The sequence below is a fragment of the Bufo bufo genome, chromosome 3 (genome assembly GCF_905171765.1).
Source record: "Bufo bufo chromosome 3, aBufBuf1.1, whole genome shotgun sequence".
Taxonomy (NCBI): Eukaryota; Metazoa; Chordata; class Amphibia; order Anura; family Bufonidae; genus Bufo; species Bufo bufo.
In genome coordinates, this window is record NC_053391.1 from 267,983,133 (window position 1) to 268,127,311 (window position 144,179).

At 44.3% G+C, this 144,179-nt stretch overlaps 1 protein-coding gene and 1 long non-coding RNA gene across 2 annotated transcripts; both read left to right on the forward strand.

Annotated features, from left to right (window-relative positions):
* The first annotated feature begins 8,126 nt into the window (after positions 1 to 8,126).
* On the forward strand, positions 8,127 to 120,054 carry PARL (presenilin associated rhomboid like). The gene is made up of 10 exons (XM_040422209.1): positions 8,127 to 8,200; positions 8,365 to 8,536; positions 15,660 to 15,800; positions 17,811 to 17,859; positions 29,386 to 29,481; positions 32,419 to 32,568; positions 34,869 to 34,939; positions 41,197 to 41,298; positions 59,288 to 59,385; positions 119,846 to 120,054. The coding sequence occupies exons 1-10, from the start codon at positions 8,127 to 8,129 to the stop codon at positions 119,949 to 119,951; spliced, it is 1,059 nt and encodes a 352-aa protein (XP_040278143.1). The 3' UTR covers positions 119,952 to 120,054.
* On the forward strand, positions 100,292 to 117,846 carry LOC120995123. The gene is made up of 3 exons (XR_005777532.1): positions 100,292 to 100,303; positions 108,107 to 108,113; positions 117,629 to 117,846. It is a non-coding gene; the product is annotated as an uncharacterized LOC120995123 (long non-coding RNA).
* Positions 120,055 to 144,179: the final 24,125 nt, after the last annotated feature.

A 144,179-nucleotide genomic window follows, 5' to 3' on the forward strand; every position in this document is an offset into this window, starting at 1 on the left:
CGCACCTGAAGGGGTTAATTGTGCGTATCATAGCCCCCTGTAAGAGATCAGGGGCAGACCCCCCCTCCCTCCCCAGTTTGAATATCATTGGTGGCCAATATCATTGGTGGCCAGTGTGCCCCCCCCCCCCCCGGCCCCCCCTCTATTGTAATATCATTGGTGGCCAGTGTGCGGCCTCCGTCGGCCCCCCTCCCCCCCTATATTGTAATTTCATTGGTGGCCAGTGTGCGGCCTCCCCTCTCCCCCCCCCCCCCCCGCCCGATCATTGGTGGCAGCGGAGATTCCGATCGGAGTCCCAGTTTAATCGCTCTGGGGCTCCGATCGGTAACCATGGCAACCAGGACGCTACTGCAGGCCTGGTTGCCATGGTTACTTAGCAATATTACAATATTAGAAGCATCATACTTACCTGCTGGCTGCTGCGATGTCTGTGTCCGGCCGGGAGCTCCTCCTACTGGTAAGTGACAGATCATTAAGCAATGCGCCGCACAGACCTGTCACTTACCAGTAGGAGGAGCTCCCGGCCGGACACAGACATCGCAGCAGCCAGCAGGTAAGTATGATGCTTCTAATATTGTAATATTGCTAAGTAACCATGGCAACCAGGCCTGCAGTAGCGTCCTGGTTGCCATGGTTACCGATCGGAGCCCCAGAGCGATTAAACTGGGACTCCGATCGGAATCTCCGCTGCCACCAATGATCGGGGGAGGGGGGGAGGGGAGGCCGCACACTGGCCACCAATGATATTAATACAATAGAGGGGGGGCGCACACTGGCCACCAATGATTTTACAATAGGGGGAGAGGGGAGGCCGCACACTGGCCACCAATGATATTACAATAGAGGGGGGGGGCGGGGGAGGCCGCACACTGGCCACCAATGAAATTACAATAGGGGGGTGCGGGGGGTGCCGCACACTGGCCACCAATGATATTTAAACTGGGGAGGGAGGGGGACGCTTCTAGTTAGAATATACTACGAACTGTGTACATGACTGCCCCCTGCTGCCTGGCAGCACCCTATCTCTTATAGGGGGCTATGATATGCACAATTAACAAGGGGTTAATTGTGCGGATCACAGCCCCCTGTAAGAGATCGGGTGCTGCCAGGCAGCAGGGGGCAGTCATGTACACAGTTCGTAGTATATTCTAACTAGAAGCGTCCCCATCACTATGGGAACGCCTCTGTGTTAGAATATACTGTCGGATTTGAGTTTTCACGAAGTGAAAACTCATCTCTGAAAAAGCTTTTATGCAGACGGATCTTCGAATCCGTCTGTATGAAAGTAACCTACGGCCACGGATCACGGACGCGGATGCCAATCTTGTGTGCATCCGTGTTCTTTCACGGACCCATTGACTTGAATGGGCCCGTGAACCGTTGTCCGTAGGACAGGAATGACAGGTCATATTTTTTTGACGGACAGGAAACACGGATCACGGATGCGGCTGCAAAACGGTGCATTTTCCGATTTTTCCACGGACCCATTGAAAGTCAATGGGTCTGCGCAAAAAAACAGAAAACGGCACAACGGCCACGGATGCACACAACGGTCGTGTGCATGAGGCCTTACAGGTATATTAGACGCTGTTTTGATAACAGCGTCTAATATACCTGCTACCTGGTCCTCTGGTGGTCCCTTTTGCTTGGATCGACCACCAGAGGACACAGGCAGCTCTGTAATAAGTAGCACCAAGCACCACACCACACTACACTACACCCCCCCCTGTCACTTATTAACCCCTGATCACCCCATATAGACTCCCTTATCACCCCCCTGTCATTGATCACTCCCTGTCATTGATCACCCCCCCTGTCATTGATCACCCCCCTGTAAGGCTCCATTCAGACGTCCGTATGTGTTTTACGGATCCATGGATCGGATCCGCAAAACACATACGGACGTCTGAATGGAGCCTTACAGGGGGTTGGTCACCCCATATAGACTCCCTGATCACCCCCCTGTCATTGATCACCCCCTGTCATTGATCACCCCCCTGTAAGGCTCCATTCAGACGTCCGTATGTGTTTTACGGATCCACGGATCCATGGATAGGATCCGCAAAACACATACGGACGTCTGAATGGAGCCTTACAGGGGTGTCATCAATGACAGGGGGATGATCACCCCATATAGACTCCCTGATCACCCCCCTGTCATTGATCGCCACCCTGTCATTGATCACCCCCCTGTAAGGCTCCATTCAGACATTTTTTTTGCACAAGTTAGTGGAAATTGATTTTTTTTTTTTTCTTACAAAGTCTCATATTCCACTAACTTGTGACAAAAAATAAAATCTCACATGAACTCACCATACCCCTCACAGAATCCAAATGCGTAACATTTTTTAGACATTTATATTCCAGACTTCTTCTCACGCTTTAGGGCCCCTAAAATGCCAGGGCAGTATAAATACCCAACATGTGACCCCATTTCGGAAAGTATACACCCCAAAGTATTCGCTGAGGGGCATATTGAGTCCATGAAAGATTGAAATTTTTGTCCCAAGTTAGCGGAAAGGGAGACTTTGAGAAATAAAATAAAAAAAATCAATTTCCACTAACTTGTGCAAAAAAAAAAAAAATTTCTATGAACTCGCCATGCCCCTCATTGAATACCTTGGGGTGTCTTCTTTCCAAAATGGGGTCACATGTGGGGTATTTATACTGCCGTGGCATTTTAGGGGCCCTAAAGCTTGAGAAGAAGTCTGGGATCAAAATGTCTAAAAATGCCCTCCTAAAAGGAATTTGGGCCCCTTTGCGCATCTATGCTGCAAAAAAGTTTCACACATGTGGTATTGCCGTACTCAGGAGAAGTTGGGGAATGTGTTTTGGGGTGTCATTTTACATATACCCATGCTGGGTGATATAAATATCTTGGTCAAATGCCAACTTTGTATAAAAAAATGGGAAAAGTTGTCTTTTGCCGAGATATTTCTCTCACCCAGCATGGGTATATGTAAAATGACACCCGAAAACACATTGCCCAACTTCTCCTGAGTACGGCGATACCAGATGTGTGACACTTTTTTGCAGCCTAGGTGGGCAAAGGGGCCCACATTCCAAAGAGCACCTTTAGGATTTCACAGGGCATTTTTACACATTTTGATTTCAAACTACTTCCCACACATTAGGGCCCCTAAAATGCCAGGGCAGTATAACTACCCCACAGGTGACCCCATTTTGGAAAGAAGACACCCCAAGGTATTTCGTGATTGGCATAGTGAGTTCATGGAAGTTTTTATTTTTTGTCACAAGTTAGTGGAATATGAGACTTTGTAAGAAATAAATAAAGAAATCATCATTTTCCACTAACTTGTGACAAAAAATAAAAAGTTCTATGAACTCACTATTCCCATCAGCGAATACCTTAGGGTGTCTACTTTCTGAAATGGGGTTATTTGTGGGGTTTTTCTACTGTCTGGGCATTGTAGAACCTCAGGAAACATGACAGGTGCTCAGAAAGTCAGAGCTGCTTCAAAAAGCGGAAATTCACATTTTTGTACCATAGTTTGTAAACGCTATAACTTTTACCCAAACCATTTTTTTTTTACCCAAACATTTTTTTTTTATCAAAGACATGTAGAACAATACATTTTGAGAAAAATGTATATATAGATGTCGTTTTTTTAAAAAAAATTTACAACTGAAAGTGAAATTTCGATTAATAACAAAAAAAGTAAAAATGTCAGCAGCAATGAAATACCACCAAATGAAAGCTCTATTAGTGAGAAGAAAAGGAGGTAAAATTCATTTGGGTGGTAAGTTGCATGACCGAGCAATAAACAGTGAAAGTAGTGTAGTGCAGAATTGTAAAAAGTGGTCTGGTCATTAAGGGTGTTTAAGCTAGGGGGGCTGAGGTGGTTAAAGAGCAATGAGGGGGGAGTCGCAGAAAGCGACGAGGAGAAAGCAAAGCTGTTAAATATTTTTTTCTCCTATGTATTCAATGAGGAAAATTAACTGTCAGATGAAATGCTGAATGTAAAAATAAATTCCCCATTAACCACTTCACATCTGGGCCATTTGCCCCCTTCCTGACCAGGCCTAATTTTGCAAATCTGACATATCTCACTTTATGTGGTAATAACTAGATTGTTTTCTCGTGACACATTGTACTTCATGCTAGTCATAAATTTGAGTCAATATATTTCACCTTTTATTTATGAAAAAAATCCCAAATTTACCCAAAATTTAGAAAAATTCGCAATTTTCTAAATTTCAATTTCTCTGCTTTTAAAACAGAAAGTGATACCTCATAAAATATTTACTACTTAACAATACCCATATGTCTACTTTATGTTGGCATCATTTTGGAAATGTCATTTTATTTTTTGGGGACGTTAGAAGGCTTAGAAGTTTAGAAGCAATTCTTAAAATTTTAAAGAAAATTGCCAAAACCCACTTTTTAAGGACCAGTTCAGGTCTGAAGTCACTTTGTGGGGCTTACATAGTTCAGGTCTAAAGTCACTTTGTGGGGCTTACATAGTGGATACCCCCATAAATGACCCCATTATAGAAACTACACCCCTTAAGTTACTTAAAACCGATTTTATAAATATTATTAACCCTTTAGGCGTTCCACAAGAATTAAAGGAAAATGAAGATCAAATTTTAAAATTTCACATTTTTGGCAGATTTTCCATTTTAATCCAATTTTTTTCTTTAACACATCGATGGTTAACAGCCAAACAAAACTCAATATTTATTACCCAGATTCTGCGGTTTACAGAAACTCCCCACATGTGGTCATAAACTGCTGTATGGGCACACGGCAGGGCGCAGAAGAAAAGGAGCGCCACATGATTTTTAGATGCCATGTCCCATTTGAAGCCCCCCTGATGCACCCTTACAGTAGAAACTCCCAAGAAGTGACCCCATTTTGGAAACTAGGGGATAAGGTGCCAGTTTTATTGGTACTATTTTTGGGTACGTATGATTTTTTGATCATTCATTATAACACTTTATGGGGCAAGGTGACCCAAAAGTTGGTTATTTTAGCACAGTTTTTATTTATTTATTTTTACAGCGTTCACCTGAGGGGTTCAGTGAAGTGACATTTTTATAGAGCAGATCGTTACGGATGTGGCGATATCTAATATGTATAATTTTTCTTATTTATTTAAGTTTTACACAATAATAGCATTTTTGAAACAGAAAAATTATGTTTTAATGTGTCCATGAGAGCTATAGTTTTTTTTTTTTTTTTTTAGCGATTTTCTTTTGTAGGGGCTCATTTTTTGCGGGATGAGGTGACGTGTTTTATTGGTACCATTTTGTGGGACATACGCCTTTTTGATCACTTGGTGTTGCACTTTTTGTGATGTAAGGTGACAAAAATGGCTTTTTTTGACACAGTTTTTTTTTTTATGGTGTTTATCGGACTGGGTCGATCATGTGATATATTTATAGAGCCGACCGCCACGGACGCGGCAATACCAAATATGTCTATTTAATTTTTTCTATTTTGAATTTTTTTTTTTTTTATTCCTTACATGGGGAATTTTTTTTTTACATGTGAAACCGTGGGTAACTGGCTGAGTGATAGAAAACAGAGGGTGGTTATTAACGGTACACACTCAGATTGGGTCACTGTCACTAGTGGGGTACCTCAGGGGTCAGTATTGGGCCCTATTCTCTACAATATATTTATTAATGATCTTGTAGAAGGCTTGCATAGTAAAATATAAATTTTCGCAGATGACACTAAACTGTGTAAAGTAATTAACACTGATAAGGACATAATTTTTGGGGCCTGTAGTCCACTGGCCTGCAGTAAAATTGATATCCGTTGACCATCTAATATACCTCCAGCCACATAATCACTTGATCTTTTCTGTACGGTGAGTGTCTAATTGTTGGGGCCTCGGAGAAATTCAACACCTCTGACGACCACGTGTTATCCAATTTCACCTATTATCATTTGGGGTTTATTCAAGAGGGGGGATTTTGTTAGTCATGTTTTTAATCCAATTTTATATTTTTAGTTCTTTTAAACATATGTATTTGTACTGGCCTGCAATGTAATGACCGTCTAATATACCTCCAGCCACATAATCACTTGATGTTTTCTGTCCGGTGAATGCCTAATGTTTGGTACCTGTACTCCCGTGGCCTAAAATAAAATCTTTCTAGGCTCCAGCAGGGCACATTTTTGAGAGTTTCCCTTTAAGACTCCTGATTAAAATACATATTTTTTGGGGAATTTTTGCCATTGATCCCCCTCTGGTATCTCACGATTTGTGCACTTCTAGTAAGTATTTGGTGGCTGCAAATATGACCTGAAGGTTTTTCAGGTTCGCCTGCAATTAAAGTGAATGGGGTCCGCCGCGAACTTGTGGTTCGCGAACATTTGAACTTGTGGTTCTCGAATCGTCCCGGCTGATGTTCGTCCATCACTAGTTATCAGTTAAAAAAAATCTCGAAAAAAACTTTTAATTCCTTCATAACACCTAAAGAGTTAACAAAGTTTGTAAAATCATTTTTGAATAAATTGAGGGGTGTAGTTTCTATAATCGGGTAATTAATGGGTGTTTTTTTATTTTATTATTTAAGCCCCCTCAAAGTCACTTCAGAACTGAATTGGTCCTTAAAAGAGTTGGTTTTGCATATCTTTTAGAATTTTCTAAAATTAGCAGCACTATCTGAATCCAATTACAAACCCTGGGCAACAGAAGCTAATAAATGGATAGTATCATGGCACTGAACTCAAAGCATACAATATCAATATACATCCAAAGAGGAAAAAAGTTGTGCCACTCCCCTATCCTTAAAGTTTAACCTTTTAAAAAGGCTCTTTCAGCATGATCAACCCTATTAAACCATACTTCCTGGTAGGGCTTATCATGCTGATTAAAACTATAACTTTCATTTGTCTGTATGCTTAATAGCTGCAGAGATACACTAATCACAAAAAGTTAGGGATATTTGGCATTCGGGTGCAATTTATGGAAAACATAAAAAGTTCATGCTACAGTGATATTATTTCATGAAAGTAGGGCATTTAAGTAGAAGCAGCAATGGTGATTTCCTCAGCTCATCAATTTGTTGAAACAAAAGGCAACGACAGTGGTGGGTATCCCCAACAAAAATGTCAATGTCTCAATAACCTGTCATGTGCCTTGAGCATAAATTGCAGCTTGGCAATTATGTCTCAAGCTGTTCACAAGTCAATTTATTGTCTGCTGAGGCATGGCATCCCACTCTTTTTTAAGTGCAGTCCTTAGGTTGTTAAGGTTCTGCGGTACAGAGGTACGAGCCTTTACACGGAGACTCAGCTAATCCCATAGGTTTTCAATGGTATTCAGGTCTGGAGAAAGTGCACTCCACTCCAGCCATTTTCCAATGATGCGACCTTGATGAACTGGCGCATTGTCGTCCATGAAGATGAAATTAGGCATGTGTTGTTCATGCAGATGCACAATGACTGGATTAATGATGTTATTAAAGTTATGGGCTTGTCACTGTAGTGTCGGGCACTTTTGTATTGACTAGACGCACTTGCCCACGCTGTAACACCACCACCACCAAAAGCCCATCTGGTGACAACAGTGGCTGATGCATAGCGCTGTCCTTGACATCGCCAACATTGTTGATGGCTATAATTTCTGCTCAGCGTGAATAGACTTTCATTAGTGAACAGTATTGAGGCCCACTCTTCCCTCGTCCAGCGTAGATGCTCCCTGGCCCATGTAAGACAATGACGTCTGTGCCTGGTGGCAGCCGTGAGCTCATTATTTCATTTCTCTGTCACAGTACAGGATCAGACTGTTAGTGTAGGTCAAAAGGAGAATGGTGTGCCATCGAATGCAGTATATAAATTAACAAGCTTTTGGCATGGGAACCGTTCCATTAGTCCATTACTATATGTAGCATTGTCAGGAAAGGTTTAAAGGGGTTTTCCAAGATATTTTAACTAATTACCTATCCTCTGGATGGGTCATCAGTATCTGATCCGCGACCCTACCGATCAGCTGTTTGAGAAGGCATTGGCACTCGTATTAGTGTCGCAGACTTCTTGCAACTTTCACTAGGCTATGTGACGTCACGTTCATTAGTCGTATGACCTAGGCGCTGCTCAGCCTCAGTCAATGGGGCTGAGCTGCAATACCAAGCATAGATGCTGTACAATGTACGGCGCTGTGCTTGGTGACCTGAGAGAAGGCCTTGGCGCTAGTGCGAGTGCCGATGCCTTCTCAAACAGGTGATTGGCGGTGGTCCCAGGTGTTGGACCATTCTGATCAGATACTGATGACTTATACAGAGGATAGGTCATTTAGTTAAAATATCTCAGAAAGCCCCTTTAATGAATACTATCAGTAATCGTACAGCTATTTTAATCTTCCTTGCCAATTTTTGCTTTGATAGGGTTTTTATTGAACAAAGGCGTTGGTTTAGAAAAGTTTCAAGAAAGACTGAAAGAGCCGAAGCGGAGGCCTGGAGGCACAATGGGTCAAGAAATCCCATTGCAGAATCTGCTCCCTTTTCTCGTATCCGCATACTGAAAAAGCTGTACAAACCTTTTCTATTCACTGTTGGGGTATGTATATTACATTACCATTTGATTAGTTGATTAGCGTGCAATGCTGAATGTTTTCATGACATTAGACTGCATGACAAGTTAATTCCATCTACGATTTGCTGATGAGCGTTGGTTTATTTATAAGTCCTAAATAAAAGAGGCATAAAAAAGCAAAAATGTAGGTTCTTTTACATTTTTTTGTGGTGAAATATACAATCCTAATTCCAAAAAGTTGGAACATTGTGTAAAATGTAAATATAAACAGGATGCAGTGATTTGCAAATCGCATAGACCCGTACTGTAGTTTATTCACAGTAAATCATAACGTATATTTGCTCAAAGTGAGATATTTTAACATTTCATGAAAGACGCATCCCAGGTTTAGACAACAGAAAATTAGAAAAAATATTTTCTAGGTCCTCTTTGAAGGGAATGTGTTTTACGGAAGTAGAGGGGTCAAGGTCAATAACTTTAGGGTGTAGCATAGGGTGGAATAGATTAGTCAGCTCCTGTTACCTTTAGTGTGTCATCTGCTGACTATTGTAACAACCAGCAACAACAACTCCTCTGCTCCACACATACAGCCCTGCTACACCCATGCAGCCCTGCTACACAACACTCTCACACTTATCTGCAATAAAAACACATTTCCCTGCACTAGTGCCAGCTGTATAGTTCTTCTGTTCTGGCTCCTCCCATTGCTGACATTATTAAAGGTCCTTAACCACCTCCGGACCGCCTAACGCAGGATCGCGTTCCGGAGGTGGCAGCCCTGCGCAGAGTCACGCATATATGCGTCATCTCGCGATGGCCGAGATTTCCTGTGAACGCGCGCACACAGGCGCGCGCGCTCACAGGAACGGAAGGTAAGAGAGTTGATCTCCAGCCTGCCAGCGGCGATCGTTCGCTGGCAGGCTGGAGATGTGTTTTTTTTAACCCCTAACAGGTATATTAGACGCTGTTTTGATAACAGCGTCTAATATACCTGCTACCTGGTCCTCTGGTGGTCCCCTTTGTTTGGATCGACCACCAGAGGACACAGGTAGCTCAGTAAAGTCCCACCAAGCACCACTACACTACACTACACCCCCCCCCCCCGTCACTTATTAACCCCTTATTAGCCCCTGATCACCCCTGATCACCCCATATAGACTCCCTGATCACCCCCCTGTCATTGATCACCCCCCTGTCATTGATTACCCCCCTGTAAAGCTCCATTCAGATGTCCGCATGATTTTTACGGATCCACTGATAGATGGATCGGATCCGCAAAACGCATCCGGACGTCTGAATGAAGCCTTACAGGGGCGTGATCAATGACTGTGGTTATCACTCCATATAGACTCCCTGATCACCCCCCCTGTCATTGATTACCCCCCTGTCATTGATCAACCCCCTGTAAAGCTCCATTCAGACGTCCGCATGATTTTTTACGGATCCACTGATAGATGGATCGGATCCGCAAAACGCATCCGGACGTCTGAATGAAGCCTTACAGGGGCGTGATCAATGACTGTGGTGATCACCCCATATAGACTCCCTGATCACCCCCCTGTAAAGCTCCATTCAGATGTCCGCATGATTTTTACGGATGCACTGATAGATGGATCCGATCCGCAAAACGCATCCGGACGTCTGAATGAAGCCTTACAGGGGCATGATCAATGACTGTGGTGATCACCCATATAGACTCCCTGATCACCCCCCTGTAAAGCTCCATTCAGATGTCCGCATGATTTTTACGGATGCACTGATAGATGGATCCGATCCGCAAAACGCATCCGGACGTCTGAATGAAGCCTTACAGGGGCATGATCAATGACTGTGGTGATCACCCCATATAGACTCCCTGATCACCCCCCTGTCATTGATTACCCCCCTGTAAAGCTCCATTCAGATGTCCGCATGATTTTTACGGATGCACTGATAGATGGATCGGATCCGCAAAACGCATCCGGACGTCTGAATGAAGCCTTACAGGGGCGTGATCAATGACTGTGGTGATCACCCCATATAGACTCCCTGATCACCCCCCTGTCATTGATCACCCCCCTGTCATTGATCACCCCCTGTAAGGCTCCATTCAGATATTTTTTTGGCCCAAGTTAGCGGAATTTTTATTTTTTTTTCTTACAAAGTCTCATATTCCACTAACTTGTGTCAAAAAATAAAATCTCACATGAACTCACCATACCCCTCACGGAATCCAAATGCGTAAAATTTTTTAGACATTTATATTCCAGACTTCTTCTCACGCTTTAGGGCCCCTAGAATGCCAGGGCAGTATAAATACCCCACATGTGACCCCATTTCGGAAAGAAGACACCCCCAGGTATTCCGTGAGGGGCATATTGAGTCCATGAAAGATTGAAATTTTTGTCCCAAGTTAGCGGAACGGGAGACTTTGTGAGAAAAAAATTAAAAATATCAATTTCCGCTAACTTGTGCCAAAAAAAAAAAATTTCTATGAACTCGCCATGCCCCTCATTGAATACCTTGGGGTGTCTTCTTTCCAAAATGGGGTCACATGTGGGGTATTTATACTGCCCTGGCATTCTAGGGGCCCCAAAGCGTGAGAAGAAGTCTGGTATCCAAATGTCTAAAAATGCCCTCCTAAAAGGAATTTGGGCACCTTTGCGCATCTAGGCTGCAAAAAAGTGTCACACATCTGGTATCGCCGTACTCAGGAGAAGGTGGGGAATGTGTTTTGGGGTGTCATTTTACATATACCCATGCTGGGTGAGAGAAATATCTTGGTCAAATGCCAACTTTGTATAAAAAAATGGGAAAAGTTGTCTTTTGCCAAGATATTTCTCTCACCCAGCATGGGTATATGTAAAATGACACCCCAAAACACATTCCCCAACTTCTCCTGAATACGGCGATACCACATGTGTGACACTTTTTTGCAGCCTAGGTGGGCAAAGGGGCCCATATTCCAAAGAGCACCTTTAGGATTTCACAGGTCATTTACCTACTTACCACACATTAGGGCCCCTGGAAAATGCCAGGGCAGTATAACTACCCCACAAGTGACCCCATTTTGGAAAGAAGACACCCCAAGGTATTCCGTGAGGGGCATGGCGAGTTCCTAGAATTTTTTATTTTTTGTCACAAGTAGTGGAAAATGCTTATTTTTTTTTTTATTTTTTTTTTCATACAAAGTCTCATATTCCACTAACTTGTGACAAAAAATAAAAAGTTCCATGAACTCACTATGCCCATCAGCGAATACCTTGGGGTCTCTTCTTTCCAAAATGGGGTCACTTGTGGGGTAGTTATACTGCCCTGGCATTCTAGGGGCCCAAATGTGTGGTAAGGAGTTTGAAATCAAATTCTGTAAAAAATGACCTGTGAAATCCGAAAGGTGCTCTTTTGAATATGGGCCCCTTTGCCCACCTAGGCTGCAAAAAAGTGTCACACATCTGGTATCTCCGTAATCGGGAGAAGTTGGGGAATGTGTTTTGGGGTGTCATTTTACATATACCCATGCTGGGTGAGAGAAATATCTTGGCAAAAGACAACTTTTCCCATTTTTTTATACAAAGTTGGCATTTGACCAAGATATTTATCTCACCCAGCATGGGTATATGTAAAAAGACACCCCAAAACACATTCCTCAACTTCTCCTGAATACAGAGATACCAGATGTGTGACACTTTTTTGCAGCCTAGGTGGGCAAAGGGGCCCACATTCCAAAGAGCACCTTTCGGATTTCACAGGTCATTTACCTACTTACCACACATTTGGGCCCCTAGAATGCCAGGGCAGTATAACTACCCCACAAGTGACCCATTTTGGAAAGAAGAGACCCCAAGGTATTCGCTGATGGGCATAGTGAGTTCATGGAAGTTTTTATTTTTTGTCACAAGTTTGTGGAATATGAGACTTTGTATGAAAAAAAAAAAAAAAAAAAAAATCATCATTTTCCACTAACTTGTGACAAAAAATAAAAAATTCTAGGAACTCGCCATGCCCCTCACGGAATACCTTGGGGTGTCTTCTTTCCAAAATGGGGTCACTTGTGGGGTAGTTATACTGCCCTGGTATTCTAGGGGCCCAAATGTGTGGTAAGGAGTTTGAAATCAAATTCAGGAAAAAATGAGGAGTGAAATCCGAAAGGTGCTCTTTGGAATATGGGCCCCTTTGCCCACCTAGGCTGCAAAAAAGTGTCACACATCTGGTATCCCCGTACTCAGGAGAAGTTGAGGAATGTGTTTTGGGGTGTCTTTTTACATATACCCATGCTGGGTGAGATAAATATCTTGGTCAAATGACAACTTTGTATAAAAAAATGGGAAAAGTTGTCTTTTGCCAAGATATTTCTCTCACCCAGCATGGGTATATATAAAATGACACCCCAAAACACATTCCCCACCTTCTCCTGAGTACGGAGATACCAGATGTGTGACACTTTTTTGCAGCCTAGGTGGGCAAAGGGGCCCATATTCCAAAGAGCACCTTTCGGATTTCACAGGTAATTTTTTACAGAATTTGATTTCAAACTCCTTACCACACATTTGGGCCCCTAGAATGCCAGGGCAGTATAACTACCCCACAAGTGACCCCATTTTGGAAAGAAGAGACCCCAAGGTATTCGCTGATGGGCATAGTGAGTTCATAGAACTTTTTATTTTTTGTCACAAGTTAGTGGAATATGAGACTTTGTAAGAAAAAAAAAAAAAAATAAAAAAATCATAATTTTCCGCTAACTTGTGACAAAAAATAAAAAGTTCTATGAACTCACTATGCCCATCAGCGAATACCTTAGGGTGTGTACTTTCAGAAATGGGGTCATTTGTGGGGTGTTTGTACTGTCTGGCCATTGTAGAACCTCAGGAAACATGACAGGTGCTCAGAAAGTCAGAGCTGCTTCAAAAAGCGGAAATTCACATTTTTGTACCATAGGTTGTAAACGCTATAACTTTTACCCAAACCATTTTTTTTTTACCCAAACATTTTTTTTTTATCAAAGACATGTAGAACTATAAATTTAGAGCAAAATTTCTATATGGATGTCGTTTTTTTTGCAAAATTTTACAACTGAAAGTGAAAAATGTCATTTTTTTGCAAAAAAATCGTTAAATTTCGATTAATAACAAAAAAAGTAAAAATGTCAGCAGCAATGAAATACCACCAAATGAAAGCTCTATTAGTGAGAAGAAAAGGAGGTAAAATTCATTTGGGTGGTAAGTTGCATGACCGAGCAATAAACGGTGAAAGTAGTGTAGGTCAGAAGTGTAAAAAGTGGCCTGGTCTTTCAGGGTGTTTAAGCACTGGGGGCTGAAGTGGTTAAGCTGTACTTGGAGTTGTCATTTCCTTTCAGTACAGCGTAGGACTCTCCTGCTGCCGCTGATTACACAGATCGGTGTCGACAAGGAATAGTGTGTGCAGATGTATATCTATCTCACTGATCGGGTAAAGTGCTGTGGGATCATTAAGGAAGCAGTCAGGGGGCCTGGCCATGCTGGATCTCCCTGACTGCCATTTATAAGATACAGGCACTTTTTTGTAAAAGTGTTTTCTTGCTAAAAATTGCATCTTGTAAAGCGAAAAATACGGTAACTCCTTTAGTACTTGATGGCATCAACATATCTCAAAAAAGTTGGGACAGGGACGACAAAAGAATGGAAAAGGAAGTGGTCCTAATAAAAACCAGATGGAGGAGCAATTTACGAAAAACTGACTCTAAAAATTGTGGTACAGTTTCAGAATAATGTTACTCAATTTTACATTGAGAAACATTTTATTGTGACTAAAATATGGCTGTCTGAGATTTCCAAATCACTGCATTCTGTTTTTATTCACATTTATTTCTTCAGTGTCCTGACTTTTTTGGAATTGGGGTTTTAGTTCTAATTTAGATGACTGCAACTGTCCTACAAAGGTTTCTATTCTTTTTAAATCATTAAAATATTCCTAATGCATCCTGTTAAATGTGTATATTTAAAGCCACATCTCATCAGATGTCCTGTATCAAGTGAATTGGAAGGAGTCGTCACATTGAAGTGAATGGGACGTCTTAGGTGTAATTACACCTGCTCACCACTGCAGTTGTGACGGTGCGCAGTTAAAGGGATTCTGTCACCAGGTTTGACCCCTGTCAGCTAAACATATGCTGATGTTCAGGGCGTCTTCACGATTCCTAATGTGGGTTTATAAATGTCATCTGTGGGCTTATTTAGCTAAAAAACAGCTATTACTAACCTGTCAGTCAAACAACTAAGGTGCCCAAGGGGATGTTAATGAGTGCAAGATGCCCGCCGCACCCACCGCCGTTCGTGCCCAGCGCCGCCTTTCCGGACTTCTGCGCAGCCTCCTAATCCTCTGTGCCGCCTCTCGCTCTCCCTCCCTCCCCCCTCCTCCTGCTGTAAGATCTCGCGCATACAGGGGTTGAGTGAATTGCCGGCGCATGCGCACTTCGCTGTAAGAAGCCAAATGGAGAAGTCCGCACGGGCGCATCAGGCAGAGCCCTGTGCGCAAGCGCGAGATCTTACAGCAGAAGGAGTGGGGAAGGAGGGAGAGCTAGAGGCGGCACAGAGGATTAGGAGGCGGCACTGGGCACGAACGGCAGTGGGTGCGGCGGGCATCTTGCACCCATTAACATCTCCTTGGGCACCTTATTTGTTTGACTGACAGGTTAGTAATAGAAGTTTTTTAGCTAAATAAGCCCACAGATGACATTAATAAGCCCACTTTAGGAATCGTGAAGACGCCCTGAACATCAGCATATGTTTAGCTGACAGGGGTCAAACCTGGTGACTGAATCCCTTTAAGCAATGAAGAGAAGGCTGTGCTGGTAGTAGTGCTGTGCTAATCGGAGGGGGTGCAGGGTGTTGGCCTTGGCCCCCCCCCCGATAGTAGTGCTGTGCTAATCGGAAGGGGTGCAGGGTGTTTGCCTCCCCCGATCTGATATTGATGACCTATCCTGAGGATAGGTCATCAGTGTAGAAAATGCAATAAAGTGAAATGGTCATCTCAATGCAGAATAACTCCTTCATCACTTCCTTGAATGGGGTTACAGGGATAGCTCTTTTATCACCCCTCAGGGTTTACAGGGGTAGGGATGACATTTAATAGGCTGTGATCTTTTTTCCTGGTTTCACTTACAGCTTCCCCTCTTTAATGGTCCTGTGGCCAGTTTTCAGGTTGTTCTTTTGGAGCTGCTGCAATCTGGCAATATGAGTCCTTAAAAAATCGAATGAAGAATTATCTAGATGACGTTCGAGCAGACTGGCTGGAAAAGCTACGTCCAGCCAAACATGGGGACTTCAGGAAGCAGGTACAGTTCTAGTTTTATTGACTTGAAAAAAAGTATTTAGGCCAGAGCTGAACCCGGACATATCCCTTTTTTCACCCAGGCAGCCCCTCTGAGATGAGCTTCGGAGCATTTTATGGCGCAGGGCAAGGGAGAATGTATCTGAGCATGAAATGCTCCGATGCTCATCTCAGAGGGACTGCCTAGGTGAAGAAGGGGATATATCCGGGTTCAACTCTGAACATGGACAACTCCTTTAAAGGGTCAGGGCTCCAAATCCTGTTTGCTTTCATCCGGCTAGCAATTAAATGATCAAATTATGGCTGTCCACAGCCCCCCTGCACTGCCGATCTGTAAGGAGGGGGAAGCTCACTGTATGAAACAGAAGTATTCAGCTCCAATTCAAGTTAATAGCAGCAGTACAAATACATAAGTAGTAAGTTTCCACTAGTGGAGGCTGCACATGGAGTGAGGATTAGTGTTAAATGACTGTGCCACCAACTGTTAAATGCTAGTTGCAGTGTTGATTGGGACTTTCCAGCGTATGGATAATAATTTGGGTTTGACATATTTGTAACAGGTCTTTGTTTAGTAGATTTCATTTAAAGGTCCATGTTGCTAAGTAATTCTAGTATGAATCTAATAGAAGTAATGTTCTCCATCTCTAAAGTAGTTACACAAATGTCCAGCATTGTATTGCAGAAGTCCACGAAAAACATGCCCACAAAATTTTAAGGAATCGCATTACTCAAATGGTTCTCCAATTACGCAAACTAAATGTGTGAAATTTAGATGGCAACCTATGAGCTCCAGAACTGTAGCTTGCAAAATGAGTGACTTTGAGGCCTTAGTGCTTGAGGAACACATTGATATATTTTGTGTTGCTGAAATATGACATCTCTCTTTGGCTATCAGTTAAAGCGGTTCTTTGCTTTTTCAATTCCTACATGTTAAAGGATCACATTTTCTGTGATGCAGGACAATTCCTCAGGGGTAACCACTCTCCACGGTGGTCAAAAGGTGAGGATCCTGAAGGGGATGCCTTCTATTATGTCTACTTTCATACTCGCGTTTTGGTTTCCGTTTGTGAGATTCGCTCAGGGCTCTCACAAGTGGTCCAAAACGGATCAGTTTGCATTCTGAATGGAAAAGAATTCGCTCAGAATGCATCAGTTCAGTCTCCATTCCCCTTTGGAGACGGACACCAAAACACTGCTTGCAGCGTTTTGGTGTCCGTCTGATGAAACTGAGCCAAATGGATCCATCCTGGCACACAATGTAAATAAATGGGGACGGATGCATTTTCTCTGACACAATCTGGTACAATAGAAAACGGATCCGTCCTCCATTGACTTTCAATAGTGTTCTAGACGGATCCGTCTTGGCTTTGTTAAAAATAATACAAACGGATCCGTTCTGAACGGATGCAGACGGTTGTATTATCTAAACAGATCCGTCCATGACTGATCCGCACAAAACGCGAGTGTGAAAGTAGCCTAACTTCTAATAGAGAATATAAAAATGGGTTTTAGAATTTGAACGTCCCCTTAAATGGATTTAAACTCTACACAAAACACCCGAAAAAGAACGCCATTGTCTCAACATTCTGCATTTTGAAATAAAGACCAGAGGCAAAAAAAAGTCCAGTTGAAAATATAATACCACTAGGGATTTTTTTTTTGCCTTGAACACGTTTTGCTAGTCATCTTACTGGCCATCTCAAATACAGAAAGCCAGTCGGATGACTATCGAATTGTCATCAGGAGAAAATACAAGTCCGTTTGCTCTGACGTATTAATACTTATATACCATGACCTGGATGAATGAGAGCCTTTACAGACAGACAGCTGATTTCCTCTTGCCTTATGATTCTTGCTGTCCTTAATAGGGGGAGACAAAGTTTTAAGATTTAACCCCTCCCTCCATCCACATCTCCTCTTTTTTTCAACATGATGGATATATCTTTTCTTTTTATTTTTTGCAACCGTAATAATTATGTAACTAAAACTTTTTTTTTTGCATTTTTCTTTGTAGGTGAATGAGTGGTACAACAGTCTGAGTGATGGACAGAAGACTGTGTCAGGTAATCGCCTGCAAACATCATTATATTAAAAATATTTGTCCGAATCAATTTTTCGCAAATCGGATATGGTCCAATTGGCCTGAAAATATATATGACACTTAGAAGTCTCCTTATTTTTATTTATTTTTTACTAATTTTTGTCTCTTTCCCCTTTAAAGCACTTGAATGCAATGACAGCAATAGCAAATAATTTCAGCGACACTGACCTATATAGATAGCTATTAGTAAACACATGTTGACTGTGTTAACAAACAGCATGTTTAACCCCTTCAGAACCTCAGCCAACATGTTAGGAGGAAGTCAGGTCTTTAAACATGGCGCCCGCTCGCACGTGCAGCGGGCACCATACCTGCCGGGTTTTTGCTATTTTAAGTAGCAGAGACCTGTGGCACATGTGTGCGATCAGCCATAAGCCACTACTACATTCGAAAAATTCTGTCGCAGTGTAGTTTCCAAAATGCAGTCACTTTTTGGGGGTTTCAACAGCAGAATCAGGGTAAGGCCTCATGGACACGAACGTATTTTGTTTCCGAGTCCGTTCCATTATTTTTGCGGATAGGATGCAGACCCATTCATTTCAATGGGTCCGCAAAAAATGAGGACAGCACACAGTATGCTATCCGCATCCGTATGTCCATTCCGTAGCCCCGCAAAAAAAATATAACCTGTCCTATTCTTAGTTTTAGGCATTGCTACAATGGATCCGTAAAAAAAAATGGATGACAAACGGATGTCTAACTTTTTTTTTTTTTTTGCGTATCCGCAAAACACATATGGTCGTGTGCATGTAGCCTAATAAATATTGAGGTTTGTTTTTCTGTTAATCCTATGCTATTGTTCCAAAAAAAAAATGTATTGGAATATCTGGAAACAGAAAGATTCTTTTAAAATTACACCGTCATTCTGCACCTAAAGCATTGAGGTTTAAGTTTGTAAAATCAGTTTTAACTGATTTCAGAGGTGTTTTTTATTTATTTATTATGTGGTGGTTTCTATTATTAAGCCCTTTAAAGTCACTGAATTGGTCTTTAAAATTCGATATTGGAATTTTTAGAATTTTCTGTAAATTGAATTATTTTTATGAAGGTAAAACATATCGACTCAAATTTAACCACTGACATGGAGTACAATGTGTCATGAGAAAACATTCTCAGAGTTGGTTGTATAAGTAAAGCATTCCAAAGTTACTACCACATAAAATGGTTCCAAATGGGGTTAAATACACACGATGTTATCGGGGGAAAAAAACTGACTCGTTGAGACTAAGCATCCAAAAATTATGCATTAATGGGGGGGGGGGGGATCACTACCCCTGTTTATATACACACATGTTAATGTCATAAGAAAGAGTGGCTTGTTCTGTGCAAGCATTCAAAATGATGCGTTAAGGGGACCGTATTTATACAAACAGAAGACACAGTGCCTTGTTCTAAAGTTGAAGAAGCCTGGAAAAATTCTCCTTTTTATTTGGGAACTTCAGCAGTACAGTGTGAATGTGGGAAGGGTAATAGTGGTACCAATAGTAGTGCCTGCAGTAGCAGCTCAGCTTGGAACAGACAAAGCAGTAAGTAGATGTGTATGCGGGTGTGTTGGGGTAGTAGTAGTAGCGGCTTCTGGGTAGGGAAGTAGCAGCTGTGGCAGTATCAATACTGTACAAAACATGATGGTAGGCTGGCAGACAGCAGCATTGTCGTGATGGGGCACCATCAGCAATGGCAGATCTATTCGTCAGCCTTGGCTGGAGGTGTGGGAAAGTCTTCACAGATTTGTGCCTGATTCATTTTGACAAAAGTGACGCTTTGTACACTAGCAGAGGACAACTTTGTCTGTGTTTGAAGATGCCACCTGCCATGCTGAAAACCATCTGAGATGACACTTGAGGCTGGAGAAGACAGTACAGTGAGAGAAAACTGGGTCAATTCCAGCTTCTGTTCAATTCTGCCTGCCCAGAAGTCCATGGTATGTGCTGGAGAAAAGCCACAGTCCTGGTAGAACTGAATCTGGTTGTTCAGGTGGTACATCTTAGTTTGCTGAATTGTGTTAACCTGGCATGGCACAGAAGAAAACTGCTTGAGACTGAACTGACTTCTGCGGCCTTAGCTGCTTGGGGTAGTGGAGACAGTGTTGGGCTTTATTCACAAAGTCAGTATTCGGTCAGAGATTTTCATCACTGATTGTGAGCCAAAACCAGGTGCGGGTCAGGTGCAGATCTTTCTCTTAAAACCTTATTTCTCTGTAGCCTTCACTCCTGATGTGTTAATAAAGCCTTAGGTAGTTGACTCGGCAAAGGGGCGGAGAGGGGCCCCCTGGTCAGATACGCAGGAGCCAGGTGTCTTCTTGCCGCAAATTGCATACACAGTGTGCCCTAGTGATTTGGCCTCTCTTTCTGCAACAGAAAAACATTCCCCCAGTCTGCTTTGATAGCAAGGGTCTAAAAGCATCATTAGCATCCTGTAATCATTAGATTGCTTGATGGTAAGGATATACCTCTCATTACTTAAGCAATCAAGCATACAGCTTTCCTGCTCCACACCTCACTAAGATGATTGGGCATAATGGCCACTGTCGTGATCATCAGCAGCTTTGACCACCTGCACAAACTCTTCCTCTGGTGGTAGCTCCTCATCCTCCACTTCCCCCTTCATAGGAATTTCTCCATGTGTGTCCTCAACCGCTGCTCTAAGATAAATATCAGGGGGATGACCCCACAATTGCCCCTACTGACAATTCTTTCGGCCTTGGGGTCTGAGTACGCGACACGTGTCATTCATCACTTTATGCTACTCATACAGATGCATATGCAAGGTGGAAATCCAGTGAGTTGGAACATCATGGATTAGTCGGTGCAGTGGCAGACCGTTCATGACACAGCATGGCAACGCTTCACTTTACACTTATGATAGAAAGGAGCGGGAGCAACAGTCTGCAGTGCTTTTGTTGGGCACGGGAGGATGTCCATGGAGGAGGACTTGGAGGATTCGGATACGTGCCTGATGTGGGAGCCAGATTGACAAACTTGGAGGTATCAATAGGACCTGGCATTGTTGCTGCGTTGCCACTGCCACGAGAAACATTGACCTAGTTGGCTGTGAAAGACATGTACTGTCTCTGCCCGTAACAGCTGTTCCAGGTGTCGTTGGTGGCGTGCATCTTGCAACACAGTGAGAATTGCAAGGAGCAGCCCGCATTCTTTACCTGTCACGGACCAGGTGTTGCTAATGTGGTCATTTAACCTTGCTTATTTATAGTTGCTTCTCCCACAGTGCTGTGTGGTTTATAGCTTCTGTACCTGGACCTGTGGATAGTTTGTGGTTGGATCTTAGCTGAGTTCCTTGTGCTTCTATAGCTCCTTTGAAGTTAAGTCTTTCCTTTCCCTTTTGTATTTTGTTTGGGTTCTGTGTGTTGCATTTCCCTATTGTTTGTATTAGGCCTGAAGGAGGGGTCTGTTCATACTAGGGCTGCAACGATTAATCGACTTTATCGATAATATTTGATAACGGGATTCGTTGTCGACGAATCCAGTTATCGAATAATCGCCGATTCGTTGCTATGCGGGCGGTTTACTTTAAATCAGCGCATCTTTATTTTACCTTACAATGAAGCTCCAGTAACAGGCAGAGCGGGCGGCGGCGTAACGTCACTTACTCACGTGACGCGCCTGCTCCGCCTCCTTCATTCATAAAGTGGGCGGAGCAGGTGTGTCACGTGAGTGAGTGACGTTACGCCGCCGCCCGCTCTGCCTGTTACCTGAGCTTCATTGTAAGGTAATAAAGATGCGCTGAGTAAACGTTACTGCCAGAATAGTCTGCTGTGAGCAGCGGGGGCCGGGGCTGTTATGCGGAGGGGGATCTGTGTATGGCACTGCTATGGGGAGGGGGATCTGTGTATGTCACTGTTATGGGGAAGGGGATCTGTGCACTGTTATGGGGAGGGGGATCTGTGCACGGTTATGGGAGGGGGATCTGTGCACGGTTATGGGGAGGGGGATCTGTGCACGGTTATGGGGAGGGGGATCTGTGCACAGTTATGGGAGGGGGATCTGTGCACAGTTATGGGAGGGGGATCTGTGCACGGTTATGGGGAGGGGGATCTGTGCACGGTTATGGGGAGGGGGATCTGTGCACGGTTATGGGGAGGGGGATCTGTGCACGGTTATGGGGAGGGGGATCTGTGCACGGTTATGGGGAGGGGGATCTGTGCACGGTTATGGGAGGGGGATCTGTGCACGGTTATGGGGAGGGGGATCTGTACAACTATATTGTTCGAAACGCATCAACGAGGGGGAGAGGGAAGGTGGTGTTCACTGAATGTATTTTAACGGCTGAAAATAAAGACCAAAGCGACTTGAATGAATTGTTACGTGCTGGATTTGTTCCTGCTTATGTCCAAAAATGAGGTTGACCTGCACCTGTCCGCGCACCAAGGGGTAGCAACGAAAGGCGAGCTACTTTTCTGCCCCCTAATCACTTCCCTAAAAGCATGAGAACTGCTGATGATGGAGCGGAGGAGGAGTAGTCAGAGCAGGAGAAGCAGTAATTGATGACGACAATTAGTGTTGAGTGAATCGAGCTTCGGGTCATAGATCCAAAGTCGATTCATTCTAACATTTGTTTTAATTCTGTATAGACACCTGTCTCGTACAGCATTAAAATGTATTGCCTCCATGGAGGCAAAATTCGTTTTACCCAAAGTTGCACGAGACTTCGGTGAATGAATTCGGTATTCAGTGCTATTTCTTTAAAATCGTTACAATTTCGGAATCCGAAGTCTGGTTTGGTACTGGCTGGTACCTCGGTAAAACGAAGCGTTAGATCAAATAGACTTCGGCTCTATGATCTGAATTTCAATTCGCTGAACACTAATGACAATCACAAGGACACTGTACTGAATATGGATGCTGCCTGGCTGCTGCACAGGAGACTATGAGAAGACTCTCGTTCCACGAGCTGGCAGACAGAGTGATGTTGCTTCATGTGCTGCCTTGGAGCCATTGTGCCCACGGCTTATTTTATGACTGCAGATCTTGCACACGGTCATGCTTTTGTCTTCCAGCACTGTGCCAGAAGGGAAATACTTGAAAAGAGCTTGGCATAGGTGTAGCGTGTTTTGAGCCTGTATCCACAGTATCAGCAGCTTCACCAATTCCTCAGCGGACCATAATAAAAGCAGATCTGGCCCTGGCAGTTTTTTGTGAGGTTCTGACCTACGTTGACTATGTTGTTTTATTGCTGCTGCTGCATCCATCACCCTCCTCCTTTGATGTTGCCTCCTTCTCCTCAGCACCTGATCTGGCTTCTAAGTCCTGTCCAACACACAATCATCATCCTCATAGTCCTCACCCTCCCCGCCACTTTTATCAAACTGTGATATGTCATTGTGGACTATTTAGCCCCCTCCTGATTCCCTGCTTTGCATTTGTCACAGCTATGCATCTCCCTAGCTCCCCCTGAACCACCATCAACAGGGAGACTATACAAATAAAAAGTCACGTTTTTGGTGCATAGATTATTAAAGGGTACAAGCAAAATTGCAAGTGTTTTTATGTAATTTAAAGGGGTTGTCTAGTTTCCAAAATTTTTTACCTATCCTCAGGATATTTCATTAATATCACATCGGCAAGGGGTCCAACCAGTGGCACCTCCACCGATCAGCTGTTTAACCTGTTACGCCCGTTACTTAAGGACACAGGGCGTACCTGTACGTCCTATGTATTTCCGATCACCGCCACGCAGCGGGCGGGGATCGGAACTGGGTGCCTGGTCAATGCACCCCCCCCCCCCTGTGTTGGCGATCGCCGCAAACCGCAGGTCAATTCAGACCTGCGGTTTGCGGCTTTTACATGTTGCGGCGGGCAGCGCGGCCATTGGGTCCCCGTGGGGCTGTAGGGGGGACCCGAAGGCATGGAAGGCAGCGCGATGTCTGGATCTCACAGGCCAGATCTCACAGGCCAGAAGCTGTATGAGTAATACACACTGTATTACTCATACAGCTAATGCATTCCAATACAGAAGTATTGGAATGCATTTTAAAGGGGATTAGACCCCTGGATCTCACAGGCCAGAAGCTGTATGAGTAATACACACTGTATTACTCATACAGCTAATGCATTCCAATACAGAAGTATTGGAATGCATTTTAAAGGGGATTAGACCCCCAAAAGTTGAATAAAGTGAAAAAAAAGTTTAAAAATAAAGTTTTCCCCCAAAAAATTATAAGTTAAGTAAAAAACAAAACAAAAACGTAATTTCCCCCCAAATAAAGTAAAAAAAATAGGGAAAAAATAAAAAGTATACATATTAGGTATCGCCGCGTCCGTATCGACCGGCTCTATAAAAATATCACATGACCTAACCCCTCAGATCAACACCATAAAAAATAAAAACTGTGCTAAATAAACAATTTTTTTGTCACCTTACATCACAAAAAGTACAACAGTAAGCTATCAAAAAGGCGTATGCCCACCAAAATAGTACCAATCTAACAGTCACCTCATCCCGCAAAAAATGAGCCCCTACCTAAGACAATCGCCTAAAAAATAAAAAAAACTATGGCTCAGAATATGGAGACACTAAAACATCATATTTAAAAAAAAGAAAAACTGTTATTGTGTAAAACTTAAGTAAATTAGAAAAAGTATATATATTGGGTATCGCCGCATCTGTAATAACCTGCTCTATAAAAATGTCACATGACCTAACCGCTCAGGTAATTACCGTAAAAAAATAAATAAAAAAAAACGGTGTTAAAAAAGCCATTTTTTGTCACCTTACATCACAAAAAGTGTAATAGCAAGTGAATAAAAAAGTCATACGCACCCCAAAATAGTGCCAATCAAACCATCATCTCATCCCGCAAAAATCATATCCTAGCCAAGATAATCGCCCAAAAACTGAAAAAACTATGGCTCTCAGACTATGGAAACACTAAAACATGATATATTTCTTTTTTGTTTCAAAAATGAAATCATTGTGTAAAACTTGCATAAATAAAAAAAATAGTATACATATTAGGTAGCGCCGCGTCCGTGACAACCTGCTATATAAAAATACCACATGATCTAACCTGTCAGATGAATGTTGTAAATAACAAAAAATAAAAACTGTGCCAAAACAGCTATTTCTTGTTACCTTGCCTCACAAAAAGTGTAATATAGAGCAACCAAAAATCATATGTACCATAAACTAGTACCAACAAAACTGCCACCCTATCCCGTAGTTTCTAAAATGGGGTCACTTTTTTGGAGTTTCTACTCCAGGGGTGCATCAGGGGGGTTTCAAATGGGACATGGTATTAAAAATCCAGTCCAGCAAAATCTGCCTTCCAAAAACCATATGGCATGCCTTTTCTTTCTGCGCCCTGCCGTGTGCCCGTAAAGGAGTTTATGTTTATGACCACATATGGGGTGTTTCTGTAAACTACAAAATCAGGGCAATAAATATTGCGTTTTGTTTGGTTGTTAACCCTTCCTTTTGTAACTAGAAAAAAATTATAAAAATGGAAAATCTGCCAAAAAAGTGAAATTTTGAAATTTTATCTCTATTTTCCATTAATTCTTGTGGAATACCTAAAGGGTTAACAAAGTTTGTAAAATCAGTTTTTAATACCTTGAGGGGTGTAGTTTCTAGAATGGGGTCATTTTTGGGTGGTTTCTATTATGTAAGCCTCACAAAGTGACTTCAGACCTGAAATGGTCCTTAAAAAGTGGGTTTTTGAAAATTTCAGAAAAATTTCAAGATTTGCTTCTAAACTTCCAAGCCTTGTAACATCCTCCAAAAATAAAATATCATTCCCAAAATGATCCAAACATGAAGTAGACATATGAGGAATGTAAAGTAATAACTCTTTTTGGAGGTATTACTATGTATTATAGAAGTAGAGAAATTGAAACTTAAAAATTTGCTAATTTTTCCCAATTTTTGGTAAATTTGGTATTTTTTTATAAATACATTTTTTATTTTTTTTACTCCATTTTACCAGTGTCATGAAGTACAATATGTGACGAAAAAACAATCTCAGAATGGCCTGGATAAGTCAAATCGTTTTAAAGTTATCACCACATAAAGCGATATTGGTCAGATTTGCAAAAAATGGCCTAGTCCTTAAAGGGAACCTGTCATGTGGATATCTGATTATAATCTAACTAATTATATACAATCATTACCGTATTTTTCACCCTATAAGACGCACGGCCCATAAGACGCACCTAGGTTTTTGAGGAGGAAAATAAGAAAAATAATATTTTTAACCAAAAGGTGTGCTTTTGGTGGGTTTTGAACTAATTGTGGTCTGTAGATGGCGCACGGTTATGGGGGATCTGTGGGTGACGCACGGTTATGGGGGATCTGTGGGTGACGCACTGTTATGGGGGATCTATGGGTGACGCACTGTTATGGGGGATCTGTGGGTGAAGCACTATTATGGGGGATCTGTGGGTGAAGCACTGTTATGGGGGATCTGTGGGCGACGCACTGTTATGGGGGATCTGTGGGTGACGCACTGTTATGGGGGGTCTGTGGGTGACACTTATGGGGGATCTGTGGGTGACACTTATGGGGGATCTGTGGGTGACACTTATGGGGAATCTGTGGGTGGCTCTTATTGGGGTCTCAGGATGGCACTATTATGGGGATCTGTTTATGACAGTTATGGTGGGGATCTGTGGATGACACATATATAGCATCTTATGCTATGTGTCATCCACAGATCCCCTCCATAACAGTGTCCCTGTAGTGAATGACCCTCAATACAGGGGGTGGGGGTCGCATCTGCTTTTATAATGACAGCGGGGCCCGTGCAGTGACTTACAACTACAAGCGCTCTTTAGCAGAGAGGAGGGAGGAGGCAGGCCGGGAGGATGGGCGCTGACAGCGTGAGTCACTACGTCACGCGCCTGCGCCGCACACTTTATGAATGAAGCAGGCGATGTGGGCGCATGACGTAGTGACTCACGCTGCCAGTGCCCATCCTCCCGGCCTGCCTCCTCCCTCCTCTCTGCTACCGAGCGCTTGTAGTTGTAAGTGTACAGGCGCTGATTACCCGATTATATACATAACAATTAACTATTACAGATACGATAATATACAGTGAGCGGGGCCAGTGTAGTAAAATACAGTCACTGCACGGGCCCCGCTGTCATTATAAAAGCAGATGCCGGCCCCCAGCCCCTCCTCCCTCACAGCTGATACACCCGCCGCGCGGCATCGAGGCGGGTATATCATAGAAAATTCTGCAAAATCGCAGCATTCGCCCCATAAGACGCACTGCCATTTCCCCCCCCACTTTTGGGGGAAAAAGTGCGTCTTATAGGGCGAAAAATACGGTAACTACTAAAAAGTACCTTAGATGTATTCACTTACTGGCGTGACAGATGGTTACCTCATAATATACACACAAAGATGCCGCATGCTAATGAGCTGATTTGAGTCCAGCGTGATGTCATTGAGTCCAGCGTATATTTAATTCAGAGCTATAGCCACTCCCCTGCCCCCCTGCTGCTGATTCATATGGAAAAAAACTGTCAAAATCAGCAGCAGGTGGGCGGGGAGAGTCAGGAGCTCATGAATATTCAGGACTCATCATTATCAGCTGGAGCTTTTCAATACAAGATGTTGGCAGATTGACTGGGTCAATTAAAGAAAGTTAGGACACCATAAAACTGGTGACAGGTTCCCTTTAAGGTGAAAATGAGCCCGGTCCCTAAGGGGTCAAAGAGAACACAGCGCTCCCAGCGCTCCTGTGATTGCTGCAGTCTCTACACTGTTTATCTATCTGTTTGCCGTCGACATCACAGTGGCGAGATGCCAGCTGCTCTCAAACAAGTCATCAACAGGGAGACTAAGGGCTCTTTCACACTTGCGTTGTTGGGATCCGGCGTGCATTTCCGTTGCCGGAGGTGCCTGCCGGATCCGTAACACCGCAAGTGAACTGAAAGCATTTGAAGACTGATCAGTCTTCAAAATGCGTTCAGTGTTACTATGGCAGCCAGGACGCTATTAAAGTCCTGGTTGCCATGGTAGTGGTGGGGAGCGGGGGAGCAGTGTGCTTGCCGCCCGTGCGGCTCCCGGGGTGCTCAAGGGTGACGTTGGGGCGCCCCATGCGCATGGATCGCGTGGTCCATGCGCGTGGGGCGCCCTGGCGTCGCTCTGGGACGCCCCGGGGGCCGCGTGGACGGTGGGTGTGCTGCTCCCCCGCTCCCCACTACACTTTAACATGCCAGACTGGACTTTAGCGTCCTGGCAGCCATGGTAACCATTCAGAAAAAGTTGAACGTCGGATCCGGTAATGCGCCGAAACAACGTTTAGCTTAAGGCCGGATCCGGATTAATGCCTTTCAATGGGCATTAATTCCGGATCCGGCCTTGCGGCAAGTGTTCAGTGCTGGCCGGAGCAAAAAGCGCAGCATGCTGCGGTATTTTCTCCGGCCAAAAAACGTTCCGGTCCTGAACTGAAGACATCCTGATGCATCCTGAACGGATTTCTCTCCATTCAGAATGCATTGGGATAATCCTGATCAGGATTTTTCCGGCATAGAGCCCCGACGACGGAACTCTATGCCGGAAAAGAACAACGCAAGTGTGAAAGAGCCCTAACTTGAGTATCTTCCTTAGCACATGGGATTTATTTACGGAGTGTAAATACAACTGCTGTTTGCCATACTGTTTAAAGACAGACTTAATTAAATGTCCCTCCCCAAACACACTGCACACCGGTATTGATAATTTACAACGGTAATAATGCAGTTAAATCACGTTTGCTGTAACACTAAACAGTATCTTGCAATAATATACAAGTTCAATAACGCGGGTATTATAAATGCGTTATTGCAGTAAAATATGTTTCTTATAACACTGAATGGTATCCTTTATACAACACATTCAAAAACACTGGTATAATTGCGTTATTGCAGTAAAATGCACTTGCTTTAACATCGAAAGGTATCTTGCATTAATATATAATGCACTCAATAACACAAGTATAATGGCGTTATTGTAGTAAATAGTGTTTGCTGTAACACTGATCATTATCTTGCAATAATATACAACACGTTCAATAACATGGGTATAATTCACTAAAATGCTGAAATAACAATGGGTAAATAGAAACAGTTCTTCACTCTCTGTGCTAAGCTTTCCCTGATAAAACTCCAAAATCTACCCAAGTATATCTCTATATTTTCTTCCTGTAGTGCCCCTATAGTGTCCCTAGTAACTGGCTTGTGTCTGCCATTGTTTTTTGGCAGACACTGCCAGAACATCCTTTCACAAGCTTTGCTAGGAACAGAATAGTTTCTTCCTTCTGAGCAGAAGGACCTGCCTGCATACAGCCCCCTGATTGGCTTGATCAGACTTTAGTTTACATCAACAAAATGTGCCCACATTTTTGCAGCATTTTCTGGTCGGACATCACATTTAATCTACACCCCCTTTCTCATAACCCATGCCCCAGTGTTCGGCAAGGTGTAAAATGCTTCTTAAAGTGTCTAAACCTTATCTTTTAAATTGCTTCCCCTGATCAATCTTTCCACAGGAATAATTGCAGCTAACCTTCTTGTATTCTGCCTTTGGAGAGTACCCAACATCCAGCGAACAATGTTTCGATACTTTACTTCCAACCCTGCATCTCGTAAGTGATCGTTTTCCCCACCTTATAAATTTGCACATCTTTTTATTCATTGTTTACTTAGAAGGGATCACAAGATGAGATGTTTGGGTATCTTAGTTTTTGAGTGAAGAGAGTTAGGCTACTTTCACACTGGCGTTTTGGTTTCCGTTTGTGAAATCCGTTTCAGAGCTCTCACAAGTGGTCCAAAACGGATCAGTTTTGCCCTAATGCATTCTGAATAGAAAAGGATCCGCTCAGAATGCATCAGTTTGCCTCCGTTCCGTCTCCATTCTGCTCTGGAGTGGACACCAAAACGCTTCTTGCAGCGTTTTGGTGTCCGCCTGATGATGCAGAGGCAAACGGATCCATCCTGACACACAATGTAAGTCAATGGGAACGGATCCGTTTTCACTGACCCAATATGGCACAATAGAAAACGGATCCGTCCCCCATTGACTTTCAATGGTGTTCAAGACGGATCCGTTTTGGCTATGTTACAGATAACACAAACGGATCCGTTCTGAACGGATGCATGCGGTTGTATTATCTGAACGGAAGCGTTTGTGCAGATCCATGACAGATCCGCACCAAACGCAGGTGTGAAAGTAGCCTTAGTATTTTTCTTTCCACCAATAGGAAATAATAGGATATTGTGTTTGCAATGATTGGACATCAGTGTATTTGAGTTGGCTGAATGGGGGCTTTCTCAACCATCTCACCTCTGCAATGATTTCAGAATATTTAGATGAATTGTAAGGGGATTTGGGGGTCACTCAATATATGGCAAATGATGGACAGGTGTATAAAAATGTATCAAAGGATACTTTATCAAATATACTCACTAAACATGATTAAAAATGATTAAAAACATAGTTGATAGTAAAACCATGATCAATGGTAAAAAACATAGTCATAATAGACGTCTAATAACATATGGTAAGAAAACTTGCAAATTAGCAAGATAGCAGCAAATTCGATTGATTGGTGAATTGGATAGTTGTTCACCACAGTCTCAGTAGGCTCCTATCTGAGGAGACAAGTCAATTGGATGCATATGTTATTAGACATCTATTATGTTTTTTACCATTGATCATGGTTTTACTATCAACTAGGGGTGGGCGATATAGGCGATATGCGATATAAATTTGTGCCACGATATGGATTTTGTGCATATCGCCTATATTGCCGGACCGCGATATGATCGCGCTCTCGGCGCGCACCATGTTCTCCTGAGCCGGCACAGTGGAGAAGGAGGGAGTCCCTCCCCCCCCCACTATGCGCGGCTGCCGCTGACCACCATTGAGAACAGAGTAGGAGGAGGAGGGGAGGGACTGTGGCCACTGCAGCCACCAATGAATGTGCCGGCCATATCCCAGCCCCTATGACTGCACGCTGCGATCAGCCGCAATTAACCCCTCAGTTGAGGGGTTAATTGCGCGGATCTCAGCGTCCTGTCAGAGGTCATTTGCCATATATTGAGTGACCCCCAAATCCCCTTACAATTCACCTAATCATTCTTACCAGCATTTGGAACAGTGAGTGAGCCACCATTTTTCTCTGGATTTCAGAATATTGTTGCAGTCAACTACTTATAGACAGTTGGCTTGGATATCTTGGTTTTCATTGTTGCAGGTACAGAGCATGCCACAATTTGTTAGGTTTTATTATCCTGGTGGGAGACTAGGTAATCCTGTACTTTATTGGTCACTAACTTTTCACATAACAGCATGAGTCAACAGTGCAGGTAAATATAAGAAGCTTTGTAATATATCCGATAAGAGAAAAATTCCCTTATCTGCACTTATTGGTTTCCCTCCCCCATCAAAGTAACATTCACAGTCTTCAGAGAATGAAGACCCTAATAGACCAAGATTTTTCCAGGCCAGTTATCGGAAACAAGTGTTCATCTGAATGCTCCTTCCTGATAACTGACTTGTATAATCATGCCACCGATCAGCTGATAAGTGAGCAAACACTTGTATGTAGGTTGTTCAGCATATTTCATCAGGATGAAAGATTCATGATTATAGGCAGCACAGGCATAATCACACAGGCATACTCATGCATTTTTCATCCTGAATAAAGATGCTGAACAACTTAAATACAAGTGTTTGCTCACTTATCAGCTGATCGGTGGCATGATTATACAAGTCAGTTATCAGGAAGGAGCATTCCGATGAACACTTGTTTCCGATAACTGGCCTGGAAATAGCTTGGTCTACATGTACAATAAACATATACTGTATATATTTTCTGTTGTTCTGCTACATTGCCTGTTCCATCAGATAACTGACAGCAAGATGATGGACAGACTCAGTTGACTATAATGAGGTTTGTCAGCGTTTCTGTAATTTTATCGGACATTACAGTGCAGCATGCTGTGCTATTTTGTCCTCCTTTTTAGTGGAATCTGCAACAAAGCCTCCTATACAGATATGAACAACCCCTAAGGGCCAGTTCACACTGAGGTCAGCTAAAATAAACGCCTCAAAACTGCCTCCCAGCACTTCCTTTTTTCTTTTTACACGTGGAAAAAAAGAAGTGTGGGGAAAAACAAGCAGCATGCCCTATCTTGAGGCACAATCGGCGTTGAATCTCCCATTGAAACAGAAAAAAACAGCTCAATGTAAGTCCAGGTGTTTTTTGTGTTTTCTGCACTTTTTTTGGCACAGATCTGCTTCCAAAACCTCAAGCTGAAAATTCAACCCATTGGTTAAAAAAAAATTTGGAAGAATTTTTCAAAATCAGTAATGTAAACTGGCCCTAATACATACAAGTCTGCCAGAATGGGGCATCCACCTCTATAACCATATTAGGCCTGTTAAGCGATAGATCGTTTAACCATGTATGCAGCTTACCAGCAGAAAACTTTCAGGAACACAGACCAAAACAGAATTGTCACATTTATGATGCTTATATTACTTTGCTATTTAAATGTGCTGTTTTTTTTCTCTACAGAGAATCTCTGCTTTCCCATGATTCTTTCCACGTTTAGCCATTTCTCTCTGTTCCATATGGCTGCAAATATGTATGTATTATGGACATTTTCATCCAGTATTGTTTCTATTCTGGGCCAGGAGCAATTTTTGGCACTGTACATGTCAGCAGGTAAGAATGTAGGGCTTCATACTACATATAAATACAGAAAAAAACTGGATATGTTGAAACCAAAATCATTTTCAGACCTGCTTTGAAAAATGATAGCCAAAGAAAAACTTCCAGTTTTTAAACATGGGTTCATTCCAATGAATAATTAAACGTTATCCGTTAATATCTTTTGTATATTGTTAGTGTTATCATCATAAGGAGGGAGTTTCCCCTTACTACCTGCTGAGCCCTGTGCAAATGGTGTATCCACTGTTGCCTGTAATTTTTTGTTTAGAAGTCTAATTTTAATCTTAAAGGTGTATATTCTAGCCAATCAGTCTGTTTTGCTCACTTGGGTAAAAGAATTGGATTTTAAAATAAAAAATATAAAATATTTCATATAAAAAAAATTAAACAAAAATCAAGGGGAATCCGAACAACATAAATTCCAGTTTAAGGGTCCATTCACATGTCCACAAAATGGATCCGCATCCGTTCCGCAATTTTGCGGAACGGGTGCAGACGCATTTATTTTCAATGGGGCCGGAATGTGCTGTCCGCATCCGCACTTCCGCATCCGTGCTTTCGTTTCCGCAAAAAATCAGAACATGTCCTATTCTTGTCCGCAATTGCAGACAAGATTAGACATTTTCTATTGTAGTGCCAGCGATGTGAATGGACCCTAAATACAAGACCAATATTACCACCAAATTAAGGGGTGGAGGTCGTCTGGCTTAAAAAGCCATATTTTGCTTGTTTTTACTTTTTATCTACTTGTCCATTATTTAGGTTTCTAGTCATCTGTGACACCACATGTGGCATTTTTCCAGTTACTTCTGTATAAAAACAGAAAAAATTGAGGAAAAAGTGTTATGTACCCAAATTTTTAGGGCTGCAGCCATCAACTATTTTTGTAATCGAGTAATCTATAAAAAAGTCCCCATTGCCATCAGGATGCCCCCCCCCCCTCGTGTTATCAGGCTCTCCCCTAGTGCCATCAGTTGCCCCCCCAGTACTATTAGCTTCCACCCAGTGCCATTAGGCTGCCTCCCCCAGTGCCATTAGGCTGCCTCCCCCAGTGCCATTAGGCTGCCTCCCCCAGTGCCATCGGGCTGCCTCCCCCCCCCAGTGCCATCGGGCTGCCTCCCCCCCAGTGCCATCGGGCTGCCTCCCCCCCCTAGTGTCATCGGGCTGCCTCCCCCCCCAGTGCCATCGGGCTGCCTCCCCCCCCAGTGCCATCGGGCTGCCTCCCCCCCCCCAGTGCCATCGGGCTGCCTCCCCCCCCCCCCCCAGTGCCATCGGGCTGCCTCCCCCCCCCCCAGTGCCATCGGGCTGCCTCCCCCCCCAGTGCCATCGGGCTGCCTCCCCCCCCCCAGTGCCATCGGGCTGCCTCCCCCCCCCAGTGCCATCGGGCTGCCTCCCCCCCCAGTGCCATCGGGCTGCCTCCCCCCCCAGTGCCATCAGGCTGCCTCCCCCCCCCCCCCCCAGTGCCATCGGGCTGCCTCCCCCCCCAGTGCCACCATCTCCCCTTTATAACCATGTTGCCAGCGCCAGTGAAATAAAATACTTACCTTTCCTGTAGGGGCGACGCTTCACAGCTTGTCCATCTTCTTCTCCAAGTGCTGCCCTATGACCTGATGTCGGACAGTGTCGGGTCATAGTGCGTGCTTACATGCACTATGTCCTGATGATGTGTCGGGAGGACAGTGCAGCGCGGTGCGGGCTGGCGGGTGACCATGGAGCGGTGAGTAATAGCACATGACACAAGCGAATCCTCTATGCAAAAAATTTGCATTGAGGATTTTTTTTGTGTCAAGTTACTCGATTCAATCGAGTAACAGTTTCAGCATTATTACAAGTCGTCCTGCAAATTTAAAGCCCCACATAGGTCACTACAAGAAAAAATTAAAAACGTATGCGTCTTGGGATACAGCGATTCATAAAAATGTATTATTATTTTTATGTGTGCAAAGTGTTAAAATAAAAAAAATAAAAAAACACAAAAAACTATGTATTTGTTATTGCTAGTACAAAAATAAATTAGCAGGTACAACAATGTGTTATCAGGACTAACTTGAATAGGGACATGTATAATAATATTTGATTATTCTGGTTTGGATGCGCCGGACAGCAGTCTGAAGGGGACATGTCAATGGACTTATTTGCTACAGAGAAGGCCCTAATGAATACACAATTGAAAATCCACATCATACTCTATAATTTGCAGTAGATAATGGTTTTCACAGTATTGTTAAACTAAATGTCAGTACGATTATTTAACTGTAGAAGTGCATTTAAAAAAATATATTTTTTTTTTGTAGGAGTTGTGTCTACATTTGCAAGCTATGTGTGCAAAGCAGCCACTGGACGCTTTGGCCCATCCCTTGGTGCTGTAGGTATTTTTGCATTTTACTACACAATTTAAGTTACATTTTTTGTTTTGTTTAGAACTTATTCACATTTTTCCTGTATGATGCTACTCTTAAACAGCTGATCGGGGCGAGGAGAGGGGTTCAGGGTGTTGAACCACTGCCGATCAAAAATTTATAGCCTGTTCTGAGGAAAGGGCATCAATAACGGTGTCTTGTAATATCCCAATCCTCAGAATAGGTCATCAATATGAGATTGGTTAGGGTCCTACTCCCGACACCCCTGCTGTACGAAAAGGCAGTAGCAGTGAGCACTTATACCTCTACCTAGGCCATGTGACATCATGGTCATTGGTCACATGGCTTAGGCCCAGCTCAGTCCCATTCAGTTAAATGGGGCTGAGCTGCAATACCAAGGCCAGCCATTACCCAGTGGATGTTGCTTTGTTTGGTAAGCTGTGAGGAGGATACGGTGCTCACCAGAGCTCCGTAAAGAGCCGCGGCTTCCTTAAACAGCTGATCGACGGTCTCCCGGAAGTCTGGCCCCCGCCAATCTTATATTGATGACCTATCCTGAAGATAGGCCCTCAATATGAATATACCCCAAATTTTTTTTTAAAAACCCACCTGTTTTAGGCCTTAAAGAGGACCTGTCACAACAGAATGCAAATCTGCAGGCAACGTGTTATAGAGTAGTAGAAGCTGAGCAGATTGATGTATAGTTTTGCGGGGAAAGATTCAGCAAAACGTAAAACCTAATTTATACATTTAAAGGGGTTCTCCAAGCAACAAATATTGATGAGCTTGTCTCTGGATAGGTTATCAATATCAGATCGGTGGGGGTATGACACCTGGCACTCCCACCAATCACCTGGTACCGCAAGCTAACAGTATGTAGCGCTCCATTGTTCACTGTGGAGTTACCGGCACCAGCGTTTTCAAGCTATGCAACCATTCACTTGAATGGGAGCTGAGTTCCATTACTCCGGCACAGGCACTGCACAGTGTACGGAGCTGTCTGCTTTTCCGGAGGATAGGTCATCAATATCTGTATAGATAAATAGAATGTGTCTGCAAATAAGAACCATTTGGCCCATCTAGTCTGCCCAATATACTGAATACTATGAATAGCCCCTGGCCCTATCTTATATGAAGGATGGCCTTATGCCTTTCTCATGCATGCTTTCAATGTATTTGCAGCTACCACTTCTGCAGGAAGGCTATTCCATGCATCCACTACTCTCTCAGTAAAGTAATAATTCCTGATAATACTTTTAAACCTTTGCCCCTCTAATTTAAAACTATGTCCTCTTGTAGCAGTTTTGCTTCTTTTAAATATTCTCTCCTCTTTTACCTTGTTGATTCCCTTTATGTATTTAAAAGTTTCTATCATATCCCCTCTGTCTCGTCTTTCTTCCAAGCTAGACATGTTAAGGTCCTTTAATCTTTCCTGGTAAGTTTTATCCTGCAATCCATGTACTAGTTTAGTAGCTCTTCTCTGAACTCTCTCCAAAGTATCAATATCCTTCTGGAGATATGGTCTCCAGTACTGCCCACAATACTCCAAATGAGGTCTCACTAGTGCTCTGTAGAGCGGCATGAGCACCTCCCTCTTTCTACTGGTAATGCCTCTATACACCCAAGCATTCTGCTAGCATTTCCTGCTGCTCTATGACATTGTCTGCCTACCTTTAAGTCTTCTGAAATAATGACCCCTAAATCCCTTTCCTCAGATACTGAGGTTAGGACTGTATCACTGATTTTATTTTCTGCTCTTGGGTTTTTACACCCCAGGTGCATTATCTTGCACTTATCAACATAAAATTTTAGTTGCCAGATTTTTGACCATTCCTCTAGTTTTCCTAAATCCTTTTCCATTTGGTGTATCCCTCCAGGAACATCAACCCTGTTACAAATCTTTGTGTCATCAGCAAAAAGACACCCTACCATTGAGGCCTTCTGCAATTTCGCTGATAAAGATATTAAACAATATGGGTCCCAGAACAGATCCCTGAGGTACCCCACTGGTAACAAGACCATGGTCTGAATATACTCCATTGACTACAACCCTCTGTTGTCTGTCCCTCAGCCACTGACTAATCCATTCAACAATATGGGAGTCCAAGCCCGAAGACTGCAATTTATTGATAAGCCTTCTATGTGGGACAGTATCAAAAGCCTTACTAAAGTCTAGATAAGCAATGTCTACTGCACCTCCGCCATCTATTATTTTAGTCACCCAATCAAAAAAATCAATAAGATTAGTTTGACATGATCTCCCTGAAGTAAACCCATGCTGTTTTTCATCTTTCAATCCATGGGCTTTTAGATGTACCACAATCCTCTCCTTGAGTATGGTTTCCATTAATTTCCCCACTATTGATGTCAGGTTTACTGGACTATAGTTGCCTGATTCCTCCCTACTACCTTTCTTGTGAATGGGCACAACATTTGCTAATTTCCAATCTTCTGGGACGACTGCTGTTAACATTGGTTAAATAAATCTGTTAATGGTTTTGCTAGTTCACCGCTGAGCTCTTTTAATAGCTTTGGGTGTATCCCATCAGGCCCCTTTGACTTATTTGTATTAATTTTAGACAGCTGACTTAGAACCTATGCATCAAAAGATTAATTAGTCTTCGTTCCTAACTGAGGTCCTTTTCCTTCATTTTCCTTTGTAAAAACTGAACAGAAGTATTCATTGAGGCAGTCAGCTAGTTCTTTATCTTCTTCCATATACCTTCCTTCTTTTGTTTTTAATTTGGTAATTCCTTGTTTTAGTTTCCTTTTTTCATTTATGTATCTGAAGAATGTCTTATCGCCTTTTTTCACTGATTGAGCTAATTTCTCTTCTGCCTGCGCTATAGAAGCTCTTATAACTTGTTTTGCCTCTCTCTGCCTAATCTTATAAATTTGCCTGTCATCCTCGTTTTTTTAGTTTTTTTTAAATTACTAAATACTAGTAATTTAAAAAGTTTTAAATGATTTTGGCCACTTCTGCTGAGTACCACAGTGGTCTCTTCTTTTTTTTCTTTTACTGACAAGCCTAATGCAATTTTCTGTTGCCTTCAATAGTGCCACTTTTAAGTAGTCCCATTTCTCCTGGACTCCATTGAAACTGTTCCAATCTGATAGGGACTCGTATACCACTAATCTAATTTTATAAAAATCTGTTTTTCTAAAATCTAAAACTTTTTTGTTTTTGTGTGGTGTGAATCAGTCACTGTACTTATAGTAAATCACACTGACTGGTGATCACTAGATCCCAAGCTTTACACTACAGTAATATCAGATACCAAATTCCCATTTGTGAATACTAAATCTAAATAGGCCTCCTTCCGGGTTGGCTCCTCAACTACTTGCTGTAGAGATAACCCCAGTAGGGAATTTAGAATATCTGTACTCCTGGCAGAACTAGCTATTTTGGTTTTCCAGTTTACATCAGGAAGATTAAAGTCTCCCATAATGATAACTTCCCCCTTCAATGTCATTTTAGCTATTTCCTCAACTAGTAGATCATCTAATTCTTTGACTTGGCTAGGTGGTCTATATATCACACCTACACAAGTTACCTCATTATTATCAAGCTGCAAGGTAACCCAAACTGATTCTAAATTGGTCTCGCTAACTTGTATTAAATTAGATTTTATGATATCTTTCACATACAGGGCCACCCCTCCCCCCTTCTTGCCTTCTCTGTCTTTCCTATATAGAGAGAACCCTGGTATTGTTATATCCCACTCATTACTTCCATTGAACCACGTCTCAGTAACAGCCACTAAATCTATATTCTCAGATGCCATTATAGCCTCAAGTTCATTGATCCTATTCCCTAAACTGCGAGCATATGTAGACAAGACTCTGAGCTTGTCATTTCTTAACCTATGTGCTACTAATTTTTCTAGCTATTATTCTACCATTGCACCCTGTGACAAATTTATTTTGATATTCAGTCGCTGTTGGTTACATCCCATATAGGACCCTTGTAACATAGGATGTAGGAAGTGCCATTGGTAAGAACAAGGGGCATGGTAACATAACATATGTCTTTACAAATCCAGCAGGCTGTTCCGGCAGAGGACCTACATGCTGTAGTCCACCGGATCTGAATAATGCAATGCACCGCCAAACCCCATTGACTACAATGGGATCCAGACGCTTTTTGGCATAAATGTCGGGTTTTGGCCGGGCAAAAAGTAATGCATGCATGACTTTTTTTTTTTGTTCGTCTGAAAGCTGACATTTTTTGAGAAAGTGGCCAGATCCCATTATAGTCAATGAGGATCCTGCCATGCATGGCATTATCCGGCTAGGCCGGATCCGGTCAGTTTGTAAATACAATTTATAAACGCGTGTATGAACGTACCTCCTTTAATGTTGCATGTCCTGCTGATGTCAGGATGTATCTCACTGACCTAAGGCGCGATCTGACAGCAGGCACAGACAAACCCAGAAGTAGGATTCAAGTATGAGGGGATAAGAGAAAACTGCCAAAGGAGGTACATTTAAAGAGGATCTTTAACCGTTTTTTTTTTTTGTTAAACTAAGTACCTTTACAAGTGGGGTACGCTCTGCTGATGCTGCTATAAGTTTTATTTTTTTCCAAACTCCCCTCGACTACCCTGCCGAGGGTTAATGGTTGAATAAGAACATACACACTTACACAGAGAATGCTATAAATGACTTATAGTAGTCAAATGGGCCGTCTTAAGCTCAGAATAATCAGGGATTTAAACTTAGTTGTTGTAATCCCTGGAAACAAACAGTGCATAATAAAAGGAAAAATTAATCCAGCCAGAAAAGCAGGCAATATGGACAATAACAATACATTAGTAAGTGTCTTGTATTAACTTTGTCTTCATGATTAATTCCATTTGCTGAAGTGAAACAACCTCTTTAAGGCAGCCTGCTGGTGCTGGTCAGATATATGAGGATAACAAGTTTGTCTAAAACTCAGGTCTGCCCATAATCTTACCTCTTGACTAGAAAAATCAAAATGAGTGTATACAGCACACAATGGTTTTGTCTCGAATGGTTATTGCTGTGCATTTTCGGAAAAATGTGCTGCTTTTCACCAGATGTGCCGAAAATGGTGCATTGGCTGTTGATGTATGTGGGGCTTTGAGTTTGCAGTAAACTTCTAAGCTCCACCTAGTGCTGCCAGAATTGTGTTATTTAAAGGGGTTCTCCGGGCTCTTCTGTATTGATGACCTGTTTTGGGATAGGTCATCAATATCAGATCGATGGGGTCCGGCACAAGCACCTATCAGCTGTATGAGGAGACAGTTCGTGCAGTGTACACATGCCGTCTGCCTTCTCTGTTCTGTCTATGGTAAAGCAGCGGTGAACAGGAAGAGAGACGGGAGACGGCACGTGCGCACTGCGTGCACAGTCTCCTCATGCAGCTGAATAAGTAAAAAGACTCCTGTATTCCAATGGATTGCTTTAACATGCTCTAATTAATTTATTATGTAATACAGAACGTTAAAGCCATCCATTGGAATACAGGAGTCTTTTTACTCATTACGTTTAGCCTGGGAACCATCTCCTGTGATTTGTGATGTGTAAATTGGTGTGCCATCTAACCTCTATAGAATCCTCATACAGCTGATTGACAGGGGTGCTGGGTGTCGAGACCCTAGCCGATCTGATATTGATGATCTAGTCATCAATATAGGAGAGCCCAGAGAACCCCTTTAAGATTTGTGGACATTCACTTTAAGCATAAAATAAGCTGTGTGCTAAAGAGGTTAATGTGCACTCAAAACACCCTAGTTACCTATCAACTATAATTACATGAAATATACATTCAAGATCTATAATTAAAAACAAGGATGTTTTTGATAAGTAGTACCCTACATTTTGAAGGGTCACTGAGTTTTCAAAATTTTTTTGATGTCATAGAGACTTATCAAAAATTTTCATTGGTGGGGGTGTGACTGCTGAGACCCCCATCAATTGCTAGAACAAGAAATGCGCTCTCAGTATGATGCTGTCTGTCCTCACTGCAGACAGGTCCATAGAAAAGGTGTACTATGCGTGCACTTCTCTCTCCTCGTTCGAGCCATTGGTGGGTGTCACAGCACTCCAGATTCCCACCGCTCAAAACTTTTAATATATTTTTTCCGACATATAAAACTCAGTGACCCTTTAACGGCTTAACTTTTAAAATTTAGTGTTATTGAAGGCAGCTCTTTTGATTGGTGTATCAATGAGATTCACAAGGACAATTATAGTTTGTTCACTAAATATCCATGTACTTTTTTCATTCCTTTCTCAGTCTGGAGCAATCATGACAATCCTTGCCATGGTGTGTACCAAGATGCCGGAAGCCAAACTTGCCCTCATTTTCCTACCTATGTTTACATTTACAGCAGGAAATGTATGTATTAAAAAAAATTGGTTTAATTTGTTTTAAATCACATGTACATACACATACAGTTTCCCCAGGGGGCCCAACACTATTGACATGCAGCTGACTGACTGTTCCATATATCTGAATGGAAGTGTTTCTGCAGTATGTGTATGTATGTCTGTAAACCCTATTAAGGTGGATAAGACAGTCATAGAAATTTTGGCAATAAGTCGGCCAAATGGAACCATACCACAGAGTTGCACTTATAAACTAGATCCAGAGAATGCAGATTTTTCAGTGGAAGATAAACCTTTCTAGTTATATAGAGTTTTAACCTTTTTCCATATAAGGGATCTGTCTTGGAATGTTGGTGGCACTTTTCCTTGAAAACCAGAGGGGAGGATGGGAGTGGTAGTGGCTCTGACAGTGACAGTTACTTGCACAAATCAGAGTGGCAGTCCTCACACAGGTGCTCCCTAGGGACGGCAGTAACAAGAGGCTGCGCCTTCACTTTCTCCAGGGCACGTCCTGATGTGGGGTTAATCAGTGTAATTCTTCCCCAATAGCAATATATAGATGCAGCAATACTGGGGGTATTATACTCCTTCCCTCTATCTTTCCAAAATCTCTCTCTTGGCAGAATCTAAGGCTATTGCAAACTTGACTATATTTCCCAGGCTGAGGGGTAAAGGATTAAGATGTGGCTGGCCAAAACGTGGAATGGTGTATTGGCAATATTCCCAAAGTCTCTATCAACCTTAAATGAGCACAATACCTTGCTGACTGACTCCAGTGCATGGCCTACTTTAATGTAGCAATAGCTTCTTTGCTGTGAATGTCTCTGAGTTGATGTCGGGCCTAGTTTTCTGAGGAGTAGCTTCTCTCTCTCCCTCAGCTAGCGCGCAATAACTCACACATTGAACTATGGGTGGACCTAAGCATCCAAAAAGGGTCTGAGTCAAGATAGTTACCCCAACCTAGTTAACCCTGGTCTATTGAGTGTACAATACAGTAAATCAGAAAATTACAATAAACCAATTAATATGACAAGAAACTCTTTTGTATTTACCCTGTTCTGGGGTACTGCAACCACTTTCCACCAACTTGAAACAGACAAATATCCCACTGGTATTATATATGTTTATCACTTTCAGTCTATTTAATTTTGATTTTGCTTCCCTACAAAACCAGCTTTGCGATCACTGTAAAAAAAAAAAAAACATTATTACAATAAAGTGTCCTATCTACAGTGTAATACTGTAAGAAATTGCTTCACATCCTATTTATTGCCCGTGGATTAGCTGTATAATGAAATGTAGGGTGAGTGCAGATGTGGTAGAAATGTTGCAGAATGTAAAGCACATTACGTGTGGATGGGGATTTTAAACCCTTACTCCCAAGTAGTGGAAAAGCTCTGCACAGAATTTAGCAAAAATATTGTGGATTTTTAATGTGGATTTTGTCCTTTGCAATGCAGATTTGCTGTATTTCACAGCACAATCTCTCTTGTAAAACCTCAACCATGTCTCACCAGCTATTGAATTGGACGGGGGAATTTATCAAAACAATACTCCCATTTTATGGCGTGAAAGAATCAGAAATTTTTGTGTAAACTGCATTCTGCATGAAAATTTTGTGACACATTTATCATAATTTATGCCAGAAAACTAGAATACATTATAGCTGAAAGCCCAAGCCTGACCAATTTATTAAGAGGTGGGCAGCTCCTCCATCTTAGAAAGACAAAAAAAAAATGTATACTACCCACCATTGATAATAGGTGATTGTCTTATCTCCCCCACCCTCTACCTGCACATTGATATCTGCACAGCTCCCCCGAGCATGCCCATAAAGGTCAATGAACGTCTATGAACGACCAGGTTTCAATGGTCATGTATTTGCTTTAAAGCAGATCTCTGAATTTATCAATAGCTCAGGCAAGATGGACACCCCCATAATCATGTACAAAAGAAAAAGAATAATAAAAAAATCTACAATGAGAAAATATGCACACATTAGAAAAATGTGTATCAGTATGTGTTTTAACCATTTCAAGACCAGGCCATAAACCCCCAACCCCCTTCCCCCACCTTGCTGCTGATTTCTCCTCTAACCGTTACAGAGGGACTATCCAAAGGTTCTAAAATGCAAAAATTGTTAATTTTTTTTTTTTTTTGCAAGGATGTTCAAAAATGTCTGCCAACGAGCGGTATGAAAGTGATTAATAAGTAAATATAAATGTTGGTGTATAAAAATAATAATCTTAATAGTGCCAACATATTCCACAGCGCTTTTCAATCAGGGGGTTCATGTACAATCACAGTCATAAATAATATAGCAACAGACAAGTCAACAACTCAGACAAGAGAAATCAGGGCCCTGCTCGCAAGAGCTTGCAATCTATGAGGAGATAGGGATGATACAAAAGGTAACAATTGCTTGATTTGTACAATGGTCTGGCCATCTTAACACAATAGGGTAGATATAAGGCTGCATAACCTGTCACCAGCCTAAATCTGTAGTTCTTCTGAGTCCGTGAGGTGTGGATATTTGACAATGGATTGTGTTCAGAAGAATGATGCTGGTGGTGTCGGGAGATGGTGAATGGAGAAGAGCTAGATCAGGGGGTGTGATAGACTAACCTTAAAAGATGTGTTTTCAGGGAGTGGCTAAAACTGTGGTTGCTTGAGGTAGGGCATTCCATAAAACTGGTGCAGCTCGGGAGAAGTCTTCGAGACTGGAGTTTTTGGATTATGGTGGATGTTAGTCGTAAGTCATTGGCTGGACGGAGAGCACAGGTAGGATGGTAGACAGAAATGAGGAAAGAGATGTAGGGGTGTGCAGCACTGTGGGGAGCTTTGTGGGTGAGAATGAGCAATTTAAATTGAATCCTGTACTAAATGGCTAATCAGGTCAATGACTGGCACAGGGTGGAGTTATTAGCAGTTAGACAGATGAGCCTGGCTGTTTCATTAAGGATAGATTGGAGAGGGGAGAATCTGCTAAGGAGGAGACCTATTAACAATGAGTCACAGTAATCGAGACGGAAATGGATCAGTGCAACAATAAGAGTTTTCATTGTTTCCACATTAAGAAAGGGGAGGATTCTACAGATGTATTTAAGGTGCAGTTGACATGAAGCGATTGAATATAGGGGGTAAAGGAAAGATCACTGTGAAACATAGAGACAGTGGGTGTGCTGCCTAGGCATATCAGGCTTAGGTAGGTTAGTAGATGGAGAAAACATCAGTTGTTCAGTGTTTCGGATATAGAGAGGAAATGATATTAGAGACGGTGGACAGACAGTCACTGGTGTTCTGTAGTACAGTAGTAGAGGTGATGTCATGGCAGGAAGTATATAGTTGGGTGTCATCGACATAGAGATGGTGTTGAAGTCCAAATAAAGTAGAGAAGAGAGTTAGCGGAGAGATAGCAGATAAGGTGAGAGTAGATCAGACACTCCAGGAGTTTAGAGATGAAGGGGAGATTAGAGACAGGTCTGTAGTAAGTTAGGTAGGACGGGTCAATATAGTAGGCAAAATTGGAACACAAAGGGGTTAAATCTAGCAGATTAGTTGGAAACGAATTATGTGACTATTCCATACATCGGAATGGGGTTTATTTTCCTATCGCCCATGACAGCACCACCGGAGAGAGGAGGATCCGCCCTCCAGAGACAGTAAACCTGCAGAATAAAATGGGCGGACACTCTCCTCCCCTTCAGTGTGGTTTCCTGTCTGATGGGAAGCCTGCAGCGTGTGTGCATGGATCCTTCCCTCTGGTGGCTCTCCCCAACTAACCTGCGAGTCCCTGGTAAGTTTGGCGGCATCAGGTGGTGCGCTAAGGGCAGGCAGAGGCACAGCTGAGCTCCGGAGGGGGCGGTCAGTGTGCGGGAGCTCTGGAGACGTGGGCAGCATCGTTGTATGTGCCGGAAAGACAAAACGCCGGCCACCAGGGGGAAGAAGAGGAGTGGCTCCGGCTGTGAGCAGGCCGTGAAGCGCTCCTGAAGTCACGTGACCGGCTTCAGTGCGTCGGCGGTGACGTCATCTCCAGGCGCCCTATGAATTAGAGCGCGAGTTTCATCGGCCGGCGTCTCTCTTGTGACCTGGGCTGAACTTCACTTCTGCAGGTATTGAAGAAGACAAGCTTTCTGAGGAGCCTACTGGCCCTCCTGCTCCGGTTAGGCCCAAAAAAGTAGTTTAAAAAAAGAAGAATAAGGAGTGCGCCTTATGCAGAGTGGGGTTATCTTCTGACTGGGATAAGAAAATGTGCCAGCCCTGTATAGATAAGACAGTGGCTGAGGAATCCTCTTAATTTTACAAGTGCCTACAAGCATTAGTCCGCTCGGAAGTTAACGCGTCCCAGGCTGCCAAAAGACAGCAAGTGCAGTGCAAGTTGAGGGTGCACTGGGAAACCCCTTTCTTCGGACGAGGGGGGGGCCCTTCCTCGGTATTTGGGCCCTCTGATGTCTCATCTCAGACCTCTTCTGGGGAGGAAGAAATGGACACTGAAGACACTGAAAAACTTCTTAAAAGCCATTCGCTCGACCATGGGCATAGGAGAAACTCGGGAAGCCCACTCATTTCAAGATATTATGTTTGGGGGGTTGGAATCCAGACAACATGGTACCTTTCCAGTACATAAAAATGTGTCGGCTCTAATAAAAGGAGAGTGGAGAAAACCCAATAAGAGGGTATTTATATCAAAGAATCTTAAACGTAAATATCCCTTTAACCTCTTAAGGACACATGACGTACCGGTACGTCATGATGTCCTGGTACTTAAGGACACATGACGTACCGGTACGTCATGTGTTGTTCCGATCACTGCCGCCCGGCCGGCAGTGATCGGAACCCGGTGCCTGCTCAAATCATCGAGCAGGCACCTAGGCTAAATGCGCGGGGGGGTCCCGTGACCCCCCCATGTCGGCGATCGCGGCAAACCGCAGGTCAATTTAGACCTGCGGTTTGCTGCGATTTCTGCAGTTTCTGATCCCTGCGGTCCCTGACCGCGGGGATCAGAAACTTTAGTATTCCTAAAATAGATCTGTATCCCTCCCCCTGCACCCCCCGAGTGATTTTAGCCCGGTGGGAGGGTTGCGGGCAGTGCGGGCGGTGCGGGAGGCGGGCGGTGCGGCAGGCGGGATCGCGATCCCCCGCCCGCCTCCCCTTGTATAATCGTTGGTTTCTAGTGGGTATACCAGGGTGCCAGCACATTGCTGGCACCCTGGTATAAACGGCTGACATCTGCGATGCGATGTCAGCCGTTAACCCTTTCCATACAGCGGTCCGTACGGACCGCTGTATGGAAAAGGTTAACAGCGCAGGGAGCTCCCTCCCTCTCCCATCTCTCCCTGCTGTGCCTTTGCAGCCCCCCGATGGGAGAGGGAGAGAGCCCCCAGAGAGCCCCCCTCAGCCCTGTGCTTACCCTTCCCCGTCTGCGCAGTTCTGAGCAGACGGGGAAGGTTCCCATGGCAACAGGACGCCTCTCAGGCGTCCTGCTGTCCATGGTGCTGAACAGATCTGTGCTAAAAGCATAGATCTGTTCAGTGTAAGTAAAATACAGTACAGAACAATATATATTGTACTGTACTGTATTATACAGACATCAGACCCACTGGATCTTCAAGAACCAAGTGGGTCTGGGTCAAAAAAAAAGTTAAAAAAAGTGAAAAAAAAGTAAAAATCAAAAAACACATTTATCACTGATTAAAAATGAAAAAAATAAAATTCCCTACACATGTTTGGTATCGCCGCGTCCGTAACGACCTGATCTATAAAACGGTTATGTTACTTTACCCGAACGGTGAACGCCATAAAAAAAAAAAATAAAAAACTATGATGAAATTGAAATTTTGCCCACCTTACTTCCCAAAAAAGGTAATAAAAGTGATCAAAAAAGTCGCATGTACGCCAAAATAGTACCAATCAAACCGTCATCTCATCCCGCAAAAATCATACCCTACCCAAGATAATCGCCCAAAAACTGAAAAAACTATGGCTCTTAGACTATGGAAACACTAAAACATGATTTTTTTTGTTTCAAAAATGAAATCATTGTGTAAAACTTACATAAATAAAAAAAAAGTATACATATTAGGTATCGCCGCGTCCGTATCGACCGGCTCTATAAAAATATCACATGATCTAACCCCTCAGATGACCACCGTAAAAAAATTAAAATAAAAACGGTGTAAAAAAAGCCATTTTTTGTCATCTTACGTCACAAAAAGTGTAATAGCAAGCAATCAAAAAGTCATATGCACCCCAAAATAGATGCCAATCAAACCGTCATTTCATCCCGCAAAAAATGAGACCCTACTTAAGATAATCGCCCAAAAACTGAAAAAACTATGGCTCTTAGACTATGGAGACACTAAAACATTTTTTTTGTCTTAAAAATGAAATCATTGTGTAAAACTTACATAAATAAAAAAAATAGTATACATATTAGGTATTGCCACGTCCGTGACAACCTGCTCTATAAAATTACCACATGATCTAACCTGTCAGATGAATGTTGTCAATAACAAAAAATAAAAACGTGCCAAAAAATCTATTTCTTGTTACCTTGCCGCACAAAAAGTGTAATATAGAGCAACCAAAAATCATATGTACCCTAAACTAGTACCAACAAAACTGCCACCCTATCCCGTAGTTTCTAAAATGGGGTCACTTTTTTGGAGTTTCTACTCTAGGGGTGCATCAGGGGGGCTTCAAATGGGACATGGTGTAAAAAAAAACTGTCCAGCAAAATCTGCCTTCCAAAAACCGTATGGCGTTCCTTTCCTTCTGCGCCCTGCCGTGTGCCCGTACAGCAGTTTACGACCACATATCAGGGCCATAAATAATGAGTTTTGTTTGGCTGTTAACCCTTGCTTTGTAACTGGAAAAAAAATATTAAAATGGAAAATCTGCCAAAAAAGTGAAATTTTGAAATTGTATCTCTATTTTCCATTAAATCTTGTGCAACACCTAAAGGGTTAACAAAGTTTGTAAAATCAGTTTTGAATACCTTGAGGGGTGTAGTTTCTTAGATGGGGTCACTTTTATGGAGTTTCTACTCCAGGGGTGCATCAGGGGGGCTTCAAATGGGACATGGTGCCAAAAAAACAGTCCAGCAAAATCAGCCCTCCAAAAACCAAACGGCGCACCTTTCACTCTACGCCCCGCTGTGTGCCCGTACAGTAGTTTACGGCCACATATGGGGTGTTTCTGTAAACAGCAGAGTCAGGGCAATAAAGATACAGTCTTGTTTGGCTGTTAACCCTTGCTTTGTTAGTGGAAAAAATGGGTTAAAATAGAAAATTAGGCAAAAAAATGAAATTCTCAAATTTCATCGCCATTTGCCAATAACTCCTGTGCAACACCTAAAGGGTTAACGATGTATGTAAAATCAGTTTTGAATAGCTTGAGGGGTGTAGTTTCTTAGATGGGGTCACTTTTAGGGAGTTTCTCCTCTAGGGGTGCATCAGGGGGGCTTCAAATGGGACATGGTGTAAATAAACCAGTCCATAAAAATCAGCCCTCCAAAAACCATACGGCGCACCTTTCACTCTACGCCCCGCTGTGTGGCCGTACAGTAGTTTACGGCCACATATTGGGTGTTTCTGTAAACGGCAGAGTCAGGGCAATAAAGATACAGTCTTGTTTGGCTGTTAACCCTTGATTTGTTAGTGGAAAAAATGGGTTAAAATGAAAAATTAGACAAAAAAAATGAAATTCTCAAATTTCCTCCCCATTTGCCAATAACTCTTGTGCAACACCTAAAGGGTTAACAACGTATGCAAAATCAGTTTTGAATACCTTGAGGGGTGTAGTTTCTTAGATGGGGTCATTTTTGGGTGGTTTCTATTATGTAAGCCTCGCAAAGTGACTTGAGACCTGAACTGGTCCCTAAAAATTTAGTTTTTGTAAATTTCTGAAAAATTTCAAGATTTGCTTCTAAACTTCTAAGCCTTGTAACATCCCCAAAAAATAAAATATCATTCCCAAAACAATTCAAACATGAAGTAGACATATGGGGAATGTAAAGTCATCACAATTTTTGGGGGTATTACTATGTATTACAGAAGTAGAGAAACTGAAACTTTGAAATTTGCAAATTTTTCCAAATTTTTGTTAAAATAGGTATTTTTTGGTGCAAAAAAAATAATTTTTTTGACTTCATTTTACCAGTGTCATGAAGTACAATATGTGATGAAAAAACAATCTCAGAACGGCCTGGATAAGTCAAAGCGTTTTAAAGTTATCAGCACTTAAAGGGACTCTGGTCAGATTTTCAAAAAATGGCCTGGTCCTAAGGTGTAAAAAGGCTGTGTCCTTAAGGGGTTAAAGATGAAGATTCTGCCTCTTGGGATAAGGCACCTAGAATTGATGTGGCTATATCAAAAGTCTCCAGGAAGACGGCCCTACTATTTGAGGATACAGGAATATTAAAGGACCCTCTGGATAAAAAGGCGGATGCCTTTCTTAAAGGAGCTTGGGAGGCATTGACCTCCCTTTTTTAGGCCCAGCATAGCCTCCACTTGTACGGCCTGGTCTCTTATTGTCTGGTTAGCCAAGCTAGAGTCTCAGTTAAAAAATAGGTGCCCCCGGGAAGATATCTTGACCTCCCTCCCTACGATTAGGAAGGCAGCTGACTTTCTGGCGGATGCCTCAACTGACTCAGTTAGGTTGGCAGCCAGATCGGAGTGGGGATATTGCTTCCAAATCAAAACTCTGTGGAGTCCCATGTGAGGGGGAATACCTTTTTGGTCCAAGCTTAGACGATCTTCTGGACAAGGCGGCAGACAGGAAGAAGAAGTTTCCTGGTTTCCACGGATCTTTTTCTTATAAAAATAGATTGTCGGCCTTTTCGTCCCTTTAGGGGTAACCAGGAACAGGATAGAAAGGCCAGGGAAGACCGTTTCAGAGGTCAGAGGAAAAGCAGGAACTTTTTCTTTAACCAGTTCTCCTCGGATAAGAGAAAGTCAGACCAGCAATGACGCCAGAACTCAGGTAGGGGGCAGACTGAAGGACTTCTTAGCAGAATGGAGGAAAAAAATTTAAGCCCTTGGATTCTACAGTCGTGGCCAAAAGTTTTGAGAATGACCCAAATATTAGTTTTCACAAAGTTTTCTGCTAAACTGCTTTTAGATCTTTGTTTCAGTTGTTTCTGTGATGTAGTGAAATATAATTACACGCACTTCATACGTTTCAAAGGCTTTTATCAACAATTACATGACATTTATGCAAAGAGTCAGTATTTGCAGTGTTGGCCCTTCTTTTTTAGGACCTCTGCAATTCGACTGGGCATGCTCTCAATCAACTTCTGGGCCAATTCCTGTCCTTTGCCAAGATATTTCTCTCACACAGCATGGGTATATGTAAAATGACACCCAAAACACATTGCCCAACTTCTCCTGAGTACGGAGATACCACATGTGTGACACTTTTTTGCAGCCTAGGTGGGAAAAGGGGCCCACATTCCAAAGAGCACCTTTCGGATTTCACCGGCCATTTTTTACAGATTTTGATTTCAAACTACTTACCACACATTAGGGCCCCTAGAATGCCAGGGCAGTGTAACTACCCCACAAGTGACCCCATTTTGGAAAGAAGACACCCCAAGGTATTCGCTGATGGGCATAGTGAGTTCATGGAAGTTTTTATTTTTTGTCACAAGTTAGTGGAATATGAGACTTTGTAAGAAAAAAAAATCAAAAAAAAAAATCATCATTTTCCGCTAACTTGTGACAAAAAATAAAAAATTCTAGGAACTCGCCATGCCCCTCACGGAATACCTTGGGGTGTCTTCTTTCCAAAATAGGGTCATTTGTGGGGTGTTTGTACTGCCCTGGCATTTGATGGTCTCCGCAATCATTACATGTATGGCCAGCATTAGGAGTTTCTGCTATTCTCCTTATATTGAGCATACGGGTAATGAGATTTTTTTTTTTCGTTCAGCCTCTGGGCTGAAAGAAAAAATGAACGGCACAGATTTCTTAATTCGCATCGATCAATTTGGATGGAAAAATCTCTGCCAAAAAAAAAAAAGGAGGGGAAAGGCGTCTGCCAGGACATAGGAGCTCCACCCAACATCCATACCCACTTAGCTCGTATGCCCTGGCAAACCAGATTTCTCCATTCACATCAATCGATGTGGATGAATAAATCATTGGCGGGATTTTTTTTTTTTTTATATACAAAGTGTTTGCCAAAGCATATGAACACCGCCGCCTCCTCAGCTCATATGCCTCGGCAAACGTATCTTTTACTGCAGAGGAGAAATCTCGTCTTGCAGCGCCGCATACACTGACTTTTGTGTAATCTGACAGCAGCGCAATGCTTCTGTCAGAATGCACATCAGTGCTGCAGCTAGTCGATCGGTTGGTCCACCTGGAAGGTAAAAAAAACAAAACAAAAAAGAAAAAACCAGACCGCAACGCAATAAATTTATTAACTTTATAATAACTTTTGAACATAATGTTGTGGAAATTTTATTAGGATGTGTTTTTAATATATTGTGTATTGTCATCATGTCTCTCAGTGTCAGGGTAAACCATTGGAGTGGATATCTTCCCGTGTATGTCCTGTTACAGCTGCTGGGCGCAGAGGTCTCCGTCGGCGAATGGTCCATGTGCTAAGCACTGGGCTGTGGGCCGGGGGAGACTGATGTGTTCAGCAGAGCAGGGTTTTGTTGGCTGATGTATCGACGCCAGCTAGGGCCCCTGCGCAAGACGCGGATTTATTGGCTTGGCGTGGATGCATTTGTTAAGAGAACAATATAACGAAAGGAACGTGCGTTTGTTGTCTCTAGTGCGCCTGATCAGCCGCTGGAGATAATGATGTTGTCCTGTAAATAAACATGCATGAGGATCATAGTAATTTTATCTGGCATTGATCACTGAGCAAGGCTGGATAAAATTAGCTCCAGTGGTAATGGTAGATTATAGTTTGTTTGTTAGCTAGCTAGGTTATTCTAAATGATGGTATCTTATCTTCCTATCTCATCACTTCCTGTATCCTTGTCTTGGGCCAGCCCCTTTTTACACCTTTTGTTAGTAAATAAAGGTGAGCAGACTCAGGGGGGCGGGAGGAGTCTCTCAGGATTTTCTAAGAAGATGGTAACACGTGTGTTTGTCTCTGACTGGGGCTGAGGGAAGAGGGACACCTTTTTCCTTACACAAACTTTGATGCGAGCTGATTACAACTATTAATATTTACCACAACAATAACATATGAACTTTAACTTTTTGAACTGAACGTTAACTTTTTTACTTACCGGTGATTTTTGTTTTGTTTTTTGTTTTTTACCTTTATAGGACAAACCTCTCCTTCCCCATGGGACAATGTGCAAAGCGCAAATCGCCCAAAGATGTGGCGAAGTACATTATGCACTTTATCCCAGGTGAAAGGAGAGGTTTGCAGCAGCTGTGAGAGAAAGGGCCCTAATAGCCCTGTGTGCCTGTCCTGTGAGATGCAATCTCTATGCTAAGTCTACCTGTGTGTGGTACTTCCGGAAACACTCTCCAAAGCATAGGGCAGGGTGGTCAGGACAGTCAGGACAGAAATAGCGGGTGTCACGCCTTATTCCACTCCTGCTACAGACACAACATCTTTTTCGGGGTGACAGTTGGGTTAAGGTACCAGGAACGACACTGGGGAAATGTCGCTCGTGTAGACGGCTAACTACACTGGTGGATGGGGCCACGGAACCTCCTGGATACAGGAGATTCGCGATGATCTCTTCCTGAAATTTGAGGAAGGATCCCGTTCTCCCAGCCTTACTGTAGAGAACAAAACTATTGTACATCGCCAATTGAATCAAATATACAGACACCTTCTTATACCAGCATCTGGTGCGTCGGGAAACTAAATAGGGAGCCAACATCTGGTCATTGAAGTCCACCCCTCCCATGAGCGCATTATAGTCGTGGACTGAGAGGGGCTTTTCAATGACACTGGTTGCCCTTTCAATTTGTATGGTCGTGTCTGCGTGAATGGAGGAGAGCATGTAAACGTCACGCTTGTCTCTCCATTTCACCGCGAGCAGTTCTTTGTTACACAAGGCAGCCCTCTCCCCCCTTGCAAGACGGGTGGTAACGAGCCGTTGGGGGAAGCCCACGCGACTAGGTCGCACGGTGCCACAGCAGCCAATCTGTTCTAGGAACAAATGCCTGAAGAGGGGCACACTTGTGTAAAAATTGTCCACATAAAGATGGTACCCCTTGCCAAATAAGGGTGACACCAAGTCCCAGACTGTCTTCCCACTGCTCCCCAGGTAGTCAGGGCAACCGACCGGCTCCAGGGTCTGATCTTTTCCCTCATAGATACGAAATTTGTCGGTATAGCCTGTGGCCCTTTCACAGAGCTTATACAATTTGACCCCATACCGGGCGCGCTTGCTTGGGATGTATTGTTTGAAGCCAAGGCGCCCGGTAAAATGTATTAGGGACTCGTCTACGCAGATGTTTTGCTCGGGGGTATACAAATCTGCAAATTTCTGGTTGAAGTGGTCTATGAGGGGCCGAATTTTGTGGAGCCGGTCAAAAGCTGGGTGGCATCTGGGACGGGAGGTGCTGTTGTCGCTAAAGTGCAGGAAACGCAGGATGGTCTCAAAACGTGCCCTGGACATAGCAGCAGAGAACATGGGCATGTGATGAATCGGGTTCGTGGACCAATATGACCTCAATTCATGCTTTTTGTTAAGACCCATGTTCAGGAGAAAGCCCAGAAATTTTTATATTTCGGAAACTTGGACTGGTTTCCACCGGAAAGGCTGGGCATAATAGCTTCCCGAGTTGGCGGATATAAATTGTGTGGCATACCGATTTGTTTCTGCCACGACTAAGTCCAAGAGCTCCGCAGTCAAGAACAGCTCAAAAAATCCCAGGGCCGAACCGATCTGAGCTGTCTCAACCCGAACTCCAGACTGGGCGGTGAAAGGGGGAACTACAGGTGTGGCTGAAGTTGGTGACTGCCAATCGGGGTTTGCCAGCACCTCAGGGACTCTAGGGGCTCTATGGGCCTGTCTTTGCGGTGGCTGCGACGGGGTAACTACTGCACGTGCCACCGTACCAGCTTCAACTGCCCTTCTGGTGCTCGCCACTTCACCATGTTGTACGGCAGTGCTGGTACTAGGTCCAGGGAGGGCTGCGCTGCTGGTGTATGCCTCACCACGTGATCCGACAGCGCCAGCCCCACTCTGCTGCCCTTGAAACGGATCCTGCACAACCTGTGGTCTAGCGACATGGGGCCGGGTACGCCTGGTGCTATCAGGGACCTCAACCTCCTCGTCTGAACTTTGGGTCAGACTGCCACTGCTCTCTACAGGTTCATATTCTGACCCGCTAGATTTGTCAGATGAGGGTTCCCATTCCTCATCCGACTGGGTCAGAATCCTGTAGGCCTCTTCAGAAGAATACCCCCTGTTTGACATTTGGACTACTAAATTTAGGGGTATTCCCTGAGACTACCCAAGAAAAAAAGCAAGCCTGTCTTACAAAAGGGAGGCTAGCGAAGTACCGGAGGCCGCTGCGGTTGATAAAAAATAACAAAACTGATTTTTTTTCTTATCGCAGCAGCGCTTGGAAAGGTATTGTGCAGTGATCAAAAAATATAATATTTTTTGTCACTGCGGCGGGGCGGGCGTGGGTGAACGCCCGTGTGGGCGACCGGTCAGGCCTGATCGGGCAAACACGGCGTTTTGGGTGGAGGGCGAGCTAAGGTGACACTAATACAATTATAGATCTGACTGTGATCAGTTTTGATCACTTACAGATACTATAAAAGTACAAATGCTGATTAGCGATACGCTAATCAGCGAATCAGTGACTGCGGTGCAGTGGGCTGGGCGCTAAACGATCGCTAACTACCTAACCAAGGGGCCTAAACTATCCTAAAACCTATCAGTCAATACCAGTGAAAAGAAAAAGTGACAGTTTACACTGATCACTTTTTTCCTTTCACTAGGTGATTGACAGGGGCGATCAAGGGGTTAATTCGGGTGATGGGGGTGATCTGGGGCTAAGGTGTAGTGTTGGTGGGTACTCACAGTGATGTCTGCTGCTCTGCTGGAACCAACCGACGAAAAGGACCAGCAGAGGAGCAGACAAGCCATTTAACACATCATATTTACTAATATAATGTGTTATCTGGCTTTTCATTAGTTTTTTTTTAAATCATCAGCTTGCCAGCGACGATCATTGGCTGGCAAGCTGATGACCCGACCCCCCTCTAACTATTGCCGGCCCGCGATGCGCATGCGCATGCCGGCTTTGAGCGAAATCTCGCGTCTCGCGAGATGACGTGTATATGCGTGACTCTGCGCAGGGCTGCCGCCTCCGGAACGCGATCCTGCGTTAGGCGGTCCGGAGGCGGTTAATGACAGCAATGAAATGCAGTGGAAAGGTTTTTTGGGATTAAGTTAATTTTCATGGCAAAGAAGGACTATGCAATTCATCTGATCGCTCTTCATAACATTCTGGGGTATATGCAAATTGCTATTATAAAAACTTAAGCAGCAACTTTTCCAATTTCCAATATTTATGTAATTCTCAAAACTTTTGGCCACGACTGTAGATACCATCGGCAGGGGCTTAAAATCTGAATTCCTTCAGTCTCCTCCTGCCGGATTCTTACCAATTGTCGATCTGTCTTGGGCTCTAGGAAATCAGTCATAGAGGAAGAGGTATTAAAATTAATAGAAAAATTGGTTTTAACCCCGGTAACGGAAGAAGAAAAGGGCAAGGGGTTTTACTCGCCACTTTTTCTGGTCAGAAAACCAGGCGGTTCTTTCAGAACCATTATAAATTTAAAAAAATTAAACCTCTTTCTTCAACCCAAAAGATTAAAAATGGAGACTCTACGATCAGCTATCAACCTCCTATATCCTCAGTGCTTCATGGCCGTTCTCGACTTAAAAGACACGTACTACCACATCCCCATTGCGATAAAACATCAAAGGTTCCTAAGGGTGGCAATCTACCTGAAAGGTCAACTGGAACATTGTCAATTTTAGGCTCTCCCTTTCGGTCTTTCCATGGCCCCGATATTGTTCACAAAGCTGGTGGCGGAAATGGCGGCCCACATAAAGGAAAGGGATATTCTCTTTATCCCTTACCTAGACGACTTCTTAATTGTGGGTCAGACAGAAGAAGCCTGTAATTCAGCAGTATCAGAAGTCTGGTCCATTTTAAACAAATTGGGTTGGATAATAATTGAAGAGAAGTCAAGACCCCATCCAGCAAGAAGGCAGACCTTCCTGGGCTTAATCCTGGACTCATCTCTCCAGAAATGTTTTTTACCTACAGAAAAGGTGGATATTGTTCAAAACAAGATCAGAAACCAGGAGACCAGTTACCTCAATAAGAACAGCGATGTCAGTCCTGGGCTCCCTCACGTCTTGCATTCCGGCAGTAAGGTGGGCACAGCTACACTCCAGAGCCTTACAGTGGGAAATCCTGTCCAATTGGAAGGGAAGCAGGTCCTTAGACTCAAAGCTGAAGATCTCAGTCCAGTCCCTCCAGAAGCTATCCTGGTGGTTAGATACGGAGAATCTTATCCGGGGTGCCCCGTGGAAGACGGACAGGTTAGTTTGCCTGACCACGTACGCAAGTCCTTGGGGGTGGGGAGCCCACATTCAGGGAACTTTCTTCCAGGTTCGTTGGGACCCCTAACAGAGAGTAAAATCCTCCAATCTAAAAGAGTTGATGGCGGTCGGCCTTGCAATGAGGGCGTCCCTCCCAAAAATAAAGGGAAGAGACCTAAGGATTCTTTCGGACAACAGAACTGTAGTCTCCTATTTGAACAAACAGGAAGGGACAAAATGCAGAGCCCTCATGGAAGAAGCTTATGTCATTTTGGGTCTGGCAGAGAGAGTGTGCACCTCGATCTCAGCAGTTCACATCAGGGGTGTGGAAAACAAATAGGTGGATTTTCTGAGCCGGCATACCCTGTCTCAGGGGGAATGGTCTGTAGACCCTTTCATTTTCCAGAAAATAGTGGATCTTTGGGGCATCCCAGACATCGACTTATTTGCTACCCATTTAAACAAGAAGGTGGCAAGATTCTATTCCCTGAACCAAGCGGGATCCCCTTGTGGAATATATGCCCTGGCGCAGGAGTGGAAATTCTGCCTGGCTTATGCCTTTCCCCCTCTTCCCTTGATTCCCCAGGTTTTACAGAAAATCAGGGAAGAGCGGGCCACAGTAATTCTAATCGCCCCCTTCTGGCCCAGGAGGTCCTGGTTCACGAGGCTCCGGACCATGTCTGTCTCCGATCCCTGGGTTCTTCCGGCGGTCCAGGGCCTTCTGAGCCAGGGACCAGTAATGCATCCAGCCGTGGACAATTTACACTTAACGGCCTGGATTTTGAGAGGTGGCTATTAAAAAAGGAAGGGTTCTCAGATGCTCTAATCTCTACCCTGCTAAAGAGCAAAAAAGAAATTACAGTTGGGATTTATAGCAGAATTTGGCACAAATTTCTAGATTTCGCCCAGATCCAGTTGAGGGACATTCCTTCAGTTGCTCCTCTGCATACTATCCTTGAGTTCCTTCAGAATGGTCTAGAAATAGGTCTAGCAATCAGTACCCTGAAAGTTCAGGTCTCTGCCCTGTCTGCTCTGTTTAACCAGAACATAGCCGGAAGCCCTTGGGTTTCCAGATTTTTCAGGGCCATTGAGAGATCTTCCCTAGTTTCGGCTCCGAGGGCCCCCCCCTGGAGTCTAGAAGTGGTGTTGAAGGCATTATCTGGGCCCCCCTTTGAACCCATTGATCCCATCTCAATCAGGCATCTAACTTTGAAGCTGGCCATTTTGATAGCTTTAACCTCCGCCCGCAGGATTGGTGAGATCCAAGCCATTTCCATCAACCCTCCGTACACTTTAATCTTAGAGGACAAAGTTATTATTCGTCCTGACCTGGCTTTTCTTCCAAAAGTCGCCACCAAATTTCACCGTTCTCAGGAGATTGTTCATCCTACCCTTTTCCAAAATCCTTCCTCGGAGGAAGAAAAATCTCTTCATTGTCTAGATGTCAAGAGAGCCCTTTTGGCCTATTTGTCCTCTACTTCTTCTTGGCGGAAGTCTTCTTCACTCTTCCTGCAGTTTCAGTGGAGGAACAAGGGTTCAGCTGCCTCAAAAAGTTCTATCTCGCGGTGGGTCGTTTCTGCCATTTCCTTATCCTACCTATCCTCGGGGTTGTCTGCTCCTGTTGGTCTGAAGGCTCACTCGACCAGGGCGGTAGCTGCTTCCTGGGCAGAGAGGTCCTCTGCCCCAATCGAGAGAATTTGCAGGGCAGCCACCTGGTCTTCACCTTTTCACCTTTTTTAGGCACTACAGGCTGGACTTGAGCTTTTCTGGAGATTCTTCCTTTGGTAAAGGGTTTCTGCTCTCTCCTTCCCACCCTTAGGGATTACTCTAGTAAGTCTCCGGTGGTGCTGTCAGGGGCGATAGGAAAAATTGTATTACTTACCGGTAATTTGATTTTACAGAGCCCATGACAGCACCCTGGTTTTCCCTCCCTGGTGGTCCTTCTATACTGCACGGGTGTTGCAAAAAAAAAAAAGTTTAATTACATGTCTAGCATGTGTTGGCGGCCTTCCTCCGATACTTGGAAAACTCACTGAAGGGGAGGAGAGTGTCCGCCCATTTTATTCTGCAGGTTTCCTGTCTCTGGAGGGCGGATCCTCCTCTCTCTGGTGTTGCTGTCATGGGCTCTGTAAAATCAAATTACCGGTAAGTAATACAATTTTTCAGAAACTTCCTAATTTTTCATGTATTACAGAACAGATTTTCAGGGAGCGGGAGCGATCTGTATTTGATGAAATTCACCACTGAGAAAGGTGATTTGAGTGATACTTAAGAGATCCCCACTGTGGTGTCCCTAGTTTTAACTACACTGCCTCAAATTAATGACTGTTGTGATCATGTTATTTAGACATTTGCATCTGAATTAGTTTTCGCTATTCACACAATAAAGTGCATCTTATTTGAGTTTTTGTTCCTTAATCTATTTGATGGTTATCTTACACAGGCTCTCAAGGTTATCCTTGCTTTGGATTCTATGGGTTTGGTACTGGGCTGGAAGTTTTTTGATCATGCAGCTCATCTTGGAGGAGCACTTTTTGGAATGTAAGTTTTCCATGCTTTTTATTTATTTATTTATTTGTTTTGTATTTTGTAACCTTTTAAAATGTTTCTGTAAAATCATTAATTCTCTAAAATCCATCTGGTCTTACTGGACTAAAAAGTATTATAACAGATTGTTGGAGAAATCAATCTAAATTACTGTTGTCATTAATGAATGAATTCTAGTGTTTCTTGTAATATTTTACTGACCTATGAAGGGGAATGGCATAACTGTTGCCAAGCTGCTTCTTTCCTTTGCTGCCAACACATTGGCATTTCATCTGAGATGTGAACAGCCTAGTCTTGTATGACAGACCTTGCTAGGGATACACTACCTAGCAACCCTAGTCATTTATTTTGGGTTGTGTGACACAGTGAGAGGTTTGGTCTGGGAAAACAGGTATTTTCCTCCCAGCATGTGCTGATGGGCTGATTTACAGCCAGGTGAGGTCAAATACCGGTCCGGGTTTTGGCAGCACCTGGCTGTCCTTAAATAGGCAGCTGGGCTCAGAAGCCATGTCTCTGTGTTGGGATCTGGGAGCCTTGTGTCTGGATGAAGGCTTGCTACCTGTTTGGCGTGAAAGCAGGTTGGTGCTGCTATGAGCAAGGACTCTTTGAGGCAGAATTGCCGCATGGTGTGAATTACCACCAACACCGCAAGGTGACTTTATGCTTGATTTTGACTGCTTGTTTTGTCACTTGCCTAAAGTGTGAATAAAACGCTGAACTGTTTGATCTAAAGAACTTGTTGTTGCCTCTGTACTGAGTCTGCTTATCCTGTCTACCAGAGCGAAACGCCACAATTGGTGGAGGATGCGGGCAAGAGCAGTGAGGCTGGCGTGAACGACGATATTTTTGGGTTTCTGTATTTTTCAGGCACGGTTGTATGTCGTACATTAAACCAGCTGTATTACAACCAGTGCCCCACGACAAAATGGAGGCGGTTGTGAAGTCCCTCATGAAGGCTAATCTGCAGCAGCGAGAGACAAACCTGCAGCAACATGAGGCTAATAAGCAGCAGCAGCAGGAGACCAACCAGTTGCTGCTACAACATGTGATGGCTTTGCAGACAGCAGGAGCAACGCTGAGCGTCCACGATGCCCGGAAAGCATTCCGTGCCGTGTTTCCTAAGATGACCCCCCGCAGACGACATCGAAACCTACCTGACTATATACGTGAAAGTGGCCATCAGGGAAAGCTACCCCGTGACCAGTGGGCTAAGGTCGTCGCTCTGTTCCTGGCATCCGATTGCCAGTGGGTGTATTTCGACCTGCCGGACGATCAAGCGGCTGACTACCAGAAAGTAAAGGGTGAAATTCTGGCAAGACTGGGGTGAATGTGTTGGTCCCGGCCCAGCGGGTGCATCGGTGGGGGTTCAACCTGGCTGAGCCTGCAAGACCCCAGTATTATAACTTACTTCACCTCTTGCAAAAATGGCTACAGCCTGATAGGGTTGTTTCGATACCAAAATTTTGATTTGGTTTTGATACCATAAAAAAGTATTGCGATACTAGATACCATTCGAAAAAAATAAAACACCAAAAAAAGCCGCGTGCATTCTTACGGAATGTCTGACCCATAATAGAACAGTCAGATCCTATTTTTTGGGGGGACAAGGTGACAAAAAAAATGGCGAATCGCGCAGTTTTTATGAATTTTATTTTCTGTTACGGCGCTCACCGCATAAGACATTTTTAAAAATATTTTCATAGTTTGGACTTTTCAGACGTGGCGATATGTAATATGTTTATTTATTGTTTATATATTTTATATGTAAAATTGGGAAAGGGGGTGATTTATACTTTTTTTTTTACTTTTCATTTAATAACTATTTTCCCCCTTAGGGGCCAGTACCTGGGATCTTTTAATACCTTGTCCTATTCATCCTGATAGAGCTCTATCAGGGTGAATAGAATCTCACACTTTCCCTGCTACCCTCTGCATAGTACACACAGCAACAGGGAGCTGACTATGGCAGCCAGGGCTTCAGTAGCGTCCTGGCTGCCATGGTAAACCGATCGGAGCCCCAGGATTACACTGCTGGGGCTACGATCGGAACTGCCACCGGCACCAATGAGGAGGAGGGGACCCTGTGGCCACTGCCATCAATGATTTTAATACTGGGGGGAGAGGCACACTGCGTCACCAATGATTTTAATACTGGGGAGGAGGGGGGAAGGACGCACTGCGCCACCAATGATAATATAATTAACATTTAATACAGGAGGCAGGTGCGGCACCTGAGGGGTTAACTGCCTTTAATCGCAGCTCCCCGCCAGCACCCGCCTCCGGGATTTATATTAAACATTTACTTTTATTGGTGGCAGCCCCTGTTCTGCTGAGAGCAGCGCACTCCTTGTTCTCTGATAGTAGACTGCGCAATAGCGAAGCCTAGTATTGAAAAAAGGCAAATCCTGGTATCGAGGTCGATACCAGCCAAAAGTATTGATTCGGTATCGAAAATTCAATACCCGAAACAACCCTACAGCCTGACGTGCTGAGTCCCACTGCTATGCTGGATCGTCTGTTAGCTGACATGTTCTGGAGGGCTTTGCCATACCCTCTCAAGCACTGGATCGGTCAGGTGTCTCCTGGCAATGCCCTTGAGATGGTGGACCTGGTGGAACGCTATAAAGTTACCAGGAATCTAAAGGAGGGTTCTGTCGGGAGGGGGGTCATCAAACCCCGGAAATCTCCACCTCAGGCCCGGAGATTTGAGCCGATAAAACCCGCCCGGGATGTACCCACGGTGGACTTTGCTCCGATACTCTGCTGGCGGTGTCAGGAGCCTGGCCATGTAAGGGCTGACTGTCCTCATCAGGTTGAGCCCATGGACACTAACTATGGCTACCGTCAGTGGCTATATGCCAGGAAGCTGTGTGCAACAGGTACCCCAGAGTCTCTAGATCACTTGTGCCAGGTGGAAGTGGGAGACACTCCAGCGGAGGCTCTGCTGGGCTCAGGGAATCTGGTGACCCTAGTAAGGGCTACCCTGGTGCGGTCCACTGAGTATACTAGCCGGAAAGTCAGGGTGATGTGCATCCACAGAGACTTAAAAGACTACCACACCGCACTGGTGTCTCTAACCATGGTGGCTCGTGGATGGACCCATGAGGTGGCTGTCGCCACAAATCTACATTATAAACTTATAATAGGGAGAGACTTCCCGGCACTGTGGCCTGCTATGAGAACGACTGATACCTAATGAGACACGGGTAACCCCAGGAGAGTGGCCCAGCTCAGGGGGAGACCAGAACCCTGGGAACCTGAGACCGAAGGGCCAGCGGTAGGGGTGGCCGCTACTTTGGTGGAAGAGAGGGAGACAACCCCGCTAAGTGTGATGGTGGGAGACGTGGAGGATGTAACGGATCACCTTCCGTTAATGGACGCTTCCTAGCTTGCGCCGAGGACCACAAGCACCGCACTGGACACCACAACCACCGCAGACTCCACAACCGCCGTAGCTTAACTGGAGCCGCGCCGTCTTCCTTCCACCCTGAATGAACCTCCAGCATTCAGGACCGTGTGGGAAAGATCTCTCCTCCAGGAGAGGGTATCAGGGACAAGAAGAAAGAGATTAAAGCTCCAGGGAATATGCAGAGCATAGCAATCCCCAGCGTGATATAGCAATTTCCTCCAATAACGAGACGAGGCTCCGTTTTGAAGGGTTAGAAAAACATGAAACACTTTATTGAGGGCTACCCGCCCGTATTTATGCAGGTCCCCATCTGGTGTACACGCCCCTAGGGGACCAGAAGGAAGACTGTGACACAGGACAGATACGTAGCACTCGGGATACACAGACACAACACATCCCCACAATGCATCATGGTTTCCTCCTCTCTGCCCTGGAGACACCCGAAGAGCAATTCAATAATCTCTCAGGACAAAGGGAAATCACCAATACACATGTGGGAACAACAGGACAGGAATCGCCACCCAAACACACAATGTCACACCCTCACAGCAAACACAGACACCCAACATATTCCCAGATAGCTCAAGTCTGAGGGTATATCATTAGGGGAATGCCGCTCAGAGTACACAAATACAATAAAATTAGCTATCTGGGTGCCATTTTTTAATCCATACGGATGGGTCTGTCACAAATTCCAACCGCGTTCGGTCCTATTAACAGTCCAGACATGCGGCATAGTTCTGTTGCACTGTTCTTGAAGGGTAATATGTCCCGGGGCCATAGTCGTAGGGCAGGAGGCTAGCCATAAGTTTTCTACAATGCCCAGTGGCAAATGGCAGTTTGTCACACATCTCCCCTTTGGGGGGAAGACTAACCAGGCACGTGACCTTCTGTCGGTCAGTGCCTCCGTTAGTCGATCCACCAACCCACAGTAACCAAATGCCCGAGTAGCCCACCCACAACAAACAGGTACAAGGGTGACCCACCCACAAGAAACAGTTACTGCACCTGGGTATTTTGCTGTGGGGACTTGAGGGAGGGCCGAGGCCGTCTGCACTCTGCCCAGCTGCCAGCTCTTCTGCTGGGGTGCTGAGACCATAGTCCGGCTCAGTAGCCAGAGGAACATGGGAGTCAGTAGGGGTTAACATCGCCTCTGTTAACCCGGAGGCCACGTTAGGAGTTAACTGGGGAGGGGAATTTGTACTTACCCCTCCTCCTGTTGTCCTGGTGAGGGTAGTGGGGGATCTGGACAGGCTGTTCAGCAATCCGGTAGGTCAGGCGCAGAGACCACGGTCCCATCTGCGCCGTCTGGGCGATTGGTGTCTCCCCTTGTTATGGTAAGCTGCTGCTGGGGAGAGAGGGTGCTGCGCTCCTCTCCCTGAAACACAGGCTGCCGCAGGGGAGGAAGGACGACACCTTCAGCTCCCTGTAACACACACTGCTGCTGGGGAGGAAGGACAACACCTTCAACTCCCTGGGGTTCACACTGCCGCTGGGGGGGAAGGACGACACCTTCGGCCCCCTGGGGTACACACTGCCGCTGGGGAGGAAGGAGGGCACCTTCAGCTCCCTGTAACACACACTGCCGCTGGGGAGGAAGGACGACCCCTTCAGCTCCCTGGGGTTCACACTGCCGCTGGGGGGGAAGGACGACACCTTCGGCCCCCTGTAACACACACTGCCGCTGGGGAGGAAGGACGACACCTTCAGCTCCCTGGGGTTCACACTGCTGCTGGGGGGGAAGGACGACACCTTCGCCCCCCTGGGGTACACACTGCCGCTGGGGAGGAAGGAGGGCACCTTCAGCTCCCTGTAACACACACTGCCGCTGGGGAGGAAGGACAACACCTTCAGCTCCCTGGGGTTCACACTGCCGCTGGGGGGGAAGGACGACACCTTCGGCCCCCTGGGGTACACACTGCCGCTGGGGGGGAAGGACGACACCTTCGGCCCCCTGTAACTCACGCTTTTGCTGGGGCGCAGGGACGGAATACTTCGCTATCTCTGCCCGATATTCTGCTTCCTTCTGCAGACAGTCCGCCAGTTCTCTCCTCACTTCCGGTACAAGTTCCTCTGTTAGGTGGGGCCCGTAGATAGCCAACCGCCTCTTCAGTATAGTGTCAAACCGTATGTGTCTATACCAATATTCCAGTTTTGCTTGGTGTTCCCAGGATGCTGCTCCTCGCACTAGGGAAGCCATCCCACCGCTTGCCACCAATGTAACGGATCACCTTCCGTTAATGGACGCTTCCTAGCTTGCGCCGAGGACCACAAGCACCGCACTGGACACCACAACCCCCGCAGACTCCACAACCGCCGTAGCTTAACTGGAGCCGCGCGGTCTTCCTTCCACCCTGAATGAACCTCCAGCATTCAGGACCGTGTGGGAAAGATCTCTCCTCCAGGAGAGGGTATCAGGGACAAGAAGAAAGAGATTAAAGCTCCAGGGAATATGCAGAGCATAGCAATCCCCAGCGTGATACAGCAATTCCCTCCAATAACGAGACGAGGCTCCGTTTTGAAGGGTTAGAAAAACATGAACACTTTATTGAGGGCTACCCGCCCGTATTTATGCAGGTCCCCATCTGGTGTACACGCCCCTAGGGGACCAGAAGGAAGGCTGTGACACAGGACAGATACGTAGCACTCAGGACACACAGACACAACACATCCCCACAATGCATCATGGTTTCCTCCTCTCTGCCCTGGAGACACCCGAAGAGCAATTCAATTATCTCTCAGGACAAAGGGAAATCACCAATATACATGTGGGAACAACAGGACAGGAATCACCACCCAAACACACAATGTCACACCCTCACAGCAAACACAGACACCCAACATATTCCCAGATAGCTCAAGTCTGAGGGTATATCATTAGGGGAATGCCGCTCAGAGTACACAAATACAATAAAATTAGCTATCTGGGTGCCATTTTTTAATCCATACGGATGGGTCTGTCACAAATTCCAACCGCGTTCGGTCCTATTAACAGTCCAGACATGCGGCATAGTTCTGTTACACTGTTCTTGAAGGGTAATATGTCCCGAGGCCGTAGTCGTAGGGCAGGAGGCTAGCCATAAGTTTTCTACAATGCCCAGTGGCAAATGGCAGTTTGTCACAGAGGACTTGCCGCTGGGTTCTGAATTGGCAGACCTCAATGTCTCCGGGGATAATTTTGGTACTGCCCAACATCTGGACCCAACCCTATCCGAGCGTCTTGGAAAATGTGTTAATAGTAGATGGTGAATCACAACAACCTGGGGCAGAGTCAGTGTTTCCCCATTTTGTGGTTCATCAAGATATGTTGTATCGGGTAAACCAACTACGGGATGAGCCTATTGAACAATTGGTGGTCCCCAAGGCTTATCGCAAGCTTGTGTTAGATCTAGCCCACCAACATGTTCTCGGGGGTCACCTGGGGCTGCAGAAAACTCAGGATCGTATTCTACAGCAGTTTTACTGGCCCAGCATATTCAAAGTAGAAGAGTTTTGTAAGTCTTGCCCAACCTGCCAGATAACTAGCCCCCAGCCACATTTCCGTAGTCCCCTAGTACCTCTCCCGATTATCGAAGTATCGTTTGACTGAATAGCTATGGACCTCATAGGCCCAGTACCGAAGTTCGCCAGAGGGCATCAACACATCTTAGTCATTCTAGACTACGCCACTCGGTACCCAGAGGCAGTGCCACTGCAACATACCTCACCAAACTCATAGCTAAGGAGTTAATGGAGAGGTTTTCCCGAGTAGGACTACCTAAAGAGGTACTGACCGACCAAGGGACCCCTTTTATGTCCAAAGTGATGAGGGAACTCTGTAAGTTGCTACACATAAAACAGCTACGGACGTCTGTTTACCATACCCAAACGGACAGTCTAGTAGAACGGTTTAACTAAACATTAAAAAATAAGTTGAAAAGGGTGGTGGCTAAAGATGGGAAGGACTGGGACCTCCTTCTGCCCTATCTCATGTTCGCAGTGCGAGAGGTACCCCAGGCCTCTACTGGGTTCTCGCCTTTCGAACTGCTATATAGCAGACACCCTCGTGGTCTCTTGAACGAGGCCAAAGAGGCGTGGGAGCAACAACGCACTCCACATAAGTGTCATTGAGTACGTTAGCCAGATGCAAGATCGGATAGAGACAGTGTTGCCTCTTGTTAGGGAGCATATGGAGGCAGCTTAGCGAGCCCAGAGTCGGCTCTATAATTGGCAGGCTCGGGTCCGGATTTTTAAACCGGGTGATTGGGTTTTGGTTCTGTGCCGGCTGTGGACAGTAAGTTCCTGGCTAGGTGGCAGGGGCCCTACGAGGTACTTGAGAAAATTGGAGATGTAAACTACAAATTACACCAGCCAGAGCGGCGAAAGCTGGAGCAGGTTTACCATGTGAATTTACTCAAACCGTGGAAAGATAGGGAAACCTGTACAGAAGACAGCCTCTCCTCTAAACAGACTCAGGAGGCCAGGGAATTCGTTAGTCGGAACACTGATGTGTTCTCGGACCTCTCTGGACGCACTTCCATAATCCAGCATGACATTGTCACTGAGTCTCAGGCAAAAGTCTGATTAAAACCATACCGGGTACCCGAGGCTCTGTGACAAGCCATATCGGAGGAGGTGCATCTAATGTTGCAGCTAGACGTCATTGAGGAGTCAAAAATTGAGTGGGCCAGTCCTATAGTATTGATACCCAAGCCGGATGGGACGTTGCGGTTTTGTAACGACTTTCGAAAACTTAACAAGGTTTCCAAACTTGATGCGTATCCCATGCCCTGTGGCTGAGCTCATCGAGAGGTTAGGACAAGCCCGGTAGTTTCTGTTTTGGCAATAGGTTTAGAAGAGACTAAGTACCTGGGGTATGTCATCAAACCCCAAGTGAACAAAATAGAGGCTATACGGAATTGGCCCCGACCTGTCATCACTAGGCAAATAAAGTAATTCCTGGGAATGGTGGGCTATTACATGAGGTTTGTTTCCCACTTTGCTACTTTAGCCGCGCCCTTGACAGGACTCTTGAAGGGACACAAGTCAACGATGGTTCGCTGGGATGATCTGGCGGAAGAGGTTTTCTCCGCTTTGAAGTCGGCCCTGTGCAGGTCCTCGGTTTTGGTGACGCCCAACTTCAAAAGGGAGTTTATAGTACAGACTGATGCCTCCGAAGTAGGCCTCGGTGCTGTACTGTCCCAGGAAGTCAACGGGGAGGAGCATCCCGTTGTCTTCCTCAGCTGTAAGCTCACCCCAGCTTAGACTCTGTATAGTATAGTGGAGAGAGTGCCTGGCTATCAAGTGGGCACTAGAATCTCTTCGCTATTATTTATTGGGGAGAAAATACTCCTCTCTCAAGTGGATGAGCCAGGCCAAGGACAGAAATGCCCGGGGCACCTGATGGTTTCTCTCCCTACATAACTTTACGTTTTTGGTGGAACACAGGGCAGGCGAGTTACAAGGAAATGCGGATGCTCTGTCCCGGGTACACTGTCTGGCGTGTGTTCACCCCCTCAGGATTGAACAAAGGGGGAGGGGGGGGGGGGATGTGACACAGTGAGAGGTTTGGTCTGGGAAAACAGGTATTTTCCTCCCAGTGCTGTTGGGCTCATTTACAGCCAGGTGAGGTCAAATACCAGACCGGATTTTAAGTGCCGGTCCGGGTTTTGGCAGCACCTTGCTGTCCTTAAATAGCCATGTCTCTGTGTTGGGATCTTGGAGCCTTGTGTCTGATGAAGGCTTGCTACCTGTTTGGCGTGAAAGCAGGTTGGTGCTGCTATGAGCAAGGACTCTTTGAGGCAGAATTGCTGCATACTGTGAATTACCACCAACACCGCAAGGTGACTCTTTGCTTGATTATGACTGCTTGCTTTGTCACTTGCCTAAAGTGTGAATAAAACGCTCAACTGTTTGATCCAAAGAACTTGTTGTTGCCTCTATACTGCGTCCGCTAATCCTGTCTACCAGAGCGAAATCCCATAGTTGTCAGGAAGTGCATCCCTAAGGGTAAATGCACATGTTCAAGATTTATGTGCAAACAATCTGTACTTAAATCCACAGGTGTTTGCAGGGAAATCTGTGCGGTCAATACACATTAATTGGTGCGGATTTTCCTCTCCCCATTGGACTGAATAAAGAAAACCCATTCAGGAAAAATAAAATTAATTGACATGCTGCAGATTTTAAAATCTGCATCGTAAGTCAAAATCCGCACAGAAAAAATCTGCATTGTGTGCATGAGAATTTCAAATTCTCATAGAATACAATATACAGTGGATATAAAAAGTCTACACACCCCTGTTAAAATGTCAGGTTTCTGTGATGTAAAAAAATTAGACAAAGATAAATCATTTCAGATCTTTTTCCACCTTTAATGTGACCTATAAACTGTACAACTCAATTGAAAAACAAACTGAAATCTTTTATGTAGAGGGAAGAAAAAATATAAAAATAAAATAATATGGTTACGTAAGTGTGCACACCCTTAAACTAATACTTTGTTGAAGCACCTTTTCATTTTATTACAGCACTCAGTCTTTTTGGGTATGGCACATTTTGACTTGGCAAGATTTGCCCACTCTTCTCTGCAAAAACACCCCAAATCTGTCAGATTGCGAGGGCATCTCCTGTGCACAGCCCTCTTCAGATCACCCCACAGATTTTCAATCGGATTCAGGTCTGGGCTATGGTTGGGCCATTCCAAAACTTTAATCTTCTTCTGGTGAAGCCATTCCTTTGTTGATTTGGATGTATGCTTTGGGTTGTTGTCATGCTGAAAGATGAAGTTCCTCTTCATGTTCAGCTTTCTAGCAGAAGCCTGAAGGTTTTGTGCCAATATTCACTGGTATTTGGAACTGTTCAAAATTCCCTCTAGCTTAACTAAGGCCCTATTTCCAGCTGAAGAAAAATAGCCCCAAAGCATGATGCTGCCACCACCATGCTTCACTGTGGGTATGGTGTTCTTTTGGTGATGTGCAATGTTGTTTTTGCGCCAAACATATCTTTTGGAATTATGGCCAAAAAGGTCAACCTTGGTTTCATCAGACCATAACACCTTTTCCCACATGCTTTTGGGAGACTTCAGATGTGTTTTTGCAAAATGTAGCCTGGCTTGGATGTTTTTCTTCGTGAGAAAAGGCTTTCGTCTTGCCACTCTACCCCATAGCCCAGACATATGAAGAATACGGGAGATTGTTGTCACATGTACCACACAGCCAGTATTTGCCAGATATTCCTGCAGCTCCTTTAATGTTGCTGTAGGCCTCTTGGTAGCCTCCCAGACCAGTTTTCTTCTCGTCTTTTCATCAATTTTGGAGGGACGTCCAGTTCTTGGTAATGTCACTGTTGTGCGATATTTTCTCCACTTGATGATGTCTTCACTGTGTTCCATGGTATATCTAATGCCTTGGAAATTCTTTTGTACCCTTCTCCTGACTGATACCTTTTAACAATGAGATCCCTCTGATGCTTTGGAAGCTCTCTGTGGACAATGGCTTTTGCTGTGGGATGTGACTAAGAAAATTTCAGGAAAGACCAACTAGAGCAGCTGAACTTTATTTGGGGTTAATCAGAGGTACTTTAAATGATGGCAGGTGTATGCTGACTCCTATTTAACATGATTTTGAATGTGATTGCTTAATTCTGAACACAGCTACAAACCCCAGTTATAAGAGGGTGTGTTTTGTTTTCTTCCTTCCACCTAAAAGATTTCAGTTTGTTTTTCAATTGAGTGGTACAGTTTATAGGTCACATTAAAGGTGGAAAAAGTTCTGAAATTATTTCTTTGTCTAATTTTTTTTACATCACAGAAACCTGACATTTTAACAGGGGTGTGTAGACTTTTTATATCCACTGTACATGACCTACGGTGCAGATTTTCCGCATGCAAATTCGCGTGTAAAATCCAGAAGCAATCCTGATCGTGGGCATTTACCCTAGCAACTAGTCCGTCTTCAGTTACACAATATTTGTGGAGAAAGTTTTCAACTTCAGTCTTTTGGTCATAATATCTGTATCTGTCATTCAAAATCCCTTGATTAGGTTGCTTTTCATAATAGGCTATAAAATTGATGTGACCTGAACATTTTAATGTATTAAAATATCTCCATTCCTTCTCTTCACCTACCCACTGTCATTAATCATGCTGTAAAATTTTTGTCAACTGAAAAGTACAGTTTCAGCATTAACTGAACAGTGAGGTGAATAGGGCCCTATTGAAGGATGCTGCTTTTATCTTTAAAGAGAATCTGTTGTCTCTTTCCCCGCTGGATTTTACTGTTTTTTTTCTATTATGCTATCTAATCAGTGCTCTGGTTCAATCCCGGTTGGTAACTCAGCACAGGTGACTTGTCAGTACATGGCCGTAGCAACGTATGAAGTGCTGAAACTAACAACACCAATTGCTCTGGACTGTGGGGTGAGGGTGGGCTAGGAAGAAAAAAAAAAAACGCACCTACCACTAAATTTGTGCAGCTACAGTTGGAAGAGATAACTGTTCTTCTTTAAAGGAGTTTTGTGACTAAAGACATAGCATATCCACACATATGTTCAGCTCTCCTTTTTTCCTCCTGATTGTGGCTGCCTTGGACTGCTAAATCGTTGTCACAGGACCACAGTTCTCCCAGTAGGCAACTTGTAAAAAAAATTTGCTCTGTATTGTAAACTGGAATGCAGATGGTGCATAGTGGCTAATATAGGTTACAAAAAGAGCAAGCCTATACAAGTTATATGTGAGTGCTTAACCATGAGATGCTCCCATGATCTTTCTCTTATGTCTCCATCCTTTCTTACTTTGGCAGAAACCAGCTAGGCGAGCTGTGATTGCCCTGAACTGTCCATCTGAGGTCAGATTAGTTGGGAAGTATGGTACACATTTAAATAGCATTGGAGTAAAGATTGATGACTTCTAGTAACATTTGGTAAAAAAATATAGAAACTGTATAATAGATGGGAACAGAGCACTTGTGGGGGAAATTTAGTTACTGGCCTCTCCATCTCCACATACAATAGTTTTTGTTTACAACAGTCATAGAAAATGACAGTGGGAATAAGATTTGGGAAACTTGGCATACAACTTTATTGTTCTAAGGTGTGAGATCCCCTGCATGTTTTGACACATTCTAAAAATTTTAATATTAATAAAATATAACCTGAGTGCAATAGATTCTTTTAACTATCCGATTTTAAAATTAGAACAAAATGCCACATTTTTGCATCTTAGTATAAACAAATGTGACATTAACATAGCAGTATAATTTCTAAGGCTGAAAAAAGACATACGTCCATCCAGTTTAGCCTGTTCCCTGCAAAGTTCATGCAAAGTTGCAGAACTGCGGTCCTAGGTTCGAATCCGACCAAGGACAACATCTGCATGAAGTTTATATGTTCTCCCTGTGTTTGTGTGAGTTTCCTCCGGGTACTCTGGTTTCCTCCCTCACTCCAAAGACATACTGATAGGGAACCTAATTGGGGACAGCTTAATGCTAATGTCTGTAAAGCGCTGTGGAATATAGTAGCGCTATATAAGTACATAGAAAAATATCAAAAAATCCACAGGAAGGAGAAAAATCCCATCATTTAGAAGCCAATTTTCCTCAAGAAAAATCTAGACTCCAGTCAGGCAATCAAAATAACTTCCTGGATCAAAATCCCTTCTCAAGAATTCTAGTAACTATAACCTTTAATAATAATAATAATATACTCAAGAAATGCATCCAGGCCTCTTTTTAGCTGTTTTAGTAAGTTTTTAGCATCACAGCCTTTTCTGGACGAGAGTTTTTTTTTGCACTTACAGTAAAGAATCCACTTCTATGCTGAAGGAGGAACGTTCTTTCCTCTAGATCTAAAGGATGTGCCTGTTATGTCAGCGGCTTAGGCCTGTTGCTGCCTCTCTGTTTTTATTAGGAACTTTACTTATTTAACTACTACTACTCCTATTTTTGCCTTTAATACCACACCCCTCCTCTCCTTGCTGTGTGTGGAGCTGCACAGCTGCTTCTATTTGTTATTTATCTTCTTCTATAACACTGTGCTGCTGACCTCATTCCCTTGCCTGAGCAATTAGGTTCTTACAGTACTAGTTCCATGATAAGGTGTTTGTTCTTAGTTGTCTGCCCATGTACTGATCTGTTAAAGCAGTTACTGCAGCCTTAACCTTGGACCTGTTTCTTGTGTTTCTGCCTGCGCCTACCTGGGGCTGTTACTGAGTATGAGTTTTGACAACACAATAGAGGAATGGGGAACCCGCGCTGACTATATAAGATTCCACTAGACATATAATAACTCAGTAATTGCGCTGTAGCGGTGTCTTCAGCTCCGTCCTTCTCCTGCGCGCGGCTCCGGCTGGTAGCGCGCACACGAAGGGAAAGTTGTGCTGTGGATAACCAAAGAGAGCGGACCTTCAGTGTGACGCTGTTGTCTACGGGTGCCTCCTTGGTACACACTTCCTCCTTGGAGGAAGTGTGTGTACCAAAGAATTTCATGATTTTCCTATTCTATGACGTAAAGTCATGATTTTATGAAGGACACGGAGGCGAGTATTGCTTATCTCTCTCTTTACTGAATTTACCATAGCAGCAAAGAAAAACATTGAGGACACAGAAACCATGGCAACAGCCCCTCCCCTCAGTCCCAGTGTATATATGGAGTCTTCCCACTGGGATCCTCCTCTTTCTTTGTGTACTGCCAGCATCCGAAACTGAGTCCAACTTGGTGAATGAACATCTTCTTGGCGAAAAACAACCGGTACGACTGGAAAACTTTAGTCGGTGACTCTCCTAACTGTAACAACAACATTGTGTACGAGGAAGAACGGACCTCGGAATCAAAGAAACGCTGGAGCATGCTCTCCAAGGCATGACATCTTCAACTTATGGAAAAATGTTCAATAAAGAAACATTGAGAAGCCAACAGGGATCATCATCACACATAAACATCGTTTATGTGGAGGGGGGGCAAGTAAGAGGGGTGGGGCAATACTCGCCTCTGTGTCCTTCATAAAATCATGACTTTACGTCATGGAATAGGAAAATCATGAAATTTCATATCAGGACACGGAGGCTCCTATTGCAAGTTTAAAGTTGAGCCACCACAGAAGAGAAAGCATGAGACGGTGGTCGAAAATAGAATTCTTGGAAGGTGGAGACCCTAGACCAATCTGCCAATTTCAAGACGTCCTCCAAATGAGCTCCAGAAACTGTCATGGAAGTGGCTGCCGTGCTCCGAACTGAGTGCACGGTGAAAATAAAAGTATCAATCCCAGAGAGGGACAAGATCCACTTAACCCACCGTGAGACCCTTGAGGAGGCCGGACTGCGCCGGCGATATGTGTTGGGCGTTACTCATCTACTCAGGTCCACTGCACCAGCTGCTTATACAGGTATTGGCTCTTGTTACTTGACCTCATTGTGGTCTGCTTTTATTCATTAGTGGCCTTACCTTATCGGACATTATCTCTATGTTGTTTATAGGTGCATATTTTGTATAGCTGGGTTATATTGCATGTCCCTATTCAGTGGACGTTCAGTGGACTCTGTATGTGTCGGTGATACCCATTTTTACACCGACACGCTGTTCATATTGTATACAATTTTTAAAATGTGTGTTTGTTGGTGTGTTTAATAAACTTTATATATATTTTATTACTTGGCTATTGTCGGATGTGCATGTATAGGGTGGTTCTTGTGACTCTCTCTTGGGTCAGGCGTATTTTGTACAATTTTTCACCACCCTTTTGCACTCTCAGGATTATTTATATATATATATATATTTATTGGTGTGCCCCCTATTTTCAGATTTACCACCGTGAGAGCGTAACGCTGGCAACAGGGGTGAAGGGCCTGCGGAAAGAAATAAACTGGTGAGGGAAAACTGAAGAACGCAAGTTGAACGTGCACAATTCGTATTCCTGCAGGCAAGCCACTGGACACAACTGTGGTGAAGAGGGGAAAACAGGATAAGACACCGAACGGATGTTGGTTTTTGTACAACGGGAGATGTTAAACGTAACCCCCTCCGGAGTAAACGAACGGGCGTCATGGTCTAAGGCCCGTACATCCGACACTCTTTTGCAAGAAATCAGACAAAACAAGGTGACCAGCTTCGCTGATAACTGTCGCAACGACAATTGTCCGTTAGACGGCCAGTTAACGAAAAGATTTAGGACAGTTGACACATCCCAATCGCGGAGAAACGAGGTCTCGGTGGATGGGAGAGACGAGAGCTTCGGAGCAGTCTACAGACCAGAGGGTGCTGCCCCGCTGGACACCCATCAAAACTACAATGTATAGAAGAGATTGCGGATCTGTAAAGATTAATAGTGCGGTACGCTTTACCATCTTCGAACAAGGACGACAGAAAAAGCAATACTGCAGTTACAGGTGCCTCAACGGGATACAGATCCCGAGCGAAGCACCAACGAGTCCAAGTGTCCCAGGCTGCTCGATAGGCTCGTCTAGTTCTGGGAGCCCATGCACTCTCCAGTAAGAATCTAGTCGTCTCCGAAACGCCCGAGACGTCCCAGGGACCCCCGACACCCTGCAGGCAAGGAGTTGCAAGACTCCTTCCTGAAGTAGAAAAAGTAGTATAGACAAACCGCTCACTCCCCTTACAATTCTGGATTGGGTGCTCTAGTCTCAAATTGATTCACTCAAATCAACAAAAGCGTAATGGAAAATATATATATTATGAGACTGGCACTCCCTCGCATGGAAATAGAGCAATAATAGTGGTGTTGATACACAATATTTAATTGGCACAATATATTAAAATACAATGTTACAATACAATGTTAAAATACTTAACAGTCGCTGCAGCGGACATACAATGACAATATCAATCCCTAAAAATACCTAAAATCTAAAACTTCAAAAAAAAATCAAAAATAGTCCAAAAAGAAGGGGACCATACGTCCTGGATGTGCAAAATATCGCAAGCCAAAAGTGTCAGTCTATTCCTTATAATAGTATTGGCATTTCTTTCTTATGTGCAATATAACATGAAAATCCATGCAAGGCGCTATAAATATTCGATAAAGTATCCAATCGGACACAAAGTTTTTACTCACAGGTGAATGTCGATTATACTGCAGTCACAATATTCGATCCTTTTGATTTTTACTCACGGTATTTGTTCATATTCCCGTGGTTCTCAGTGTTTAGCGTCCCACCTGGTTCGTTCGTCACTGGTCTCTCTCGATCGTTATCCACAAATCTCGTATCTGGTCATACGATCAGGGTGTAATATCGCGAGAGGCACATTATACTTGTACTGACCAGTTTGAATAGCTGAAATTTCGGATCTTTGTCTTTGGAGCGCTCCGATTCTTTTATATGTATCCGGATATTAATAAACGAACTTCCAGTGGGGGTCTCTTGTCGGGGATGTCTTTTGAAAAGCACCAAACGCGTTTCGGGGATCTCCTTTCCCCTTCCTCAGTCGCTGCAGTGTGTATCAACACCACTATTATTGCTCTATTTCCACGCGAGGGAGTGCCAGTCTCATAATATATATCCTTCCTGAAGTAACTGGTGAAGCTGACCCGCTGGCCCTCTGAGAAAGTAAGGGTGAGTGGGCAGGAGGGCCGGCTCGTCGATGAGCAGCTCTAACAGGTGGGGGAACCAGGACTAGGACCTCCAAAAGGGTAGAATCAAAACCAGTTCGGCTGATTGCCCGGGAATCTGGAGTAGAACCCTCGGAATCAGCGCGAACGGCGGGAACGCATACATAAGGGACCCTGACCACTGCTGGAGGAAAGCGTCCACCGCTTCCGCTTCTGGGTCCGGTCGCCAGCTGAAAAATCTGGGTAGTTGTGCGTTCAATCGTGATTCGAAGAGGTCGATAGAGAAGGGGCCCCATCGGGATGAAACAGCAGAGAAAATTGTCACATCTAATTTCCAATCGCTGGAGTCGGACATGAAACGCGAGCTCCAGTCTGCCCGAATATTGTGGAGGCCCGGGAGGTATTCCGCGACAAGAAATCTTTCGCTGAGTGTGTCAGTATGGAGGAACGCGTGCCGCCCATGCAATTGACGTATCGGACCGCCGACACATTGTCCATACGGAGCCTGATACAGGCCCTGACTGTGCCGTTGACAAAGCTCTGTATCGCCAAAGATCCCGCCAGGAGCTCCAAGGCGTTGATGTGGAGTCGTGATTCGTCCAAAGACCAAGGGCTTCCGGTGGAGACGCCGTTGCAATGAGCCCCCCGAAGATCGCCCTGCCATTCCACACCGAGAGATTGTGGATCCACCACATCAACTCGTATCTGGTCTCTACGTCCAAAACGAGAGTGTCGGCATAAGGCGCTCCCGCCCGTAGATGCGCAATTTTGAGGCGTTGCAGCGCTCGATAGGGTAGAGGTGCCAGAAAAATTGCCTGAATGGATGATGCCAAGAGACCGATTATCCCCGCCAGATGTCTCAGGGACACCTGAGGCAACATAAAGGAATGTTTTAACTCCTTGCGAATAGCTCGGACTTTCGATTGCGGAAGACTGAGAATCTGAGCGACAGAGTCTATGGTGAAACACAAAAACTCCATGGACGTGGAGGGGATTAGGCAAGATTTGTCCTGGTTGATGATGAACCCCAGGCTGGAGATGAGCGTCATGGACATTTCCAAGTGTTCCTGGAGGACTGAGGGACTGTGGGCCATGAACAGGATATCGTCCAGGTAAATAATTAATCGCACTCCCCGGCTGCGAAGCCACGCCACTACAGGGCGCATCAGCTTGGTGAAACACCACAGGGCGGAAGAGAGGCCGAAAGGGAGGCACGTGAACTGGCACATTTGATCGTTCCATCGAAAACGTAGTAAATATCTGGAACTGGGTGCCACAGGGACCGTCAGGTAGGCATCCTTGAGGTCTAGTTTGGCCATCCAATCTTCCAGGAGAAGCATGTCCCTCAGGAGATGGATGCCCTCCATTTTGAAGTGGCGATACTGGACAAACGTGTTCAAAGTCTTGAGATTGATAACAGGGCGCATTAGGCCCCCTTTCTTTTGAACTAAGAAGATGTTGCAGACAACTCCCGCGTGGCCCCTGGGGGCTAGTTCTATCACCCCTTTCTGGTATAGTTCTGTCAGTTCCATGTGGACGAGTGACCGTGCTGGGCCGGACAACACCATGGGGTGCGGAGGAGGCAGACCTATCTCGAATCCTCTGACTGTAGACAAGACCCATGGGTCGGAGGTGACCCTTGTCCACGCATGTTAAAAAAGACGGAGTCTGCCCCCAATGCAAACAACAGAAGAAAGTAGAGGAAAACTGGGACTCACCATATGGACGTCTGGCACCTGGATGTCCTCGGAACCCTCTGGATCATCGACCTGGTCCGCCCCGGGACGGGAAGAATGTGGGTTGGTGACGTGGGTCTTGCAGAGATGCCCGGTACGCAAAGGAGCCTCTACTCGAACCTCGGGTATGGACGGAGGACTGGCCGGACAGACTGCCCAGGGAACTGCCAGCCCTGGCGGAGAAACGGTTCGGAAAAACCTTGCGCATAGACGTCTGCGCCTTGTCGAGGGCCGTAAAGGCACCTACATACTTGTCTAGCTCCTTAATAAAGAAGTCTCCAAATAGGAATCTTTGCCCGCCTCAGATAAAGCCAAGTTGGCCAGCTTGGGCTCTATCTTCATTAAGATCGCTTTCCGCCTTTCTATGGCGAGAGACGTGTTGACATTTCCCGCTATACAGATGGCCCTCTGAATCCACCCCCTGAGCTCCTCAGGGTCCACCTGCTTACCCACCGCTTTAGCGGGTTCGGCCATGTCAAAGATTTTCGCCAGAGGGCCTGTTATATCTAGCAGCTTCTCTTGGCATGCCCTCAGGACGGAGTCTAAACCCTTGCGAGGGTTGAAACCCGTCTTTGCCAAGAACAGCACCATTTTTGGGTCCACCACTGGTGTTTCGCAAATTTTGTGCGGGATTAGTGGCCGTGGGCATTCAGCCCGTAGCTTGCTGCGGGCCTCCTTATTGAGAGGCTTGCGAATCATGGCCTCCATATATTGTGCCACATGTGTGGCCGGGAGCCATTCTGAGGACCGGGGGTGGTGTAACGAGTCAGGATCAAACAGCGGCTCTCCTGCCGGATCCGTAAGGGAAACGGCAGACCCTGAAGCTACATCTGGGTAAGCGCCAGAAGGCGGCAGGCTCAGAGAGGGATCACCCTGTGAAGTCGGATCCACCACAATATCTGCCAAATCCTCCTCTGAACCATGCAGAGATTGCAACTGTGCCTCCTCCTCAGACTCCCTATCGGAGTCTGACTCGGCTCGGGCTGTGATCGCGCCAACTTCCATAACCGCGCACGTTCTGCCTGGCGCGGACACTCTCTCTTACGCGATCCAAGTGCGTTCTCAAGTGATGGAGCAAAACCATCAGTCATGTGAGTTCTGGAGGCAGAAGGAGGTGGTAACAGCGGTAAATTTAAACCCTGGTGTGCTGAATGAGGCTGGGCTACCAGAACCTGGGAGATGGAGTGTGTAAGGACGGAGGACATAAAGCCCATAGCCGTCATTATGGCATTTGAAATTTATTGCTGCAGAGCTAGGGCTTGAGCCTCTGAAGCAGAGGGCTCCATAACTCTCCTGGGGAATGGGGGCACCTGGCCCCTGGAAAAAGGGTCCTGTGGGGGCAATGCAGGGGGTGGTGTAAAACTTGAGGGCTGATGCGACATGTTAATAATGATGCTGGGGGTAAGTCACCCCGCAGAAAAACCAAACCGGTGGTAAAGAGGGGTACAATACAGAAAAAACCTGGGAGCAGGCGTGGGCGCAAACCGTAGATCTGCAGGGCCGGAGGAGACTGCGGTCAAACGCGGGAAGACAGGGACGCAGGAAGACAGGGGGCGTGGTCGCCAGAAAACGCTGAGGAAACAACTCCCCCGTCCCCGAGATCCCGCGATATCTCGGGTCCGAAGGACAGGCAAGAAGACTAGCACTGGCCGGCAGAGAAAATGGCGCCCGCGACCAGAAGAACTGCAAGAGCAAGGAGAAGGTGCACGCTCCGGCAGGTAAAAACAGAGAACCAAGGTGCAACACTAACCCCCCCCCCCCCCCCCCCCGGCGCCCGGAGGCCTCACTCGGGGCAGGAGGGAAAGACCGAGCCTTAGGGGAAGCGGAGCTGAGGGAAGAACTCTCTATATGCCGGAACGCCCTCACAGCAATAGATAAGGAAATTACAAATACACAGATATAAATCTGAATACAATACAGAATATAGAATACAGAATATAAAAACGTGAGCCCCCCCAGACGGCGTCTCCAGGGTCAAGGGACGGCTGAGGACTCTGACGGGGCGAGCTGCAAAATGGGTCTGCGATGATAGAGAACAAACCAAACACAAAAGTTCTTATCTGGTAGCAGCAAAGAAAGAGGAGGATCCCAGTGGGAAGACGCCATATATACACTGGGACTGAGGGGAGGGGCTGTTGCCACGGTTTCTGTGTCCTCAATGTTTTTCTTTGCTGCTATGGTAAAATCATTACATAGAGAGATAAGCAATAGGAGCCTCCGTGTCCTGATATAAAATCACTCGTAGACCCATAGACAACTCCTTGGAGGAAGTGTGTACCAAGGAGGCACCCGTAGACAACAGCGTGTGACGTGACACTGAAGGTCCGCACTCTTGGTTATACACAGCACGGCTTTCTCTTCGTGCGCGCGCTACTGTCTGGAGCCGCACACAGGAGAAGGAGGGAGCTGAAGACACCGCTACAGCGAGAAAGAAAGTGAAAGCAACTTGGATAAACTCTATCCCACAGCACCAACGGCAAGTACTGTTATTATGTCTATTGGATTCTTATATAGTCAGGGCGGGTTCCCCATTGCTCTATTGTGTTGTCAATTTTCGTATCATTAAGGGTACTGGCAATTAAACCCTCAAGAACCCAGCAGCAGCGCAAACACACCTAGGACCATCTGGTGTAGCACTTATTGGCGGCAGCGCTGGTATCACCAGATATTGTTTTGAGTATGAGTTTTGCTTCATACACAGTGGTTCCACATCCATTGCCATAACAGTTCCCTTGTCACGGTCAGTCTTTTTTTTCTAAACATAATAACCAGACTAACCATGGTCCAGTGTACAACTTACCTCCTCATAGAAACCAGTTATATTAGTTTGACAGGACCAATCCATCATACATCTGTGCTGATATGACGTTCTACACTAATTTTCATTAAGGTACTCCAGGATGGCACTGCTTAGAAAACCTTCTGTTTAGCAAATCCAATCAATTTTAGGACAGGACCAGAGGCCATGAAAGAGATCTGTGGCTTTCTGAGCAAAGCATGGGCATTCAGTTATCCAGTCCTATTTGACTAGTGTTACGTTCAAGATTAAATGTAAAAATAGCCTGAATATTTTTCTGATGCATTTCCCTCCACGTTTAATTCACTATAGCTCTCTGACGTGCTAATAATCCCTGCTTGGCCAGGTCTTTAACATCAGCAATATTCAAAATGGACTCCCATTTCTTCAACACAGCATCTGAGTTTTGAGTGAGAAACCTGTCTCTCAATTCTTGGTACAATAAACACACACTCGGTCGTTGGAATCTCAATATAAAGATGTCAAAAGCATTAGGAGCCCACTTATTAGACATGACACAGTAAATCCTTGCAGTATGATTTAATCTGCACCATTAGTAGTAAATTAGTCCTTGCCAGTTTGAATGTAGAGGACAGCTCCGAAGGAGTAGCCCAACCCGGTTCCTTGGGATGAAATAGGTCCCCCAATGTTCCGACAACTTTTTTTAGACCACTTCCTGAACAACTTATTAATGTGCCCTGGCAAAAAACTCTGGTTGCCTTCAAAGGCAGATGTTTGGAGATTTGATATGAGAGGCCAAATTGTTTGCAGAGAATCTTCCATGTTGAAATTGTGTTATCTTTTAATGAAAGTTGGTAGAAGTTGGTAGTAGGGAAAGTTTGTGTACTGTGACGAATACCGTACCCCGACTGACGTCAGACGTCAACTACATCGAGCTCACGAGATACAGTATGGTCACTGGTTACCAATCCGTGACGTTACACCCTCCTGGAGGAGTGAGTAAGGTCAGTTTTTACAGATTCCTCCTGTCCACACGGGCACAGAGAGGCAACAAGCTGAGAGAGCCTTTTCACTGCCCCAGTGAAACCGCACGTTCTCAGCCCGGGAAGACTGACACCAGTTTCTTGTTTGATATAAGCCCTGTCTGCTAACGGGATTATATAGGGTAAGAAACCAACCCGCGGTAGCGTATATCTAGGCCGAAACACGGACGTGGGGATTCGTGATCGAGATACAAGACAGCACAAGATTAAATTATATATTTAATCGCCTTAAGGGCTCACTAGAAATAACACTATACACACAAAGAATATATATATAGTGGTCTGAGGTTACAAATACAGGTGGTATGGTACACACGGGATTAAACAGAGCAAAAGTCAGTTTACCAGATATAGGAGTCCTTTGGGTTGTGATGAATGGAAACAGCTGATTAACCACTCTGGACACCTCCGATAGTAACACTATCCCTGAGTGCAGCCCTCACTACCCCTGCTCTACGCGTTTCTGTGCGGTGGTATGCCCACACTTCATCAGGAGCAGGTACAGGAGGTAATTTGGTATTGTGTAATTGAATCCCTGCACAGAGTGGAGTGCAGGATTTCAGTGTATCGGCGATGTGACGGCTGTATCGGCCGCCCGAACGCCAGCTCTAAATGGCTCTAACTCCTTCCCCAGCAAGGGCAGTTACAGAGGGTAGCCAGTCACAGCGGAGGTGTGTCACACCGCTCCTCCCGCTGTGCTGCACCCACTACAGGTTTACAGTGGTGATCATTGTTGGACTGGGGTACCTAGGGCCCACCAGTAACACTTATGTGGGCCGACAGTACCGATACATTCAAATATAATAAATAATAGAACAAGTTTTTTATATTAACATAGGCTGGTTGAGGTGCTGTACATTAAATATATGTATGTAGTGCAGTAAATGTAATGTGTTATGTGCCACTTGTGCAGGGGGTGGGAGACAAGGGGCCCACCTTGCTCAGGGGCCCACCGGGGGATTGCCCTGTACCCCTGTGGGCCAGTCCGAGCCTGGTGGTGATGCTGGGGAGTGTTGCTGCTAATAGCAACCACATGAGTGGGGGAACCTATTGGCGTTCAAAAATAGCGATCATAGATTTCACTGCAGACATATTTATTAGTGTGATCCATCTAAGGGATTAGATGTCACTTACAGCATCTTCGATATATATCATCATGAGGTTAGGGATCGTGCATATTATTTCAGGGAAAATAACCTGCGAGGCTATAGGGGTGATGGTTGCATCTATGTACTGTTGGATTATGTGCAGAGACATAGTGTACGAGGTCGTGGACACACATGGTATATGCCCATTTGTGACTTATGACCATTACACGGATCATCCGTGGATTAAAGCAGAGCTATGTATGGTCAAGTTGTTCCTCACCACACTTTGACATAGTATATCATATGCCATATAGCTTTATATCCTTACCGGAGTGAGAAATCACCTCAGATAAAGGATGCATATGAAATTGCATCATTTAGACCCTGCAGTTTCATAGTTTGCATCCTGAAGATCCACTCAGCTTCTCTATGTAATAATAAAGTGTCCACATCACCCCCTCATATAGGTCGTGTAATATGTTCAATACCCTGAAATTGAACCCATGCCCCTTCCTCAGCATGGCACTCATTCATATGACATGCGACTGGTGTTTCTGCCTCATTCCTGATATCAGAAAGATGTTCACCGATCCTCTTTCTGAATTCACGTTTCGTTTTGCCGATATATTGTATCCTGCATGTACAAGTGAGGAGATAAATCACTCCTATCGTTTTGCAATTTATGAATGATCTTAGTTCATACGTTGCCCCTGTACCGGTGCTACTGAAATATTTGCCATTCTTTATGTACTTACTGAAGGAGCTTGTTCCACATTGGAACGTGCTTTTGGCATCATTGTTCAGCCACAACTTAGAAAACTTAGTTGGTTTTTGGGCCACATACAAACTGTGGACCAACCGGTCTCTTAAATTGCAATTCCGACGATAGGTGATAAGAGGATTTTGTGTTAGCAAATGCCCAATGTCGGGGTCTGATTTCAGAATCCCCCAGTAGGTTGACATGATCTCCTTAATCTCTCGATGGGATCTATCATATGTGCCAACAATCCTGCACGTATTATCTTCCTCACTCCTAGCCTTTGGGCACAAAAGTTGTTTGCGATTGCAACTAAGTGCATGTTGGTATGCCCTTTTTAAAGGTTGTTGATGGTACCCACAGTTGTTAAACCGAGCCTGCAGGTCCCTCGCTGCCACCCTAAAAATCTGCTAGCTCTGAGCAGTTTCGCCGGGCTCTCAGATACTGCCCTTTAGGGATCCCCATTGTCAGGGCTAGTGGGTGGCCGCTCTCCCATTATCGATGACGTGAATTGTTCCATCTCCTCAGAGAACACAACCTCACTCTCCCACCAGCCCAGGAAGAGGTTAGCATATGTCGGGGCACATGGACTCCCCATCGCCACCCCCCTCAGCTGGTGGAAGATCTGGCTAGAAAATAAAAACAAATTGTGTCAAGATGAATGTGATTAATTTCATAAGAAATGTATTATACCGTTGGCAATAATCACCCCTTTGCTGGAGAAAAAATTGTATAGCCTGGCACCCTTTGTCATGGGGGATGAAGCTATATAGGGCTTTGACATCCAGGCTTGCTAGCCAAGTATCCTCTTCACATTGGATCCTATCCAATCTCTTCAGGACATCCATTGTATCCCTTACATAGGACGGGAGTCCCTCCACTAATGGTCTTAGAATTGCATCCACATAGGTACTAATGTTTGATGTGAGACTCCCTATCCCAGACACGATCGGTCGCCCTTAAGTGTTGTCAACCCTTTATGCAATTTCGGCAAGCTGTAAAATGTAGTCAATATTGGATAGTCAGTGCTTAGGAATATGAATTCATTTTTGCTTATGAGATTGTCTCCTTGGGCCTGACGTAAATTCTTATTTAAGTTCCTCCTTGAACACAGATGTAGGGTCAGAGGGTAGCTTCTTATATGTCTGGGGGTCATTTAGGATGTTCATACACATTTTTTCTTATTGTTTGTGATCCAGAATAACAATATTACCCCCCTTTATCTGATGGCTTGATTATTATTTCTGTATCAAGCTCCAATTGTTTAAGGGTCCGCCGTCATGTTAACATCCCCTCTGTCCCCCACCCCTGTGTGTCATCTCCAGGCAACGCAATTGCTCGGTGACAACCGTTACAAACGTGTCAATTGACGTGTTATCGTTTACAGGGGGATGCTTTTTGGAAGGCTTCTTTAATTTTGTGAATGGCCCATCACCCATATTTTGCTGACCCTCGTCATATAGATCCGCTAGGAGTTGTACATCTGGGAGATCTTGTTCGTCTATACCCAACTTCTGGCAGGTCTGCTTATCTTTTTCCATTTTAATTTGCCTGCGAAAAGTTGTAAATCTTTATTTAACCCACGCAAATAAATCAAAATCACGTAAAGGAACAAAAGACAGCCCCTTTTTAAGTAATCGTGCTTCAGATTCAAGTAGTGAACGTGTACTTAAATTCACCACTTGCAGTTCATCCCTAAGTCATTTTTGGGGTAGATATTATTTCTTGTTCCGCAGAAAATAATCTGACACTACTCTCTAAAAAATCCCCTCTATCATTTCTGTCCTTCCTCCCTCGATTTCCACGATTTCTACCACTAAAGGGTCTTCTCTGGCTTTACGTAGCTCCTCTACCTCTCCCTGTATTATGTTCACTATCTGTGTCGCATTCAGATGATGAAAGTTCCGTATCGATCTCAAGTGGTGATTTTTGCTTGGAGGTTATAATCAAAAATTCTTCCCTCCTTGAAATCTTTGATATCCCTATTGAACAATGAATGTTTCTTTTCTTTCAATTGGGCAGTGAACTTTTCAATGGTCTGTTGTACATTAATTTCATTTCTATTATACTCAGGGTTGTCACAGAATTTTCTGATTTTGTTCTAGTTCGTTTTTCAGATCCGACTCACTTTTACTCAGCCATTTTTGTTCTTCCTCCAAGAGGTGTCTCATAAGCCTAAGAGAGGACTCTACTGAATTCCTGAGCAAATCGGCTCGTAGGTAGGATTGGGTTTCTCAACCCCCTTGTAACAATATTATTTTTCAGATATGTTTCAAGGGCTTGTATCTCCCACCACGACCGTATATAGTTTTTATATGCCTTAGTGAGATTCTTGAAGTAAGAGGAGATGCTCAAATTCTGTACTTGTCATTCATGCTTTTTCCGGAAAAAATAAACTCTGATAGATCACCCATTCCATCTGTAAGCAGTGATATCGCCAGATAGGAAACCTGCCATTACTCTTACAAAAATTGCAAATAAATACTGAATGATAAATAATTGATGCTATGTATACGTCCCTAATTTGTCGATACTAAAAAATTATTACTGCCTGATAGGAACGCTAAGACAAAATAATAAACTGTATTACTTTATTAATTAAAACTGGAGTCAAAGACTCGTAACTGAAAAGTATCAGGCTAGGGTATATCCCCAATGCGGAACATGCTCCTTATGTAAGTACATAAAAAAGGGCAAATATTTCAGTAGCACCAGTACAGGGGCGACGTATGGACTAAGATCATTCATAAATTGCAAAATGATAGGAGTGATTTATCTCCTCACTTGTACATGCGGGATACAATATATCGGCAAAACGAAACGTGAACATCTTTCTGATATCAGGAATGAGGCGGAAACACCAGTCGCATGTCATATGAATGAGTGCCATGCTGAGGAAGGGGCACGGGTTCAATTTCAGGGTATTGAACATATTACACGACCTATATGAGGGGGTGATGTGGACACTTTATTAATACGTAGAGAAGCTGAGTGGATCTTCAGGATGCAAACTCTGAAACTGCAGGGTCTAAATGATGCAATTTTGTATGCATGCTTTATCTGAGGTGATTTATCACTCCGGCAAGGATATAATGTAATGGTCATAAGCCACAAATGGGCACCTACAGTCAGGTCCATAAATTTTGGGACATCGACACAATTCTAAAATTTTTGGCTCTATACACCACCACAATGGATTTGAAATAAAACGAACAAGATGTACTTTAACTGCAGACTGTCAGCTTTAATTTGAGGGTATTTACATCCAAATCAGGTGAACGGTGTAGGAATTACAACAGTTTGCATATGTGCCTCCCACTTGTTAAGGAACCAAAAGTAATGGGACATAATAATAATCATAAATCAAACTTTCACTTTTTAATACTTGGTTGCAATTCCTTTGCAGTCAATTACAGCCTGAAGTCTGGAACGCATAGACATCACCAGACGCTGGGTTTCATCCCTGATGATGCTCTGCCAGGCCTCTACTGCAACTGTCTTCAGTTCCTGCATGTTCTTGGGGCATTTTCCCTTCAGTTTGGTCTTCAGCAAGTGAAATGCATGCTCAGTCGGATTCAGGTCAGGTGATTGACTTGGCCATTGCATAACATTCCACTTCTTTCCCTTAAAAAACTCTTTGCTTGCTTTTGCAGTATGCTTTGGGTCATTGTCCATCTGCACTGTGAAGCGCCGTCCAATGAGTTCTGAAGCATTTGGCTGAATATGAGCAGATAATATTGCCTGAAACACTTCAGAATTCATCCTGCTGCTTTTGTCAGCAGTCACATCATCAATAAATACAAGAGAACCAGTTCCATTGGCAGCCATACATGCCCACGCCATGACACTACTACCACCATGCTTCACTGATGAGGTGGTATGCTTAGGATCATGAGCAGTTCCTTTCCTTCTCCATACTCTTCTCTTCCCATCACTCTGGTACAAGTTGATCTTGGTCTCATCTGTCCATAGGATGTTCCAGAATTGTGAAGGCTTTTTTAGATGTCGTTTGGCAAACACTAATACGGCCTTCCTGTTTTTGAGGCTCACCAATGGTTTACATCTTGTGGTGAACCCTCTGTATTCACTCTGGTAAAGTCTTCTCTTGATTGTTTACTTTGACACGCATACACCTACCTCCTGGAGAGTGTTCTTGATCTGACAAACTGTTGTGAAGGGTGTTTTCTTCACTAGGGAGAGAATTCTTCAGTCATCCACCACAGTTGTTTTCCGTGGTCTTCCGGGTCTTTTGGTGTTGCTGAGCTCACCGGTGCATTCCTTCTTTTTAAGAATGTTCCAAACAGTTGTTTTGGCCACGCCTAATGTTTTTACTATCTCTCTGATGGGTTTGTTTTTATTTTTTCAGCCTAATGATGGCTTGCTTCACTGATAGTGACAGCTCTTTGGATCTCATCTTGAGAGTTGACAGCAACAGATTCCAAATGCAAATAGCACACCTGTCCAAATGCAAATAGCACACCTGGCCATTGAACAGCTGAGAAGCCAATTGTCCCATTACTTTTGGTACCTTAACAAGTTTGAGGCACATATGCAAACTTTTGTAATTCCTACACCAATCACCTGATTTGGATGTAAATACCCTCAAATTAAAGCTGACAGTCTGCAGTTAAAGCACATCTTGTTAGTTTTATTTCAAATCCATTGTTGTGGTGTATCGAGCCAAAAATGTTAGAATTGTGTTGATGTCCCAATATTTATGGACCTGACTGTATGTGTGTCCACGACCTCGTACACTATGTCTCTGCACATAATCCAACAGTATATAGATGCAACCATCACCCCTATAGCCTCGCAGGTCATTTTCCCTGAAATAATATGCACGATCCCTAACCTCATGATGATATATATCAAAGATGCTGTAAGTGACATCTAATCCCTTAGATGGATCACACTAATAAATATGTCTGCAGGGAAATCTATGATCGCTATTTTTGACCGCCAATAGGTTCCCCCACTCATGTGGTTGCTATTAGCAGCAACACTCCCCAGCATCACCACTGTAAACCTGTAGTGGGTGCCACACAGCGGGAGGAGCAGTGTGACACACCTCCGCTGTGATTGGCTACCCTCTGTGACTGCGCTTGCTGGGGGAGGAGTTAGAGCTATTTAGAGCTGGCAGCCGGTACGGCCGTCACAGCGCCGATGCACTGCGATCCTGCACGCCACTGGCTGGCTTTGAAGCAGGGCCCCCCTGTGGAGCTCATTACCTCTGCTACCTTTTCAGCAGATGGTTGGTGTGGGAACATGGCTGACAGTGAATATTAATCCATATTCCTCACATGTACAGTTGCCCTAATATCACATGGTGAAACCAAGGTCTCCTCAAGACGTAGATTAGAATAGTAGGATGTTCTGTTCATCCCATTTAGTAAATGATGATTTAAACAACCCTCAAATTAGGGAAATTCACCACACCCTGGTCACAACACATCATAATTTTAGTCAGTGAAAGGCTTGTTCGTCCACCATGCCAGATAAATCTGCAAAAAAGCTGATTCCAAACCTCTGACATCAGAATGTTTTAAGAGCAGGGGGATCGTCTGTAAAGGATAGAGCAATTTAGAAAATACTCATCCATTGATGAGGTGACAGCAGCCAAGGATTGACAGTGGCACAGAGTGCCAATGCTGTAGTTCCAATTTTATTTTCATGATTAATGGAGGGTAATTTAGGTTGTATAAAGATTGAGGAGTGCACCCAATTTTAACCCCAAGATATGTAATGTACGATTGTGAAGGGCGAATTCCAGAACAAGAAGTCCCAATGTCCTCCCTTTGCAGACAGTGGCAGGAGCTCACATTCTAAGACATTGATTTTGTTCCCAGAGTAGCTGCAAAATTGTGGGAGCGCACCAAGTATGGCGTCAACCTGTTTATGGGGATTCGCCAGAAAAAGTATGATATCCTCAGCGAACAGAGCTGCCTTAACCCATTGGCTCCCAACAGATATACCCTTAAACAGTGAAGAGTCACAAAGGAACCTCGCCAGTGGATCGATAGATTAAATAGTAAACGCCTGTCTTAATATTTGACTCCCATAATGTCCCCCTGTACTCCCAGTATACAATGCTCCCCCCAGTGCAAGTATATAACGCTTCCCCAGTGCCAGTATATAACGCTGCACCTAGTTGCCAGTATATAATTTTTCCCCCAGTGCCTTGGTGACCTTAGTGCCAGTATGCAATGCTCCCCCCAGTGACTTGGTGCCACCAGTGCCCAGTATATAATGCTCCCCCCAATGCCTTGGTGCTCTCAGTGCCAGTATATAATGTTCCCCCTATGGGCAACATTCATGCGGATTCCGCAGACTGATACAGACCCATTCTATTTTTTTGCGGTGCGGAGGCGCGTGGAGAAACCCCACGGAAGCACTACGGAGTTCCTCCGTTCCGCACCGCACCTTCCGGATTGCAGACCCATTCAAGTGAATGGGTGCACATCCGTGATGTGGGGTGCACACGGCTGGTGCCCAGAAATTGCGGACCCGCTGTTTGCGGGCCGCAATACGGGAACGGCAGGGAAACGGCCATGTGCATGAGCCCTTTGTGTCTGTACTCTAATTTTTGAGGACATAGTCCCAGTTAATGATTAGCATCTCTAAGCTGAAAAGATTTTGCCTTTCTAAATTTCAAAATTGTTATGCCTACTTGATTAATCAGTTTTGAATGACAATTGGAAGTTTATTTTATGATGGACGCTATTTCCCCCAACCTGCACCTCTGTTGGTCTATCAGGTCTACTGGTTAATATTAAGCCCAAAAGGGCCATCCCTCTAGATGGATCCTGCACCATTTGGAAAAGGTAATTCATTTAGATATTGACAAGAACCTGTATCCTTTATGAGATTCATAGGTTTCATTTTTTTAATTGATATCTGCGTAGTTGAAGTCCCTCACAATCACTAAACTCATTATGATTTGCCACCTCATCTATTTCTCTTATGATGCAGACATGTTTTATTGTCTGTTTTTTGTTTTTTCTTAAAGGGGTTGTCCAGTTTCATGATGTTAACGGTCTATCCTCAGGATAGCTTGAGCTATCAATGGGCCCTTCAAACAACTGTTCGGTGGGGGTTACGGCAGTAGGACCCCGGCCAGTCTGATATAGATGATGTATCCTGAGGATGTCTTCAGTATCATGATTCTTGACAACCCCTTTAAGTTGTATTAAATTTTATTATACGCCTCGATTTATACACTCCTTGTTTTATGACAAATAGTAAAATGGTAAAAATAGTAAAAGAACTGATATAAATGCTGTTGCGGTCTGCAGAACCTTTGACCTGTGCTTTTTATGCAGTTTCTTATTTAAATTGTAATTGTATTGTAACCTGATGAAGAAGGAATTTTTCCCTTGAAACGTGTCTAAAAAAAAAAACTGAAACCAGAAGAAACTATGCAGAATTTCACAATCTGTTATCAAGGACTGCGCCTGAAGACTGATCCCATTTTTGCATAATTTCTTTCCATAACAGATTTCCTGCATAGACATGCCTTCACTCCAGAATTCTGGCTTCAAAAAGTCATAAAATAGGGCTTTTGCAACTTTTTTCATTTTTACACCACTCACTCCAGTTTTGAAATGTGTATAGAAAGTGGGTGTTGTTAGTTATGTTAAACTCTTAGGCCGCTTTGAAGATGAGCGAGTGTCACACTCCGGACTCGAAGCCCAGCACCTATCCTGAACTTCCAGCACTGCTGGGGTCACATGGCATTATATTTATTTATGATGCTATGTAACCCTTACAATTCTGGAATGTATTGGATAACACTGGCATAATGCTGTTAGTGTTATCCTATACATACCAAACCTCTAAGGGTTACATAGCATCATAAATCAATATAATGCTATGCGACCCCGGCAGTGCTGGAAGTTCAGGACAGGTGCTGCGTTGCCCGTCCGGAGAGTGACACTTACTCATCTAAAAGTGGCCTTAGTGACCACCCATATGCCTTTTTACGACAGTTACTAAGGGGCCTTGGGCAGGGCCAACTTTTCACAGCGGCCCAGTCTAAGCGCTGCATGGGTCCCCCACACGAGAGCCACGCTCCTGCTCGAACAGCCTGGACCGGCAGGAGTAAGTGGTGACAGAGGGAGCGGACCGATGCGTGTATAGGCAGACTGGGACCTGGTGCAGACTACTGGTCAATGTCATTATAGCACTGACCTTAAAATGCAATGCACTATAGCAGGCATCCTCAAACTGTGGCTCTCCAGCTGTTGTAAAACTAGAACTCCCACAATGCCCTGCTGTAGGCTGATACCTGTAGTCTGTTCGCGCATGCTGGGAGTTGTATGTTTGCAACAGCTGGAGGGCCGCAGTTTGAGGATGCATGCACTATAGGAATAGTGCCTTGTATTTTAGAAGCGATCAAAAGATTGCCTGTTATATTCCCCTTGTGGGACTATTAAGTGGTTAAAAAAAGTTTTTAAAATATTAAGTAATAAAACATCCGAATAAAAATGTTTTTGTTTTTTCCATTGAAAAAAAAAACACTTTTCAATGAAAAGAATATTGCAAAAATAAAATCTCCCCCACATGTTTTGTATTGTCGCATCTGTAGCCATCCGCACTAAACAAATATTGTGTAAATTATCACCTACAGTGAATGCCGTAAAAAATTTATAAAATGTAAGAATTGGTAATTTTTGCTTAGTCGACCCAAAAAAAAACATAATAGCAAGAGAATCAAGGCCTCACACAGCTCTGTCGAAAGAAAAAAAAAAAAAGTTATGGGTCTTGGGATTTGGCAATGCAAAAAGATATTTTTTTTAAAACAATGGTTTTATTGCACAAAAGAAGTAAAACGTAAAGAAAAAAAAAACTATATGTATTTGGTATCCCTGTAATTGCATTGACCCAGAAAATTCATTAAAAGTCACAAAAAATTCACAATCTCAATCCAGTGGAAGGGTGGAGTAGGAAAACTGGGTAGACAAAAGTGTTATGTTTAAGAGTAAGACAAATTTATCAAACATCATGCGACATTGGATAAATGTGGCATAAAGTGCCCTAACACAGACTCAAACAGTTGTCAAATACAGTGGTATAAATGAACAAATGAGGCAAATCTAAAACGTACCCTTTTTTGCTGTCCGCTTGACGAAACTGAGCCGGACGGATCCGTTTTCTCTGACACAATCTGGCACAATAGAAAACTAATCTGTCCTCCTATTGACTTTCAATGGAGTTCATGACTGATCCATCTTGGCTATGTTACAGATAATACAAACTGATCCGTTCATGACGGATGCATGCGTTTGTATTATTGTAACGGATCCGTTTTTGCAGATCCATGGCGGATCCGCCCAAAACACGAGTGTGAAAGTAGCCTAACAAAACTGCTACAATGGCACAGCATAATCCTGTAGGGTAGTAGAGGAGTGTTCTTACCAGTTTCAGAAGCCTCTGTGTTGTGACCCTGTGCACAGGGTTCGATTGGTATCCACAATGAAATGGGTAGTTTTGAAGGTTGGCTTTCCTGTAGGGTAGTCAGTGTTCTGTCAATGGCTAACAGTACTGTCCCTATTAGACTATATTGAGGGGTGGGGGACTATTATTCCCTAGTGACCTGACCACGGAGACCTTGCCCTGATGAGGGTGACCCAGTCTGAATTCTCACACTAGATAGAATTGTCCTACCGTGCCCCTAGCACTGCCTGACATGCCATGTTTATATCCTCTGTATATAATTCATCAGGGGACTTGCAGGCCAGGGACTACAGTACAAAGTAAAATGTGGCAAGCATCAAAGGAGTATCTGATACCTGGTGGAGGGAGTGAGTACCTGTGCCTCTTAGTCAGTGAACCAGGACATGGTTCAGCCTATCCAGCATGTGGAGGAGTCTGGCCTGCTCCACTAGTGTGTCTTTAAACCAGCGCCACATGCTCTTTGCCCTTGCGTCTTACTCCCCCGGGCATCTGATGTCATGTTGTCTGATGCTTTGATGTGGGAACCAATGGGGATGGAGGCTGGAAGTCAAGTGTCTTTACGAGGCATGTAGAGTGGATTTGGCCATGCTAGTTCAACATAGACTAATGTTAAGAAGGCAGCTTGGCAAAGTATTATAACATGTTTCAAAAGATTCGTTTACAGAACAGACCCAGTTAATAATGAGTCATTGTGCTGTCCAGCAAGGATGACACTGAGACACAGATAATGATATCTCTGTTAGTATTACAGGCAGAGGTCGCACTACGTTTTTTTCCAGAAGAGTAAAAATACTCCTGTGACCATTTTTGAGGAGTATTTTTACCCAAGGAGGAGTACAAAAGTTGCTGTAATTCAAACACATAATACGTAGGCCTGGACTTGCTCACATCTGCGTTGGAGGCTGCGTTTGGAGCCTCTGTTGCTGATTCTGTTGAAAGCCTTACATGCAGCACTTTTTTTGTCTGGTAAAAAGACAGGATCCTTAACGGAAACTGAACGGATCCCATCATAGGCCTCTTTCACACTTGCGTTGTTGGGATCCGGCATGCACTTCCGTTGCCGGAGGTGCCCGCCGGATCCGGAAAAACGCAAGTGTACTGAAAGCATTTGAAGACGGAGCCGTCTTCAAAATGCGTTCAGTGTTACTATGGCAGCCAGGACGCTATTAAAGTCCTGGTTGCCATAGTAGGAGCGGGGAGCGGGGGAGCAGTATACTTACAGTCCGTGCGGCTCCCGGGGCGCTCCAGAATGACGTCAGAGCGCCCCATGCACATGGATGACGTGATCCATGCGCTTGGGGCGCCATGACGTCACTCTGGAGCGCCCGGGGAGCCGCACGGACGGTAAGTATGCTGCTCCCCGCTACACTTTACCATGGCTGCCAGGACTTTAGCGTCCCGGCAGCCATGGTAACCACTCTGAAAAGCTAAATGTCGGGTCCGGCAATGCGCCGAAACGACGTTTAGCTTAAGGCCGGATCCGGATCAATGCCTTTCAATGGGCATTAATCCCGGATCTGGCCTTGCGGCAAGTCTTCAGGATTTTTGGCCGGAGCAAAAAGCGCAGCATGCTGCGGTATTTTCTCCGGCCAAAAAACGTTCCGTTCCGGAACTGAAGACATCCTGATGCATCCTGAACGAATTTCTCTCCATTCAGAATGCATGGGGATCATGATCAGGATTCTTCCGGCATAGAGCCCCGACGACGGAACTCTATGCCGGAAGAAAAGAACGCAGGTGTGAAAGAGCCCATAGTCGGCAGAGTCTGTTCAGCTTCTTCCCTGTGGAGTGACAGGAGAAGGGGGAGCAGGGTCACTAGTGGGGTAACAGGAGGAGGGGGAAACAGTGTCACTAGTGAGGTGACAGGAGGAGAGGGGACCAGGGTCATTAGTGGGGTGAGCAGGGTTACTAGTGGGGTGACAGGAGAAGAGGGGGGAGCAGGGTCACTAGTGAGGTGACAGGAGGAGGGGGGAGCAGGGTTACTAGTGGGGTGATAGGAGGAGGAGGGAGCAGGGTTACTAGTGGGGTGACAGGAGGAGGGGGAGCAGGGTTACTAGTGGGGGGACAGGAGGAAGGGAGAGCAGGGTTACTAGTGGGGTGACAGGAGGAAGGGGGAGCAGGGTACTAGTGGGGTGACAGGAGGTGGGGGGAGCAGAGAACTGGGAGACTGGACCATGATTGTGGGAGGGGGGGAATCGCTGACTTGAAGACAGACAGGCCGAGCTCTTCACTGACACAACTCTCCCAGCCCACCCCATTGAAATGTATTAGTGCTGGATCCGGCATTAAAAATACCGCAATGCATGCGCAGACCGGTAAAAATTTGAAAAAATATATAAATGATCCGTTTATCCGGATGACATCCGGAAAGACGGATCTGTTCTTCCAATGTATTTGTAAGCTGGATCCGGATCCGTCTACAAATGTTGTCCGTTTGCATGCAGATTGCCAGATCCGACAGGCAGTTCCAGCGACGGAACTGCGTGCCGGATCACTCTGCCGCATGTGTGAAAGTAGCCCTTTTTTTTTTTTTTTAAGATTTTAGAAAAATCTTGTTTTTGTGTTGCCATATTCTGAAACCCATCTTTTTTTTTTCCAAGTGATTCTTATGTAGAGGGCTCTTTTTTTTCTTTTCTTTTTTCATTTGAAACTTTTTTACCCTCCACAAACACTGTGCATGCCGCGGTCAGCGCTGACAGCGACATACAAGGGTTTAATGTGCTGGCAACGTTGTATTCACCGATGCCTGTGTATACAGCTACAGGACTTAAAGGGGTTGTGTCACTTCAGCAAGTGGCATTTATTATGTAGAGAAAGTTAATACCGGGCACTTACTAATGTATTGTGATGGTTTTCATGGTTACGACTAGAGATGAGCGAATTTCATATTTTGAAATTGGTTCACACTTCGTTTGTTGGTTAAAGGTGAATTGCGTTATGGATTCCGTTACCACAGACCATAACGCAATTCTATGAAGGAATGTATAACGGAATGCCTTTAAAAGCATTCCTCTTATTTTGTGCGGTTCCAGTCAAAAACGTTTTTCGGCTAACAGCCTTCTTCAGTACAACTGGAAAGGCATATAAAAAGTCACAATAGGTGCGCAATAATCATACAGCACATAATATATCGGTATACAATTTGAACAGAAGAAGAAAATAATATTGATATAACATATTGAAAGAACGCAGTCTGTCCTCAGGGGATTCTGGGGGATCCTTGACATCGGAGGTGCCTTCGGCGGGGTGGAGGACGTAGGGGGTGGGCTAATTATTCAATGGATCACTTGGATGTTGTGCGGGGGTTCGGGTTTGGCGATCAATCATCATAATACGTTATAGGCAGGTATGTACAGAAAGGTAGGTGGAATTAAGGAATGAATAGGAGAATTACAACATGAGGTACATCCTGTCAGGAGCTGAAGTAGTAGGTATAATGGCATATAATGGTTACAGAGGAACAATTAGATGTGTGGATAGGAGGGGTACTTCCTATCCATGGATGCAGGGTCTTCTGGTATTAATTCAAGCATCATATTTTTGGGCATAGTACAAAAGCATCATATAATTCAGGCATCATCAGGCATAGTGCAAAATACCATTTCATAGTTGTGCATAGTAGAGGCGAAAAAACAATTGAGGTATAAAGACCACGACATGTGGCAGTATATTGATTCTTACCCGGATCAGGCCGCATACAGTGAAATTGCAAGCATTAAGAGCGAGGTCCCCTCAGTGGGTGGCAGGAAGCTGCGTGTCAAGTGGGCTCTGTGTCCCTGTTTGGCGTGTGTTCCGGTAGGCTTCGGCCTGTATGCCGGATCGCCATGGGGGTACCTGTGTCTCCGATCCCCTTATTAAGGGAGTCGGCGTGGCGGCGGGACTGGTGGGGCGGGTACTGGGTGGCGTACTACCGGAGGATTAAAGATGGCTCTGGTGAATCAATGAATAAGGCTAGGTCTACACGATGGCTCTGGTGAATCAATTGCGCATGCGCGCGCAACGTTGGAGCATGCGCAGGACCGGCCAGTTGTCAGGAACAGTGTGTATCTAGAAGCGCATGCGTGCGGGGGCTGACTTGAGCTGCGATGCTGTTCTGCAGGGAGAGGGCTATGAATAGCTGGTAGCGGGCATGGGCTTTAAGGAATGGCTGTGATTATGATAGTGGGTTAATTGTGACAGGGGGTTTATTTTGACAGACCAAGTGGCTACTATGTCGTGGTATTGGATAAGGCTAATAATGATGGTGCATATATTTACCCAAGGACTATGACCAGGAGGATATGCCAAAAAGGATATAATTTATGCGGCTCATGATGGGGTTGGTAAAGGTCAATATCTGCTCTAGAATGAGAATAGAGGTGCCGTTAGTACTATCCTGGATATAGAAACAACTCCATGCAAATTCATAATGGCAATGGCGGCTAATAGTCATAATCGTAACAGTACAGACAGAGACACGTGATCAATGTATACGATCGACGAGGCATATATATAAAAAAAAAATACATACTGTTGTCATGTATGGATTCAAGCATATTATTGTCATGGTTATCGTCATTAATATTAAAACTCACTGAATTGCAAATGTTGGATTGTTATATACATTTCATTTGCTGGTATTGTCCATGGTTGATTTAGGATAGCTGCCGTCTACTTATTATAAAAGAAAAGAAAGGTTGCTTTCCTGTAGGGACTATATGAAGCTTCCTATTTCGTATTCCCGATTTAGCCCCTTGGGTTCCAACATTCCTACAACTTATTAGGGACATCAAACAGGTCCATCCAGATTCCATTCTGGTCACCCTCGACGTAGTGAGCCTGTACACGTGTATAACGCACAGCAAGGGCCTAGCTGCCATTAAAAGACTACTAGAGACGACAGGCACCAATCCTGAAGTCTCGTCACTATGCCTTGACCTTCTCCACCTGGTCCTTACAAAAAACTACTTTTTGTTTGAGGATGATTTCTACATCCAGAAACAGGGAACCGCGATGGGGGCGCACATGGCGCCGCCCTACGCCAATTGTTATATGGCCACATTTGAAGAAGACTACATCTATACCAACACAGAGTTCCAACAACATGTTGTGACTTGGAAAAGATACATCGACGATGTCTTCTGCATATGGAGTAGCACGATGGAATCCCTACAGGATTTCTTTATATATCTAAACTCCATCTGGCCCGAACTTCAATTCACCCTGCACCACAGCAGCACATCAATCAATTTCCTCGATACCATAGTTTCTAAAGATCTCAATGGCCATCTTCACACTGATTTATACACAAAACCCACGGACCGCAACAGTCTACTACATTACTCTAGCTTTCATCCCACTAGCATGAAAAAGTCCCTCCCACGGTCACAGTTTCAAAGAATATCCAGAATAGTAGACAATACGGATGTGAAAAAACTGAGAATAAATGAAATGTCAACACGATTTCACAATAGGGGCTACCCCGATACCGTGATAAAGGAATGTCTGCAAACCAGCCAGAAGGTCAAGGTAAAACAAGCCCAAAGGATAGCATTTGTGCATACATTCCACCCCTTTGCACACAAGGTCCAACAGATCTTGCGCAAACACTGGCACCTCCTACACCAGGTGTACCCACACATTGAGGCCTTTTCGCTCCCCCTCCTACCATGCAACAGACGCCCTAGGAATCTAAGGGACATGCTCGTACGGGCAGATGTGGGCTCCAACATTAAGATAACATTAAGATACCAAGGCAGATGCTCTTACAGACACAACGCAAAGGCACATTTCCCTGCCTGCATTGCACACAGTGCTCCCACGTCACAAAGGGTGACAAAATCTTCCACCCCCTAACCGGCAAAGGGCTCCCAATACGGGGCTTCTTTACATGCGACTCCACCAATGTCATCTATGTTATTAAATGCCCCTGCGGCCTAGCCTATGTGGGCGAAACGACACAGACCATTAGGGACAGAATATGTCAGCATAAATCTAACATCTGCTGTCTAAATAATCATCTGCCTATTCCCACACATTTCACAGCCAAACGTCACACCATTGCCCAACTGCGTTTTCAGGTGGTTGAACAAATAACAATCCCCAGAAGAGGCGGGGATTTATCCCGCATCCTTATGAACAGGGAAGCCATGTGGATCCACCGTCTACAAACGTTGGAACCCAAGGGGCTAAATCGGGAATACGAAATAGGAAGCTTCATATAGCCCCTACAGGAAAGCAACCTTTCTTTTCTTTTATAATAAGTAGACGGCAGCTATCCAAATCAACCATGGACAATACCAGCAAATGAAATGTATATAACAATCCAACATTTGCAATTCAGTGAGTTTTAATATGAATGACGATAACCATGACAATAATATGCTTGAATCCAAACATGACAACAGTATGTATGTTTTTTTATATATATATGCCTCGTCGATCGTATACATTGATCACATGTGTCTCTGTCTGTACTGTTAAGATTATGACTATTAGCCGCCATTGCCATTATGAATTTGCATTGAGTTGTTTCTATATCCAAGATAGTACTAACGACACCTCTATTCTCATTCTAGAGCAGATATTGACCTTTACCAGCCCCATCAAGAGCCGCATAAATTATATCCTTTTTGGCATATCCTCCTGGTCATAGTCCTTGGGTAAATATATGCACCATTATTATTAGCCTTATCCAATACCACGACATAGTAGCCACTTGGTCTGTCACAATTAACCCACTATCATAATCACAGCCATTCCTTAAAGCCCATGCCCGCTACCAGCTATTCATAGCCCTCTCCCTGCAGAACAGCATCGCAGCCCCCGGACGCATGCGCTTCTAGATACACACTGTTCCTGACAACTGGCCGGTCCTGCGCATGCTCCAACGTTGCGCGCGCATGCGCAATTGATTCACCAGAGCTCCGTCCGCCATCTTTAATCCTCCGGTAGTACGTCACCCAGTACCCGCCCCACCAGTCCCGCCGCCACGCCGACTCCCTTAATAAGGGGATCGGAGACACAGGTACCCCCATGGCGATCCGGCATACAGGCCGAAGCCTACCGGAACACACGCCAAACGGACACAGAGCCCACTTGACACGCAGCTTCCTGCCACCCACTGAGGGGACCTCGCTCTTAATGCTTGTAATTTCACTGTATGCGGCTTGATCCGGGTAAGAATCAATATACTGCCACATGTCGTGGTCTTTATACCTCAATTGTTTTTTCGCCTCTACTATGCACAACTATGAAACTGTATTTTGCACTATGCCTGATGATGCCTGAATTATATGATGCTTTTGTACTATGCCCAAAAATATGATGCTTGAATTAATACCAGAAGACCCTGCATCCATGGATAGGAAGTACCCCTCCTATCCACACATCTAATTGTTCCTCTGTATCCATTATATGCCATTATACCTACTACTTCAGCTCCTGACAGGATGTACCTCATGTTGTAATTCTCCTATTCATTTCTTAATTCCACCTACCTTTCTGTACATACCTGCCTATAACGTATTATGATGATTGATTGCCAAACCCGAACCCCTGCACAACATCCAAGTGATCCATTGGATAATTAGCCCACCCCCTACGTCCTCCACCCCGCCGAAGGCACCTCCGATGTCAAGGATCCCCCAGAGTCCCCTGAGGACGGACTGCCTTCTTTCAATATGTTATATCGATATTATTTTCTTCTTCTGTTCAAATTGTATAACGATATATTATGTGCTGTATGATTATTGCGCACCTATTGTGACACTTATTATATGCCTTTCCAGTTGTACTGAAGAAGGCTGTTAGCCGAAAAACGTTTTTGACTGGAACCGCACAAAATAAAAGCATTATTTTGAAATCCAAGTGGAGTACAGGAGTCTTACTAATTATATACATCTGGCTTGGGAACCATCTCCTAATACCCACGCAATCCAATTGGAGATCTATACAACCTCATATTGTTTAAAAGCATTCAGTTATACATTGCGTCATAATAGAAGTCTATGGCCTGCATAACGGATTTGTCTGGTTTTCGTTATGCTGGAGTCCTCTCCTAAGTCATGCTGGGTATTCTAGCTTAAAACTGTGTCTTCAGATGGCTTAAACAAGCAACTTCGTTCTGGCTATCTGACCTCCTTTAAATAGTAATTTAGGTCCTTGCACGCACTCTTAGGCTAGGTCTACACGACGACATTTGTCGCTCCAATGTCGTGCGACAATTTTTATAACGGTAGTCTATGGTGTCTCACTGCGACATGCTGCGACTGTGACGTGACAGTCGCAAAAAATCCATTTGAGATGGATTTTTCTGCGACAGTCGCAACATGTCACATGTCGCATTGCGACACCATAGACTACCGTTATAAAAATTGTCGCGCGACAAATGTTGCAGTGTAGTTGTGCCCTATCTGTCGTGCGACTCATTGTCGTCGTGTAGACCTAGCCTTATTCATTGTAATAACATTTTTATGAGTAACTTTTTGAAACCTGTTCCAGCTATACTTGTGTTGCTTATTATTATTATTATCCCATTCTGCATTGATTGTGTAGTGTCTAGCCAGAGCCACTTATTATTCACTCCATTTTGCATAGTATGCATATTAAGGTTATTGCCCTAGTCATCTTAACGAAAGTACACCTGAGATTGCTCTGTGCTGATGTGACAGGAAAATCACAAGCAGAGAGGTTAAAAGGCCTTTGCACACCTTCCACCTTCCACCTTCAGTGTTTTTCATGTCCCAGTTCTGGACAAACTGCAGAAAGGTCATGACTTTTAAGCCCTGATGAAAGGAAGCTGCCGCAGTGCGAGGGTTAATGCGCCGGCATATGTGTTTTCACCGATGCCTGCACATACAGCAGGGGTCTAGCTATCAGTGACTGCTGGACCCCTGCAGTGCTCCAGACTAAAAAAAAATAACCAGGAGCCATTGGCTCCTAAACTAAACAATGTCTCCAAATTTAAAATGCATATAATAAAAAAAAAAGGGACTTGACGGAGAAGATGAGACGCAGGTCACAGTAGTGAGCCAGCACTACATACCTCTCACATCCAGTGACATCTTTTGGGGGAGAAGGTGACTAAAAATGGCGAATTGCGCGGTTTTGATTTTTTTTTTTCTGTTACAGCCTTCACCAGAGCGGAAATACCATAGCTCACACTTTTTTATATGTAATATGTTTATTTTTAATTGTTTGTAAATTTTATATGTAAAATTGGGAAAGGGGGGCGATTTAAACTTTTAGTTTTTTGGTGTGTTTTAACTTTTTTTTTTACTTTTTATTTAATAACCATTTCCCTCCTTAGGGGCTATAACCTGGATCTTTTCATCCCTTGTCCTATTCACCCTGTGCTGTATTAGGCTACTTTCACACTAGCGTTCGGGTGTCCACTCGTGAGCTCCGTTTGAAGGGGCTCACAAGCGGCCCCGAACGCATCCGTCCAGCACTAATGCATTCTCAGTGGAGGCGGATCCGCTGAGAATGCATCAGTCTGCCAGCGTTCAGCCTTCGCTCCGCTCAGTGAGCGGACACCTGAACGCTGCTTGCAGCGTTCGGGTGTCCGCCTGGCCGTGCGGAGGCGAGCGCATCCGTCCAGACTTACAATGGAAGTCAATGGGGACGGATCCGCTTGAAGATGACACCATATGGCTCAATCTTCAAACGGATCCGTCCCCCACTTTTAATGTAAAGTCTGAACGGATCCGTTCAGGCTACTTTCACACTTAGAAATTTTTCTAAGTTATAATGCAGACGGATCCGTTCTGAACGGATGCAAACGTCTGCATTATAGGAGCGGATCCGTCTGATGAAACATCAGACGGATCCGCTCTGAACGCTAGTGTGAAAGTAGCCTTAGGGTGACTAGGACTTCACACTCTCCCTCTGCCCTGTGCATTGTGCACACAGCAGCAGTGAGCCGACTATAGCAGCCAGGGCTTCAGTAGCGTCCTGGCTGCCATGGTAACCGATTGGAGCCCCAGCAGTGTGATCTGTCACTGCCACCAATGGAGGGGAGGGGACCCTGTGGCCACCATATAACAATGAGGGGGGGGGGGGCTGTGGCCACTGCACCACCAATGATACTAATAATGAGGGTGGGCGGGGAGGCTTTGGGAGGGCGCACTGCACCACCAATTATACTAATACTAAGGGGGGGGGGGGCACAAACTAATGAAATTGGCCTGGACAAAAATGGTACCCCTACAAAAGATTGAAAAGAATTGAACCATAAAGACATGTTAAACTAAGGTGTGTCCTGTAATTAGCACAAGTGTCTTCAAACTAGATATCAGTAAGTCTGCCTATTTAGAGGATGAAAAGTAGTCACTGTGCTGTTTGGTGTCATGGTGTGTACCACACTGAACCAAAGAAAGCTTGTACATCAGTGTCAGATCGAACCATCTCTTGCTGTTTTAGTGAACTTAATATGTGCAGAGTACTTTAACAGCGGCTGCTGTGCGCTGCTGTTTACCGCTGCGGTCCTGGGCTCGTTTTCTGTAGGTGTTATTGCTTTTGAGGATTCCGATCCACATCTTCCACTCAGCCCTGGACACAGCATGGGTTCAGCTGGTTTTGTGTTACACTGCTCTAAGGGTGGAGTGCATCACTCCCTGGGCTGTGTGGGTTAGGTCAGGTGACCTCGCTGACCAACTCTAGCTCTCCTGCATGTATTTAAGTGGCTCAGCCCCCTTCCCAGATGCCTCCGTGTCAAGGTCCTTGAGTTTGCTGGTTCCTGATACTGTCATGTGCTCCTGATCTATACTTTGTTCCTGGACTCTGTTTTTCGTCTGATCCCTGCCTGCTTGCTTTGTCTCTCTTGTTGCCGAGCCGGATTGCCTGACCTGTACCTGTGCCGCCTACAGACCTATTGCCTGTCTGATCACGTCTCTGCCTTATCCTTCGGTCCTGCACCGTTGCTCCTGGTAACGTCTCTGCCCGCCTGACTACGCTTTTACTTCTGGTACCCACTCAGGTACCTCCTGGTCCGCCTGGACCAACTGCCACTGACTCGGGGATTGCTCTGGAGTAGTCCCTGGCAACTACCCTAACGGCTCAAGTCTATCCTCACCATCTGAAGCTCTAGTGAAAAACAGGTAGTTGCTTAGACACGCCCCTCCAGCGTATAGCCAATCAATGGCACAGTGGGTTCACACCCACTGATCCGTGACAGGTACAATGAAATCTCAAGACCATCAAGGCATTCTAGAGCGAAATGTGCTGCCCAGTGTCATAAAGTTTGGTTTCATTTGCAGTTAATGGATCCTCCAAGAGGATAATGACCCATTACACACAGCTAAAAACATTCATGAATGGCTAAGAGCAAAGCATTGGACTATTCTGAAGAGGCTTTCTCTGAATCTAAATCCTATTAAACATCTGTGGAAGAAGCTGAAACATGCAGTCTAGGGAAGGCACCCTTCAAGCCATAATTCAAAAGCAATGATTTTATTAGTTGATTTTTAGTATTTTTTTTTTATTTATGATTACTTTTGTCAGTTTCAAGATTATTTCAGGGACCATTGTGGGTTTTCCTCTCTAACAGAAGGGTACAGCTGATTCAGCTTCTAGATTTTGTATTGAATCACAACTACTTTGTATTCAATGGTTAATTCTACCACAAGCTCAGGGGCACAGCGATGGTGAGCCCTTATGCCCCGACTTACGCTAATTTGCTCCTGGGCTGGTGGGAGGACACTGTCGTCTTCTCTGATATCATGACAAAATGGACCAAGTATATCATCTTTTGGTCTAGATTTCTGGACGACATTTTATTATTTTGGTCAGGAATTCCAGATTATTTCAAGCATTTTATGCAGGATCTTAACATTAATCATATAGGGTTATACTTTACACACGAGCTCCAATATGAGGCTATAACATTCCTGGATATACAAATCAAAAGAAAAGCCAATAATACCTTAGCAAACACATTATTCCGGAAACAAACGTCCACAAACAGTTTGCTTAGGTGGGAAAGTTTTCATCCCAAGCCACTTAAACGGGGCATTCCAAAGGGACAATTTCTGCGAATTCGCAGAAATTGCTCGGATCAGACTGATTTCAGCAGGCAAGCCTCAGTGTTATTTCATCGATTTAAGCAGAGAGGATATTCCTACTCATGCCTATACGAGGCTTGGAACCATGCGGAATCTATGGATAGATCTGCATTACTGCAATCCGAGGGGAGACATAAACCGTCACAAGAGGTCATTAGGATTATTGGTACGTACGACACTGAATCCCACCAAATCCGAGACATTCTGGGACGTTATTGTCTCTACTTAAATCTGATCTGGATCTTACTGACCTCCTCCCGGAGTGTCCGTCTATTACATTTAGACGAGGACGTAGTATTGGAGACCAATTGGTACATAGCCACTTTGAGGCACCTCCAGCACCCAATACATGGCTGACGGATAGGAGATGTGGTACCCACAAATGTGGGAGATGCAAAGCCTGCTCTTTTGTGGGAGTGGGAAATACCTTCTCTAATAATAATTATGAACGTACATACACAGCCCGCACGTTTGCGAATTGCAACACTGTAGGCCTGGTATACTTGGCACAATGTGGGTGCGGCATGAAATATGTCGGTAAAACCTGCAGAGTCTTTAAGAAGAGGATTTTGGAGCATGTTGGTGATGTTCGTCACAAACGTGAAAAACCACTATCTAGACGTGGTGCTTTTACATGGAGCCAACCCCAATACATTGCGCTTCTCTATCAGGGGAGGGGACATTGACACCATTTTAAAACAAAAAGAATCTAAATGGATCTTTATGCTAAATACCATGTCGCCATCAGGATTGAATGAGAACATGGATTTCTCATGCTTTCTATTGCCGGCCAACGCATCTTTCTATTAAGGAGATAGTGGATATCTGATCATGGTGTTATATGTGGATAGGGGGCTACCCCAACACTGGATTCTTCACTCTCTCCTTGCTTACTACCCGCATTCATCTAGCACAATGATTGGATGTATAATGTATCAGGTTTGATAGGGACTTAGTATCTAACATCCTTCCCCTCCATCTATCTATTTTTGCTTATTTTTCTCTTTTTTGATTTATTATTAAAAATATGGTCTTGCATGGCACCATCGCTATAGGCTTCTATCATAGGGGACCTGATATTCTAAGATGTCATTGCCCTTGGTTACACTGGTGTCTCCGGCGTCTTGCCTCATTGGATGCTTTCTGATGGGAATCGGTCTGCTGTGACCTTACATGTCCGATCATGTGATCGGAGCCGACGCAGGCATGACGAGTGATGACGCGGGGAGAAAATGTGACCGAAGGGGCAGAGCATCGTCACGTGACCGATGATGTGTGGATGTGACGCGCATCGCGTCACTAGGCGACGCCCCCTTCGGGTCACCCTACCATTGCGATATCAGACGCTAATACAGCGCACCTATGGGCCCTCCCCTCTTATCATCAAGCGGGGTATTTAAACCACAACACGAGTCATTACCTGCGACCTCATTTTCAACCTAAGTGAGGCGCTGGCGCAGGTAGGCTTATACCAATATGGGCTATTTAGATCACTGAACACCGATTTTGTTAGTAATGTTATTGTGATTTTTTTTTTTACTCTCTTACCCTATAGGCTTTTTGCGATGTGGCCGGACAAGTGTGGTAACCATACACACTAGACACTCCATATGATCACCCTGACTATCTATTCTGGGGCACGCAAGTAGCATGAATATATCAATTTGGTGCTGTATCTTTCATGCACCATCTCTCCCTTAAACTTGTGGGATTCTTATTTACCAATATTGCGGTGGAGGGGTTTTGGTCTGGTCCAAAAGTTGGACCTGATAAAATGGCTTACTGCATAAATTGTCTGCTGTAAATGACAAATCTATTACTGTCATTAATGAATGTCTGCTGTAAATGACAACTTTATCAGGGTCATCAGTGGAACAATTGGCTTTTACTTATACTTGATGCCTACTAGGACACTGTATTAGGTGTCCCCTGATGAGCCCAAGTTATTATTATGGGCAAAACGCGTCGGGTCTAGGGGCCTAAAAGTGTGGGGTTGCCAACAGCAACCAACTTAGGCACCTACATTATTGTATTATAAATTGGCGAACAGTGTATTTGGCATCTAGCTGTCGATAATCGCATCTTCTATCGTACGAATGATATTGTGTACTCAGCAGTTACTTGACATCCATAAAGATAACCGTATGTAGTACTTAGAAGAACGACATTGTGTATTCAGCATTTATTTATTATTATTTCTGTGTACTCAGCATTTACATATTTTTTACTATAACAAACTATGTGTACTGAGCATTTATTATTTTCGGATACCTAGATTAGGCCACAATACATCAACATTGGGCATCCTATATGGCTCTGCCTGTATCATCTGTCCTCAGGGTCAGTTTAGGGTATACAGGAGGTTCCTGAATACGGGATCATCCCTTTTGGGGCGGCCATTCCGTTTTTTAGGCAGGGACTACCAAGAAAAGGGACGGCATTAGGGATAGATCCCAAATCAAATGCTACAACCCTGCCCTAAAAACGGTCTCCTCCAATATATTGGATTACCTAGTCCACAGTGTATCTAATGCCTATCTTCATATGCTTTGTCGTTCCTCTTTCCTTTTTTCTTTTTTTGTGTATTTTTATATATTTTTTGTGGGGTTATTTTATATTTGATTTATTAAAGGCTACGTTTTAATAGGAGGTACTCTGTGATTATATAACAGAAGGGTACCAACAGTTTTGTCCAGTTGTGTATAATAGATGCAGTGTGTAGAGATATATAGTATATCTAGCATTGTACTGATATGTGAGAGACTCTGTATAATAGATGCAGTGGGTACAGATGTATTTGGTCAGTTATACATTATGGTCATTGTGTGAGTTACATGAGGTGTTGAGGGTTGGAGTTATAGTCTGCAATACTACAGTATATATGAGTGAGATATGAGGTAATTCTCAGTTATAATGTGGCACTTCTGATCTATGAGAATCATTGAGGTATGAGGTACTACTTTTGAGGTTCTACTTCTTTACCCCTTCCATGGACAGCTTCTCTTGCAGTTCTTCTCCATGCTGTCAGTGATGTAAGGACCCGTGATAGTGTCATCACAGGTTCTGGCAGCTGCACTTGATTGGTACCATTTTAGCGTACATACAACTTTTTTGATCACTTTTATTGCCTTTTTTGAAATTTTGCCCACCTTACTTCCCAATTTCATCATAGCTTTTATTTTTATTTTTTATGGCGTTCACCGTGCGGGAAAGTAATATGACCGTTTCATAGATAAGGTCAGTATGGACGCAGTGATATCAAACATGTGTAGTGCATTTTTTATTTTTTTTATTTATTTTTTTAAATCTGTGATTAATGTTTTTTTATTTTATTAATTTTATTTTACATTTCACTTTTTTTTTTTACTTTCTTTTTTTTACCCAGACCCACTTGGTTCTTGAAGATCCAGTGGGTCTGATGTCTGTATAATACAATACAGTACACTATATATTGTATTTTTACTTTACACTTATTCTGATCAGACTTGTGCCTTTAGCAGAAGTCTGATCAGACTTAGCCTTACCATGGCAAGCTGGAAGCCTGTGAAGGCGTCCGGTTGCCATGGTAACCATCACCCGCTGCCACAACAGAGCAGCGAGTGATGGGGAGGGAGGGGGGCCCCCTCCCTCTGTGATCCCGTCAAGAATCGGGGGCTGAAACGACACAGCAGCCCCGATGGGAGAGGCAGCTCCCTCCCTGTTAACCCCTTCCATACAGCGGCATGGAAAGGGTTAAACGGCTGACATCTGTGCCAGCACACTGTCAGCAATGTGCTGATACTCTGCTAACCGCTCGGCCATCCTCGAAATGAGAGGGGGCGGGCGGATGTGGCATTTTGAAGTTTCTGATCCCCGTGGTCACGGACCGCGGGGATCAGAAACTTCCGAAAGCGCTGCAAACCGCAGGTCTGAATTAACCTGCGGTTTACAGCGATCGCCGATACGGGGGGGGGGGGGGGGTACAGGACCCCCCTTGGCATTGTCATAGAGTGCCTGCTGAATGATTTCAGCAGGCACTCTGTTCCGATCACCGCCCGCCGGTGATCGAAAATACACAGGGCGTACCTGTACACCCTGTGTCCTTAAGTACCGGGATATCAGAGCGTACCTGTACGCCCTGTGTCCCCACATATATATTCTTATTATAGCCAAATTTACCACCCTAACTCCTCCCACAGTTTTTACACTATATAGACCGTAATATACAGATTGGTGTGCTATTACTTTGTGGATCGTTTCGCCGAATGGTTCATGAAATATCTGCGTTTTTGTGGCGAAATTGGTCCCTTAGGAATGAATGGCGGAATGTTCAAAACTAGAGTGGGAGCTGAAAAATCAGGACATGATTTCTAAACTGCCACCACTCCCTCATTGTCAAGCCCACCTACACAAATCTTATATCAAAACATTCAGCTATCCCTGCTGCCACTAAAAATGTCCACGGCTAAGCCATAGTCCTGATAGTTTTCACAATATGACCAATTTTTTGTAACTCATGCCGCCCATTGACATTCATTGAAACTATTTGAAAGGCAATTTCTAAACTGCGACTGTGCCTTCATTTTTTATATTTCGGAGACATGCATCAAAATGTAGGTCTGGGTCTTGTGATTCTCACAATACAAAGCTCTTCGCTGTAGGATTTATATTTTTTAAACTACAACCGTTTGAAGATGGCAACCGCCAGTAAAGTGAGCAAGCTGGAGCAGTTTGTTTTAACCGCTCTTCTCTGCCCTTGCTGTACAGTGAGTTGCCATAGGAACCCAGGTGTGTGAGCAGCCAGCAGAGAGACAAAAGCTAGAGTGTGAGCTGAAAAATCAGGACATGATTTCTAAACTGCCACCACTCCCTCATTTTCAAGCCCACCTACACAAATCGGCTGCTAATGTTTTTATAAATGTATGTTTTAATGTAACTGTGAAGCACTTTGGGCAACAACATTGCAATTAAATGTGATTTTATAAATAAATAAAAGTTGAAATGCATTTCTCACTCTATCAAGCTTGCCATGTGCACTTTTTAAATTTGATCAATCAATTGGTTAGTGTAATGTTTACTATCTTTACTCACTCCAAACAGTTACTCTGCCCAGTCCAACCTTTCCACAGTTACTCCAGCCACTCCAACCACACAACAGTTACTTAAGCTGTTCTGGTTCTGGCCAAGCTGCCAGTTCAGTTGATGTACTGCTCCAAATCTGATTAATGTACGTGCACGGAGAGATCAAACTGAGACGACACACAGCTAGGGGTTATAACAGGATCTCTGGTTTATTTGCGAAACAGCAGACAGTACATAGGTTTAGAACAGGAAAGAGTGGGGGGTGTAAGGTGGCGTGTATCCTCTCTATTGGCTATAAACTCTTAACTTTTCTGTAACATTGATGACAAGAGGAAGTTCCCCCCTCTCCCCCCTTGCTGGTGGGTGAAACCGTTACTTCTTCTTTCTTTGAAACTGCTTGCTTGAGCTGAACGGAAACCACAAAGAAGCACATGATAAAACACAAAGTAAGATTCTAGTTTATAGGCGTTGGCTGAATGCCTGGCCGCCATCTTAGCTAAACATAGTCCTCAACAAGCAAGTATCCATTTTGTCTTAATGGTCCATAACAGTCCCCCCTTGGAAACTTGATTGTAGACTTTCTCTTCGCCTAGCGAATCCCCTGGGCATACCATTCGTATCCTCTTCACCCGCAGTGACGACAACCTACCCCTTATAGGTAGGCTCCCGGTTGCTCGGACTTGTGGTAATACACTGGGATTCATCTCACCCTATCTCAGCCAGGCATCATTGTGAGGAGGGGGGAGCTGTGTTGAACGATGTTTCCTTCTGTTCTTCCTCATCGTAGAGAAGCATGATAGGTCGTTCATCAGTTTTCTTCATTCTTTTTGAAAAGCGGGTCACACAAATAAGAACGAGCTTAATCACTACATATATAACCAATATTATTAGGGCTACCTGCAATATTACTTGGACAATTCCCACGAGCCAACCCCCAATACCTTTAAACAAGTTGTTCAGGGTTAAGGAAAGAGAAGGTATCAGACCACCATGTATCTTTATCAGCTTTATGTGAGTCCAGCCATTTATCCCTTAGATCCGCCATTTTCTCTATACCCACCCTAACTTGCAAATTACCCTGCGGGTCTATGTAATGGCAACAAGAGGGTCCCACAACCTGGCACATGCCTCCATCTTTAGCTGTAACATAATCTAGAACTAATGTGTGTTGGTTGGTGACAATGATTAACTGGTTTTGCACAATGTTCGAGGTATTCATAAGTCTCATCACTTCCCATATTTGGTCATCCAGGTAGTCTGTTGCTACTACCAGATGATCCCACATCTGCATTATCATGGGATATATGAAGATGGAACTAACAATTTTGTTGGAAATGCTCATCTCTACTACATGTGGCTTGCCATTTGGTCTGGGTGTGTTATCTTTGGCCCTACGATACAAGGTGTGTTTAGGTACTGCATTTATGTCAATTTGAGAGTGTGGTACTATAAAGGTGGCAGGAGTAAGCCTGGCGATGGTGCACAGTCCTGTGACATTCTGGGATAACCATTTGTACGCTTTGTGTCCACAAACTAAGTATATATCTTCTGGAACTGCCACTGCTGTGCTATTGAATAATCGGGTAATTAGTTTGGCTAATTTTATCCATTTCGCCAACTCGTATCCTTTTAACTGACTTTCAGTGTCTTTAGATTATGCCTGTCAGGAGATCCTGTACAGTACGGTTGTTACAGGGCAGGTCCATTCCGTTCACAGCATCTACACCAATACACTGCACGGGGCTGTCTGTTTCTGAGTCATCGCAACCTGAGTGTATGTGTGGACTAAATGTCATACCTTTGGTTTGTACTTGGAGACAATAACAGTGTGTCCAGCTAGGAAAACATGTGACATTAGCCCAGTGTCCCTCTTGCCAGGGAGTAGAGCTATAATCTACCAAAAGGTCCTGATCTGTTTATCATGAGCCATGGGTAATCTGCCCACCCTGCGACAAGTAAGGCCACTTCCCTGTCCTTGTGTGTACTGGATTTAACTTGGTGTATGCTAGTGAGAAAGATGGTAGAATTAGACAGGTCAATCAGTTCAGAAAGATCCAGGGGTATTGCAAAATAAGGCATACTGGTTGAACTCACGGGACTGTGGGTACAGATCCAACAATCTCTCAGAGTTTCAGTCTCCTTTAACCCCTGGACTAAAATTTTATGGTTCCGTATCAGTGAATTGTCCCATTCATCACCCAGTGGCGTGAATACTGCAGATATGCCCACTGTCAAAGTCATGATCAGTATGTGAATCCTCATGGCTTATGGTTCCTGGGACGATGGGACAGCCTTCACTCTTTTACAATGTGAAGCGTGGATCCAGGTGGGTCTCCCTTCGAGTTTCACAGAGGTTGGGGTGGTCAGCAACACCTGGTAAGGTCCCTCGTATCGTGGTTCGAGGGTGCTTCTGACGTGTTTCTTGACCACCACCCACTCTCCAGGTTTGAGAGTGTGGCTTCCCTCTAGGGAGTTAGGATCTGGAATGGAAGAGAAAACTTGTGCATGTATATTAGACAATTGCTTGCTCAAGGCTATCACATATTTTGCAACAGATTCATAATGCATTTGTAACTGTTGTGGGAAATACTGTCCCATTCTTGGCCCTGTCCCAAATAAGATCTCATATGGGGTTAGTTTGTGTGGGGGCCTTGGTGTATGCCTAACTGAAAAGAGGGTTATAGGCAAACACTGAACCCAATCAAGCCCTGTCTCCCTGGTCATCTTCAGCATTTTAGATTTCAACACCCCGTTCAATCTCTCGACTTTGCCGCTGCTTTGGGGCCTGTATGGGGTATGATACGCCAGGTGTGACCCTACCATCTTCCAGACCTCTTGGGTTAGACTAGCAGTGAATGCTGGGCCCTGATCACTCTCAATGACCTCAGGTACTCCGAACCTACAGACAAGCTCCTGCATCAGTTTTTTTGCAGTAGTGGTTGCTGTCTGGTTTCAGACGGGGTAGGCTTCTGGCCACCCAGAGAACAAGTCTATCACTACTAGCACATATTGAAACCCTTGGCACATTGGCATCTGGATATGATCGATTTGTATCCTCTGAAAGGGATATAAGGCTTTCGGGAGACATTTTCGGGGAGTGGGCTCGGTTCTGCCGGGGTTACACTCTGCACAGATGAGACACGCTTGAGTATGTCTCACCAGGACAGGGGTTATCCCTGGGGCCACCCATATTTTGTCAATTAGTTCTTTCATGATGGTTTTGGATTGGTGGGTGGGCCCATGGGCCACTGAGGCTATTAGGGGATAAAGAGCTCTGGGTAGGCACACTCTCTTTCCTTGTGTCCAGATTCTTCTTCGAGGGCTGATTCTTTCAGCCAGATTTCCTTTTCCCTGGGAGTGGCCTGTTTCTGCATTTGTTTCAGTAGGTCCCATGTGATTTCTTCTTGTTCCAGGTCTTCCTGTGTTACCATAATTTGGTCTGACTGGACTCTTTCCTCTTTCACTGCTGCTTCCTTGGCCGCTTGGTCAGCTAGGGCGTTTCCTCTGCCCTTAGGGGTGTCAGCTCGAGTATGGTCCTTTACTTTGATCACTGCCACTTGGGTGGGCAGGAGTACTGCTGCCATTAGGGCTGCTATTGCTGCAGCATTCTTAATTGGGGTTCCTGCAGCTGTGATGTAATCCCGGGCCTTCCATATTAGTCAAGTCATGAACCACTCCAAAGGCATATCTAGAATCTGTGTAGATATTGGCGGTAGAGTCTTTTGCCATGAGGCAGGCTTCAGTGAGGGCAATGAGTTCTGCCTCTTGTGCTGACTGGTCTGGGCGCAATTGTCTTGCACACAGCACTTCATGCTCACTAGTGACTGCCATGCCTGTATGGAATTTCCCCTTGTCATCGGCATACCTTGAGCCGTCCACAAAGAGAGTCCAATGAGGGTTTGTCAGGGGAGTGTCTTGGACTGATGGTGGTGTCCCTACTTCAGCTTCCATCATTGTGATGCAATCATGTTCTTGTTCCTTGTAAAGAGAGTCGGTTGAGGCCCATAGTCCTCTTCAGCATGTAGATCAATAAAATCTTCAGAATCTCCAGTATACTCCCCCCCCCTTGGAAGAGGAAGGAGTGCAGCAGGATTGAGGATGTGGCATCTCTGAATGGTGACATTATCTGGCAGGAGCAGACTACACTGAAGCCGGAGGTGGCGCTGTGCAGTGAGGTGTTTAGGTTGAGTCTGCTGGAGGATGGCAGAAATGTCATGGGGAGCCAGAATAGTGAGGGGATGACCCAGCACAACGTCAGATGTGGCGTCTAGAAGAGAGCTGGCGGCATGGACAGCTCTGACGCAGGAAGGGGCAGCTCTGGCTACCGGGTCAAGACGCTTAGAATAGTAACCCAAGGGTCGATTGCGGCCACCATGAGTTTGAGTGAGGACTCCAGTGGCGTGACCTTGGCGTTCCATGACATACAGTCGGAAAGGAAGGTTGTAGTTGGGGATGCCAAGAGCAGGGGCAGATGCAATGGCGGCCTTCAATGACTGAAAAGCTTCTCCGGCCTCCATTGTCATCTGGAGTAGCAGCATTGCGAGGTATACAGTCATATAAGGGCTGCATGAGGACAGAAGCATCAGAGATCCAGGGCCTGCAGTAGGAGATGAGTCCCAGAAAGGTTTGCAGCTGATGAGGGGTGTCCGGGAATTGGATGTCAGAGATAGCCTTCTTCCTCGCCTCAGTTAGGTGCTTGTGACCTTGAGAGATACAATGACCTAGGAAGACAACTTTGGGGAGACACAGTTGTAGTTTGGCTTGTGAAACTTGGCATCTAGCAGAGGCTAGGAACTGGAGAAGTGAGACAGACTTAGTCATGCAGATTTGGGGAGAGACCGCACAGAGGAGAAGGTCATCCACATATTGGAGGAGTTCTACATCCGGGTGATCTGCTTGCCAGGGTTGCAGAACAGAGGACATAGCCTTGCTGAAGCAGGAAGGGCTGTTTTGGGCCCCTTGAGGCATAACAGTCCAGGTGTACTGTTTGCCTGCATGTGTGAAAGCAAAAAGAAACGGACATTTCTCATGTAAGGGAATAGAAAAGAATGCATTGGCCAGATCAATGACAGTGAAAGTAGTGGCAGTGGGTGGAATGCCAGCAAGGAGTGTGTGCGGATTGGGGACAATAGGTGTCTCAAGAACAGTAGCCTCATTGACAGCTCAGAGGTCCTGCACCATGCGGTACGTTGGAGGCTGTCCTTTCTCCCTTTTCTTCCGAACTGGGTAAAGGGGTGAGTTACAGGGAGAGGTAGTGATCTTGATTGCCCCATTCTGCAGGAGGGCCTGCACCTGGAGGGTATTAGCATCCTGTTGTGAGATAGAAAGCGGATATTGCGCTTTGTATGGCAGAACCTTGGGATCGTTCAGGGTCACAGTGACCGGTGGGACATTGAGGCGTCCGATATCCTGGGGTCCTTTGGTCCAGAGAGTATCGGGGATGAGGTGCAAAATGGTTTGCAGCGAATCCCCTTGCTCATATGAGTCAGCGTCCTGAAGTGTGGTTAATGCCATAAGGAGGCAAGTATCCTCCGGGTGTAGGGCTGTACCGAGGGTGACCGTTCCATCCTCTTTGAACTGTATGTTAGCCTGGATTTTCTGAAGAAAATCAGAGCCTAACAGATTGAAGGGGCATGTTTGGCTGACAACAAACTGCGACATGACTCCTGCAGGGAGGTGGAGTTGGGGGGTTTTAGTCCGGGAGAATCTAGGGGAAGTTACTGAGAGTGGCTTGGTCACGGGGTTATGTTGCACAACCCCCTCTAGTCCAGAACAGGGTAATTGAATGTCAGTGAGCCAAGAATGAGGTACGGCAGTCTCACATAATACACTGCGGGCTGCACCAGTGTCCACAAGAAATGAAAGTTCCTTCCATGCCACCTCGAGAGTCACTCGAGGGGCGGGACCAGTAGGAGGAGTAGAGACTGTCATATATGGAATGTCCCCTCCCTGCACTGGTTTACCAGCGTCCTATTGCGATGAAGGGGGCTGAGTGCCCCCCTGTCGCCGTTGATTGGTTGGCCACAGATGTTTGCCACGACAGTGCCGTTTGATGTGTCCGGGCTTGCCGCACCCATAACAGACATAAGGGGGTGGGTGTTCTCCACCATCTTCTCCTGACATTACGGCTATCACAGCAGCACGGGTTTTCTTTGTGTTACTCTCTAGACCCTTTGCAATCTGCTCCAACATATCTAGTGTCAAGGATTTCCACTCGGGGCGACAGGTCACAAGGGCTTTGTTTATCTCTGGTCGTAGACCATCGACAAACGAGCGGGCCAAGTGTCTCAGATGAACAGGCTCATTCTGACTAAAACCCATGTCTTTGTAATTTTGTTTAATCCTCTGAGCAAATTTCTCGACAGTTTCAACTTTTTCCTGTGTCATATCCTGTAATGTGGTAGATTGGTCTGCTAATCTTGCTTTTGCCCATTTCTGTAGTTGTTCTATAAAGAATTCTCCAGACTCATGATCCCGGGGGTCAAAGTTAGCACCTTTCAGTTCAGGGGTGTGGATTTGATCCATTATCAGTGAGGAGTATTCACCTGTCTTGTTTTCCACTATACTTTGCAGGTCCGACCATGTACACCCGTAGGTTTGATGCACTTGGGACAGTTTCCTGAAAAAGGGCATGGGATGGGTCTCAGACTCCACTGTGGTGCCAGGGATAAAGTTGGCGGATCACCGTAGTCTGTCGGGGTACCCCGCGAAGGAGTCTGCATATTACCCGGTGCATTTTGTATGCCCATTGTGGATTCTGCAGCACCGCCTGCATCCCCCTGTTCTGCTTCATCAGGTTGCCCCCCCACCATTATAGGAGTAAGGGTGGCAGGTGAGTGGGGTAGCATGAATGTACCGTCCGGGTTAACCATGGGGTACAAGGTAGCAGTAGGAAGGGGCAAGGGTGACATAGGAGTGACGGGGGGGTCCGGACCGAATGATATTAAAGGTCCGTTCATGGGCGTTGGCTGGGGACAAGATGGCGCTGTAGCTAACACGGGAAGTGATGGGACGTGCCAGGGAGTAGTTACCAAGGTGTGGTTTTGTGGGTGGGGAACCCCACAGGGAAGGCACGTATCACGGGAGGAGGGATTCTGATGACCACATGTTTTGCAGGTCCACCCACCTGCTTTCTTCCCGGCGCCATTATAGGGTGGTGGCAAGTCATGTATCAATGCAACACCAGGTTTACAGAAATATCTGTCTTTTCTCATCAAAATTTAGTTCCCCCCCCGGTCTGTTCAAATTCTTTACTACAGTCCAACCACACACGGACCATGTCTGTCAATTTATCATCCTCTAACTTCCCCCTCTTCTCGTTTAACAACACTTGCCAGGTGGCAATACATAGGATGCCTCCTTTACAGACACTATAACTCTTCTCCAACTTAGTTAATCCTTTTATGAAACGTTTGCCTCTCCTGTCCGCCACGTACTGTTCAGGTGAACAGTAGCCCTTCGGGACACTTTCCTCATTTCCCATTATCTCTCGCACCTACTGAAGCCGCCTAAAGACCTCTGTATAGAGTAATCACTGGACGTGAAGACCTTTGAGTCCCGGTCAGCACACTCTGGGCTACCGCGGACCGCTCTCCCCCCTTCTGTGATCGTCCCCTTTATGGAGATTTGAGTCAGACGCCGGGCTGAACTCCGATACAGGCACATAGGAGAACTCCGTGTCTCAGTCAGTGATACTTGTCAACAGGGTCTTCACAACTTATAGGCACAACACAGTACATCAAGACTTTAAAAAACATATGGGGTTCTTACTTTCATGCCCTCAAGGACGTCCCAGACTGCTTCCGCACCCCTCCCTCAGACGAACACCAAGAGGCTACACCAGGGGACACTTTATAGGCAAGATGACTCAATTTTCTTACCTCATATTACGGGTTGCGATTCCGGTGTCCGTTAGTGCGCCTCTCCTCGTCTGGTCTCTGGGGGTACGGGAACAGAGGGCGCCAAATTGTTCTGGTTCTGGCCAAGCTGCCAGTTCAGTTGATGTACTGCTCCAAATCTGATTAATGTAAGTGCACGGAGAGATCAAACTGAGACAACACACAGCTAGGGGTTATAACAGGATCTCTGGTTTATTTGCGGAACAGCAGACAGTACAAAGGTTTAGAACAGGAAAGAGTGGGGGGTGTAAGGTGGCATGTATCCTCTCTATTGGCTATAAACTCTTAACTTTTCTGTAACATTGATGACAAGAGGAAGTTCCCCCCTCTCCCCCCTTGCTGGTGGGTGAAACCGTTACTTCTTCTTTCTTTGAAACTGCTTGCTTGAGCTGAACGGAAACCACAAAGAAGCACTACATAAAACACAAAGTAAGATTCTAGTTTATAGGCGTTGGCTGAATGCCTGGCCGCCATCTTAGCTAAACATAGTCCTCAACAAGCAAGTATCCATTTTGTCTTAATGGTCCATAACAAAGCCACTCCACCCAGTTACTCCGCCCGCTCCAGTTGTAGACTACTGGTGGAGGCAAGAACACTTCACACAATTTCCCCAGAAATTGTAGCTTTTCTAGTGTTCACTTGTTATGCTACTATACATTGAATAAGTTCAATATAGAAACAGTATGCAATGAAGACCTAAGCTTCCCCTAATGGTGGCTGCATGAAGCCAGAATTGTATTATTTAATTATCTCTATACAGGTAGTTTGGTGCTGGTGCTTGATTTCAGATGGTTGCTGTTTCTGTCAGCCCCATCGAGTTGAGCAGGCAGTACACATGTTGACCATCACTTAACACGTCACAGTGGTAGTGTGGTGAGGAGGAATATGGGACTTGGAGAACCCTGTTCTTGTGAGCAGTAGAGGTCCTAGTGATAGGGCTCCATTTAGCCTACCTCCTCCTCCATTACACCCAGATTATTTTTCAGAGGACTAACACTTTCAATATTTTATTATTTATGTTGTTGAAAAATAGTTTTTACTCTCTGGTTACATATTTGCTGCCTTTATTTGTGTCTTGCACATTATAATTTGAATGCCTTTGCTCCGTCTACACATTTCAGAAGTTTACTGGAACAGATTTAGCCTCTGTTCATATCATCATGGTTTCTGTTCTCTGCAGAGCCCTTATGGACCTGAAATAATGGGTGCTCTTGGGTTTGTGTTATTTTTTGGCAATAATAGCTTTGCACACTACATTTTTCTTGCGTATAATAAAACTTAAAGCATTACAGTGCCATCGCTTGTAAGAACAGAGATTTATAGTACGTTCACACAGTCAGGATTTGCAATAGGAACACATGCTATGGATTTTCAGAGAATCCTGTTCAAATATAAAAACATGATGATAGTTAAGAAATCCCTGTTGCAGTCATCATTGTGATAATTTTTTTATTTTTATTTTAAAGCATAAGGTAAGACATACACAGCCTTGTCATTTACCATATTTTGCCTGCTCCTGTGCTAACTTTTTATACATTTCGATTAAGTTCAATAAGTGATTACTAATAACTCTCCGTGTAAATGTAATCAAAGGTAATATCCCAAGTTGCTATATATATATATATAACTAAAGAATGACTTTGATTAATAGCATATTGTTTCCCCTGCAGCTGGTATGCCTTGTACGGACATGAGCTTATCTGGAAAAAGAGAGAACCTTTAGTGAAAATTTGGCATGAGTTCCGAAGTAATCCCCCAAGAAGTGGAGGATCATGACATTCAAAGGCATCAGAGCAACAGTGTGGCCAACATGAATACATGGTGTCTCCAGTACTAATCTGGATATATGTTTTCATTATTGCATTGTAAATGTTTGTGATCCATGTTCTTGAGAAACATTGTTAAGTCTGAATGAGAGAACATTTTTGAGGGACTAATACTAGGGATCGACCGATATTGATTTTTTAGGGCCGATACCGATAATTTGTGAATTTTCAGGCCGATAGCTGATAATTTATACCGATATTCTGGGAATTTTCATTTTTGAAAAAATAAAAATTCCTACACAAATCTGCTGAAAATTAATATGTTTATGGTTAACTTGTAGTTTTTTTTTGTAAATCTTTATTTTTCATTTATACTTAATATTTTGGTGGTGTTTTTTTTCTTTTAGCCCCCTTAGGGACTAGAACCCTTGTCCTATTCACCCTGATAGATCTCTATCAGGGTGAATAGGGGCTCACACTGTCCCTGCTGCTCTATGCTTTGTGCACACAGCAGCATGGAGCTTATCGTGGCAGCCAGGGCTTCAATAGCGTCCTGGCTGCCATGGTAACCGATCGGAGCCCCAGGCTTACACTGCTGGGGCTCCGATCGGAGAAGCAGGGGAGAGGGGATCCTGTGGCCACTGCCACCAATGATTAAAACTGGGAGGCTTGGGTGGGGGGGGGGGCACACTGCGCCACTAATGTTTCTAATACTGGGTTGGGGGGCGCACTGCGCCACCAATGATTAATACTGGGGGGGTTGGGGGGGCGCACTGCGCCTCCAATGAAGATAACTCTCTCATTCATATACAGGAGGCGGGAGCTGGCTGCAGAATCACATAGCCGGCTCCCGAGCTCTATGAGCGGTAGCTGCGATCCGCCGCACCTGAGGGGTTAACTACCGCAGATCGCAGCTATTGGCAGATCGCAGCTATTGCTCATAGAGGTCGGGAGCCGGGTTTGTGATTCTGCAGCCAGCTCCCGCCTCCTGTATATGAATTAATGAGAGAGGTATCTTCATTGGTGGCGCAGCGGCCACAGCCCCTCCCCTCCTCTTGTCCTCCTTCCTCTCATTGGATGCAGCGGCAGCACAGGGGGAGGGAGACACGGCTTCCTTCTCCCCTGTGCTGCTGAGGGAACGCGGAGAGCGCTGTCAGCAGCGCGATCTGTGTTCCCGATACGTTATCGGAATATTGGCAAAATAGAAGCTGATACCGATAACGGTCAAAATACTGAATATCAGCCGATAATATCGGTAAAACCGATAATCGGTCGATCCCTAACTAATACCTATTTCCTTGTGCCTTTAAAACAGCATTTTTACTTTTACATGTTGTTTTTAGAGGTGTTTTTCTGCATTTTTTTTTTTTTGGACCTGCATGTGGCGATGGTGGCATAGAAACACCACATCATTCTTTTCGGCACAAGATGCCAGCTTCTGGCGTTATAATAAATTTGCAATAAAGGTCAATAAACACACCAAAACTGCAGATGGCAGGAAAGCATGCACTTATTCTGATTTATTTTTTATAATGGTAAAAAAAAAATGCCAGAGCCACATTCATCTGTGTAAGGACACCAACTAGAGTTTTTCAAATTCTTTTTACCAATCCTCTAATAAGCTTGCAATTTGCTGGCTATTTTAATTCATTGGCTATTTGTTTAAGCAGTTTTAACCGCTTGCCGCACACGTAACGCCGATAGGCTACCGGGCGGCAGCGCTCTCAGGTCTCAGCGACGCCTATTGGCGTCATCTCGTGAGACCTGAGATTTCCTGTGAACGCACGGACACCAGCAACGTGCTTTCCGCATTTTGCGGATCCGCACATTGCCAGAACTATATAGAAAATGCCTTTTCTTGTCCGCAATTGCGGACAAGAATAGGACATGTTCTATATTTTTGCGGAATGGAAGTGCGGACCCGGAAGTGCAGATCCGCACTTCCGGATCCGAGCGGAACAAAGTCTGTCCCCATAGAAATGAATTGGTCCGCAATTCCGTTCCGCAAAATGTGGAACAGAATTGCGAACGTGTGAATGGGGCCTAAGGGTCCCTTATCACCGCCAGTTAGTTAGCTACTTGTTAGGTAGTTAGCGCCCACCGCACCCACTGATTAGTTGCTGATTAGCGTCATTGCTGTCGCTAATCAGCACTAGTACTATATAGTATCTGTAAGTGATCAAGACTGATCGCAATCAGATCTATATCAGTACATTAGGGTCACCTTAGGCTCTACAAAAACCACAGGCCTGATCTTGTGCGCACACTTGCGTTCAGTCCGCCCCACCGCAGTGACAGAAATTTTTATTTTTTTATCACTGCAAAAACACCGTAAAATCGCTGCGGCGCTATAAAGATCACTTTTGAGCTTTTTGGATCTTTATTAGCGATCGCAGCTTTTTTTATTGATCGATGCGAATGAAGAAATCTGTGCCGTTCATTTTTTCTTTCAGCCCAGAGGCTGAACGAAAAAAAAAAAATCTCATTACCCGTATGCTCAATATAAGGCCTCATGCACACGACCGTGACGTTTTTTGCGGTCCGCGGATCCGCAAAAAAGGGAAGGCGCCCGTGTTGCCTTCCACAATTTGCGGAACGGAACGGGCGCCGGCAATATTAATGCCTATTCTTGTCCGCAAAGCGTGGATAAGAATAGGACATGTTATATTTTTTTTGCGGGACCGCGGAACGGAGCCACGGATGCGGACAGCACACCGAGTGCTGTCCAGATCTTTTGCGGCCCCATTGAAATGAATGGGTCCGCATCCGAGCCGCAAAAACGGCAGCTCGGATGCGGACCCAAACAACGGTCGTGTGCATGAGGCCTAAGGAGAATAGCAGAAACTCCTAATGCTGGCCATACATGTAATGATTGCGGAGACCCTCAAATGCCAGGGCAGTACAAACACCCCACAAATTACCCCATTTTGGAAAGAAGACACCCCAAGGTATTCGCTGAGGGGCATATTGAGTCCATGAAAGATTGAACTTTTTGTCACAAGTTAGCGGAAAGGGAGACTTTGTGAGAAAAAAATAAAAATAAATTTCCGCTAACTTGTGCCCAAAAAAAAAATCTTCTATGAACTCGCCATTTTTTGGGGTGTATTTTTACATATACCCATACTGTGTGTAACAACTTTTTATTTTTTTTTATACAAAGTTGTCAATTTACAGAGATATTTCTCTCACCCAGTATATGTAAAAATACACCCCAAAACACATTGCCCTACTTCTCCTGAGTACGGCGATACCACATGTATTACACTTTTTTGCAGCCTAGGTGCGTAAAAAGGCCGAAAGTCCAATGAGTACCTTTAGGCTTTACAGGGTTGCTCACAATTTAGCCCCGCCCAAAATGCCAGAACAGTAAACACACCCCACAAGTGACCCCATTTCAGAAAGTAGACTTTTTTTTTTTTGCCAGAAGTTAGCAGAAATGGAAACTTTATTATCATTTTTTTTTTTTCTCAGAAAGTGTCATTTTCCGCTAACTTGTGAAAAAAAATTAAATCATACATGAACTCACCATGCCCCTCCGCGAATACTTTGGGGTGTCTTCTTTCTAAAATGGGGTCATTTGGGGGGTATTTATACTATCCTGGCATTCTAGCACCTCAGGAAACATGACAGGTGCTCAGAAAGTCAGAGCTGCTTCAAAATGCGGAAATTCACATTTTTGTACCATAGTTTGTAAACGCTATAACTTTTGCGCAAACCAATAAATATACACTTAATGGATTTTTTTTATCAAAGACACGTAGCATAATAAATTCTGACACATACTTGTATATAAATGTAATTATATTTTAACAATTTTACCAGAAAAAGTTAAAAATACACTTTTTTTGAGAAAATTGCGGTCTATTTTGATTAATATCAGAAAAACGAAAAATCTCAGCAGCAATCAAATACCACCAAAAGAAAGCTGTATTTGTGAGAAGAAAAGGAGGTGAAATTTATTTGGGTGCCAAGTTGCATGACCGAGCAATAAACCGTTAAAGTTGTGAAGTGCCGATTTGTAAAAAAGGGCCTGGTCACTAGGGGGGTATAAACCTGTGGTCCTTAAGTGGTTAAGATCAATTTTGGGCAAATTACAGAAAATCACATCTAGGTTTATATTTTATGGACTGGTGAAATAACGTATATTTACAATGTTCTACTTATGGGTCTGATGCTGTCTCGTAAAAAAGTATTTTTTATTAGGACATGTTTTTACCACTGCTGTTTGGAAAATTTAGGGGGAAATTTATCAAAACTAGTGTAAGGGAAAACTGGCTTAGTTGCCCATAGCAACCTATCAGATTCCACCTTTGATTTTTTCTTTTTAGCATATTTGAAAAATGAAAGGTGCAATCTGGTTGCTATGGACAACTAAGCCAGTTTTTCTTTACACCAGTTTTGATAAATCTCCCATAATAAGTCCACCCTCAGATAACTACAGAATTCATAGACCATTAAAGGGATTCTGTCATCAGAAATGAGCCCTATAAGCTAAACATATGGCGATGTCCCTTGTAAAACACTGAATCCTAAAGTGAGTTTATCAAATGCCCCTGTGGCTCTATATTCATAAAAAAGCGGTTTATATCACCTGTCAATCACTTAAAAATGTGTCCAAGGGGACGTCTCATGGTGAAAGGTGCCCGGCCGTTTAGGTGCCCAGCGCCGCCCTCCCTTTCATTCGATCCGCCTACCTCAGGTGACTAACCTTACTTGTGCCCAGCCACGCCCGCCTGTGAAGGAGCCCAGCACCGCCTATGTCTCTTCCTTTCATCAACGATAGATAGCCGTAATCTCGTGCACAGTTCTTTCCCTGAGGCCGATGCCAGCACAAGGAAGGAACACTATACCGGCACTGCGCATGCGCGAGCTCGCGCATAGCGAGATTACAGCTATCTATCGTTGATGAAAGGAGGAGACATAGGCGGTGCTGGGCTCCTTCACAGGCGGGCGTGGCTGGGCACAAGTAAGGTTAGTCACCTGAGGTAGGCGGATCGAATAAAACGGAGGGCGGCGATTTCAGCTCAGAAGGCGGCGCTGAGCACCTAAACGGCCGGGCACCTTTCACCATGAGACGTCCCCTTGGACACATTTTTAAGTGATTGACAGGTGATATAAACCACTTTTTTATGAATATAGAGCCACAGGGGCATTTGATAAACTCACTTTAGGATTCAGTGTTTTACAAGGGACATCGCCATATGTTTAGCTTATAGGGCTCATTTTTGATGACAGAATCCCTTTAAGTAGCCATACTTTTTCAGTTCAGTGTTCGGGTTTTATTACAATTCCGTGATGGATTCCGTTACCATGGGCCATAACGGAATTCGTTTAGTGCCATTCCGTCATAATAGAAGTCTATTGGCCGCATAACGGAAACCAGACAGATCTAAAGGCATTCCATCATAGAATTCCGTTATGGCCCCTGGTAACGGAATCCATCACGGAATTGTAATAAAACCCAAACCTCGAACTTGTAAAACACAAGTTCGCTTATCTCTACTTACAATCTACAAGGGATAGGAGGAAAAAGTAGATGAGGATTGTTCTGAACAAGCGGTCTAAAAATAATGCCTTACTGGGGGCAGATCCTTGCCTGTGTTTATACACATACCTGGTAGTTTCAAAAGAATCAGTTGCTTACTCTGAACAACCATTCAAAAACTATGCCTTAGGCCTCATGCACACGACCGTTTTTTTTTTAAGGTCCGCAAAAACGGGGTCCGTAGGTCCGTGACCGTTTTTTCGTCCGTGGGTCTTCCTTGATTTTTGGAGGATCCACGGACATGAAAAAAAAGTCGTTTTGGTGTCCGCCTGGCCGTGCGGAGCCAAATGGATCCGTCCTGAATTACAATGCAAGTCAATGTGGACGGATCCGTTTGACGTTGACACAATATGGTGCAATTGCAAACGGATCCGTCCCCCATTGACGTTCAATGTAAAGTCAGGAGTTAATATACCATCGGATCGGAGTTTTCTCCAATCCGATGGTATATTTTAACTTGAAGCGTCCCCATCACCATGGGAACGCCTCTATGTTAGAATATACCATCGGATTTGAGTTACATCGCGAAAACTCATATCCGACAGTATATTCTAACACAGAGGCGTTCCCATGGTGATGGGGACGCTTCAAGTTAGAATATACTACGAACTGTGTACATGACTGCCCCCTGCTGCCTGGCAGCACCCGATCTCTTACAGGGGGCTGTGATCAGCACAATTACCCCTCAGGTGCCGCACCTGAAGGGGTTAATTGTGCGTATCATAGCTCCCTGTAAGAGATCAGGGGCTGCCAGGCAGCAGGGGGCAGACCCCCCTCCCTCCCCAGTTTGAATATCATTGGTGGCCAGTGTGCGGCCCCCCCTCCCTCCCTCTATTGTATTATCATTGGTGGCCAGTGTGCGGCCCCCCTCCCTCTATTGTATTATCATTGGTGGCCAGTGTGCGTCGTCCCCCCCCCCCCCCCCCCCGCCCCCTGATCATTGGTGGCAGTGGAGAGTTCCGATCGGAGTCCCAGTTTAATCGCTGGGGCTCCGATCGGTAACCATGGCAACCAGGACGCTACTGCAGTCCTGGTTGCTATGGTTACTTAGCAATATTAGAAGCATTATTAGAAGCATCATACTTACCTGCTGCGCTGTCTGTGACCGGCCGGGAGCTCCTCCTACTGGTAAGTGACAGGTCTGTGCGGCGCATTGCTTAATGATCTGTCACTTACCAGTAGGAGGAGCTCCCAGCCGGTCACAGACAGCGCAGCAGGTAAGTATGATGCTTCTAATATTGCTAAGTAACCATGGCAACCAGGACTGCAGTAGTGTCCTGGTTGCCATGGTTACCGTTCGGAGCCCTAGCGATTAAACTGGGACTCCGATCGGAACTCTCTGCTGCCACCAATGATCGGGGGGGGGGGCGGGGGGGGAGAGGGGAGGCCGCACACACTGGCCACCAATGATATTAATACAATAGAGGGAGTGGGTGCCGGGGGGGGGGGGGGGGGGCGCACTGGCCACCAATGAAATTAAAACTGGGGAGGGAGGGGGGGTCTTCTGCCTGGCAGCCCCTGATCTCTTACAGGGGGCTATGATACGCACAATTAACCCCTTCAGGTGCGGCAGCAGGGGGCAGTCATGTACACAGTTCGTAGTATATTCTAACTAGAAGCGTCCCCATCACTATGGGAACACCTCTGTGTTAGAATATACTGTCGGATTTGAGTTTTCACGAAGTGAAAACTCAGCTCTGAAAAATCTTTTATGCAGACGGATCTTCGGATCCGTCTGTATGAAAGTAGCCTACGGACACGAATGCCAATCTTGTGTGCATCCGTGTTTTTTCACGGACCCATTGACTTGAATGGGTCCGTGAACCGTTGTCCGTCAAAAAAATAGGACAGGTCTTATTTTTTTGACGGACAGGATACACGGATCACGGAGGCGGACGACAAACGGTGCATTTTCCGAGTTTTCAACGGACCCATTGAAAGTCAATGGGTCCGCAGCAAATCACGGAAAACGGAACAACGGCCACGGGTGCACACAACGGTCGTGTGCATGAGGCCTTAACACGTAGAGGACCCGCACCGTACATGTACGGCGCAGCTGGATGTGACTTAAAGAGGACCGTTCACCATTCCTGATATGTCTGTTTTAATAGCTCCATGCATTCCCCATGTAATAACAATTCTGGAGCATCTATTCTTATGACTATGTTGTGTCATTCCTTTATTATTTCTACTAGAAGTTATGAATGAATTGCTAGCAGCCTTCAGTAAGGGTACAGAGGGGAGGTAACCGGTTGGGGGTGTGTACCTGCACAGACTCACTCTATCCAATCTGTGATGCCGTTTTCAGACTGTGCAGGTACACACCGCCAACTTGTTACCTCCCCTCTGTACCCTTACTGAAGGCTAATAGTAATTAATTCATAACTTCTGGTAGACATAATAAAGGAATGGCACAACATAGTCATAAGAATAGATGTTCCAGAATTGTTATTATATGGGGAATGCATGAAGCTATTAAAACAGACGTGTCAGGAGAGGTGAAAGGTCCTCTTCAAGGATCAGCGCGGTACATATACGGTGCAAGGTCCGCCGGGTTCTGGCGCAGGATCGCGGGGGAACCGGAGCGCGATATCTGCTCTTACCGGCAGGTATCCATGCCGGGTTAGGGCAGCAGCATGTATTTCCACCCCCCCATCTCCCTCAGCTCAAAATGCTGCGATTGGTCAGTCAATGAAGACCGGCACATCACACCGCCGGAAGCAGTATGAAGCTGCTGGGGGAGGGGGGGTGGTCATGTGGAGGTAACCGGTGCTGAACTAGTCAGCATCGGTCTCCTCCGAGGTCAGACAGAAGTCCCCTGCCAGAGCTGCAATTGGCTGGAAGGAGGCTCCAGCCAATGGCAGCGCTACAGCAGCAGAGGGAACAGGAAGAATCCCTCTGCATGCAGCCATTCTAGCTGGAGACTGCATGCAGAGTGAACCTGAGTCCCTGTGTGCTGTAAATCTGCTTGCTGGGACATGTGGTTCACCACCACTGCTTTTACTGGTACCTGTAAAGAAGAAGAAAAGAAAAACATCTGCTGCAGTGTTTTTTTTTTTTTTTTGCAGAAGTTCCAGATCCCTAACCAAGCCCTAATCTCTGTCCCTATCACCCCTCCCATCCAATTTTGCCTGCAGCAAACAAATTGTGACTTTTTTTTTTATCACTTTTATCTGTTTTTTGTGGGGGGGGAGGTTTCCCCTGCTCTGCACCACTTTTTCTGTATGCGAGCTGTGAACGCCAAGCGCTGATCAGTCCGTACTTCACTGTTCAGCACCTGGGCTCATTCTTTTGGTGCACATATTTTTATTTATTTTTTTCATCTGTGGCTTTTTTTTAAGAAATAATAATTAGAAGTATATATATATATTTAATTTTTAGCTAGTGTTCTTTTTTTTTTGTATCTGCAGTAAATTTGTATACTAAAATGTCTGCACGGACGCACCAAACGTCAGCTTGCGTGCGTTGTGCAACCCTGAGCACCAATAAGTACCATTTTTTTTTACTGGTTGTGACAAACTGCCATTTGCCACTGGGCATTGTAGAAAACTTATGGCTAGCCTTCTGCCCTACGACTATGGCCCCGGGACATATTACCCTTCAAGAACAGTGTAACAGAACTATGCCGCATGTCTGGACTGCTAATAGGACCGAACGCGGTTGGAATGTGTGACAGACCCATCCATATGGATTAAAAATGGCACCCAGATAGCTAATTTTATTGTATTTGTGTACTCTGAGCGGCATTCCCCTAATGATATGCCCTCAGACTTGAGCTATCTGGGAATAGGTTAAATGTCTGTGTTTGCTGGGAGGGTGTGACATTGTGTGTTTGGGTGGTGATTTCTGTCCTGTTGTTCCCACATGTGTATTGGTGATTTCCCTTTGTCCTGAGAGATAATTGAATTGCTCTTCGGGTGTCTCCAGGGCAGAGAGGAGGAAACCATGATGCATTGTGGGGATGTGTTGTGTCTGTGTATCCTGAGTGCTACGTATCTGTCCTGTGTCACAGTCTTCCTTCTGGTCCCCTAGGGGCATGTACACCAGATGAGGGCTACCTGCCCGTATTTATGCAGGTCCCCAATAAAGTGTTCATGTTCTTCTTGATCCCTCAAAACGTAGCCTTGTCTCGTTATTGGAGGGAATTGCTGTATCACGCTGGGGATTGCTATGCTCTGCATATTCCCTGGAGCTTTAATCTCTTTCTTCTTGTCCCTGATACCCTCTCCTGGAGGAGAGATCTTTCCCACACGGTCCTGAATGCTGGAGGTTCATTCAGGGTGGAAGGAAGACGGCGCGGCTCCAGTTAAGCTACGGCGGTTGTGGAGTCTGCGGTGGTTGTGGTGTCCAGTGGGGTGCTTGTGGTCCTCGGCGCAAGCTAGGAAGCGTCCATTAACGGAAGGTGATCCGTTACACTGGTCTTTTTTTTTTTTTTTTTTTTTTTGGTGAAAAAAATATATTTAGTGTTACATAGAAATTAATTTTAGGTAGTGTTAGTGTAGATTATATAGATAGATAGATAGATATATATATAGTGGGTGCTATGTCCAGGGGTATAGCTCCTTGCCCAATGAAATAATCCAAGAAATGGACAGCACGACCAGTAAAAAATATACAGTGGTTTATTCACCCATGTGGTACAGTGAGGCAACGTTTCGGCTCATACACAGAGCCTTTCTCATGCAAAGAACACAAGTGAAGTGCAAAATATAAATAGCGCAAACAATTCATAAGTGATAAATACATGATTAAAAGGTGGAGCAAGCAATATACATGATAATGTTATAAAATCACCATGAAACATGATAAAATTAAGTGAAAAGAAGAAATGTGATACATAATTACAATCCTAAGTACATGATTGCAGATAAAATACATTATCAGTGAATATTTCAGCAAAAACAAATATAGTAGATAAGTGATGCCAATTAAGTACAAGTGCTCTATATTATTATAATAGTGATGCGATGACAGGGGGTGGGACATAGGAATAAAACATAATCATACCCATAAGGTGTAATGTGAACCACGTGCGATCGGCCGCCTCACTCTGCGTGTAATGAATAACAGTACGCAGGCGCCAGGTTGCGTCAAACGTGTGGGACTAGATGCAGTCAGTGGAACATGCGTACTACATGCCTGCCACTCCTACGGCCATTGTGCAGCAAGTCACAAAAGATAAATCTCAGAGCGCATGCCGACATGATGTCATAGCAGGTAGCGCCATCTTTGGTATTGGCAAATTGCCCAGAGTTTTTTTTACACTGGAATAACGGCATGCAGGTGGACAATGGTAAGGGGGGATACTCCTTGTCAAAGGTGTACACCCTTCACCTCAATGGTCTAGCAATGTAAGCACGATCGGCACTGCCATTTCAATCATGCAATACAAACAGCCCCATAAAATCCTCCTGGGGGGCGTGGCCGGATGCCGAGAGGAGAGGACGCATAGTGTGGGAGCTCCGGCTGTGGAGCCTCGATAACGGCTCAAAGCGGCATATTTACAGCAAATATATTTCATACTTACCTACCCCAGGATAGCCCTCGTTACAGTAGTCCTGCCGATGATGACCAGGGGACGGAAGAAGGGATCGCAGCCTCAGAAGATGACAGCGATTTTTCACCCAGCTCCTGGGTCTTCACAAGATGGCGCCGGTTCCCGCCACACAGAGGGAGAGCCCTGTCCATCCTCAGCAGCGGCACCCATCCAGCGATCTTCTGGATCTCCCTCCTCAGCAGGATCCGGTTCTCCACCACCACAGGAACCTAAAAAACAAAAAAGGGTGAGTGAGCAACAGCCATATAGCCCTCCCCTTAATACTTACCCTGCTTCACCAGGCATAGATCCTGAGCTAACAGTTACCACAATGCAGGACATGCTGGCAGATCTAAAAAGATCCATACATGGTGACTTTAAAGAGACAATCTCTGTTATTCATGCAGACATAGTCGCTATAGGGGAAAGAACAGCACATTTGGAAGAGAAAATGGAGGAATTTGTCACAGCACATAACTCGCTAGTAGATAATCATAATGCGGTTGAAGATGACATAGCCACCATGAAACTTAAAATTGCTGATCTGGAGGATCGCTCCAGAAGAAACAACATAAGATTCAGAAGCATCCCTGAAAGTGTTCTGGACTCTCAGTTACAAGATTTTATTGCGGATCTTATAGTGTCATATTTACCAGACACCCCAGGGTCAGAGCTAATCATAGACCGGGTACACCGGGTCCCTAAACCCAAAGCTTTACCAGCCTCTATTCCCAGAGATGTACTAGCTAGAATCCATTTCTACCATCTAAAGGATTCCCTGATGAGAGAAGCCCAAAAAAAGAGGCCGGACATTCCTGAAAGATTTTGTAATGTGCTTCTGTTCACCGACCTCTCACCAGCAACGCTGAGTAGAAGACGTGAATTTCAAATGTACACCAAAGCACTAAGGGATAACAATATCCCTTATAAATGGGGCTTCCCTGTTAAGCTGATTGTAAGATATCAAAACTCATCAACTGTACTAGTCTCTCCTCAGGAAGCGTCAAATGCCTTTGCCAAATGGAACATCAACGCGCCACCAGAGGGCGCCAAAGACAAAGCAATGAACTCTCCACCTTACAGGCCTTCCTCGGATAGAAGTCACCTGAACCTGACTCCAGAATGGTCTAAAGTAGGAAGAAATCCTCTATGATTTCTATTCTGGACAATATCTATATTAAATTAAGTATACTTTCATGTTATACTATTTTTACGGGGCTCCACACCCGATGCTTTACCTCTCAGAACACATATTCCATCTCTGTGTTCACACTCTCTAATCCACTGTTTACCTAACGTCTCCTATACTAAGTGAGATACATCACAACTTGTGGTCATTGTTAGACCATTGTTATGTTATTGTTATTTAATATTTACTTTATTATTTATGTTTTAACTTATTGTTTTACAAGGTTACATAAAAAGGGTCTATACCTACATCCTCAAATATTTGAATCTAAAGGTATAATTCTACGACCCCCACAACCGAAATACGGTAACATTTGGGTACTTTACTATGTTATTTACATACTACTAGTCATTCAATTCAGATCAGGAATTCAAGCATGCTACCTTAAAGTTCAAGATGTCCAGTAAAGGCATAAAAATATTTTCTGCAAATGTTAAGGGTCTTAACAATCCCTTTAAGCGTTCAACATGTTGGAATGAGGTGAGGAAACAGAGAGCTGACATCATCTGTATTCAGGAATCCCATCTTAATGAGGAAGACTCATACAGATTTTCTCATCCCTCCTTTCCGCATATTTTCTTTTCTCCAGCCTCAAAAAAAAGAAAAGGTGTGATTTTGGGTTTCAAGAATTCTGTTGCTTTCCATTGTCATGACACAATAATAGATGAAGAGGGTAGATATATTATCATAATTTGTGACATAAACAATACCAGATACACAATAGTTAACCTGTATGCCCCTAATGCTGATCAGATAAATTTTATCAAACGCACCATCAAATTAGCTCAGGATTCTAAGCAAGGATCCTTATTGATCTGCGGTGATTTTAACATGTGCCCTGATTCCTCAATTGATAGGCTTCCCTCCCCTAACCTGTCTCCCAAAAACTCACAACTTAGAGATTTTCTATTTCAGGAAGGACTTCTAGATATATGGAGGGTACATCACGCCAATGAAAAAGATTTTACTTTTTTTTCGCATCCACACAACACTTATTCTAGAATCGACCTCTTTCTTTCAGATAAATGGCTTCTTCAAAAAGTGATAGAGGTAACGATATCTAATATAACATGGTCTGACCATGCATTTATCTCCCTTACACTAGATGACACATACAGCAATAGAATATACTCCCCGTGGAGACTTAACAATTCTTTACTCCAAAATGCCTCTATACGCACAGATGTAGAAAATTCATTAAAAGAATATTTTAAGACGAATGACAATAATCTGGTATCAGATATTACAATATGGAGTGCGCACAAGGCATTTATAAGAGGTGTATTGCTAAAACATGCAGCTATGCAAAAGAAAAAAAGAAGGGAAATTTTAGATAAATTATTAGCGGACATTAAGGTTCTGGAGGATTCCTCCAAGATCTCTCTGGACCCAAAAGTCATTAACAAACTAAAAACAGCTAGACACCACTTATATCTCCACCTTCATGAAAAACATGAATTTCACCTTCGAAAACTAAAATCAGACCATTATTCTCAAGGTAATAAAGCATCAAAAATCTTAGCTAACAGAATTAAAAAAAGAGAAGTCAAATCAAGAATCCCCTTTCTATACGACAGCCAGAATCAAAAATTGTATAACCCCAAACACATAGCAGAAGAATTTGCAAAATACTATGAAAACCTATACAATCTGGAAAAAACAACTGACATAGTCCAACCAACTCCTGAATATATTAATGACTTTCTCAAGGGCATTTCTCTTCCGTCCATAACCTCATCCCAAAACCAATCCCTTAACGCTAAAATTACACATCTAGAAATAACTGAAGCAATCCAGTCCCTCAAAAATAATAAGTCCCCAGGTCCTGATGGACTCACAAATGAATACTATAAAAATTTCTCCCACATCTTAAGCCCTTTCCTGAACAGATCCTTCAATTTGATAGCAGAGCAAAATTCAATCCCCAAAGACATGTTAAATGCATTGATAATAACCCTTCCAAAACCTGGTAAGCCCGCAGATAAACCGGCTAACTTCAGACCAATATCACTATTAAACTCTGATATAAAGATATTCGCAAAAATTTTGGCAAAGAGACTATCTAGCATTCTGCCTTCCCTAATAGCCAATGATCAAATTGGGTTTGTTCCCAATAGACAATCTTCAGATGGTACTAGGAGATTCATAGATCTTCTGGATGTAGCATATTCCTCCCGAACGCCTTCTTTGCTCCTTTCCTTGGATGCGGAGAAGGCGTTCGATAGAATACATTGGAAATACATTCAGGCTACTTTGGAAAAGTTTGGATTTAGGGATTTCTTCTTATCCGCAGTAATGTCACTATATTCTAACCCAACCGCATCTATATACTCATCTAGTTTTTTGTCTGCTCCATTCAATATAAAGAATGGAACCAGACAAGGATGTCCTATGTCACCCTTGATATTTGCCCTGGCAATGGAACCCTTTGCGGAGCATATCAGATCCTCCCCTCTCATTAATGGGATAACAGTGGGTAATACAGACCACCGCATTGGACTTTTTGCTGATGATGTACTAATATTGACATCAAATCCAACTACTGCTTTAAGTGCAATTAATGATATTATATTCAATTTTGGCAAAGCTTCCTTCTATAAAGTTAATATCAATAAATCTCAAATTCTTGATATGGGACTATCTCAATCCACCAAACGCTCAATATCCAACTTGTATAAATACCCCTGGGCTGAGGAATCACTGACATATTTAGGCATTCAGCTTGCCTTCCCTACTAGCAAATTATTTAAAGCCAATTTTTGGCCTTTATACAATAAAATTAACGACTCCTTGAATAATCTAAGAACGGACTCACTTTCATGGTTAGGAAGAATTGCTGCAATAAAAATGGTAATCCTACCCAAAATTATTTATATGTTCCGCAATATCTCAATTATTATTCCCAAAGGATATATCACAAAACTTCAGGCCTTAATCAACAAACACATCTGGGGGAGATTTAAACCTAGAGTCAAAGGGCTTATCCTTAATAAATCACTTAGAACAGGAGGCCTTAATGTCCCCTCTATTAAACATTACTATGCATCCTCCATACTTGATCAAATGAGATATCTGATCAAAAATGACAGTTCAAAAAAATGGGTTTTACTTGAAAAAAATATAATGGGCACCTATGATTTAAGCTTGCGTCTCTCTGCAACAGCAGCCTTTGGTTCCAAGAATACTACCCCTCTCTCAACCCTAAAAGCAATACACAACATTTGGTACTCCATTGCTAGAACAGAAAAATTAGTCACCACTTCAGTATCTTCTCTCCCTCTAAAAATTTGTGAATTGGTAATACCAGACCTCAGGATTGATAATTGGATCTCCTTGGGCATCACTGATATTGACCAACTAAAGAAAAATGATGTTTTTGTTGACTTTGCTTACTTACACAAAGAGTTCAACATTCCCAATGCAGAATTCTATAAGTATCTAAGAATAAGACACTTACTACAATCCCCAAGGATTTTTCATTTTACTTCCAATAATCACTCTTTGACAGAGTGGATTCATATGTCACATAGATTAGATAAAGGTATTACTAAAGGATACCAACTATTGAAAGAATCAAATATAAACCCCTTACAGCATATTTTAGATATGTGGAATGAAGACCTGGGTATAGTTCTTTCAGACTCAGAATGGAATGAAGCTTTTACCTCTGTTTCTAATCTCTCTAAATGCTCTGATCACTTAGAAGGAGCAAGAAAAATATTGTACAGATGGTATAGAACTCCTGTCTACTTGAATAAAATTTTTCCAGAGGTTTCCCCTGCTTGTTGGAGGTGTGGTCACGTTTGTGGATCGTATCTTCATATGTGGTGGAACTGTCCAACAGTAGAATGTTTGTGGAATACAATCTTTAAGTACATATCGACTCTTGCATGCTATACTATAGATCCCTCTCCTAAGATGGCATTATTATCGGTAGGCCTCATAGACCTTCCTTATCATTATAGGACCATTGCCAGTCACTTAATATTTGTTACCCGTTTGAAAATTGCTGCTTGTTGGAAAACTGGCTCCCTACCTAATATCAATAGAATCTTTAGAACACTTGATAATAATTGCTTATACAGGGAGTGCAGAATTATTAGGCAAGTTGTATTTTTGAGGATTAATTTTATTATTGAACAACAACCATGTTCTCAATGAACCCAAAAAACTCATTAATATCAAAGCTGAATATTTTTGGAAGTAGTTTTTAGTTTGTTTTTAGTTTTAGCTATTTTAGGGGGATATCTGTGTGTGCAGGTGACTATTACTGTGCATAATTATTAGGCAACTTAACAAAAAACAAATATATACCCATTTCAATTATTTATTTTTACCAGTGAAACCAATATAACATCTCAACATTCACAAATATACATTTCTGACATTCAAAAACAAAACAAAACAAATCAGTGACCAATATAGCCACCTTTCTTTGCAAGGACACTCAAAAGCCTGCCATCCATGGATTCTGTCAGTGTTTTGATCTGTTCACCATCAACATTGCGTGCAGCAGCAACCACAGCCTCCCAGACACTGTTCAGAGAGGTGTACTGTTTTCCCTCCTTGTAAATCTCACATTTGATGATGGACCACAGGTTCTCAATGGGGTTCAGATCAGGTGAACAAGGAGGCCATGTCATTCGATTTTCTTCTTTTATACCCTTTCTTGCCAGCCACGCTGTGGAGTACTTGGACGCGTGTGATGGAGCATTGTCCTGCATGAAAATCATGTTTTTCTTGAAGGATGCAGACTTCTTCCTGTACCACTGCTTGAAGAAGGTGTCTTCCAGAAACTGGCAGTAGGACTGGGAGTTGAGCTTGACTCCATCCTCAACCCGAAAAGGCCCCACAAGCTCATCTTTGATGATACCAGCCCAAACCAGTACTCCACCTCCACCTTGCTGGCGTCTGAGTCGGACTGGAGCTCTCTGCCCTTTACCAATCCAGCCACGGGCCCATCCATCTGGCCCATCAAGACTCACTCTCATTTCATCAGTCCATAAAACCTTAGAAAAATCAGTCTTGAGATATTTCTTGGCCCAGTCTTGACGTTTCAGCTTGTGTGTCTTGTTCAGTGGTGGTCGTCTTTCAGCCTTTCTTACCTTGACCATGTCTCTGAGTATTGCACACCTTGTGTTTTTGGGCACTCCAGTGATGTTGCAGCTCTGAAATATGGCCAAACTGGTGGCAAGTGGCATCTTGGCAGCTGCACGCTTGACTTTTCTCAGTTCATGGGCAGTTATTTTGCGCCTTGGTTTTTCCACACGCTTCTTGCGACCCTGTTGACTATTTTGAATGAAACGCTTGATTGTTCGGTGATCACGCTTCAGAAGCTTTGCAATTTTAAGAGTGCTGCATCCCTCTGCAAGATATCTCACTATTTTTGACTTTTCTGAGCCTGTCAAGTCCTTCTTTTGACCCATTTTGCCAAAGGAAAGGAAGTTGCCTAATAATTATGTACACCTAATATAGGGTGTTGATGTCATTAGACCACACCCCTTCTCATTACAGAGATGCACATCACCTAATATGCTTAATTGGTAGTAGGCTTTCGAGCCTATACAGCTTGGAGTAAGACAACATGCATAAAGAGGATGATGTGGTCAAAATACTCATTTGCCTAATAATTCTGCACGCAGTGTATGAGGGCCTTTGGGCATCAGCTAGGAACTCTAAGACCAGCTTTCTAAAAAACTGGGAAGTTTGGCTAGCTGACACTAAATGCAACATACCTCCCAATGCATCCATTAGACTGTAATATTACTTGCGCTCAAGTCTGTTAGGTCAGTATATCTTTCTGCATCTATGTACCTGTTTTGTTATTATTATATTTATAGTTTTAAGCTAATTGTTATATGAAGTGTAATTTTCTACCTCATTAACAGCTGCCACAAGTGCCTTAATTATTCCTTTACTATAACTTCTACATGTGATTGAACTCATTCATTTGTAACCTACTTTTGAAAATGTTAATAAAAACTATTGTTCAAAAAAAAAATCCTCCTAATGCAGCCAGAAACAGGGATCTCCTGATGAACCCGGGACATTAAAATAAAATATACACTGCTCAAAAAAATAAAGGGAACACAAAAATAACACATCCTAGATCTGAATTAATTAAATATTCTTCTGAAATACTTTGTTCTTTACATAGTTGAATGTGCTGACAACAAAATCACACAAAAATAAAAAACGGAAATCAAATTTTTCAACCCATGGAGGTCTGGATTTGGAGTCACACTCAAAATTAAAGTGGAAAAACACACTACAGGCTGATCCAACTTTGGTGTAATGTCCTTAAAACAAGTCAAAATGAGGCTCAGTAGTGTGTGTGGCCTCCACGTGCCTGTATGACCTCCCTACAACGCCTGTGCATGCTCCTGATGAGGTGGAGGACGGTCTCCTGAGGGATCTCCTCCCAGACCTGGACTAAAGCATCTGCCAACTCCTGGACAGTCTGTGGTGCAACGTGACGTTGGTGGATAGAGCGAGACATGATGTCCCAGATGTGCTCAATTGGATTCAGGTCTGGGGAACGGGCGGGCCAGTCCATAGCATCAATGCCTTCGTCTTGCAGGAACTGCTGACACACTCCAGCCACATGAGGTCTAGCATTGTCTTGCATTAGGAAGAACCCAGGGCCAACCGCACCAGCATATGGTCTCACAAGGGGTCTGGGGATCTCATCTCGGTACCTAATGGCAGTCAGGCTACCTCTGGCGAGCACATGGAGGGCTGTGCGGCCCTCCAAAGAAATGCCACCCCACACCATTACTGACCCAATGCCAAACCGGTCATGCTGGAGGATGTTGCAGGCAGCAGAACGTTCTCCATGGCGTCTCCAGACTCTGTCACATCTCTCACATGTGCTCAGTGTGAACCTGCTTTCATCTGTGAAGAGCACAGGGCGCCAGTGGCGAATTTGCCAATCTTGGTGTTCTCTGGCAAATGCCAAACGTCCTGCACGGTGTTGGGCTGTAAGCACAACCCCCACCTGTGGACGTCGGGCCCTCATATCCCCCTCATGGAGTCTGTTTCTGACCATTTGAGCAGACACATGCACATTTGTGGCCTGCTGGAGGTCATTTTGCAGGGCTCTGGCAGTGCTCCTCCTGTTCCTCCTTGCACAAAGGCGGAGGTAGCGGTCCTGCTGCTGGGTTGTTGCCCTCCTACGGCCTCCTCCACGTCTCCTGATGTACTGGCCTGTCTCCTGGTAGCGCCTCCATGCTCTGGACACTACGCTGACAGACACAGCAAACCTTCTTGCCACAGCTCGCATTGATGTGCCATCCTGGATAAGCTGCACTACCTGAGCCACTTGTGTGGGTTGTAGACTCCGTCTCATGCTACCACTAGAGTGAAAGCACCGCCAGCATTCAAAAGTGACCAAAACATCAGCCAGGAAGCATAGGAACTGAGAAGTGGTCTGTGGTTACCACCTGCAGAACCACTCCTTTATTGGGAGTGTCTTGCTAATTGCCTATAATTTCTACCTGTTGTCTATCCCATTTACACAACAGCATGTGAAATTCATTGTCATTCAGTGTTGCTTCCTAAGTGGAGAGTTTGATTTCACAGAAGTGTGATTGACTTGGAGTTACATTGTGTTGTTTAAGTGTTCCCTTTATTTTTTTGAGCAGTGTATATTGACACAACCTGGAAGATGGCAAAAAATAAAACAAAATAGCAACGATATCATGGGGACACAAAATTATTTCGCAGGGCATGCATGTTCAACTTCCATATGGCTCCACCTCATTCATCCAAATTTCTGTGAGAAAAAAATAGAAAGAAGAAAAAAAATATGTTATATTATGGCTTACTTGTGTTCAAAAAACATCCACCCACTCAGAACAAAGACAAGAACAATATATACAGCGCTGTCATAGGGCAAACCAATCCTCTATGTATACAACCCAGGGTTATAGTCAATATTGAGACCATTAGGTTTTAGACAATTCAGGGTATGAATCCAATACAGCTCCTTTTTCTTTAACAACAATACTCTATTACCCCCTCTCCTAGGTGGGGGGATGTGGTCAATGATCCAACATTTCAGCTCACTTTCTGAATGATCGAAATCAGAAAAATGTTTAGGAATAGGCAAGTCTTGATGTTTTTTCCTTATCGTGTAACCATGGTTGTTGAGGCGAGTCTTCAGATCTGTGGAAGTCTCGCCCACATACAACAGTTTACAAAGACAAGTTAAAACATAAATAACAAAATTGGAGTTGCACGTCAGGTAAAAAGGTATAGGATACCTAATGTCAGTCACAGGATGAATGAAGAATCTACCCTTGCAAATATATCTGCAATTGACACAAGAGAGAGGGAAAACTACCCTTGCTCCGCTGGGTCAATGTACTCTGTCAATCTGGATCTAGGGCCGATGTCTGCTCTTACCAATTGATCCTGCAGATTCCTGGATCTGCGGTATGAGAAAAGAGGGGGGAAACTGAATTCAGGGATTTGACCAAGGCACCCTCCCAAAATGCCCCAATGCCTCTTGATGATGCAGTTAATTTCATTGCTATGTTCAGTGTACTTAGAAATAAAAGGAATCCTGGTATTGGACTCTTTTACTTCCTTTCTCATCAACATTTTTTTTCTATCAATGGTGTATGTCTTATCAACTTGAGACTTAAAGGGAACCTGTCACCAGGATTTTGTGCATAGAGCTGGGGACATGGGCTTCTAGATGGTCGCTAGCACATCTGCAATACCCAGTCCCCATAGCTCTTTGTGCTTTTATTGTGTTAAAAAACCGTTTTGATCCATATGCAAATGAACCTGCGTCCTCCGAATCGCCTCCTTGCTAACTGACGTCACAGAGCTGGAGCACCGAAATCTCGCGATGCGCGAGCTAGCGCATGCGCAGTGTCGGCATCATGTTCATTCCCTGTGCTGGCATCAGCACAGGGAACGAACTACGCATGTGCTAGCTCGCGCATCGCAAGATTTCGGCGCTCCAGCTCTGTGACGTCAGCCAGCAAGGAGGAGATTCGGAGGACGCGGGGCGGTGCTGGGCTCCTTTTCGCTGGACTCATCTCCGGACACAGGACACATATCAGGTTCATTTGCATATGGATCAAAATGGTTTTTTAACACAATAAAAGCAGAGAGAGCTATGGGGACTGGGTATTGCAGATGTGCTAGCGACCATCTAGCAGCCCATGTCCCCAGCTCTATGCACAAAATCCCAGTGACAGGTTCCCTTTAAGTAACTTAGGGGGGTTACCCTTTTGCAGGAATTTGTTGACCATAATATTTAACGTATCATCAAGTGCACCAGGGTCAGAAATATATATATAAATCTACATATATATAGAAATACATTTTTGTTAGGTAGTGTTAGTGTAGGTTTTTGCACGCAATATCTTTGTCCATGCGTGCATGCATCCTGCAATAAAAAAATAAAATAAAAATTCTACTCCTTTTCTCTATATTTCAAATTTATAACAAGCACCTTCACGTGTGAAAACACAACATACACACCCCTCACAATAAATAAAGGTTTACACATTTCACACGTCAGACCCCAATAAAATAAAAATGGCCCATCCGTCCCAATGAGCATGCTCAGCTGAAGAGGCATACGCCATGCTTGCCTCCGATACCGAGTCTGCCAGTGAGGGAGAAGAGGATGCCACTTTCCTCTACCCCCTAATAATCATCCGGTGATGAGTGACCCTCTAGAAGGCGCCCCAGAGTAGCAGCGGAACCAACTCCCCAGAGTGAACCCTTATGGACCCCACCCCCTGACGAATTTATCAGCCCCAAATTCCAGATTTTGTGGGCAGCTCTGAAATACAGATAGATAGTGCTGGTTTCACTGAACTAGATTTTTTCAAAATCTTCTTTGAACATTTTGTAAATTTAATGGTGGTCCAAACCAATTTATATGCCCAACAATTTATTGCTCAGAACCCTACATCGGCATATGCTGAGCAGAAAGTGCAGCAGAGATGATGACGTTTTGGGGACTCGTGCTGCATATGGGCGTTGTAAAAATGTTAGACAATATTGGGGTTCGGACATTTTCTACCAGACTCCAATTTACAGTAAGACCATGACACGGAAGCGATTTGAGTCAATTCGGAAATTGCTACACTACAACGACAATGCACAGTGCCCACCCCAAAACAACCTGACATTTGACCGTCTGTTCAAGGTTAGGCCTGTCATTGACCACTTTAACACCAAGTTTGCTGAGGTGTACAACCGTGATTATAATGTCTCTGTAGGCGAGTCCCTATTACTTTTCAAAGGGAGGATTAGATTCCGCCAGTACCTGCCTAGCAAACGGGCAAGATATGGCATAAAGATTTACAAACTTTGTGAGAGTAGCTCTGGGTACACCCACAAGTTCCGCATTTACGAAGAGAAAGGTTTCCAGATAGAACCCCCATCCTAGGAGTTAGTGGAAAGATTGTGTGGGACTTGCTGCACCCACTGCTGGATAAGGGTTACCACCTCTATGTGGATAACTATTATACCAGCATACCCCTATTCATGTCCCTAACTGCCAGAGGTACTGTGACTTGCGACACAGTGCACAAAAATCAGAGAGGCCTCCCTTGATACCTGGTAGGGCAACCACTGAGAATGGGTGAAAGTAGGGCTCTCCTCCATGAGAACATGCTAGTGATTAAGTACAAGGACAAGAGGGACGTCCTTGTACTGACCACCATTCATGCTAACACCAGCTCCCCTGCTCCTGTACGAGGTACCACAACCACTACCCCTAAACCAGTTTGTATCCTGGACTACAACAGGCACATGGGAGGGGTGGATCTTTCAGATCAACTTCTGGAGCCCTACAGTGCCACACAAAAACCAAAGGTGTGGAACAAAAAGCTGGCCGTACACGTACAGATGGCAATGTGCAATGCGTACATGCTATTTCAATCTACAGGCCACACAGGAACTTTCCTTCAGTTCCAACAGGTAGTTAGCAAGGCCCTAATTTTTCAAACCCAGGCCAGGAAGGGTACTCTAGGAAGTCATGGTGCAAGTGTTGTACCAGGACAACATTTTCCAGGTCAAGTCCCCCAGACCGCAAGGAAGGGAAGGACCCAAAAAAGACGCACGGTGTGTTCAAAAAGGGGGATAAGGAAAGGCACCATTTACCACTGCAAAACCTGGCCTGTGCATGCAGGAGTGTTTTAAAATCTACCATCCATGGAGTATTAATTTAATTTCATCCATGATGTACCCTGTAGTTGTACCACCTTATATCTCTGATTTAGTCCGCATAGCTTACAGATCCACTTTTCACCAACCTTTACATATTCATTTCTGTGAAACACCTGTTTGGTCAAAGTGCTCTTTCCTCCCCTTAAAATGTTTGTACGGGGGTGCACTTTCCAAAATAGGGTCACTTCTTGGGGTTTTTAATTTCTGGTGACCTCAGGAATGTTTTTTTTTTTTTTTTAAACTCGTTTTATTGAAGTATAAATATGCATTATCATAGTACATGACATTACAGCATATCAATGGACTCAATAGAAAAGTATCATGACATCAATGTACAGATTGGCATAAATACAAGTACAAAAAGTACAAAGAATAAATGGAATAAAACATTATGAAACATTAAACATTTGTGGTACATTATTCATGTTTTAAAGTACATTTTCCCATGGACATGACATGGCCTCTTGCAGAGAGCAGTAAGGATTCATAATCTTTTCCCCATCCTTTCATGGCAAGAATGTTATCTCTAGTGGAGATTTATTATAAAAACACCTCACATTTCCCTACACTATCTGTATTAGCATATGGAGTCTCAACGAGAACTTAGCGTATTTGCGGACTCGCACCATTCTCCCCAGACTTTCTCAAATTTCTGGGGGCATCCCCTATGAATGTATACTACTTTCTCCAATGGGATAATCTGATTTACTACTTGTTTCCAGTGGTTAACATTAGTCATTCTATCAGCCATCCAACGAAGGGCTATAGC

What these genes read in the sequence shown, in the direction of transcription:
- PARL (XM_040422209.1), top strand. Translation starts at nt 8,127, where the DNA reads ATGTACGGCGCTGTGCTTGGTGACCTGAGAGAAGGCCTTGGCGCTAGT. An exon ending in TGGACAGAAGACTGTGTCAG is followed by an intron (nt 17,860 to 29,385) that starts GTAATCGCCTGC and finishes ATCTTTCCACAG; the next exon opens with GAATAATTGCAGCTAACCTT. An exon ending in TTGGCCCATCCCTTGGTGCT is followed by an intron (nt 34,940 to 41,196) that starts GTAGGTATTTTT and finishes TTCCTTTCTCAG; the next exon opens with TCTGGAGCAATCATGACAAT.